The sequence below is a fragment of the Cygnus olor genome, chromosome 2 (genome assembly GCF_009769625.2).
Source record: "Cygnus olor isolate bCygOlo1 chromosome 2, bCygOlo1.pri.v2, whole genome shotgun sequence".
Classification (NCBI taxonomy): domain Eukaryota; kingdom Metazoa; phylum Chordata; class Aves; order Anseriformes; family Anatidae; genus Cygnus; species Cygnus olor.
Genome location: NC_049170.1, coordinates 55,193,423 through 55,320,907, shown reverse-complemented (window position 1 = coordinate 55,320,907; position 127,485 = coordinate 55,193,423). Strand labels below are relative to the sequence as shown.

At 39.0% G+C, this 127,485-nt stretch overlaps 2 protein-coding genes and 3 long non-coding RNA genes across 7 annotated transcripts; 2 read left to right on the top strand and 3 right to left on the bottom strand.

Annotated features, from left to right (window-relative positions):
* Positions 1-6,053: 6,053 nt before the first annotated feature.
* IGFBP1 (insulin like growth factor binding protein 1) lies at positions 6,054-12,325 on the top strand. Of its 2 annotated transcripts, none has more exons than XM_040549577.1 (4): positions 6,054-6,889; positions 8,413-8,587; positions 10,262-10,394; positions 11,417-12,325. In XM_040549577.1, exons 1-4 carry the CDS (start codon positions 6,511-6,513, stop codon positions 11,546-11,548), a joined length of 819 nt encoding a protein of 272 aa, XP_040405511.1. In that variant the 5' UTR covers positions 6,054-6,510; the 3' UTR covers positions 11,549-12,325. The 2 variants fall into 2 exon arrangements, with proteins under 2 accessions (XP_040405511.1, XP_040405510.1); XM_040549576.1 differs by having other exon boundaries at positions 6,065-6,889; positions 8,413-8,590; positions 10,266-10,394.
* Positions 12,326-18,998: 6,673 nt separating this feature from the next.
* On the bottom strand, positions 18,999-34,901 carry IGFBP3 (insulin like growth factor binding protein 3). The gene is made up of 4 exons (XM_040548712.1): positions 33,868-34,901; positions 29,861-30,087; positions 27,179-27,298; positions 18,999-21,295 (listed from the first exon to the last, which is right to left on the bottom strand). Exons 1-4 carry the CDS (start codon positions 34,256-34,258, stop codon positions 21,170-21,172), a joined length of 864 nt encoding a protein of 287 aa, XP_040404646.1. The 5' UTR covers positions 34,259-34,901; the 3' UTR covers positions 18,999-21,169.
* Positions 34,902-38,501: 3,600 nt separating this feature from the next.
* LOC121066170 lies at positions 38,502-104,466 on the bottom strand. 2 transcript variants are annotated; one of them, XR_005817555.1, is made up of 3 exons: positions 104,386-104,466; positions 103,532-103,649; positions 38,502-39,009 (listed from the first exon to the last, which is right to left on the bottom strand). It is a non-coding gene; the product is annotated as an uncharacterized LOC121066170 (long non-coding RNA). The 2 variants fall into 2 exon arrangements; XR_005817554.1 differs by lacking the exon at positions 38,502-39,009 and adding an exon at positions 91,480-91,866.
* On the top strand, positions 61,076-68,766 carry LOC121066169. Its single transcript, XR_005817553.1, has 3 exons — positions 61,076-61,124; positions 67,984-68,134; positions 68,664-68,766. It is a non-coding gene; the product is annotated as an uncharacterized LOC121066169 (long non-coding RNA).
* LOC121066168 lies at positions 69,944-74,148 on the bottom strand. Its single transcript, XR_005817552.1, has 4 exons — positions 74,059-74,148; positions 73,387-73,494; positions 73,167-73,277; positions 69,944-70,339 (listed from the first exon to the last, which is right to left on the bottom strand). It is a non-coding gene; the product is annotated as an uncharacterized LOC121066168 (long non-coding RNA).
* Positions 104,467-127,485: the final 23,019 nt, after the last annotated feature.

The window sequence follows — 127,485 nt, the reverse complement described above, 5'->3', positions numbered from 1 at the left end:
AGAAACAACTCGCACACAAATCCACTGCACACACTATATAAGCTTTTTAATCACATTATAATTGTAATTATGCCAGAGGAAAGAAAGAAAGGGTGAAACTGGGATGGTGGAGAAAGGAGAAAGAAGTGCTGTTTGGCAACCTGAATAGCCCTGAGTAGCTGGAAAAAAAGATCACTAAGCGAGTAGGACTGGAAATAATACTACAAAGGTTATGATGCAAGCATACAAATCAATAGTGTATCCTGACCTTGACTAGTACATCCAGTAGCAGGTGGGGTGTTTTTTTTTTCTTTTTTTTTGTCCACAACTGGGTGATGAAAAAAAATGTATTAGAACACAGAGAAAAATCCTTACATGAGACTGGCAAAATGATAAGGTTGTCATGACTATGTTTGGAGAAGAGTTGAATAGGTTGTTCTGTATTATTTTAAAAGGTGTGCTTTTTTGCATATCCTTAAGGAGTCTGTGGAATGTATTTTCACTAGGTACCTTTGACACTGAGAAAGCTATTAAATCAGAGGGGATAAAAAGCAATGTTATATATAAAAAAGTAGTAAATTACATTAATAAGGAAGTTGTGTTGGGGGCATTGTTTGGTTTTGGGAACAAACGTCATAGTCTCTCAGTCACTAATCATAACAACAACAGCAAAACCAACATTCAAATTAAAACCTTAAATTTAATATTACATAGTTACAACAGCTCAATTAGATTTCATGAAACAAATCTTTTGAGACATCAAATAATTCTTCTCTGTGACTGTCTTAATTTTTATGACTGAAACATCATTAATGAGCTGTGGGTCATTAGAAATTTTATGCTTTTCTACATGGTTTTGCTACAGAAGGCAAAATTTATTGAATATTTATTAAATGTGGTCAAGTTTCTGTTTGTAAAGAGAGGCACTGCTTTCATCTGTAACAAAGTGCCTTGGAAATCTAATCTTGGCTTTTTACTTTGTTTCATTATACATTAATTTTATTGATTTTTTTTTTTTTTAATCCAGTAACTCTGTGATCTGTGTGTTTGATGGCAGAGATTATTTGTACACTAGGTCAGACAAATATTCGTGTAATATTCAGTCTTATCTCCAGTGTGATTTTGATATAATCACAGGGTGGATTAACTACTTCAGGTCTCTATTTGCAAAATGTGCACCTCTTCAAGGAGCCTATGCAGTTTTAAGTGTTCTGCTGACAAGCCAAGTTAGCAACTTCAGTTTTCTCTGAAGTGCTTGCTGAAGTGTATTTGCCCAAAAGTATGTGCCACATAGGGTGACCTTCCTGAACAAGAATGTTGTGTCCCACAGTTATTTCGTCTTCATCCTGTTCTACCTCTTCCCCCAGAAAGCAAATCTTGGTCCCCTCAGTGAAAGGTTCAGGGGTCCCAAGCAAAGGCCACAACCTTTGGCATCTTTTTTTCCTATGGACAGTATGAACTTGCCTAAATTTCACTGTGGGTCCCCTACAAACAGCTAGAAACTGTAAATATACATAGATTTAGGTTGCACTGAGCATCAAAATATTTCACTCTTGGTAACTATCAGATACTAATTCAATGGTAGTTATGTTTGAATAGCTAAGGCAACCCTGAATTCCAGTAGCAGGCTTCCTGGTTTCATTTCTGTGCAAGCCTTGACATCTCTAGAATTGACTGAAACCCTGAAGTCCTGTCCCTCATGCCCTGGGGAAACAATTAGAAGCTCTGAAACTTGAAAAGTACTCTTGGTACTCCTAGTGACTCTACTGATGATAACAATAACTAAGTGATATTGCTGAAATCAGAAATACCCCAGGACATAAAGCAGGGACAGATTTTTTCACAAAAGCAGCTGAGTGAACTGTTTTATTTCTGCAAAAACCAGTGCAGGGGTGAACAGCCTAAATGTAGAAGACAACTGTAAATAATTCAGGGAAATATAATCTCCTGTTTTAACAGCTTGTCATTTTGGTGTATGGAGCAGCTCTCTTACCCTCTTGCTGAGACTTTCAGGCTGCAGTCTTCAGCTTAGCCCCTCTTCCTGTAGTAGGCATAGTTCAGGCATGTTTGTACACAAGTTTTGGTTTCCCACTTCACAGGATACCCAAGAAAACGGGCCTCTTGGCTTACTGTGGTCTGGGTCTTGTGACTTAGTCCTACTTTTGTTAACATTACAGAAAAGATAAAAAGAGGAAAGAACAGTACCTTTAGTTTCTAGCACTAACAGGCAAAGATTGTCATGGAGGAGAAAAGCCTCCTGCACATCAGAAGATCAGGAATTTGAACCTATCCTAAACGTTTGTGGCACCCATGGCACTGAATTTTTGGGTTACCAGTAGACTTCTTTAGAAACACAGCCTCTTTAGTGTGAAAAGGAACATCCAACACTGCATCTGATGATGTATAAACCAGTATAAATTTATTATTATTGGCTGTTTTTCCACAGCCACTTTTCTCCATAGCTGTGTAACTGGCTATAGTAAATGATGCCCCCAGCCCCCAGCATGATTAAACTGGTTTTTATCCTTTCTTGCCAGCAGAGATCACTATTTTTGAAAATAATTATCTGATTGCTCTGTGGACACACAACTTTGTAAACAAGACATTTTATTCAATGCACAAATGCTTCAGGCACCACCACTGAAATAAATGACTCCTCCTCTTCTCCCCCCTTTTAACTAGATTACCCATGGTTTGACACAGGGAGGCTTCCTTAGCTAGTATGTCCATGAGACATACCTCACTTTTCTCACTGGAGCTTCTGCACCAAAATCACCTAATTATTTCTAAAATATTTTATAACAAAAAAAAAAAAAAAACTAATTGCTGGGAGAAAATGCCAAAAGTCAGTCTGCAAAAGTTAGAAAATATCAGTGCAAAACAAATGTGGAACGTCCTTATCTGCATCCAGAATCTAAAACTTGTGCTTATCCAACCAGAATAGAAAAATAATACCAAAAGACATGTCATTGTTGCAAAGTGAAAATTATGAAAAAAAAGCAATCAATAAACACTTGAATTATTCATCAGTAACCTCAGTATTGTGAATTACTTGGATAAAAAAAAAAAAAATCCTAATAATCCATAGAGCTGTCACAAAGTATCTTTGACAGGGGACAAATGAGAAAGAAGAGAGTAGGTTTTTCATGTCTCTATAGCTGTTTCTCTTCATATGCTAGATGCCATATATGTATATGTGTACTTGTATGTACGTACATCACATAGTAATTTTAGATATTAAACTTACAATTCAGGATCAGTTTCTTACCAAAGGTAAAATTATAAGGATATTCCATTGTTTGTTTGGGGTATTTTAAACATTCCAGTGAAGCAGTCCCATTAGGAAATTATTTGGCAAGCCAGTTGAATTTTTGGTGATTAGAGGATAAAGATCACTTGTACATAAACATATAAAACTTTAAGTTTTATGAGTCATTTCATGCAGCTTTAAAGAAAAAAAAGAACATGAAATATGAGAACATTGGTTAAGAATTGTTGAGAAATCAATGGGAACAGTCTTGTAGTAAAGTAACCCTTGCTTAGGATTCATGTAGTGTCACTTGATTAGTGGTTCAAATTAGAGGACGCCAGTTGGAACATCTAAAAATTACCACCAAAAGTCTTCAGTAAACATAGTTTTACATTATGGATGTTTTTAACCTCCTGACTCTTATCTGTTTGTGTTCTTTAAGGCAATGTTAGGGTCAGAGATGAAGATTGGTAGGTGAGTTGTAGTATTACATCAGACAGAGTCTACATAAACATATACACTACTTTCACTTCACTGACGTCTTACAACCTATACGAATACACTGCTTTGTTGATTGATACTGTCCTACGTTATTATAACCTGTCCTGAAGTATGTTCTTTACATTTCTGTAAATGAAAGATGAAGGGATAGATTTTAAGTGTCTATCTCCTGTGCGGGTAGGCAATTGCTTACCAATTTTGCTTTAGGAAAATGAGGTTTCCTCACTGTGATTGTACAAAGGACAGCAAATTAAAACAAACAAACAAACTAAAAACAAAACAAAACAAAACAAAAAACAACAACAACAAAAAAAAAACATGGTTAACCCATCATTTAGAGTTGAACTGCGATCATAAAGGAAACAAAATAAACACACCTTCAAAATATTTTGTAATTGGAGTGGGTGCATGGGGGGTTGTTTATCATTACAGGGTAAGTTGGAGAAAATCTGTCTTCTAGAAGGCTGCCAGTTGTTAGGAATTGCCTGGGCAGTTCAGATACTGCCAGCTGCCCCCCAGCAATGACAAGTATGCCGAAGACATGGAAACAGGATTATGGTTTGGAAGAACTTCCGTTCAAACTAATGGAAGTTTTGTGACATAGGCCTGCACATCAGACAAAGGCTCCAGTCTTGCACTAAGCTTCTCTTTGTCCAGTCAATTAAAAAAGATGGTGATGAGTTAAAAAACTTTTTACAGATGTGTTTCAAATATATCATTAGAAGCAATTTCTTCTCAGTTCATGTTCCCTTTTTAAAGCAAAGGAAGAAAAACTGCAGTCAGGACCATAGCAGTCACTCTAGAGTACAGTCATTTCATAGGCAAGAAGCTTATGATAGGCAGTCAATAGAATTATGATACTCAATTCTGTTGCTACAAAGCTATCTAGCAGAGACTCCAACTATCTAGAGATAGGTAAGTGAATGAATACATCCATGCACATATACGTGTATATGTATATGTATATTATCTCATATGTATATGAGATCTTTGGGTCTTTGTCATTTTACAACTGGGTCTACTGGGTTATTTATATTTTTTTTTCTTCATGTTTCTTCACAAAACAGATTTTGTTTTGCATTGTTTTCTTTTACAGAAAAGAGGGAGGGAGGGAAGAAGGTATACTTTTATATATTCTTCACTTCACATTGAGTGATAGGTGGAGCATCATTTCCCATGGCAGATGTACATGAAGAAAATATAGATGAAAGGGGAAAATAAGCATTATAGCTTGAAAAGTCTAATTGCTGTGGTTTTGTGCGGAAATTGTCATACCACAGTTTTTCAGCCAGAATCTTCTCCCAGTCATAGACATATGAATTCTACAGAATTATTTTTTAAAAAGTTTTGTTCAATATCCTTAAAAATGAAAGTGAGTTTGAAGGGCTGCTATCTTTTGCATATTCAGCTGAATATCCTGAGCTTTTGAAGATGATTTTTTTTATTCCATTAAAAGGCTGAAAATTGGAAAAATAAAACTGTTAGATGAAGTAGTAAGGTGAAAAAATCTCTTCAAGTTGTAAAAATCTGTAACTAATAAGACTACTTCAAGAACTGACTTAAGAATACAAGGAGTTAAAAAGGCAACAAAAACTACATTATAAATAAAAAACTTTGGCGTCAGTACCAGAGAAACAGAAGTGAAAAATAAAATATGAAAGAATGCTCTGCAGTTCTGCTTCACTTTCTTTCACATGAATGACACATTTGCAACAGAAAACTAAGAACTAAATGCAAAAACAAAACAAAAACAAATAAACAAAAATAATGTTACTTTAGATTACTTGACAGTGGAATTTGCTATTTCAAGCTTAGTACATACTGCAAATACCAGGATAAAATTATCTGCTCAGCACAGTGAAGTTTGAATGCTTTTGCTTTTATTATAGTGACAACCACTGCATGCAAAGGAGAAAAGAAAAAAAAAAAAAAAAGGTGAAATATGAGTAGATGGAGAGGGTAACAGGACAGAGAGAAAAGCAGAATTATTTCATTTCTCTCTGGTTTGTTTGACCAACGTTATTTTACCCCAAGTGCATGTTTTGAGGACTGATAATCCTCATCCCAGCAGCAGCAGCAGAGGCAGAAGACCCCTTTAGTTTCAGCTGTGCAGCCCCTCTGGCAGGTTAATGCAAGGACTCCCGTGTCCATGTGTACAGTGGTTACAGGATCCCGATGGCTTTATTACCCTTGGGGCCCCCTCTTTGGTATGTCAGTGTCCTCCTAACCTGCAGGCACATGATGAAAATTCAACAAGGGTTTGTTGCATTTGTTGCTGTGGAAATATGAAGTCAGCTGCTTCAGTTTCAATGGGATTTCCCTCCTCCTCTCTCTCCCCCTCCTCTTTTTTAAACATTTACATTGTTATCAAATGTCAAGAACAAGAGACATTTGTGACAGGCAAAAGGGGAGGGGATACCCCCCACTCATCCATTCCCCTCTGCCCGTTTCCCCTCCACCCCCACCGCATTTTTTCCTGTTAACTATGCTAGGGCAGAGGTGGGGTGAGGGAATAAAAGCATTCCTGAATGTCTGGAGGAAAGAAAAAAAGATAAAGGGGGAAAGTGAAAGGGGAGGGGAAGAGTGGTCAGGGATTTGAACCGCCAGTGAAATTATGTTTCTCTAGCTCTCTTGTTCAGATAATAGTTAACTCGGGGTTAAAGATTAATAGCCAAGCAAAGCATTGTATAAATGGCTCGGCCGAGCTGAATGTATGTAAACTGCCTCCTGCTCCCCAGCCTGCCGAGCTGCCCTCTCTGCCGTCCCTCCTTATCAGCGACATGAGCAGCCTGCGGGCTCTGCTGCGCCGCTGCTGGCTGCCGTCCCTGCTGCTGCCGGCGCTCCTGGGCCCTCGCCTCGCCGCCGGCGTGGCCCTGCAGCCCGTGCACTGCGCCCCGTGCACCCAGGAGAAGCTCGCCCTCTGCCCTCCCGTCGCGCCCGGCTGCCTGGAGGCTGCTCGGCAGCCCGGCTGCGGCTGCTGCCAGACCTGCGCCCTCGGGCCGGGACAGCCGTGCGGGGTGTACACAGCCCGCTGCCGCCAAGGGCTCCGCTGCCACGTCCCTGCGGGTGAGCCCCGGCCCCTCTCCGCCCTCATCCGGGGGCACGGGACGTGCCTGCCCGCCAGCGCGGCCGGAGGGATGCGCGCGGCGGAGCTGACAGGTACGGCGCGGTCGCGGCCCCGCTCCGTGCCGGGGAGTTGCTGCGCCCCGCTCCTCCCCGGCCGGGCGGGGGAACGAGGTCTTTCCAGGAGGGATGTGCTTTGTGCCAGGGGAAAGGCTGCAGGCGCTGGAAGTCACAAGCCTGGGAAAAAAAGAGGACAAAGTTAGGCACTTGCTACAGAAACAGGGAAGGCAGGCAGCGTTTTCAAGGCGAACACGCTCAGATCAGTGCGAGGCAGGCAAAGCAGGCTTTTATGCCACACACAAGAAGATGAAGTGTTGCAATGGGACGATGCAGGCTAATCAGAGTGAGGTTTCTGGGACTCTAGAGATTGTTCTGCCTTAATAGTAAATAGCAACTAGACTGCTACAAATGTTTTCTAGATAGGCATTGCATTTGGGTTCATTTTCAGAATGGAAAGTATATTAAATAGCGCATTGCTAACCAAATTTCTTTGAGCAAAAAGCTGTATCAAGCATCTTATGCCAAATGATAATGACCAGAAACCTTTTCAGTGTTTATTACTATTTTTCAGTGTTTATTATTATTTTCACTGTTTATTAACATTCTTACCATCATTGCTGCTATGTTGCGGCAATCATGCAGCGGTGATGAAGGTAACTCAGTAGGCATTACAGAAATAATCATGGTTGACTGGAAATAACAATGGCCACTGGTGGTAGTAAGTTGAGTTTCTCTTGTACTTGAGAAGGTGGGGATTGGAGAGAACAGCAACTAAACTGAGTGTTTAAACCTCCATCAGCTAAAAAGCTATAATATTTGTTTTTATTCATTCTTTGTTTTTATTCTTTTTTTTCCATTCCCTCCTCAATCTTTCTCTTCCATTTTTTTTCCATTGGATAATTATTTACAGCTTTGACCCAGCAAGTTATTTACACATGTCAAACTTTTAGCCCATGATGAGTTCCTGCTAAGAGAAGGAACTTCTGTTCCCAGTGGAAGAGTTCACACACTAAGGCATGGGCACGTGGGCCATGCTCAGGGAGATCCAAACAGCTTCTTCCACTCCCTAGCTATTTGTTCCACTGCAGGCCACCATGAGCTTCTGCCATATCTTGTGAATTTCTAGCCCTCTGTGAGGCAAGCCACAGAACAAAGTACAGGATGTCATGGATCAGGTCTGGACTAATTCATCTCCTAAATAAGAACTGAAACACATCATGCTGTTAAGAATCTAAGTCCATTACAAGTTTCACTCCAGTCTTTACTCATTTAGCAAAGTGACTACAACCCACTGTGGTCAATAAAAATTTTTAATTTTTAACAGACTAGCTGGAGCTTAATCTTTGGTATTAGTGTGATTCCAAATATTTATAAAATAACCAGCTTGTTAGAGAACAGCTCACGTGTCCTTATATGAATTTACAACAAAATGTTTAATGTAAATTATTACTCCTTCAAGAGCTAGTGAAGTGGAACCGTCTTAGACATTATATGTTTTGGTTGATGGTTTTGATTTTTCTTCTTTTTCCTTATCTCACTTAAATATCATTCATTTCCAGACTCTATCGAACCTGAGGATATACCTTTAGAAAGCACTGAAATGACACAGGATCAGATGCTGAACTATCAGATGATGTTTCCCATAGGCCAGGACAAATCCATTCCCTGGAATGCCATCACTGCATATGAAAACATGAAAGCAAAGAGAATATCTGAACTCAAGAAATGGAAGAGCAGGTAGGGTTTTTTGTTGTTGTTGTTTTTGTTGATTTTGGTTTTGTTTGCAAGCTTTTTATAGACCACTTCAGTAGAAGTTACTGATTCTGAATACAAAATGAAAAAGTGCATGAAACTCCAACAGCAACACCAAAATGTTGGCATTTTGGATAGCTAGCAAACAGGCTTCTTTTGGAATGCCTTCATCAGATGCCTGAGGAACAGGCGAAATGGCAGGAGCTATAAAAACAGGTGTGCATCAGATCTGTTCAATACAGAGTCCTTGTAGAGTCTGAATCTTTCTCTGCAATTAATATCAGATTACTACATGGTTCCTTAATTTTCAGAAACCCATATTACAATCTTGGAATTCTTTCTTGTTTTAATCCAAAAAAAAAAAAAAAAAAGAAGATATTTGTGCCTGGTCCAGTGTTCAGTGAAGTAAAAAGGAATACTTACATACAAACATTGATGAGACACCAGTGCAAACCAAAATATTTATTTCTTTCACAAGAAATGCACATAAAAGACATAAAGCTCAGCAATTAAACTTCACTTTTACCTTCAGCACTGCAAAATTGCAGTGCTTAGTGGGCATGTGGGATGTGAGCAAGTAGGTTCTGGTGCCACTTGAGGGCACCAAAGAACCACCGTTAGAGTAGTCCCGGGCAGGCCGGCGTAAACCCGCGCCCCGGCGGCATGAAGTTGAATTAGGATTGTGCACGACGGAAAGCCTGCTTTCATAATGCTCTCTCTCTCTCTTGCACGCACGCATCCCTCAGCCCTCCCCCCCCCCCCCCCCCACCACCACCCAGAGCAGAATTTAAGCACCGATTTAGTTTGGACTATGCTTATTAAGTGCTGTTAGCTCCAATTCTGATTTTTAGGCTTCTGTTTTTCTGACCTAGAACTACAGATAAACCCATTGACTTGAACAGGACTGCTTATGTGAAGGGAGGTTTTTCAAAAGCAGAGGATGAGATTATTTTCGCTCCCAAATAAAAATATTTGTTCAGTCTTCTCCTCGCCTTTCATTCATTTTAACATGTTAGGCACTATTAATGAAACAGTAGTTGTGACTTGAAAAAGCTGGAAAAGAGAGACATGCAAACAGTTTTTCATTCCCAGTTCGAGGTACTTTGAGCCTGGGTCTCGGAGCCACAGCAGTGCTCTCCACTCTGCTTTGGTGACGGCCATGTCCTGTACAAAAGATAACAAACGTTCAGATGTTTGCTCTTGTACTGTCTATATATGTCTTGCACCTATTCTCCATACATCAACAGAACAACCCAGACCATGGCAACCCAGAAAACGTGGCCAGCCTCACGTACACCAGCCTCCTAACACGCACCTCCCCATAATAGGAGATATTGTACCCTCTGAGCAGTAATGTGTTTACTCAGTACAGGTTAAATTTCCTTGTGTGGCAATTTAAGGACTTAAATCCTTGTGTTTCTGAGGACAGAAAATACTTCAAAGAATAAAAACAAAGGCCTAAATGGAACATCAGAGTTTTCTGGCTGTGCTCCTATTGAAACATGTAGAAACTACATGCAAAGCAGCCTGGTGCAGACTGTATGACTAATAATGATTTTCAGCTTTTTTCTACTTCTATACTAATCACTTTTTTTTTTTTTTTTGGTTGGCTTCTCCTTCTGATTTCATTACTGACAATTTTTGAATGATATTCCTGCAGGGACCTTGTCAGAAGGAGCTCTACAGAGCCCTGTATAAATTGGCAAAAGCTCAGCAGAGAAGAGAAGGGGACATTTACAAATTCTATTTGCCCAACTGCAACAAGAATGGATTTTACAACAGTAAACAGGTATGTGCTTTTTTCCTGTCTGCTCACAGCAGTGCTGCGAGTAGTCTGACATAGCCCTTTCATAGCCCCCTTCTCTCGAGCTCACAAGTTTGCAGCTGCTGGAAAATGTCGTGAAAACAGGGATACTTTGTAGTAGGAACAGATGGTTTGTCTTTCTCTTAAAAGCGAGCTGCATGCTCTGGGCTGATAAAAATGGAGGCAGGAGTCTTCTCCATTCACAGAACAGGTGTATGCAAAGCCTTCTCTAAGATCTTTTAACTCTGTCTGTTCCCAGGCCAAGTCAAGCTCCATGTAACTAATTTGTTAGCATATTCACAGTTGATGTTAATGCATAATATCCACCACATTGCCTGCGTTGTTCATTGTATATGTAAAAATCACTATGGAGATAGGAGGTTCTCAGCTCCCGCAGTAAAATACATTTGCAGTGACAAAACTCTCTGGAGCAACATTAGCCTTCTAAAAGTACAAAAAATAACCACAGGTTGTGCACACAAATTTAGTAGGTTTGCATAAATCTGTGTCACTGAGATTCCTTGTTTTAGAGCATGGCACTACCATGTGACTCACTGTGACCTGGGATCTAACCAGGCATGGACAGAAATCTAACTCCCCTTATCCCAAGAAAGAATCCTATTTCCTTCTGTGCATGAAGCATCAGGCCATCAAGCCATTGCTTTCATCTCTCTAGCTTGTATATTCTTCTTTCCTTCAGTTTTTTACACTAGAAGACATGGCTGTTTTATACTATTGTTTGTCAAGGAGTGGGCAAACTGTTTTGCATTTGTTGTTGCTCTTATGGTAGCTGAGCTTGGATCAAGGCTCCCTAATCAAGTGTGCTGGTTAGGGGCTATGTCAGAGCAAGGATCACTACGTTCCAAATGAGTCCATGTGTGGCATTTCCTGAGTTTCCAGTCCTAGTTCTACAGCTCTACTTGTAGCATCCCGTAGTAAGTTTTCTCAATTACTTATTCTGTGTGTGTTTATTTATTTATTTATTTATTTATTCCTAATAATCCTAGTGTGAGACTTCACTAGATGGAGACTCTGCTGGGTGCTGGTGTGTCTATCCAAAAACTGGAAGAAAAATTCCTGGATCTCCAGAACTGAAAGGAGACCCTGAGTGCCAACAGTATCTCAGCTCACAAGAATAAAACTACGCACATTCATTCACACCAGATTTTCTGTGGAGCTTGTTCTCATCAGGAACCATTTCAGTCAGGATCCATTCCAGTAAGCTAGTTATGGGCACCTGATTTTCAGCATACAGGTAGCCGCATAAAGTAGCTTTTTTACTGTGCTGGCATTACTCTGATGCTCAAGTGACAGATATGAGCAACTACAAGATCAAGTCGTACAGTCTCGTATATTATGTTTGTATAATATTATAGATACCCTCATATGTAAAGCTGTTGAATTATTTATTTTATAGTGAGAGTATTTTTGTCAGTGTCTTGTTACTAATTTATATTCCCAAACACTTCATAACTTTATGTGTAAATACTTAATATTATTGCTCTTAAATGCATGTGGCATGTTGGAGAAATGTTCCTACTTAAAACTTCAAGTGGCATAAATCTTTTGGAGAAAAATGGCTTGTAAACTTGCATTTTTGTACTATGTATTTATAGATGTAAAAGTGATTTTTAAAAAATAGCTTTCAGTAGAGAACACGGTTAGGAACTTATTTAAAACTTGTTTTGTTTATATATCATTGCTCTGTTTCAATGTCAAACTGTTTCTTAAAAAAGAAAGTCTAAACCTTGATTATATACTGAAGCTCACGATGTGACAGTGTTTGTTTCTTTTTCCACACGTATGCACAGGACATATAGCAGAACAACAGGATATTCTGTGCCATAGGTGTAAATTGTTCACGTGTTGACATTGTCATGTTATTTAAAATAAGCTATTAAATAATTTCTTCTACACAGCCCCAGTCTCTTGTGTTCTGTGTGTTTCTGCAGCACAGCACACTTAAGTACCAGCTCTCTGGAGAGAGCAGACAGGGAACAGTGGACAGCAGGCAGGACAGTGTAGCAGGGGGTGGGAGAGTAGAGGGAAATACAGCCCTTCTAAATCCGCCTCCTGAGCTCCTGGCTCCATCTTGCCTCAATAGGTTTTCTTCTTTGCTCTTCCTCTCCCCATTCCCTTTCTCCTGTCCTTTCCAATACTGGCTGTGCTTTGCAAGCCTTTGTTTTGGGCAAAGAGCAGCCCCTAAGCAAATTTATTAAAAGGTTTGCTGGATAGGAAAGCTGTATGACTTTTTCAACTTGAAAGCCCAACACAGCAATATTAGTGTGTTTAAAAGATAACAGAGAGTTTGGAAAGAACAATTTCTTGCACAGAAAGTCAGAGGTTATAAAAGGGTGGGTGGGGAAAAACCCAGCCTTACTCTTTTTGCTGAAAGCAGAGAAGAGAGTCCCTTGCGCTTACGATGCAGTCCCTCTCCCAGATTTTTCTTCTGCTTATTTAGTGGCTGCAGGGAAAAAGAGGGAAGCAAGTGACTGCCTTGCCTGCTTCAAACTGTTTTTTTGTTGTTGTTGTATTTTTTTTTCCATGAAGAAACTGGTGTGGGAGTTAGCATGCCCCAAAGACGGAAAATGGCTGCACCAACCCTGCCTGAGAAAAGGGCCAGAGGGGCATTTTTAAAAGCTTGACTGGGAGGAAACTCAGAAAAAAAAAAAAAAAAAAAAAAAAAAAAACCACCTCCAGCAGTTTCTTGGCATGAGCTTTGGTTTTAAAATGAGAGAGGGAAGTTGCTTGCAGAAACAGCGAAGCTAAAGCATGGAAATCTCTGCTCTGAGTATTACATTTCAGTAGCATCACACTGTAGTTATTGAATGTGTTGGCAGTATTTATATGTCAGTGTTGATCCTATTGGGGTCTAGTAAATACTCTTTAAACTGCCCCAGATTTGAAAGTATGGATATGCTAGTGCATTGCTTTGTAGAGTATGTTGCGATCTTCCCAGGAAAACATTGCAAAAGCTGTTGATAGCATTGACATTATAAATAATTACAAATGTAACCTCCCTGTAATGAACTACAGTGAGACCTGGCTAAACTTCATTGTAAAACTGTATTCACTATGTCAAAATGTTTGGCAATCACTGTATGAAAATAATGAAGAATCAACGAATTTGAGCAGAACCTGAGAATCCTCCTACAGAGCACACCCACAGCAATGAACAATGGTCATATGGCTTTGCTAGGGGAAAATGGTGAGGAAAGGAGGGAAAATTGTATACTCACAGCTGTAGCACACAAGAGCACTCTGACTCTGTTCTGTTCTCACCCCATCAACTTTGTGTAGTGTTGATCTCTAAACAGCAGAAATTGGTTCTTTATATTGGGATTTTTATATATAGGGGAAATGTTTATCGTATTAATAAATATTAATAGTACATTAATATATTTGCATATATTAGTATTTTTGCAGTATAGCAATCCAGTGGACAGCTACTTCTAATGTTTGCAGGGTGGCAGGTTCACATCCTAGCTGCAAGAAATTAGAGTTTTTAACAGGGAAAGGTTTTAGGAAACTGTTTCTTTTAAAGTTAAGCACCAGGAGTGAAAACTACCTTGTACAGCATTCAGGCATGACAGACCAGTTTCTTAGGGGAGTTTAGTTCCTTTTATCACACTGAAAGCAACAGGGAATGGGTGTCTCCTTATCTGCAATCTGGCCTTGTGTGACATCTTGCCAGGACTCACCAGGACAGATTTCATTTGAGCTTCTCTAGGCTGGGCTGTCTGACTTGGGTCAGACTCTTCTGTGTGCTGGGATTAGGACTAATGCAAGGAGGCAAAGAAGGTATATTATATCTCCCCTGTTAGAGTGCTGCCAGGAGCTTGGCCTACATTTAGACCATAGGTGCATGCATTGTGATTTGTCCTGATTTTTATGATCAGCTTCAGTAATAGGATGAAAAAAAAAAATCAAAGGCCTGTAATTTCTATTTTTTTATTATTATTTGTTTACCTATTTATTATTTACCTTTTATTTTTTTCTGTTTGTGTTTTGGCATGTGTCAGCTGGCAATCCTGCCTCCAGCATGAGCCCACTGCACCAGTCACACCTGTGCTAGCAAGCACAGCCTGGTGGGACTATGTGGGGAAACAGGGAAGGTGCTGCAGGATGTTCTGAGCAGTTCAGGTCACCTGGAGTGCAGCTGGATTTGCAAAGGGAATATACCACTCTTTGTAATTTCAGCTCCCTGCCTTCACACCTTCTTGCACTACTCCCACCCAACCTGAAATAAATTAACTGGTGGGAAGGTATAAGGTAAGCATCTGTGTGTTTGGTTCATGTTATCTGAGAGCACTACGTAGTTTGTGCTTCCTGCTGCCAAAACCCTGCCAGGTTTGTTGCAGCAGGGTTTGTTCCAACCATGCCTCCTCCTGCCCCTGGCCTACTGCCAGCTGGAAAATGCTCATAGCAAAGAAATGAGGTCAGTGCTCTCTGCATTTTATTTTCTACCCTCTTTTTTGAAGACAACCTATCTGGTTTTGGGCTCTGCTCATATTGAGTCTGTTCTGCTCACTATTTTGGGGTGCAGTGGAGACACATCTGTGTTGGTTAGTACTGGGAGGGGGTGGTGGGGACAAAGACAGGTCCCAGACGTTTTATTTACCAACATTTTATATTTATACACTTCTTGGATGTTGCACTGAGAATCAGACAGGGACTCAGAATGCACAGGAAAGTGTGGTTTATGAACCTTATCCAACACTTAATTGTGTTTGGCACATTTGCCTTCTTGAAGATTTGTGTGGATGGTATAGAGTGAATAGCACAGCAGCAGGGTGGAGGTAAATAGAGGGATTCTCTTACTGATATGTCACCACATATTATCAAGTCACATTTAAGTAAAGAGGTGGTGGGACAAAGAAGGGGAGGGTCTTACAGGAGTGCGGCTAGTTAGTTTTGTATTACCAGAAAGTACAGCAGGAGTCCAGACACACCAGCACTTGCTTTCTGGTTAATGAAAACAGCTCTGATGATAGGTCTGTCAACAAACAAAGGCTTTATTTTATTTTCTCTCCTTTCCTCCTGCCTTGACCTGCCTCCTTTTGCACCAGGGTACAAAATCTATCTGCTAGTATGCTACTGCGAGGGCCCAGGGAAAGGAGCAACCTCCTGCAGGACTGATGCAGGAACAAGCTTGTTCATGGATGTAGAATTAAGGTCAAATGAACAAATCTAAACTTATCCCGTTCCAGATCTTGTGTGTTTTATTTTGCAAAACTTTCTACTCTCCATTTGATACTCAGTGGTAGATTATCATCTCTGAGTGGCAGTAGGGGTATCTCAGCAGAGGTGAGGGCACTCAGCAGAAGGCAAGGCTGTGCACATGCCTGGCTCCTTGCCGCTTTTTTATGAACCACACTTCCCTGTAGGGAGGGTGCCTGGCCAGCAGGCACAGCTGTTCTGGCAGAGCCCCCTGCTGCAGATGCCCAACACAGAACCTCCTGCTTTCTATCTCCTCCAACTGCTGTTAAGCTAACAAAGAACAGTCCATTTGTGCCTGCACTGAGATTTTAATTGCATAATTATGCTAGTGATGATGTGTGATTATTTTTTTTTTCTGTCACCGATGGTGCTTTGTAGTTTGATGGTATATAGCTGTTGAGGTTGCTTGGGAAAGCATCTTGGTGAGGGACGTCTTTGGAGTCCTGGAGCAAATGCAAGCTATATCATCATCTTCTTCCATATTTTCTCATGGTTTGCATCTTCTGTTTATTGCTGCTTCAGCAGCTGAACTGTCACCATTTGGATCCAGCAAGGGACTAGAGAAAGAAGAGCAGTAGCATGTCACTGGTAGCAGCTGTGGAAATATATGGCAAGATCTGAGGGCTGAAGGTTGCATGTGGCACCCCTGTGATAAAGCAATAATCAACTTTTCAAGCTCAGTCAGTTAGGTCTTTTTTACTGGGTGCAAGTTATGTGATATATAGCAGACATGGGAAACATGCCTTCACCTTGAATATTCTCTGTGTGGCATAAGCAGGCAAAAATAACCTCTGTTCTCCAATTGCAGGAAGTGAGGGAAATGTACCCTCAGCCTGGTACTCGTAACCAAACTTCACTGCCCCACTTTTGGAAGGTCTTACTGCACATGGCTGTGTGAAGCAGTCCTTCTCAATGACATTTTCTTCAGCTTGACAGATTTTTCTAGTGGAAATCTCAGCTGCTCTCTGTAGCAATAACTTTGCTGCCTTTATTTTTTCCATCACCACTCATGGAGAAAGCAGTGGGGTGAAATTAGCTATGACAGAGAAAGGCTCTCAAGGAATTTGGATATGTCAGCAGAAGTGGAAAGCCAGGATACATACTACAGAAGGACAAGCATTCTGCAAGGATAAACTGAGATTTGCAACATTATCCTTTGCCTCTCCTAATACCTGATCTCTGATTTTTTTTTTTTCTTTTTTTTCCCCCCAGCAGTAACTTTCAACCTTGAAGTCATTTGCATTTTTGAATATATGTATAGGGCAAAAGCAAAGGTTTATGTTTCTACAGCTGCAAAAGCTGAACTGGAAGAAATAATACAACATAAAATACAGAAACTTTTAAAACAAGAACTTCTGGTGAACAAGAAACTTGTGCTACTTACCATTTTACTGGGAAATTTTCTTTTAGCAGAGAGATGTAGTATTTTCTCAACAGATGTATTATTTTCTCAACTGATGTATTGTGTAATTCAAACAATCTCATGTGCTAGAACTGCAGACACTAACCTACTGAAATATTGCTCTTCTAAAATCCTTAGACAGAATGAATTCTGCATACTCGCAGATGAAGATGTTACCGATACTGACCACAAAAAGCGTGCCCTTAGAATACACCAATACCCATTATTGGATTTTATTTTTGGACTGTGCAGGAGAAAAAGAAAAAAAAAAAAAAGAGGTCCTTTCTAAAGGCACAGCAGGGCCACATACGAAATAGCTACCCATATAAACATTTGATTTTGAATACTAATATGCATTGACACCCACAAAAATTGCTAAGCACTTTTCATAATTTAATTTGTATCGCTAATATGTAAAATCTCTGTGGAGGCATCCTTGATTACCCAGTTTTAGAGAGTAACTACAGATACCAAAAAATGATTTCCTAAAAGATTTGTAAAACCGTTACTTTAATTTAGGGCTCAGTTCAATAAAGAATTATGCTCCTTTCCCCTGTGCACAAATATCTAACATTATTCCCTGAAGAGTGTGCATGCCAAAAAGGTGGAAGAGGATATTCTGAGGTCAAAAGACTATAGCACAGTAGATCTACTAAAGGGAACTTTCTCAATCAGTTTGAAAGATAGTATTTCTGCCTGCAGGTAGCTTTAACTTGCATTCTTGTCAATTAGAGGGATTTATGCAACTACTACTCTGGTTAAAACAAATACCACATGAATATGGGCTACATAAGGCATCTATGTAGCATCTAGGGATGAAGTATTCTCAAAAAGAAATTAGCGAGTTTTTGCAGTACATACATTAAGCTTTTGTAGTGCCCTGCTGTGCAAATATTTAACATGTCAATAATGTTAACTAAGTTACAAGAATTTTTATGAGACTTCACAATGGTCACCTGAATTGCCTAAGATTCTTGAAAGACCTTGTTAAGAAAAATGCTACCAAATGTTTATTTGAAAAAAACACCATCTGAGCTGAAGGCAGCAAAGGCACCAAAACAGCAGGTATTTTTCTAATACTTAGGTTCCATTTGTCACTAAAACCAAAGTCCTCCACTCACTGCAGCGCTTAACATGGAACGTTTCTAACCTGTGTGTGCAGGGAGAGATCTTCTGAACTGATACTGACCCATACATTTGCTTCATGCTGCACGTATTCTGCTGCTTGAACTTAGCCCACAAATAATTTGTCTGAATTGCAGCTTGAATGCCATAGCCACAAAAAAATCTTTGAATGACATGCAGCTTGTCTGATGAATTGAGCCCTTGTCTTCATAGAAATAGGTATGTTAAAACAAGAAGAAAAAATCACTGCTGATCCTCTTAATTCTAATGTTTTTGTTTGTTTTTTACATGGGGAAATATAGTTATTTTGTATTTCATACCAAGAATGCCAGCTGCCAGGAACATCAGATGCACAAAGGAAGCATCCATAACAGGGAGCTTCTGAATAACGGGGAGCTTTAAATCACAGGTAAGAAATATTTGCAGAAATATTTGCTATTTTTAGACGTTTGTTTTAAAGACATCTATTGAGAACAAGCTAGACAAACTAACTTAAGTACCCATATCAGACAACACGTCTTTCTTTATTTTTAATGATGGGGCAAAACAAAGAGCTATAATTTTAATGAAAAACAAATCAGAAATGCTGCCATAGCCTGTTAAAACATTTCTTCATTTCCCAAATGTGGTTTGGAAGGCAGCTGTCCACCTTCTTGGTGAGAGGTCGTTTTCTTTTATGAGAAGGCTCATGAGATAGTGAAGGAAAAAAAAAAAGTGAAATACTCATAACCTACTTTTGTGACTCCAATGTTAATTTTTGTATATTATGTGCCCAAATATTGCTGTATATAGTTTTATTCCGCATGTGAAACTATTTGAAATAAACTGGTTTACAATTAAAAAAAAGTCATTTATTTATTTTAATTTGCCAACAAATATTTGCAGGCATTACATTTGCATTAGCAGTAAAAATATTGCAATAAATCTTCAACTCACAAAGCTTTCTGTAACTATCTGTCAGGAAGTTTGTATCAACCTGAACTAAGCACCACCTTACATACACTTTTTCTTATTACTTTTAGGTTTAAAATTTCAGTTTTAACAATGTTGTGAACCTATTTCATTAGATATAAATTAGGAATATGCACAGAATACACACGGGGCTACATTTCAGGGTAAGGCATTGAACATTTGATTTATAGTGATCAGCCACCTCAATCCTGCAAGCCGCATATCCAAATCTTTCCACAATAAAGTTTCAAGACATATGCCATTGCAGGAAACACAGGTGGCTGTAACTCACAGGGTGGGAGAGGAACAGGCTCCTTGACTCCATGGTCTCCCCTCCATCAGCACAACCACTGTTTCCAATGGCTGGAAAGCTGCATGAGAGTAGTGCTATCACTCTCCATCGAATTCCCAACCCAACAGGAAATTACAGTGGTGCTGGTTCTTTTTTCTACAGTGACAAACATTTATAGTGACACATATAAGAATATATTATATATTTATATAAATATATAAAATATTTATATAAAATATATAAATAAATACATATACAAAATATGGCATTACTTTCCAGAGAGATGTTACATTTCACAGGCCACCTTTACTTATCCAAATTTCACTGTCATACAGAATTTGTCATGAAGTTCAATAAACAATCAGCCTAAAAAGAAAAAATGCTGCCAAAGACTTCCTTATGTAACAGCATCACACTTATCTTCATATTAAAAGGACATATCATAGCAGACAATTTAAATATTTAAACCCTATGGATCTTATTCAATGCAGGCAAATAATTTCTACCAAAGTCAAAGGAAGCAACAATTGTGTGTAGCATAAATGAAGCACACAGGTCTCAACAATTGTGGAGGCCCACAATCCTCCCATCTTGTTCGCATTGTTTTAAACAAAAGATCCTCATACAGAATGCATACTTTGGCAGAGTATATGAAGACCACATAGAATAGAGAGAGCGTTTAAAAATAAATAAGCAAATAGAAAGGCTGGTACTGTAATGGAAATTTTTTGTCCATGAATATTCTATGTTAGCATGAAGGAAACAGAGGAAATTTAAGCTCTGTTGCACTAAATGAAGCAAAGGACAGATAGAAGAATGTTTTACAGAGAGCTTCAGTGCAACTGTTATTCTTTCCAGTGGTATAATTCAGTGATGGGTACATTAAAAGTAAAATAATTGAAAAGAATTTTAAAGATTATCAGAGTATTTGTACCTACATCAAATAATGAAACTCTTTCTTCTGGAAACACCTCCTTCACTCCACAAATTCATTTCTGTTACCTAGAACAGGTCAGTGTTTATGCATATGGATCTATACATATTTGTAAAGCATCCCATACTTTTACTTTCTCTTTGCATACAGAAGTATACACTAGAATTATTGTGTAATATTTGGTATTCACATGTTACATTTAAATAAAGTTTAAAAACAATTATATTACAGACTAACAGAATATTCATAATATATTTTACAGAAAAAATAGTCATGTATTTATTTTAGAAATATGTTTCTTAAAAAGTTTTGAGATTTTTATAAAACTTTTTACCCGTGAAGATTCCCATCAGACTTGTAAAAAAAAGCTTAACCTTAGCCTTTAAATCCTTGTGGGTTTTTTTTTTTGTGCGCACGTGTGCCTTTGTTTTTGTTTTGCTTTAACAACTCTACAAGTTTGCAATCTATAAATTATTTAAAATAAAAAACAGAATCTTTTAGGATCAAATTGGTCACAGGCCATTCTTTAAAAAGTCAGTGGATACTCCCTGAATCCATTCTGAAGTGCCTTGTGTTTTTCTTTCTCTCTGGGTATCAATAGTGCAGGTTGACAGGGGAATTCAGAGCTCCCTACACATTCTGTAGAAAGCCCAACATGTTTTAGTGGCAGGGTGCAGCTGCAGAGTCCATAGAGGCCTCTACTCCCCTAACCGCCACAGGAGGCAGTGCCCATAACTCCTTGCGCAATGCAGTACATGGTGTTTGCCCAGCCCCACGAAGGCCTCTGCTCGGTCCAGCTGCCACACACAGATGCCTGAAGAGCTGGCATCCAGCCCTCATTTACTTTCCAAGTTATAGCAGTGGACGTCTCCTTTTCCCTTGCCATCATACCCAGGAAGCGGTTGTCCATATTTATCCACGCACCAGCAATAACCTCTTTTTCGACCTTTGGATGGACGACACTGAAACAGAATGGAGGACCCAATTAGCATAATTTGTTTTATTCCGCTCTTAGCGTTACACAGTAGGGATTCCTGCTTGTTTGATGTCTGCACTGTTATATCCTGGCCATATACATAATCAAACAGAAGATTTGATAGAAGACATTCCTTGAATTAAATTGAAGATTTAACACCACTACAAAGTATTACAATAAAAGATGTAGTCTAATAGTCTGCCCATCAAACACTTTGGATCTAATTATTCCATAATAACACTGCTCTGAGAATTAGCAGAAAACAGCATAATGAACTACTCCCTATTATATTAGGCAGCACAGTTTTTGTCTGTTGAATACCAGTACTACTTAAAACACCACGGAGTGACGACTGAGATCCATCTTTGGAAAAGAAAGTCAACAGATTTGTTTTACACTAAAGCACAGGTCAAAGACAGCTCTTGCAGCAATAAACACCCTTGGTTTGCATCTGTTTGCTGGAAGAATTTCAATACTGTCATTGATATTTATTAACATACACATAATCCCTCTCTAATGGAGTTATCGCTTCAACAACTGCTAGGTCTACTAGAACTTTACATGTCTATTTTGCTATAAATGACTTTGCTTGTATATTAGTCTATGACCTACATAAATGTTAGAAATTAGCTGCTTATTGGAATTTTTTAACAAAACTGACCAACCTGAAACTATCATTAAACAAGCAAAGATGCTGAACTTCCTTAGAAATAGTAATGCAGTAAAAGTAGATTTAAAAAGTCTGTCATGTACTAAGTAATGGTCTCTCCAAGAAAGTTTATGCTGGGTACCAGCTGTGGCTTTGCCAACGGTTAGTTAAACTTTGCTACTTATCACTCCATTGCATTGTTCTCCAGTTTCATACGTCTCACTGTCCCATGTCAATGGCCCACAAAGCTAAATGTCTTTCCCAAGCACAGGTAAATAAGGAAACATCAAGTAAATGTTAGGCTTTACATGTTGCACAAAGTGTCTGACCCTTTGATGCCTAGTTTAGGACCTCAGGTGAAAGGGTGATATGTCAGAAAGAAGTGTGAATATGGGCCATTCCTGGGACTGCCTGCAGCAGCAGGTTGGTCCCTGAGCCAATTAATTTGTGGCAGCAGAGATTAGTGTAGACAGTTCTCACTAGGAAGCTGTGAAAGAGAGATGAGAGCAGATCACACATTAGACACCAATCACTGAACATACCATCTTGGCAGAAACCCAAGTTTCCAGCTTGCTTATTTCATTTGTAAATAAATAAATGAAGTCACATTAATCACCATAACTGAAAATTAATCTAGCCTTGTGATATATTTGAGCAGGAAGACTATGCAGAAATAATACAATGCCTTCTCTTCTCTGAATGTGCAGTCCTTATGCATTAGCTGTATGCAAATGAATGGCAATCCTACCAGTGGGATGACAAAGTTAACTTAAAGAATATATCAACTTTTATAGGGGAGGGTGAAGAATTTCAAGCCTACTGAGAGGACAGCTACATTAATAATTTGCTAAACTACATGATTAGCTTGTTTGAATTCTAGTCACTCGCTCAGTTGTTTCCCTGCATCAAATCTTTAAATATAAAAACAATGTAAATTTTAGAATCCTTTATTGTTTCAAAAGCCAGACTAGTACTTGTGTGTGCTCTTCATGATTTCAGCAAATGGCTGTTCTAAGTTCACCAACACCAAGAGAATGTTTTTCTTAATTTTTGGTGGTAAGTGGACTGGACTCTACCTTAAGTGGTATTCATGTTTAGCACACTAAATCCTTCATGCTCAGTTTTGAGTAATTCATAAACAATTGCTTTTGTGTGATTTACATTTTACAGATAGGGAAAATGAGGCAGCAGTTAATGGAGTTGTTATTCCCAAGAGTAGAGGCACAGATGGGGCCTGAATTAGAGCACGGGGTTTCTGGCTGTTGGCCTGGTTTTCCGGTCATGAAACTACACTTCTACTAATAATAGTAACACAGCCTCCCCTTTTAGAAGTACTATATGAAGTATGTTACACAACTCTGACTGATTCATAGGCTTGCATCACTGTCAAAACAAATGATCAATTAAAGTTATCACGTGTAGTTGGAGGTTTTGATTGCATTTTACAGCTGCATAATCAATTTTTTGGAATTAACTATAGCACAAAGTTAGTCTGCAGAAACTAGTGGTTATTTTTTCCCAAACAGGTCGTCTAGAAGAAAAAAGTGAAACCCTTAGATTATTTGGGCTAGAGCTTTACAGCTAAAATGTCACTCCGTGAAGAAACGAGAAAAACTACCTTTTGCAGTCTGTTATTTTGTACTACCTGATCATCCATATTGTCAATAGTAAAGCGCTTCTGATTCAAAAGTTATGTTTTTTACCCTGAAACAGCTAGCTTGCATTCCATACTGAAATAGTGGACAACTCATATGGAAAAAGTTTATCTAAAAGTATTCGCTCTTCTGAATTTTGCACTGCACACAAATTTCAAGGCTTTTCTGTATGACTTCAGAAGTCCAAAAAGCTGGAAAACTGCCCAAGCAGTGCAGTCAATAATTACTTCTGATAGAAGTACCAGCTGCCAGCCTCATGCCACCTGCCCCTCTCCCCTCCACAAAAGTGCCACAGAGGCATTTGTGGGGCACAGCAAAGCATATGGTATCCCACTGAATTCCTGATCAGCCCAGAGGTCTCCATGGAGCTACAACCATGGTCTCCTGAAGCAGAGTGCAGACAGCCTTGACATACACCTCAGGCCATGCTGGCTCCTGCCAAGCCCAGTTGTTTTCAGTGGAACAATGCCAGCTCACATTTAGGAATATCTGGTTCTCGTATACAAATATGGGGCAATAATTATAATTTCAAAACTTTCTTCACATGCCTGAGGCAAAACCACGCCTGTATTAACCTAGTTCATGCAAATATACCTATATATACACACCATACTTGAATAGTGTAAGCTAATGTGTGTGATTTATTAAGATAAAGAAATCACAATTTTAGTATGTTTGATTTTAACAAAGTTTATATATAAACACAAGGTCTGAAGTTATTTTCATGTTATACCTTGACAGATGAATTTAAGTTCTTGTAATTGTTGCACATAAGCAAATTACTCCCTATGGTTACTTCTGAAAAGTCTCTCTCTAGATGTCCACAAATATCAAGAAAAATAATTGCTTTCAACTTGACTGCAAGAGCAGGTGACCAGGAAGGCAGACTATACTAAAACACAAAGTACCTCCTGAATGAGTTTTCATGGTTTCCAGAGCAATCATAATTTATCAGATTCCTATCATACCTCTATATACACGAACATCCTAGGCAGTGCTTTTAGCATTCATTTCCAGAATTAAAAGTGCTCAAAATGCTTCTTTTTTTCCAATGCATTTACTGTTTCCTAACAATTTTTTTCCGAATTTTGTCGTCATGACAAAATTGAATTACAGATTGAATGCTGCTAACAATAGCAATGAAGGAAATTAATAAAATAGCCTAGCATTCTGTTAATCAGATTAGAGACACCTGCTCAAAGTTCCCAAAATCAGGCCTACATTTTGATCCTCCAAAGAGAAAAACAAACAAATGATATTGCTGTCCTGTCTTGCAGAGAGTGGATTCCATCTGACCAGGACTCATTCACTTATAAAACGGATGCTTTTTTCTAGGAGTTAATGTATTTGAGTTACCTTTGTATAATTATCTTTGTTTTACATTTTCTAAGTGTGAGAAGCAGCCTCTCTCTGTAAGCCCTATCTGTGAAGGCTTGTGCCAGGGGTTGATTAAGATTCATTTAGAGGAAGAGCACAAACTACATTACGCATATAATATTTACTGATATGGACTCAATTCGCAGGCATCTCTTACAAGATCCTGAGCTGTCCCAAACTATCATGAAACTACTGCGAGCTGTGCAAATTGGCACAGTGCTTGCCAAGACTGGCCAAGTATGAAAGTGCCCCTTCAACATCTATGTTTGCTGACCAGAGGGGCTGTTGCACATAGCACATCAACCTTTTCTAAAGCAGCTTGAAAGTTTCCAGATAACATGGAGACTACATACTGTGCAGAAGCTTGTCTTTGCTCTGTATCAACACCTTACTTTAGTAAATGAACTTCTAGGAATGAAGACTAGAAGAGAGTATCCATATTTTTTTTTCCCCCCTCCATATTAAATTTTTTTTCTGCCTCAGTTAGAGAGCCATGACTGCACAGTGAGGCACTTTAATGTGCTCACTGTGGATCTGATTTACCATATATACACACTAGGGACAGTGTGCAAACCACCGCATTTTGCTGACAAAGCTAGAACTTTGAAGTCTAAAGACAGATGAGAGGAACATCTACTGAACAAAGTAAATACCAATCTGTGGTCTTCTGTAATACCTAGAGGAGGGTAAGTACTACAAGATGCTTGCATATCTTCAGTGCAGTTACATGACATGCTGTTCTGATGTAGCTAAGCAAATACTTCTATGGCACAGCCACAAAACAGTCCTAGCCTTGCTCCAGAGAGTAGTTCACACAGCAGTCTGTGGCATTTCCTGAATGAATGCAGACTGGGATTTGAGCCCTGCTGTCTGCTAATTTACATGCAGTGAGACATGAACTGACAGTGGGTTCTCAAAACTAAAGAAAAAGAAACTCACCCTGCTTGGGAGTTACCACCACCTGCCTGGGAAAAGCTTGGGAGTAAAACAAATTCAGCAATGTGCAGCCAAGGTCAAACAGAGTCAATTGCTGGACTGATGGCAGAAGGGAACACTGGAAACCTCATCCCTATTTCAAAGAGCCCACCTGACACTGCCAGCTCATTGCAGAGCTCCAGGGAATACCTGAAAGGTTAAGACTGTTTCTAAGAAAGCTGGAAGCCAAACAATGGGGAGATACCACTCTTAAAATAAGGTTGCCTCCTCTGAGGTTGGTCTCTCACTTCTAACTAACAAACTATTATGCAGTAACACACCGAGTCAGCCACTCTTGGTTACCAGACATAGGGGCTGACTTCTATAAACCCAAATGTGAAAAACAAGATAGTCCACAAACAAAATCTGTCCTTACGGAGGTTTGCCTTGAAGAAAATCTGAAAGACTTTTGAATTCTGGAAATTTTGGAATTATACCAAGAAATACATTTGGAGACAGGTCACTATCTAAACAACGGTATTAGATGAAATGTGCATACAAAGCAAAGAATGTTATGTCTTGCAATTCTGCAAGTTCTTGAATAAGCTTCAAGGGTAGTGCCAAATGGAGAATGCTGCTTCAGAGCATGAATGTATTGCATATATACCTTCCACTTAGGTCTGCATTTGCAAAGAGAAAAAAAACATTAAAAAAGAAAACCAGAGTGGGCTGAGGAGCCAACCTTGCTACAGATAACTACTAGATGTTTAACTTCCATGATAACATGACCTGGATTTTGGAAATGATCTGTGTAGTGCATAAAGGACAGACACATGCCTTTCTCAAATTGCTTTTTGTAATATAAACCAACACAGTTCTTCTAGGAACTTTCAAGCAGCTATTTACAATTCAAAGCATTGATCTATTGCAGTCATATGGCAACTGCAACATTTAGCTCTGTGGGTTATTACAGAGGCATTGCTTTTTTTAAACTGAAGGGCATTAGTATCTAGGACACTGGCCAACCTGTGTGTGATTAGGTTGGAAGTTTCTCAAATTAATCTGCTGTCATAACCAACAGAAAATAAAAACACTATCCACATTTGACAAAGTTCAACAGTATCAGATCAGGACCTAAAATTGGGATTAAACTAGCTTCTTTTTAAAGTGATGTATAAAATGATATATAATGCACTTTGCTGGCAAGATCCTTCAACTGCAACACAGAATAAGTGAAGCGTATTCACTGAAATGCTCAAGACACTGTACTTACTTGCTTTTTCTTGTAGAACCCTTTCTTGTCACAATTTGGAATATGGAAACCCCTGGGACTCAAGACATTCAGGATCTTTAGGTGATTTAAAGTGTCTTCCATTTCTCTACGGCAAGGACCCTGTTAGTGAGCACATTTGAAAAAACATACATGAAACTTCATTTACAAATCCTGTTTTTCACAGAAGAGTTATTAAATCTTCAAAGGGTATGAATCACAAAAACAAATCTATTAAAGAAATGTCAAAAAGCAAAACAATCACAGATGAAATTCTGACATTATTCAGGACAAAACTGATTTCTAAGCACTGAAGGCCCTATGCCATGCTCGCAGTCAGACTAGCATTTCCAGCTGAAATCATGACTGTAAGGAAGACTTGACCATTACATAAATCAGTCATATATAATATATATGGTGAAAAGCTGATCTTCACCAAGTGGGAAAAGAAAGCAGACAATTGAGAACAAACTGCTTTGTAAATCTTCACTAATGTCATTTTATTTCTGTGATTCTGATGGATTTAAAGGCTTGAATGCAATGGATTAAATTGAAAACATGTAGTTTGGCATACTGTATATGCCTTTATAAATATACTGCAACTTTTGGGCAACAATTCCAAATTTCAGCTGAACCAAATGTATGCACTCATGCAAATGAATGGTTGCACACATTTTCAGTAGATATGTAACTTTTTGCACCAGTTTCTCCATATGCAAAAGGAAGACAATGGTGTAGTGTGGATTAGCTCTAAGACAATGACATAAAAACTTCCAGAACCACTTCTAAAAGCATGTCTCAAACACCAAACTAACTGTTTCTCACTGCAGGCCTTTAGGGTACGGTATAAAACGTTACCAGACCAATTTTACAGCCAGAAATCCAGGAGTAGAAGAGTTCAAATTTTGCCAGAGGCCAAGAAGGCAGCCAATATCAGCAGAAGGATCAGAATTCAAGAATCACAGCCTATATACTCTGTGTTTAGCTACATGCTGCTCTGAGCACAATACTGACTCAATCCACCAGCCTGATTCTTCAACAGAGACCCCAAAAAATTCTTTTTCACAGTTGCAGGGGTTTAAAATGTTTAAGTTGTTCTATCAACACAAAGACCCACTAGTACAATTCTTAATTAGTGAAGTAATGATATTACTACTTGCAAGCATAAATGTTAAGTTTGCTGATATAAAGTGCCTTTTGTGTGAGTGTCTGAAAGCATACAGACTCCACAGCTCTGCTGAAGTTTAAAATTGATTTTTTGGTAAGCAAAAATCTTCCTTGCTGCTTTCATACATTTTTGTTCAGTATCAATCTCACAAGCTCTAAACAAGCTATTTAAATTGGTGCTCTTATTGGCAACTCCTTAAATAAATGAAACCGTTCAGACACCAACTACAAATAACACACAAAGATTTGGTTTTGAGTTAGGCCTACAAAAAGAGCAGCCGCCTTCTTTAACTGTTATCTTGAAACAGGTTTCAAAAGTAAAAGGGATGAGTATCAAAAACTAAGACATAGACATAGGCAGAAGGGCATTTGCTTGCAAAGGTACCTGCCTCAAGTGGACCTGGTTCCAGTTCCTACAGATATGAGCAGTTTTAGTAAATCAGTGTGCCTTCACACACACGGCCTGATTACCATGGAAGTGAAACATTTATCCTAGTTAAGGCCAGAACCCTATTTCCTCAGAGCTACCAAAGCTCATTCTTTTACTGGAAGAGGTTTATTTCAAGTTTTTGGGAAGAGGGCATGCTATAACTTGGATACTTAAGTGTTTTTACTAGACAGCTGGACATCAATGACAAACTGAACAAACAACTGTGTTAACTTGGAGGCCACACACTCTTCAGACACAGCTTTCCACCTCACACAGGTTTCAAAACCTTCTCTTGCAGGTGGGAAGCCTTGTCTGGTTTCACCACAACTGTTTTGATGAGATGCCAAAATATATCCATCCATATTTTTAAGTCAGCTGGCATAGGCACAAGGATAACCACCATGACAGCAGCCAAGAAATGCACAAACAGGAATTATTGTCCTAACAGATTCACCACATTCTGGCTGCCCTGCAAATACTCTTTCTACTGGGCACAGTAAGCTGGAAGCAATAACAGCTTGTGTGCTGTGAGCCATTACATTTATGCAGTTGCATTAAAGGACTACTGCAAGTGGAGGTGGTCTTCAGCACGTCATAGAAATAATGACTCGAGACTTAGCTTCAACTGAAGCTGTCATCTCCCTTGATTTGCTTCATGGAGTATGAACACAATGCCACCACACCGAATGTCAAATGTCTTCCTTTCTTCCATTGTTTTGCAACCCAATAATGCTGTTTGCAACCAAGTTTACCAAATAATGACACTACTAAACATGTCACAGAAAACACTCATAGAAACATGTGGAAACAAGAATTTTTGCCAAGAGCTGACATAGTGAAAATTATATTAAAATCAATGTAAACAACAGTGCATTAGGCCTCTGTGTCTTCTGAACATGATCTGTTTTGTCAGCTGCTTATCTGCATTTGCAGATCCAACAGTTGTATTGGCCAAACAGCCAGAATACCCTAAATAGGTACAACAATAACCATTTTTATTTATCTTGTCAATTGCACAACATGCACATACACACACAGGCACATACTCACATGCAGGGAAATGTCTTAGCTTTTACAAAAGCACTTACATATTCAGTTTCTTGTTTGGATTCTGAAGAGAAATTCAGTGTATCTGTACTCTGTGAATCATATTCCACTTTATAGCGCTGTGTATTTTTGGCTTGCTCTTTCCTGATGATATCTATTTTGATGTGCGGTGGATGCAATTTCAAATCTGGCACCCTGTGGGAGTTTGGGATGGCCTGATTTTCTATGCTACTGGTACTCCTGTCTTCTTCTGAATCACTGGAATTTCCTAATGAAAAGAACAAATTCAGTGAAGAAACAAAGTTAGTCAACTGCCAGCTGAGTCTGGAAGGGCAACAGACCACTAGACTACTCTACATCTTTAATTTTTCTGTACAAAAATCATATATAAAAACATGAGCAATTCAGTATTCTGCATGCATCAGTATCTCCATAAGCTAAATGTAAAGAACTGCAGTGAATTTTCTAACTGAAAAATCTCTTCAATCCTAGTGAGTCTTTCAAGTATACCATTCCACCACCTGTGCTAGGTCCCTCTGAATGTACACCCTGCCTTGCTAATCACTTGAAAAGTATTTACATTCACTTCATTTCAAACTATTTGCAAACCACTACCGCCAAAAATTTTTTTGCTGGTTTCCCTTCCCGGCAGGAGGATGCAGGTCTGCCAGGTGTGGAGCCCTGCCAGCACCTGGCCCTGAGTCAGAGCTCTGTTAGCAGCCTGACCAACATGGGTCGTGCAGAGCATTCAAATCATGTACTTCTGACCCAGAACAGATTTAAACAACTTTAATTTAATACAGCTAACATGAGTAAGTTATTGGATGGAGAGCAACTCTTCATCTTCCCCAAGAGAGTAAATTAAAAAAAAGTGTTAATAAAAAATTCTACCATGCTGAGTTTGATGGTTCTAATTAACTACTTTTAGCACTGTTTTTCTCTTAGTTTTATTCCACATACATAACAGGAAAGAAAAAAAATAGCACATTTTCATTCCTCTACTATTAAATTCAAAAATATTTCTAGTTGTATAAAATATATTTTGGGGTAATGGATAAAAAAATTGCCATTCATTCTGTAGTGGTGTCACAGGACAAATATCTACTTTCATTATGAGCTTCAAAAATATTTTTCCCTTAAATTATCATCTACAAAACTACAGGAGAAACCTACAGGAAACTACAGGATTATTTTTCCAAAATACTGCATAAGCCCAGCGTTCCTGTACCTTCTGAGGTATTTGTCTACACAGCATTTCTCTCTCTTAGAAGACTCTTGCAATGTAACTGTAACTGGCTGCATTTCCTCCATGGAATTTTTGAAGTCTGGATACTCCTGCTACTGTCAGCTAAGTCCCACTAGTTGCTGCATTTCAGTGCCTTGGCTGCTGACCACTTTTTTCTTTCTTTTTTTTTTTTGTTTAAGGAAATCACATTGTGAGCACACAATGATAACTGATGTGCAAGAAACATCCTGAAAATCTGTATTGAAATTATACTTGACAGCTCACTGGAAGACCACAAAAGCCAACAAATTTAGTGCTAAAACTGAAAGCCCATGTTCACATAGCTCATTTGAGTCTCGTTATTTCAACGCATACAGTATCCTGGCACTGGCCATACACAGGAACCGAAGAGGAAAACAAGGAGGAGGCAGCGGGATCAGAGTTAACATCTTGGTACTGGTGGTTTTAGTGTAGCCACTGCTGGCAATGAACATAATTGACAGGGAAAATCCAACTCCCAGTGCAAATGGATTAAGGAAGTTCAAGTCTTAAGTCTAAATTTCCTGGCTTTTGTGGGTTTAACTCAGACTCTCAGCAGTATTTGAACATATTTTTGGTGGTTTAATGTCCTGTTTTTAAACAGTGGTATTTTTTTTCCACATTCTCAGTGAATTTTGCAATAAATGACACAATAAAATGTTATAAACCTAAATCTTCTAGATACAAATACTATGTTTTCTCTAGTCTGTCCAGTTTTTTAGTTTACCTACTATAAAAAAAAGTAGAAAGTATTCTTAATGTGCATTAACTAATCAACAGGCTGCTCATTTCCCAGTTTGTATAGACCATCACATATTGACAGAATTTCTTACACTTGAATTCAGAATGGTCATAATGCCACACTTTAAACGGTAAAGCATATTCAATTAACTAAGTTCTACAAAAGCTGGTGCCATGGTACCTCTACATTCTGTTGTAATGGAAACAAAACTACTCCAAAAGTTGTTTGCTCTCTTTCAAAAAGAGATTAGAAGGTTTGTATATGAACAGTAATACTTATGACTTTCCTGCCCCAAAACCTGAACTGCAGTCAGTGGCCTACTTTAGTTGGCATGAAGAAGTTCCTGCAATACACACCATCCATACCGATGTCTAGCAATTTCTAGTAAAGACCAAAAGCGTAGCACATAATGCAGGACGAAGCTACATGAAAGGGAGGTGTGATCCTGCTCAGGGAGGGAGGGCACCAGGCCACAACCTTAGTTCCCAAGCGCTGAATTTAGAGCTGAAACTGGAGGAGCAGCACCCATGAGGAGGCAGGTACTGTGTGTACACACAGGTTCGTCATAATACTTCTTTTTTACACCCTGAATTTTCAACCTTCATGCTTTGAATGTGAACTGTAGAGACCTACTTCGCACTTTTTAAGCGATCAAAGCTCCTACTGCCTTGAAAACAGGAATTCTCCCTGCGCCAAGAATGCAAAAACAGGAACTCCACATTCTGACTATTTAGCCTGAAAATGGAAATATTTTCATCAGGGAACCAACATTCAGCTCTGTCTTTCCCCTCCTCTAACAGAGATTGTTAAAAGCACTGCCCCTCCACAAAACACTGCCAAGTCTCATGTATCGAGGAGACTCCCTCTGTTTTCAATTCATTTGAAGGATGAACAGTCAAAGCCATGCTCATGTGATGAAGGAAGCTATTCCATGTTCCAATGAGATTTAAAACTTCAGTGAGTACCTCTGAACTCTCTCTCATTTAAAGCATGAACAGGCTGGGAACAGCACATAAATAATTATAATAAGGCATCTCTTAGTCTCATAGCAGCTAGTTAACTGGAACACTGGTGCCACTTCCTCAGCTAAGGAAAGGCCAGCCAAAGAGTCCCTGTAACCTAGCAGAAAAACTCCTGGCTTTTAAAAAATGCAAACAGTGGAAAGCCTTTTGACACACTTTTCTATTAAATAAATGTTAACATACTTGCTGTTGGCAAACAAACAGTTTAATGAAATGTTTGCACAGGGCTGAGTTTTTTTTGATCTGAATCCCAATTTTTCCTGCCTCTAAAGTTTCCAAATGTGCATGCTAACAGAACTTTTTCCAGCTGTCCCTTCCTCTTCAAACCAAACAGAACCTGCTGGGTGAATGTCTCATTTACAAGATATATAAAAGGTACTGGAAAGCTTTCGTTTGTCCGAAGGTTTATTTGCAATGCAGGGAAAAACAACATCCTCTTAAACACTGCTGTGCAAATGCTTTGTTCTGAACAACCACCTTCAACGGCCAGGATTTTTTTTATTTTTTTTTTTAAATTCCTGGGTTATCACTGCCTTGATGTAATCACGCTGCAGCACAAGAGCTAGCCCACGCACTCTCTAGTTTTCTCACACCCTCTTTCCAGGAACATTAGGCACAAATCGCAAGGATTTCACCGTCTCCTCTTCAACCCGGCAGCGTCAGGAACCCATACGAGGAACATGCAACTTCTTCCCTCCCCAAGATTGCTTTCAAAATCAGTAACTTTGCCTCTTTCGCGAAGGATTACTTCACAGCACCAGGGGTGAAGAAAATAAATAAATAATGATAGTAAGAGACACAAAAGGTTAACCTCCTTTTTCCTTAGGGGAAAAATAAATTAAAAAAAAGAACACCCCTCTTTCAAAAGCGACCCCAGCCCTGGCTGCGCGGCTGCCGGAGAAGCTCGGGCAGGAGCCGGCCGCGGGCACCCGGCGGACCACCAGCGTCCCCCCGCCCGACCTCCCCGGAGCGCGCGGTTACTTTTCAACTTCCAGAAGAAAGAATTAAGCAGCCGCTTACCTTCAGCCAGCGGCCCGGGCAGCACGAAGGCCCGCAGCTTGCCGTCCGCCGTGGCGTTGGTGCAGAGCCCGCGGCCCTCCAGCAGCGCCTGCAGCGGCCGCGCCTCTTCCCCCTGCGGCTGGCAGCTGAGGCCGGCGCCGCAGCGCTCCGTGTAGATCCCGCAGGGCTGCCCCAGGCGCAGGGCGCAGGTGAGGCAGCAGCCGCAGCCCGGCTCTCGCACCCTCTCGGCGCAGTCGGGCTGCAGCGGCTTGCACTGCTGCAGCGCCCGCGCGTCGCAGGGCTCGCAGCGGACCACCGGCCCCGCCAGCGCCAGCGCGGCCGCCGTCCGACGGCCTAGCAGCGCCAGCGCCGCCGCCGCCACTGCCCACAGCACGCCGGGCCGCGGCACCATGGCAACCGGCAGCCGGGGCCGCCGGGAGGCGCCCCTGCGCAGCTCGGCCCGGGGGGAGCGCCCCGGGCTGCGCCGCTCACGGGACTCGGGGCGGCAGCGCCGGCCGCCTCTCCTCGCCCGGAGCAGGGCGGGCGCCGGAGGAGGGCGCCGCCGCCGAGCGCTGCGGGCAGGTAAAGTCACCGGCCTCTCGCAGCCCGGACAGCGCGAGGGAAGAAGGCTGCGCGCCCGGTAGGCTCGCACCGACCCTCTCTTCAGCCGCCGGCCTTTGGTAACATAAAGGTAATAAAAGAACTCGCTGACAACAAAGGCAACTTTTCCTTCCTCCCCCCCTCCTCCCTGCAGAGCGCCTCAACCACTTGGCTTGAAACTAACGTTGATGGCTTTTCTTTTTTTTTTTTCCACACACAACACTGAAAAAAAAATGCTTCCAAAAGTAAAAAAAATAAAAAATCAAAATAATAATAATAAAAAAGCCCAGACGATCTGAAGAAAACTTGTTTCAAAAATGCTTAGAAAAAAAAAAAAGCAAAACAGCAAGGGTGGGGGGGAAGAAGAAAAAAAAAAAGAAAAAGAAAAATAAAGCGAACGCGGCTCCCTTCTTTTCTTATTCTCTTTGTTGGCTGCTTCCCGCCTCCGCTCTCCGCCACTCTGCACCCATCTGTCCGGCGGCGTTTCCCGGCCCTGCCATATATCGGCACCGCCGCCCCCCGCCCCGCCCCGCCCCGCGCCGCTCCGCGCCGCCCCGCCAAGGCCGCGCAGCGCCCCGCGGCGGCAGTGCGGTGGCTCGGCGAGGCCCCGCGGCGGTCACTGGGGGCTGGGGGCTGGGGAGAGGCCAGCGGCGGTCCCTGGGGTTTGTGGGCACTTCTTAGTGAGGGGTACGGCTCTGTGGAGAGGGGCGTTTCGTGTTTTTTTGTTGTTTAAGCGGTAAGTGCTGTGTATGTGCTTGTGTCCCCGTGGCACCGGGAGGGGATGTACGAGCAAAGCTCCCGGGCAGTGCCCTTTTTGGGCTCCTCTCTACAATCTTGCCTGCTTCGGGGCTGAAAGCCTTTCCTCACACACACGCTTGCACAGATGTTACTTTCGGGCACCCTGTGCTTTCTGGCGCAATCACTCCGTACACGTGGTGATCCACGCCCGTGGATGCAGCTCCCCCATCTTTCTAAGGCGTTCTCTGAGCTCTTTAAAACTTTTTCGTCTGTCCATGAGAAAATGCTTTCCATTGCAACATCCTCGTAAGTCTGTGGGGAGAAAAACAACAAACCCTACAGTCGGTTTTGCACACTGCATGTGTTTGCTCTCTGTAGCCAGTGCAAACTCTGCCCCCACTCTGCTTGGCTTGTTTTGCTCTGTTACTTAGGTTAACTTCGGTGGAGAAAATCTGAATTGTCAAAGCCAGAATTTGTGACCATCCTTTCTGCAGCACTCCTGAGACCTAACACAGAAGGATATGGTGAAGTATATACATAGGCACATATATGGCATTTCTGTCGCAGGAGCCTGCTCCTCATACAAAGTAAAATGAATAATGCTTACAGATACTGGCATATACAAATACTGTCTGCCATGGAAATGATGAGCCAAACCATTGCTCTGTTTTTAACCCCTGTGTTATTAACATTGAAGTTCACCTTCCGGTAATTCATCAGCTGTTCACGTGTCTAAATTCAAGTGGAAAAGTGTAGTTTTCAAGTAGAGATGTTATCATTCAAGGTACTGCCCTGTGAATCTCAAAATCTGCTCTTTTTTATAAATCAAATCTTTTTAGAACATTAAAATCAACTCTGGCTTGTTTTCTCTGTTCTTTGTTCAGACAGTACCTTCCAAAATACTGTCTTGAAAGAGACACTGTACATAAAAAGACCAACAAAATCATATTTTATGCGTAAAGAATATGATGTAAGAGTTAACAGAGACTTTTCCTAGGGAAATAGAATGAATGAGGTGTTGGAAGAGAGATCATATTCACTTAATACCCCGATAGGTGACTGCAGCAACGATTTTCAGCCTTTTGTCCTCTTGCTCATTTTGTTAATTGACCGAAAGAGGTCGCCGGTTGTCCAGTGTTGAATTTGAGACTCACTAAATCTGAGCGAACCCAGCGACATGGGGGGAATTAAAAAAGCACTTGTACACCGCATATTTTCCTTCCTTCCTTCCTTCCTTCCTTCCTTCCTTCCTTCCTTCCTTCCTTCCTTCCTTCCTTCCTTCCTTCCTTCCCTCATCCCTCTATCTTTCCCTCTTTCTTTCTCTCTTTCCCTCTTTCTCTCTTACTTTCTTTTGTCTTTGTTGTTGAAAACTATAGCAGGAAAGCTTATTTTATTTTGTTTTTAATAATTGTTTATAGTTGATTCATTCTGAAAATGTTAGGATCATCTTGCATTTTGTTTATGTAGAACTCAGATTAAGTCTAAAAGAAAGAAGAGGCGTTCCTTTCTAGTCTGGTAGTAGCACAGTAGGGTAGCACTGTACATGGGATTTCCTCAATATGTTCTTGCTTTTCAGCAGAAGAATACTCAGATCTACAATGAAGTCAGTTTGTATAATGTGTACTTTAAACCAGTGAAAATAAAAATGCAAGGAGTTTCAGCTTGTGCACCCCCAGTCTGTGAAGACATGCTGTCACGTTGCCAAAATACAGTATTCATTTAAATGATAGTTTCTAGGTCTCTGTTTTCTCAAAGGCAGGAATGAATGTCTCATAATTATTTGTCACCTGTCTAAAATTATAATTTAATGAAAATTTCCTGCAAGACCTGCTCCAGGTTCAGGGGTATAATAGGAAAATAAATACTTAGAAATAAATCAGAAATAAACAGCCCAGGTGTTTTCCAGATCCCCCTCCTAAACCATGCATGAAGTAGAAAGCTGTACTGTATTCATTATAAATGCTATCCTTTTCTGCTTTTCTGAAGACAGTTTCTGAATTCAGCGTGACAGAAGAGAGAATAATTGAATTTGGAAGCAGATAAAATTCGGAAAACAAAGGAGAAATAAATCCTTTTGGGGATGTTAATGGAGACATTTTAGACATTAATGAAGCCTTTTCAGAATTTGTCCATCTATTTGCTAACAGAGGCATACGTAATGAAAGGGCATATATTGGCAGTATTACAGAAACAGCTACTAAACACTCCCATTTACTATTGGAGACATCTTGTTAACCATAATAGCAGAAAGAAAAATAGCTGATAGGCTTAATATTACAATGCTCTTATACAGAGTTTATTCAAAGATGTATCCATCTCTTTTATATAATCATTAGACATTATATAGCATATCATGACAATAAAAAAACTTAAGGAATTTAAAGAGAAGAGATGAATTAGAGGGAGAAAGAAATGAAGAAAAACATCTAGCTCTCAAGATTCATCCTAAGAACAGCAGAGATTGTTCCTTGGTCAGATGTTCTCTATAACCCACATAACAGTCAGCAATCTGGATATTGTGCAACTTCCATAATGCAGGTGTTAACATAGAGATAACAGGAAAAATGCTGCTTCTTTACAAAGTCTGCTGGATCTACATTTACTAGAACACTTGGACTTTTGTCCACAGGTAATAAATAAACAAATAAATAAAATTCAGATCCTGTCTTGAAATTTCAGTGGAGTGTAGAAGTGGAAAGATAAGTGAATTTGGATAGACTACAGCTGAGATTGGAGTACATGGAGAACAGACCTTCTTTCTGTGTATTTGATTTTGAATGAATGCATTAAGTGTTAGGTCATTCTATAAATTAGTGGGTCATGAACATACCTCATGCTAAGGTGCATTTACATTCAGTCAAGTTTGGAAGATAAAAAGTATAAGAAAAGATGTGAGAAATTAATAAACTTTTTTAACGTAAACTGATTTTTTCTCTATTTACCAATCCCATCCCTTCTTTTCACTGTTACAGTACAATAATATCTCACTATATTTGTCAAATATCATCTATATTGCATATATTATAGAAAAAAAAGTAGTAATTTTAATGCCTGCAAATCTAGATGCCTTGTTACCAAGTCACAAAGACATTTCTTAAAAACTTTTTAGGATCTACCTTGAGCAAGAAAAATATCAAGTTCCAAAACTGTCTGTCTTAGACTGTTATTAGAACTAAAAGCATATGCTGTGAGTTCTCTTGAGAAGTTTCCCCTTATCTAAAACATGAAGTTTTCTGGGGCAACCTGTGTGTGAAAGAAGATAGATAGTTCTAAGTCCATTGTCTCTTAACCAGACAAATTAAAATTACACAGGTCTGAACCTTTTCCAGCAGAGTATGGCATCTCTAACACTGTATAATGCCCTAACCATTGAACTTCTGATTATAAATTGGCAATATTTATCATGCCTTCTCGATTTGCAACTCTACTTTTTTGTTTGTTTGTTTTGCTTTGTCTTGGATGTCAGACTATGCATCATAGTCCACCATTGGACATCAATGGAATACCCAAAGCCTCTTTGTTCTCCAAGCAGTTAAGGACCTTTCTTCTGTTGATGGCACTGGGCAGGCCCCAGGTCTTTATGAATGCCTACTGTTATGTACCTGAACGCTCTGGGTGCTAATACTGAAGGAAGTGATAGGCTGCAGTCTTATAAGAAACAATTATTATACAGATCATTTTAAAAGTAATTCAGGTCGAAAAACACAGATTTGGGGGGTTGGAGTTAGATGAACTTTAAGGCCCCTTCCAACCTGAGCCATTCTATGCTTACCGTCATGTCCCACTCCACAATATAACCACATACTTCAGTCTGGGAAACCATACCTAGAAAGAGAACAGAAATACTTATGATGTATTCGAGGGTGCATAGTTGGTATTGCATGCTGTCTGGTGCTTCTTGTTCTATTTTTCAAAATCACATCTCCCTGAGGGTTAATCAGAAAATTATTTAGACTTTTAAAAAAGATTGTGAATAGACTGGTTCCAAATTTCAGCACAGTTAACCTTGCACAAATGGGTACCTCTGAAATTCACAATGTTGTACATCTTGGTTTTGACTCTAAGTCACAAACTAACTCTGTCAGTTCTTTGGAGAATCTGGAAAGTTAAATTAAGGCATACAAACAAACATTCTAGTCCTTCTGTATACAGTAGTTTCTCAAAAGGATAGATGTCATAATTGTGCTGGAAAGATATATACATCTCCTTGTTATATGTGTGTGCGTATATATATATGCGTGATCACATAAAAAGGGTGCTAAATCGAATTTTGTTCCTGCTGCTGGAATCATTGGCAATATTCCTGATGATACAGCAGCATTCAGGTCTGAAATAATGAGTGTCCGTTCAATCCATGTGTAGAAGAGCCATCATGTCTAGAAGACTAGCCTGAAATACAGCTCTGCAGTGCACCCAGTGCACAAATGGGAGCTTCTGCACTCACTGTTTCACCTTACTGATCAGATGTCTCTGTGATTTGAAAATGTCAGCACTTGAAGCTCACCTATTAACATGTCTGAAGAGGTCACTCTGGAGCATGTCTATTACTCATGAACACTACTATCTGTTAGTTAAGCTGTCACAGGGAGTTAGTTTTAGAAAGGCATATGTAATTTGTGGAATCTTTCACATTGTTCTCTGACTCATTTAATTCTCCTTTCATAACATTTCTAAGAATGAAGAACAACTACGCTGAAATTAATGGAGCTCAAAATGTGAAAAGTTGGCTGGAGGGGAAAGAGAATGAAGCCCTGCATACCTCATCTTACTTGGCAGTAGATTTGGGAAAATAACATTTCACAAGGAGGATAGGAGCATAAATACATCTCTCACCTCACTAGCTAGAAAATATAATGGACACTAGGCATTATTATTATATGTTGGTATTCGTTTGTACAGCCTGTTCAACAAACTGGTATGTATGGGATGGTGATCTTGAATCCAGAATTCAACTCTGAAGGAAGCTCTCCTAGAAAACTACTGAATGATTGATGAAAACTGACAGATCCTGATGTAACTTCACATATTGTCCAGCAGTTTCTCCCCTACAAAAAAGATCACTCTGCCCCTGTCCTTATTTATTGGCTTCTATATAATAGTCTCCTCTTTAGACTATTTCTGCACTGAAAATCTTTGTTGAGTCTGGGCAGATTGGTCAGAAGTAAGATACCAATTTTTACTGAAATATGTACAGTTTTAAATACTCACATATAGCTTTGTTATCTCAGGAGGACTTGGAAACTGCTCTACTGACAGATAGAATAGTTATTTCTATATAATTTCTATTTCTATATACTAGTTATTTCTACAGCTATGTCGCTACTATGTTCATTTTGTACTATGTACAATTGTTTCAGTCTACTAGAAGAGTAATTTCAAGCAGATGCTTCCTGAGCTTTCTGGGCCCATTCACACTCAAACTTTCCAGCAAGCATTTTTATCTCTCCAGATAGGAGCCACAGATAAGGGCAGTCTCTTTCAATGTTCGCTCTGAAAAGTTTACTTTTCATTTTAACCAACCTAATTAAATTGCTTCTTGTTCATAAATGTCTCACTAAGGAAAATATTAGCATGACAATTCTAGTCTCTTTCTTCAATGGACTATATATACAACTACACATTTTATCATTATTCATTTGAATAAATAATAGTTCCCAATGTGGTTTTGAAAGGAAAGAGCCATAGCTGCATTTTATAATTAATACAAATGATAACTTGGTCCACTGACAAATGAGGCTGCATCAGGACTTCTCGAACCCCAAATTAGGAGAAATATAAATTCAAGAAAAAAATCCCTGTTGCAACCTTGCTGCTGCCAATATATGCCAACTCCATAAGATTTCCACTAATGCTGCCAGTTTCATTAAATATATAACATTAAATATATACCCTCTGATATAATCTTCATTGTTCCTTTATCTTCTTCGAACTAAAAACAATCAGTTATCTGAGTTATCTGAAGGTAATGCATGATTGTAAGCTATTTTTCTTCCAGTAATTGAAATTTCTTTTGTTGTTGTTGTGTGTTTGTTTGATTTGTTTATTATTATTATTATTATTATTATTATTATTATTATTATTATTATATTTTATTTTAAAGTTAAATCTGCCTAGGAACTGAATTGTCTTATAACAGTCTACACTGAGAATTTGCTCTGATGAGACTGGATTAATTTAAAGCCATTTCAGAGAGAGACATGATCAGGTTTTCTAAGCTAGGTAACCTCTATATTAATTTAAGGACCTGACCCCCAAGATATTTATTATTACAGGAACAACCTGTTTACATTCTTATACTCCATCTCCTAAAGAGCAGTAACTTAACACAAAGCTACACTCACTGCTGGCTATTCAAGGGAATGCAGTCTTAATTAATCAGATTTAATTTAGCTTAAATTCTCATCTTAAATAACACCTTCAGCACACTGTTCCACTGAATTTGGTTAGACTCCTTGAGTCAGATAAAATTTGTCATAAAGATGACAGCCTTGCTGGTAATGCTGATGGTAATGCTAGCAGAATTGAAATATGGCTAAAATGGGGTAAGGCACAAATAGCTATTTGGATATATGTATGCAGATATAGACATATGCAAATATATTAAAACTTTCCACAAGAAAATGTGGGTCATACAGTCATACTCGCTTCCATATGTGTGACCAAAAGAAGAAACTCAGTGGAATGCTTATTCCATAATTCTCAATTAGATATTAAACAAAAAGTGAAAATAAGCTTAAACTCTACTGAGCCGTTTTGCTTTAATAATCTAACCAGAGGTCCAAAACAGTCTTTGAGCAAAAAAGATGAATAATAGTCATCAGATTTTTTTCCAGACAACTGAACAGACTTAACAGCTCAAAAATCTGGAAATTATTAAACATATAAATAATCCCACCCTCCTTTGGGATGTTAAAACTATTAAAAACAAAGAAGAATAATTTGAACTAAGTCATCTGCTGTCCTGTGTTGTGGGATCTACAAGATGTGGCAATAACAGACGATATGAAAACACAAATTTCTTAGAAGAAATCTACATTTGGAATTAATTTGTTAAACTGTGAATTTTGCACTTTCAAAAGCACCAGCACCACGATTTTCAGCCATGTATTAAGACTGTAGTAGTAAGATGAAAGCAATATTTTACATCTTCTGTGGACACTATAATTTCCATACGGTACAATACCTTTTATTTAATTATGATATACTCTAACACCGAATGCTATGATAATTGTGCCTACTTTAATTGTGGTATTGCAAACATCTAAATAACATACACTTTTACATAGCAAAAATCAGATCCCTGTTCATACAGTGACATAGTTCTGTACAGAATAAAAAGAGACTTATAGTACTCCAATGCAAGCAAATGGTATCTGTTCTAAGCTTGGCATGTAATTTAATTCCGTTGTTAGAAAAGACCAGAGACATGCTGAAGCATAAGAAAGCAAATAACCATATTACTACTTGCAGCAGAAAATACTGTTAACTCTATATGAAATCTAACAGAAGCTACTGGGTGCAGGAGTTACCCTTCATTAGGGTCCATGTTAGGAGTAGTTAAAATTCCTTATGAATGCAATTGTTGAAGTAATAGGGAGCCACTGCCCAAAACACAGGCCACATGTATGGCCAGTCAGATGCTTAAATGTGTGACTGGAGGGATTTCACTGGGAGCTGAACACAAACAGAGAGTGGGCATTACTGGAGTAGGGTTGTGCATGCAGTATTTTAGAAGAGAAACAAACAGCCCAAACATCACAGACACAACAACAAAGTACCAGAGACAGCTAGGGGAAACACTCAATGTAAACGGGTTTAGCATGACAATGAAAAAGGACAGTTACGTCAATGAAAGGATGGAATCTTTCAAAACTATCTTTTCTGTTTCTTTTCACAACTGAATATAAAACACCACACTAATAAAAGAGATTGTTCCATGGACCTTGGAAGTAAGAATCAGCAGCCAGACAACAAAAAAATCCTAATCCACAAATCCAGACAGTCTTCTGCCAAACAATCAGCTGTTCAAGAGTGACTGATTTTAGTGTCTTAAAGACAAGCTTTTTTTTTTTTTTTTCCTTTTTTTTTTTCCCCCCCCCTAGATTCAGGGCATTTTTAAGAACTCTCCACAGGAATACAATTACCTTTCATCCATCTTTGATAATTAAGTATAATTTTTTAATAATTTATCCATTACTCTTCTGTTAAACTTTTATGGAATCAGCCATTAGAAAGCATCAGTGCTTAAATATTTATGTGACAGAGGATCAGGTTTGGCTAGGCTAGGGCTAAGCTGTGTCTTTCCTTTTTCTGCTCAGCCAATGGAAGTGGATAATGTTGAGCCTATCGTTGCATATCAAGATTTCTAGTTTGGTTTCTGAATACAGAATGTTATTGATAAGATTTCAGATCAAATCTGTACAGCTTTGAAATTCATGCATATTAGTGGGTTTAGATTAGCTGTTGATAGAAGAATATGTCACAAATTTAGGAGACTAGAAAATTTATGGCCAAGATACATAATTATCTTCTGCCTTGAGTTGCCCAAGTAAGATCCAATCTTAAACAAATTTTCCGTTGCCTAAACATATAAATAGCTGTCAAAATAGCAAATTACTTAGGAACTCTTAAACGATAATGCCACTTTTTCATGCATTTTAGATCTGATGATGACTGCTAGACTTTGGATATGATTGCAAGTGGAATTTCTGGAGAGAATAATAATCATATTTTTTAAGAGAAAAAAAATTGGGCTTCTAACTGTAAGTGCAGATGAAATCAATTGGTAACCCTCATCACCTACATTATGTTTGAAACTACTCCACAACTAAAAAACGGTGAAAGCCCAGCACTTACTTTTTGTACCAGAATATTTGTGATCTATGTAGTAAGGATGAAAGCGTCACAGTTCCTTTGTCCGTGGATTATTTTCAATAGGATATATAAAATGACATTTGCAAAATTATCTTATATGTGCTTTATTATTGCTGCCACCATGAGCTCCAGAGCTTCTGCCCACAAACGTCATCAGAGAAAGACATCTCACTGCATAGGAAGAGTTTATACACCACTTTGTTGTGGTATTTGTACTAGAACTTGGACCATCATGTCTTCTATTTTAAAATTACATAATCTAAGTGTGGAATTATTTTCACAAGAATCTCTCATGACTTCCATACTGTAATAGTAGTATCATTATTATTTCCGTAACAATAACTAAGAAAGTTCTGAAACAGATGAACAGCCTGGTTGTGTGGGTGGATGTACAAACATAAGAGAAAAGATAATTCTTGCCATGGGGATCATACAGATAACATAAGAAAGACAGTCAAAGAGGTTGTACATGATACAGTATATTCTGATAAATCAGAGTCCCCTGATGTAGATTCCAAGTGCAGTTTCACGAAGGCATTCTTCCCAGAGAAAGCCAATATAAAACACACACTTCTATAGCAATGTCTAGTTGTTTCTATGCTTGCAGAACTCTTTGTCATCTGCTCAGAAGCAACTGTTCACACTGCAAAATGAATCAGTTAAATGATCTTGCTTAAATAGATAGGGAACATTAGACTGTTTAGTCACTCAGTGAAGTAGCTATACAGACTGGGTGGTCTGCAATTGCTTCTGGCAGCACAGATGCAAGGGCTGCAAACTGTGGTGCTTGGGGTCTGGGGTAGGAGCTTAATAAACAGGCTTTGCTGCCACAGGAACTGCAATGTTAAATGTATATATATACACATATGCATATACATATAAACAGAAAGAACAGAATTTTTCTACTAGTGTAATTATACCAGCTCTTTCCGTGACTTAACCTGAATTGACAAAAGCTGCCTTTCGTCAACATGGCTGTGACCAGGATAGGGGTTCTCTTTAACTAAACTGTCAGCCACAATGTGTGAATTTTTTCTATTAAACAAAAATACTGTCTTCTTATACTAACAGTGTCATAGGCAAACTTCTGTTTGCAGAGTCTTGCTTTGACAGGTATAGAGCTATATTATTTGATGGCAGCATGGAGCCATATGGGAAATGGGTTGCTGGTCAACAAGGTTCAGTTTTTACTTAAGAAACATCTATGTAGTGAGAAGCTGACTGGCATCATTGTTGGCATATCATAACACTGAACAAACATTGAATGCATAAAGTAAGGTTTTTTCTCACTCTTGAATCTTAAGTTAAAGAGAAGGCTTGTTAGTAGAGCAGAGCTGCTGCCTTATGTTGCATCTGCCCTTTGACACCAGGTTTCTAATTTCCTACAGAGTTCTTCCTGTATCACCCAGGCACAGGTGCTGTGATGGTCCCTCTCCTTTGGAATGACAACAGTCTCCACCAGCACTCTCAACCACCACAAGCTTTGAAGTAGGCCTACATATTTTATTAACATATGTGCACTTCCTCAGCAGCAGAACTGAGTGATTGCATCTGTAACAGTATTAGCCAGGGAACCACACAGAGCATGTCAATTGTAGGGTTATGGGGGCTGTGACATCTGGGAAGCTGAGGTGCTAGGCAAGAAGCAAAACAACAAGGAAGAGAACCAAAAGGGCAGAGTAAGGACATTACACTCCTTTCCTGCACTTCACTACTTAACAGGTAAGGTTTGTTATAGAAGTGAAGCAGTGATTCTTTGTTACTTTGTAGAATACAGAGGATTTACCTCTTCTATGAAGTGAAAACTCCTGGAACGCATGTAACACCTGTATTCTTTCAAAACTAAATATCCTGTTCCCGCCCCTAAGGCCATGAATCATAGAATCATAGAATCATTAAGGTTGGAAGAGACCTTCAAGATCATCTGGTCCACCCATCACCCTACTACCAATGTCACCCACTAAACCATGTCCCTAAGTGCCAGGTCCAACCTTTCCTTGAACACCCCCAGGGATGGTAACTCCACCACTTCCCTGGGCAACCTGTTCCAATGCCTGACTACTCTTTCTGAGAGGAAATGTCTCCTAGTTTCTAACCTAAACCTCTCCTGGCGCAACTTGAGGCCATTCGCTCTAGTCGTATCACTAGTTACCTGTGATAAGAGGCCGACACCCAGCTCCCCACACCTTCCCAGCAACTATGTGTCACAAAAGATTATCCCCTAAAACTGCATAGCCACATCCAAGCAGCTGAATACATCTCCTTCAGGCCTCCAAGCAACCACAAAGCCTTGCTGGGATTACAGTTTCAAGAAGAGTCCCAGTGGACAACTGCCTTAGTGCCCCAGAAAGGAGGGAGAGCAGTGAGTGTTTTGTGTGCTGATGCTTCAGACTGCCCAGGCTTTGTCTGAGAGAATGACAATTAGCTTGTGTCACAGCTTTTACTAACAGTTAGCAATACTGAGCTCCTCAGTACAAGGCTTGTGCTTGTGAACTGTCTCTGTTTAGTTTAATAGAATAAACACAGACTTAGAGTCTTCTGCATGCAAAAGGGTTATGTGAGGTCAAGGGCAGATTGGACTAGTACTTGGAAGATTGGTCTACTGAGAGTTGTTAAATAGCCAAACCACATCAGCTATAGAAAATCCTCTAAACTAAAAACAGCCAGAGACTAGACTTGTCAGGAGGTGTGTCATATATGGTTGTCCTGTTCTTATGCTTTTCTGGTAATCTACTCTGCGGACGCTTTTAGAAACTGGATTTAATGGACCTGTGGTCCACACTGCTAAAGATATTCTCATGCCCTCAGGAGTCACAGAAGCACAGCAGCATTAAGCTCAGTTGCCCAAGACTTTCTCTTTATACCTATGCTGAGATGCATGACCATGGTTTGTCTGACTTCTTTTATAAAAACTCTTCCTCCTCACTGAGGATACCACAATGTAGCTGGAAAGGGATGCTGTCACTGCAGCAGAGGTCTCAGAAGGAAATGCCCTCAGTTCCCAGAGCAAAGAACAGGAAACTTTGTACTCACCCACAGCCAAGTGTCCCAGATTTGAGTGTAACTGAGTTTCCTACACATCAATTATGTACAAAGTATGAATGAGAATGAGTATCCACTTGAAAAATTTAACAAGTTTTATTTTATTTTATTTTAGCAAATTTTAGCAGTTTTATTTCATTTACTCATGTCAAAAGATATTCTTCCAGACATTTCCCAAAGAAAAATCCAATCAGTTAGATAAACTGGCTATATATTAGCACATGATTTGAGCACCTTTCCCACTTTGGTACTGGGTTTGAGGTTTTATAGAGTCTTTCTCTGGAGTCTCAGCCTTCCCTTTCTGAGGTGGCTGGGAGAGGTGCCATCCACTTAGACCAGCCCTAGGTAAGGCTGGCCTTGTCTCCAAGGCTGTTGCTATTGCCAGCCTCTGCATACCATGCCCCACGTACTGGCTAAATGCCACCACTCAGCCAGTAACAGCCCAGGTCACAGAGGCCCTGAGCCTGCCTTGTGGGTGTTGCCATGGCCACCATGGGTCTGGTCTGGTCCAGTTCAGTTCGGTCAAGATGGAGGGGCACAGAGGGCAACAGGAACCCTGTCTGCTGAACCTTTCCTCTCCTATGAGGAAAAGCTGAGAGATCTAGGACTGTTAGGCCTGGTGAAGAGAGAGCTCAGGAGGGTATCTTGTCAGTGTGTATAAATGCCTTAAGGGAGACTGCAAAAAAGACAGAGCCAGGCTCTTTGCAGTAGTGCCCAGTGACAGGAAAAGAGCACAAACTGAAACACAGAATGTTCCCTCTGAACATCAGGAGACACATTTTTATGTTGAGGGTAACTGAGCACTAGCACAGGTTGCCCAGAGAGGTTGTTGAGTTTCCCTCCTTGGAGATAACTCAGAAACCATCTGGACATGGTCCTGGGCAAATAGCTCTTGGTGGCCCTGCTTGAGCACAGGTGTTGGACCAGCTGACCTCCAGAGGTCCCTTCGAACTTCCCTAACCATTACGTTACTCTGTGTGACCCCTGTGGAGTTCCTGGTCAGTCTAGAGAAAATTTACTTCTGAAAATGAGATGTTTTCCATATGATCTGTTGGCCTTTGTAGTCTCTCTTTGAAAACAAAATCCTGACTGTTTTGTTTTTCATAGTTAATAATAGTCAGCAACACCTTTTTTTTTTTCTTCTGAACTTTTATTCTAAGACAAATGATCAACAGTTCTTTTTATTGTCCCTTCACACTTCCTTAAATCCCAGTGTCATCTGGACCAAAGCATTCACCCGGTCCATGCCTTATCCTGCTTAGAATGTTTCTGGTCTATGCACTAAAGGCTTTACTGTATTCCATACCTGTTTCTTTTGCTTCATATGATCTAACTAAATTTATTCCTACATATCTTCACCCCCTATGTGAAACTTTCATCAAAAATTAAGACCCCCAATTGCAAGAAACCATTCTCACCTGTCAGAAAGAACCAAAGCATAGCACTTTAATAGTCCAGACAACTACTTAGTGACCACAGGAAACAGTAAATAGAAAAATACTTTTATTATTTTTTCTTGTGTTTAAAGGGGACTTATCAGAGTAAAACGTTTGCCTGTTTCAGAGCCCAGATAAGAGCTTTCACTGAGACAGTTTCACAAAGTTCAAAGTATTTGTAGTCCAGCATTTGCATGTTTCAGAGTTCTGCTAAGGACTGTCACTGAGACAGTTTCACAAAGTTGAACGTATTTGTAGTCCCATGTTTGCCTGTTTCAGAGCCTTGACAAGGACTTTCACTGAGACAGTTTCACAAAGTTGATTGCATTTAATAGTGTGACAGATATAACAGATTCAGAATTGCTATTGATAAATACACTTACTGCAATAGCTCTAATATATGCTAATATAATAATAATATGATAATAACAAGTGGTGTTCCTTAGGGTTCAGTGGCAGTAGTGGTGCAGTTGATGCAACAGAAACAAAGCTTGCCATCCAAAGGGACCTGATCAAGCTAGATAAGTGGGCCCATTTGAACCTAATGAGGTTCAACAAGTCTAAGTGAAAGGTGCTGCACCTGGGTCAGGGCAATCCCAGACAGGAGTACAGAATGGGAGAAGAACTGATTGAGAGCAGCCCTGCAGAGAAGGACTTGGAGGTTCTGGTGGACGAAAAGCTTAACATGAACCAACAGTGTGTGCTTGCAGCCCAGAAGGCCAACTGCATCCTGGGCTGCATAAAAAGAAGTGTGGCAAGCAGGTCAAGGGAGGTGATTCTCCCCCTCTACTCTTTTATTGTGAGACCCCACTTAGAGTAGTGCATTCATGTCTGGGGCCTGCAGCACAAAAAGGGTGTGGAGTTATAGTGGTTGCATAGGAGGGCCACAAAGATGACCAAAGGGCTGGAGCACCTCTCCTATGAGGACAGGCCAAGGGTTGTTCAGCCTAGAGAAGAGAAGGCTCCATGGAGACCTCATGGCAGCCTTCCAGTACCTACAGGGGGCCTATAAGAAAGCAGGAGAGGGACTCATTACGAGGGCATGTAGTGATAGGACAAGTAGTAATGATTTTGAACTAAGAGAGAGGAGATTTAGATCTTTTTTTTTTTTTTTTTTTTTTTACCCTAACACTAACTTTTCTTTTATATCCTAACCTTGTGTGTTCCCTTCATGCCGTGACATTTAGCACTACTTGGATAAAGTGTTGAGTACTATAGTCATATATGTTTAGCATGTACTTCATTAATCTCATAATCATATTCAGGGGTGTTAACTTTAATATTCTTTCTACAAATAATGAAGCAAAAGGTTTAACTCCAGGCACTGTGGCCTTCAAGATTCTGTTCTGCTGCCAAAACAGGGCTGTCCTGCCACCTCAAGACTCTCTCCACCATCATACCAAGCTCGCAGACCTTGTATAAGAGATAAGCATGAGCAAGCTGCTCAACCCCCTTTCGCCCAAGGCTGGTGCTTATCAGTGATGCTAACAAGTCTGACTATTCTCCACAATTCTGAAGACAAGATGTTTCATGCATCTTTGACTCATAGCTGAGATTTCTGGTTTTCAAACATTAAATAGAAGAAAAATGTACAAAGCTTCAGAAGCTTCTTTACTCATTTCATAACAATAACTCAGAGGAGAAAGTGTAAACAGGTAAAATATGATGGATACATCTTATCTTTGACAGCCCAGGAGCAATGCAAAACTGAAAATAACTGAAGAATACACCAAGATAATCCAACTGAAAGTTGTATGCAAAAGTTGTATTTTTCTATATTTAATCCTCATTTTGCCTTCTCTATGTGAAGGTATTGAACTGGATTGAATTGAATTTTGAATTAACTTGACATTTCCTGAAAGAGGAGGAATACTTCCATCTCTTTGAATGGTGTTATAGGGTGGGAAGAAAATTAATAGCTAGTAGAAGAATTTAAACTTACTGATTATAAGTGCAACAGAAAAGTGTTTTTCTTTAATCAGCTCCTGTAGTGACATTTCCAGTCCAACTGGTAGATAATACTGAGGCACTTACAATAAACAATCTAAATAAACTGCTAGTTCTTGGTTTTCTAATAGGTCTTCGATCATTAGCTGAAACATTACTATAGTGACAATAGACATATTAGGTATGTTCTGGTTTTGCACCATTTTTAATGGCAATAGCTCCATTAACTCAACTGACATATTAAGAGAGAGTAGATCAGAACTGTATATTGTAGAGAAAGAGATACTACATATGATCCCTCTTTGCTTCAGGAATACTTAATTTATGACACTAAATATGGTGCACATTTGCCTTTTTCTAAGTTCTGAACTAATGGCATTTTTTTAAACAATAAACTATGATTGTAAATGAACACTTAGGCTGTCAATAAGTGTCCTGTTCTGAATATAGCTTTTTACTGCAGGAGTTGCGTATCACCGAAAATGCTTCCTATTCCATTTGCTTGGGAAATTGCACATGATAGCAGTAGTTCACCTTAGTCAACATGAGCCAAAGCAAAGATGTATAACACACTGATTATTTGAGTTAACCAGGTTTATTTTGGCACACATAAACTAAGGAGCACTTATATGGGAGCTCCTGTAGTGGCTAGGGAATCTACACAGAAGTACCACTTATAAGCAGCTGCATGGAAATTACTGGAAGTAACCTCATCTACCAGTACTGTCATAGCACCTTGTATAGCTGCCCACAGTCTTAACTGAGACCTCTCAAAAGGGTCTAAATGAGCTGTCTACACACTACCCCATACAGTCCCTTGGCTCTTCTGTAGCAATAACCACTCACCATGCTCAGCTTCACAGTGTGGCTGACAAATCATCCCCTTCAAGCTAATGTAACATCTCTTCATGAAATCATACTGATAAGGGGTGAACAAAACAGAAATGTTTAACAACAGGCATGTTCTAAAGAAAGTTTAATTATAGCAGTAAATCTGAGGTATGACATTTGTTTTCACTTTTACGTGCTGTAGTTTTAATACTCCATTCATTTTGCCATGATTGTTTAAAGCAGGAAAAATCCATGTAACCATTACAAGCACCGTCTGTAGACAAGTCAGTAAGGCAGCTGTTACATAATATGACACTGCACAATAACTACACCCTAAACAAAAGCGTACTCCCTCATAAGCACGTGTGTGTGAATGTGCATGTATACTGGAACAGTATTTGAAAACATAAGCTTAAATTTAGGCATCTGAGGAAGAAGACACATTTTCAAAGGTGCCCAGCTCCCATTACTTGACAATTACAAAAATCAGGCTTTGAGATAATGTAATGAGCTGAGTTTGGAGTTCAGGGTCAGAATTTTTAATGTATTTGGGGATGTAAAAATGCAAATAAGTGGCTTGTGAATTTTTCCAGTGCACCTCAGCAATTTGGGATTAAGTTATTTCCTGCTTTCAGTAGAAAACAGTATTGTCTGAACACGAAAGATTTGTAAAAAAAATAACTATGGATCATATTCACATGTCAGACTTACATTTAAATCCCGCACTTAATCAGTGGATGGAAAAGGTTCCTCTGGAGCAGAATGAAGACACATCACAGGTGGAATAGGAAGTCCTGCATACCAGTTTAGTAACAGTTTTCTAATGAGAGTGTTCAGGATGCAATATCATTTTACATTTTCATCCAAGATACAGAATTTCATGTTCCTTTTCAAATCTATAACTGTCTGATCTCATGTGTGCCAGATTATAAGAGCCAATGCAAGGGATACATCGCCTTTACTCCTAAAAAAAAAAAAAAAAAGAAGAAGAAAAGATGCTTAAGATGCTTACCCTTTTTGAGGGCTTTCAGTGATCAATACATAGTCAAAGCCCTAAACCGAGAGTCACAAAGAGCTAGCAAATAGACAAATTGGGCACTGGTATTTTAATGGAATTTAAATTAATTAATATACTTATATTTAGATTTATATATCTTCCCTTGGCACCTACTATTTATCTACACAAGTTAGAACATTTTAGCACAATTGCATTTTCAGTTGGCAAGTATAAGTCATTTTTAGATATGGGTCTACCAGCTGAGATAATTTGGATGAGCTGGCCTAGAAATTTACATTAACAATGAGCAATTTTCTTCCTAACTGTTTTCTTTGGAACACCAAACAGGAAAACAGGGAGAATTGGCCTTTTTTTCCTATGATTTTTGGGGGGCATAAAATCCTGCACAATATCCTTAAGGTTTTGACCATTTTTATTAGCAAGACTGAAGAACTTGGTAAGCAAAAGCAATAAGATTTCTGTCAGCTTGGGATTTGTGTTCTCTAAAACTCTCTTCTTCCTCCAGATGTAGCAACAACACCACGATTATCATATCTGTTAAAAGACGGCTGTCATTTTTTAGATAGTCCTAAATTACTCGTGTTGATTACTCATGTTGGCTAGACAGGTCACATTGTTCACATATTCTTATTAATAGCTGCTGTCAAATACTGTGTCATACTGAATTTCACCTTTTTTCAGTGCAGACGCCAAAGTGTGTAAGTGTGTAACTTAGTTGTTTGTTTTTTTTTTTTGAGAGTTGCCCTACTTTCAAGAGGGGTTGAAAAGTTCCATTGGATGCAAAAATTATTTGAGGAAATTTGTCAGACAGATGAACGTGAGCCTTGAATCTCTGTCTAAAATAGCAATACCTTCTTCTCAATAGCTAATAAAAGCAGTAAACAAAATAATAATCTGTTTTCCCTGATTTAACTGCAAACACAAGTGTCTTTTTTTTGCATAGTAAAAGGCCTTTACAAATGAGTAGGCCAATTCACAAAAAATAAAGAATGGATCTGGTGATAGACTACTCTTTTGGCCCTCAGTGACAGTGTAGCCAAAAGTGGGTTGAGATGCTGTCTTTGTGTGAGTAAAGATCATTCATGTTAATATAAATTTACATTAATTTGTTAGTGGTACATTTTGTATAAGATTTTCTCCAAACAGATACTTAGCATGCAGTATAAATATTTGAACAGAAAATGTGTTTTAACAGAAGAAAGGTCTGTTATTCATAGACCAATATTCAGCTGATACCAGGTTGCTCAGTCTGTATCAGTTCTACTGTTCATAAACAAATGGAATACCCAATTTATTGATTTTACTCAATTAAAAGAAAATTCACTTCAGTTTTCTGTGGAAAGGTACACATTATGCCAAACGTCAAGAGTTCTAGAAACTTGATTTGGATAATGTTACAGTTGTCTCACAAAATGCGGAACCTAGTTCAGGAACCAGGTTTTTGCCATTTTAAAGGTTAACCTGAGACAAGTGTCATTTATGCTGAAATGATATTTATTATGCATTTATATGAGCATAAACACTTTGTGAAAGAGAGATGAATTTCCTTCAGTGAAAAAAAATAAAAAGCTTTGCCTACATAGAGGTGGATACATTTAAATTGACGCTCTTTACCTTTCCTTTATGAGGTGTTGCCTTTAAAGGGAAACATGCACATCAGTGCCAACCCACAGAAGTAGTAAGTGAAATCACAGATGGGCAGAATACCTTCAGGGTTTGTAAACTCAAAACCAGCTCCTCCTCCCTCCCCTTGGCCCCATCCCCTTTTAAATGTGCAGCTTTCATGACAAGGTAGAATGGGAATGGGTGCCAAGGTGAGTTGTATTTACTCCTTTGTTTGTTCCACTACTGGGGAATAAGGGCAATACAGCTCCTTTTGCCTTCTGCATTCAATGTTCAGTCTGAAAATGTCAGAATGATCAAATTGATGGCACCAACTTTTGCATTTTGATCCAAAATCTCACAAGTACTTGATGCAGTATTTGAAAGTGTCTACTTCTCTAGGGAACTGATTAAACAATAAAAAGAGAAAAATTCTTTTTTCTTTTTTTTTTTTTTTTTTTTTAATTAAAAGGAGGGGAAAGGCAGAAATAGATCTCTGTCTTTCATGGTTTGGTGTTATGTCCTGTAGGAATTCTAGAGGCTCTGAAACTAAAGGCAAACAACTCCAAAGCTCCTCTTATTTTCTTATCTTTTCTTAATCCTATAATGTATTTGAAGGGCTTGACTCACAAGTTTTCAACATTTAAAATAAACAATTTGGATAAATTGATTTATAATAAGTAATTTGGTTATGCATTTGCACTGGATGTGGAGAACAGAGAGCAAAAAGTAAATCAAAAGACAGACAAGATGTAATACTTATCAAGAGACTGTGACAGAAATGTCTTCGGGGACTTTTTCCACTGCAGCAGCTGCAGAAAGGCTCCCTGCAATGTGACTCAAACACAAAGGCAGGATCAAGGGCAGAAAAGACATGCCCATTTTTCCCTCTGCTGAAAGATGGGGCTGGAGGAGATCTAAGACCTTTTGCTCTGCCCTGTCAAAAAGCAGGCAGAGAGAACACAACTGAGACAAAGGGAGAAGAATGGTGCACATCTTTCAGATGTTCACAGAAATGTCCCTGGAGGCCCAAGGAAGAATTGTCATACCCAGGATGCAAAGATACTCAGGAAAGCAAGACAAATTAACAAAGGGTATGAAGTTGATATCTTAAGGAGCAATGGAATCTAGTGGAGAATTAAATTGCCTCAGATTTAGAGCATTTGCCTTCTGAATTAAGAGTGTCTACATTGTGGTTGAAGAAAGATTCAGTGATGTACATTAACATAACAGTTCAAGTTGATAGTTTTTAGCTTTCCTGCATGGCCCGCTGAGGGTGTGTACCCTCCAGGAATGGTATGGTATGGATTCACCCAAGCTCACTCTGCTTGTCTCCCCAGACATGGAAGGGGGAAAGTATGTTGCAAAGATACTGACACTGACTGAATGTGAGCCATTGTAGACCTAGATGCAGGTTAACTGTATTACCTTGGCACAATGCCTAAGTTCCCCAAAGTTCCATGGCTTTTAATAATTTAGTGGTACCATTGCAAAAGGACAGTATGTGTCTCTTATTCAAAGATAAAGCAATTTTACTTCTGTCTGCCATGAACTTATCAGGAAAGGATTAGTCTGACTGACCCAATTTCTGTCTCTAAATTCATCTTTTACTGTCATACAGAGCCCTTTAACAAGTTACTATAGTCTGTCCTAGATCATGTATGATTTCTCCTTTTTCACTCCTGATGCCTCAAAAAGGACTTAAATGTATTTTAGCTTTTAGTTTCCTATTTATTTACTTGTTCATACTTGAAAATGTTATTTAATTATTTACTTATTTGAAATAGCCCTATGCCAGGCTCAGCACACCAAACTTGTTTCGGTTTCTCCCTTAAGATGGACTCTTCATTATCCATAGCATTCTCTTTTCTGTCTCCATTACAGTTTAAATATATTTCTGTGAATATGAATGACTAGAACTTTGTAAAATATTGTACCCTAGCTCTTACTAATGCCTTGCATACTGTAGATGGTGGCAGAACTTCACTGTATTCAGTGAAAATGATGTCTTATTTTTTTTATCTTTCTACAGACATGTCACACTGGAAAACTTCCTGTCATCCTTCATTTGCCTATTTTATCCTGCTTCCTATGCTCCTCTTTCACTTTCACCTGATAAAGATCAATTTTTTAACAAATTCTTTTGTCAGCAGTTACTAAGTGGTTGCCTCTGTGCTTTGTACTCTTCAACCCCATTGACATTGCTCCAGTTTTAGAGATTGTCATAATTTCTGTGTGATAAATTAGTTCTCAGCAGTATATTAATTTGTCAGTCAGCCAGAATCTCATGAGGACACACCTCATTCTCTCATTAATGACAACAGTGAGTATGATCCTTTTTCAGACTGTTGTGTATATGTAATGCCACTGATGACAACTTCGTCTTGGTAACTTGCTCTTCAGTATATGCCTGCTGTAACCTTCTGCTCAGTTTTTGCCTTATCTATGTTCCAGTTCCTATACTAACACCCTTCCTGAACTTGTTAAACAATAGTTTCCTATGTGGTAAAGTATAAAATGTTATACCAAAATCTACTCTCATAGAAACACATTTACTCATATCTTACAAGAAAGTTATCTTGTCAATTGTAAATGATGGAAGACTAGCCTACTATGCGCCTCTGATGAAGAAAACCACGTTACAGTTTAGATCACTTTCCAATTGCTTCCACAGATCATCATTCTTAACTTAGAAAATCTGTTCTAAGGGCTTTTGTAGAGTTAGGCTAAACTGATGAGAATGCAGCCACCTAGATCACTTAGCCTGTTCCTTTTTCCCAAATTTTTGTAATTAGACATGCTATCTCTAGTCAAAGACAAGTTCTCTCATCATAATACCACTCATTCTCAAACTGATAGTAATTAAAAACTTCTTCTACTGAACTTGCAATTTCATATGTCCTTCTTTCAGTATTCTGAGAGAGAAATCTCATCTGGTCCCTTTTTCCTACCCTTTTCTTCTTCCTTGAATATACTACAGTCAGCAGCCCGAACTCTGCTATTGGAAATGAAATTACCATTCCTATTCTCATTCCCTGTTAGGTACCCTGTCATTACCCTCATAATCATCATTTCTACTGAAAATTGAAGTATTAATTTAGGACATGGGACATTCTCTTATACATCTTTAATCCTCCTCCTCCTCTTTTCAGTGTGCATCTTTTCAGTGCAACTTTTCAGTGTATCTTTTCAGTGTATTCTGCTCCTGCTTTTTTTTTTTTTTCCTTGTTCTTCTCTTGTATAGTTGGTGAACATATCATTACATTTGTTTTAATTTTCTTTCCAAGGTAAAGCTCAATTAGACTTTTGACTAAATTTATTTATTTATTTTCTAACCTTCAAGAAAGCTCTGTTAGCTTATCATGCTCTTTTTCTGCTCTAATTATGTCCGTCCTTTTAACACCGTATCTGATGTAATCATTTACTTTGTTAGGTCTGCAGTCCATTATTATCAGGCTTTTTCTCCTTGCTTGGAACTCTGGATTTGTGTTGCATTGACACTTAGACTTGATGAGATTCTGCTTATACTCAAATCTATAAGATGCTTTTCCTAGTCAATCCCAGCAATTCATACCTAGTTTCTCAAAATTTCTTCCTGTAAAAAATTAAAATCTATTTTTTTATGTTATATGATTCAAAGTGACCTGATTCAATCTGTTCAGTCTAGTATTGTCTCCTATGACCACGTCTTCTATAAGATACTTGGTACTTTCAAAAATTAAATTCAGTATGAAGTTGTGTTAAATCATCGTGGTAGGTTGATCCTAGCCAGCAGCTGAGCACTCACCCAGTGGCTCACTTTATTCCTCAGTAGCAGGACAAGAGAGAGAATTAAAAGACAAAAAAACAGAAAACTTACAAGTCATATAAAGACAGTTCAATAAGTGAAGTAAAATTGTGTCTGCAACAAAAGCAAAGTAAGAAATTCATGCACTGTTCCCATCAGCAGGCAGATGTCCAGTGAATTCCTGAGATGCGGGCTCTCAACACATGTAATGGTTATTTGGGAAGACAAATGCCATAGCCATCAATGTCTACTCTTCCTCCCCTTCTCCCTTAGCTTTTATTGCTGAACCTAACATTACATAGTATGTAATACCTCTTATGTCTATTTGCGTCAGCTATCCTGGCTGTGCCCTCTCCCAGCCTCTTGCCCACACCAGTCTATTTGCTGGGAGGTGCAGAGTGGAAACAAGAAAACGTCGATGCTCTTCAAGTACTTCTTAGAAACAGCCAAAACACCGGTTTGTTATCAAAACTGTTTTAGACACAAAGCTAAAACACAACACTATGCAGGCTGCTATCAAAAAAATTTAACTCCATCCAGAACCATCACATTCATTAACAGAGAAATTGTCTGTCACATTCAACATTTGTGATCCAGATTTTTTTTAAAAATTTTTTTTAGAGTTTCTGTATAACAAATCTGTTACATGATACCAGTGGGTTCTGTTTTTATAAATTATGTATTCTTTAGGGATGAAGAAGAAAAATATAGATAAGTGAAACCATAAATGCCCCAAATACCAAGGCAAATGTGAAGAATGAATGTCCTGAGAATTTTCAAAGCCCTCTCATTGTGTCGTGTGTACTTTTTGAATTTTATACATGTGGCATTGCCATATTGACTTTTGCATAAGGGTTAATTTCACTCCACATGATTTTATTTTCTTTTGTGGAAATTTCTGGGAGCACACTGCAATCTGCACAAGACTATTTTGTTGTACAGCAGCTTCCATCTTTGTTTCCTCAAGTAGTGTAGGTATGGTAGCATTGGACATAACTATGATCATGGTGGCTAGTGCTTTTCCACTAGTATGTGCTATGGAGAATGTACTTTGCAACACTGAGCAAAGAGTGGAAAGGATCTTTAAAATCTTCCATTTCCTCATCTAAGTATTTTAGGTTTCAGACCAATAAGTTATTGGCAGTATTACTTCAGTAGTAAAAAGAATAAAGATATTTATAATGGCAAACTTGCTGGTGACAGCTGCGGTAAGAAACAACTCTTCTTCATAGCTCAGAAGGACAGAACATGACACATCTTTTGCACCATAATTTAAAACTTAATTATTCTTTTGATTTATATTTCTATAAAGCAACATTGTTTATGCTGATCCACAGAAGTTTCATCTGTGCTAGAATATTTTATCTTATTCCCCTTTGTTATATATTATATTGCAATTCTTTTATTAAGGACATTACTCACATCTCAAAGGTCAAGGTTATCTGTGTTGCTCTAGGAGCTCAGAATTATCAGTAAATTTCAATTTTTTCCCTCCTGTTCAAAGCTCTGCTCATGCTCCTGAATCGTGCAGGATCAGGAAAATGTGCTACAGCTTTTCAGTCTGAATCATTATTGCTATAGTTAAGGAGATGCCTTTGTGACACTATGTTAATTAATCAGGAACCTTTATGAACACAGTGATTAAATTCTTTCATTATTTTTAATCTTAAAATCCTTAAGCAATTTTTAAGATATCACTGAAAATAATGTGGAAATTTTCCATATCTTCGTGGCATTCCTCTTTCTGTGTCACATGCCCTCACACATTTGTACAGACTTAGTCAAGTTTCAAATATCCTTAGCAGCAATGAAACCGAATAGCAGTGATGCATACACTGTTTTGTTTAGCTGTTCCTGTGGAAGAAATAATACTGTATAGGCAGATATCAAAACAGGAAATGCAGATGGTGTAAAGGCAAATGGTATGGTGCTGTCATACATTTGTGGGAAATCAAAAAATACCAGTCTTAAGACATCTGATAGTGGGAGTTCTATGCTCTGTTGTCCTTAATTGCACTGAGTCTTAATAATGCTCATGTTCTTAATCAGATTTCTCCCACTTTAAACGAACCCACTGATTTCAACAAGACTACTTAGGGACTTACTTAGACTACTCATTGCTGTTCAGTATAAAGTGGAGTATTAAAATCTGGCCCTAATTTAGTAACAATTTAATTAAATGTATGCATTTTTAATGATGGGTTATTAAATGGATCTCCTCTTCTAAGTCCAAAGTGATAATATTCATTTCATTTCAGTCATAATATTCAGTCAGGTAATATTGGATAATGTCCATTAGCAATACAATTTGTGCTGTGGAAGTAGTGGAAAAATAAAGATCATTTGAGTAAGTTATAAATTCTTGATATATAGCATTGACCCTGCTTACCTGTAATAATTCATTTACTCACTTTGGCAATGTCTTGGCAACCGGTCAGAATCAAAATCTGAGTCTAGATACAAAGACGCTGATATTCTTATCTGCTGCCACAGAGATGACAAATTCTGTCCTCCTGCCTTGGTGTTTAATTAGAAATCTCCATGAAATATATTATATGAAATTCTGTTCTGTATATAAGAGAAGGAGATATTCTACATGACTCCATTACTGTGACCAGTTATTTTCTTATCTCTGTCAGTCCTTTTAAAATTAAGAAAAGCAGTTGCTAGGTAACTCGAAGTTACCTTCATGGTAGTGCTGTGAATCTTTTGAGTCATTTTAGTTTTCTTTGTGGATTTCTTTTTCTGTTAATTTTTAAGAAATGGACTCCAGTCTCGTAAATGTAACTTGCCACTTGAAGTTTGTCTTTGAACTTCATGCCAGCACTGTTTGGCTTACACAGGAACAATGAAAAGAAAGTATAATCCATCACAGATGACAGCCATTTGTTTTAAATCAAAGGTCTCTTTATTTTAACAATAAACCTGAATGTTGAAATGAGCAAACCCAATGATATTTTTGCTTAAAAGTGTTGAAAATACCACAAAGCTACCAATTTCACCAAAATTCCAGTCTCTGGAATATAGATTTTAAAGAGGGATGAGTCTAGATGACTTCACACAATTCTCAGAGAGAGAATATATTAAGGTCAAGACAAGTCTAAATATCACACTTGATCCACAGACTGTTCAGACGTTGAATTATGATGAGTGTACTGTTCTGTCTCCCACCAATTATATTCTCATTTTAGACAACACAGAAATGCAATAAAGGAATAATAGACAATGTGTGCGATAAGTAACTCAACATGTTGCTTTGCATTTTGAGAAGAAATTAAAACTCCTTTAGAGTTTCCTACCTATGATTTTGTGTTGTACTTTATTCATACTTTGCTTCTAGTGTAAACCACATGCAAATGGAACAATAAACAAAGCATCTTCTATACCACAGGAACATGTTTCAGTAAGTAGTGTTGTGCTGCTATAGAAAACCGCCTTGAGTGAACACTCCCTTCTCTCCTTTCCCTCCACCCTTCCACCCTTCCTTCTGACTTACCATATACCAGCTTATTCACAACATCAACATACATTTCCTAAACTATTCAAAATTATCACCTGTCTTCCCTTCTTTCAATCTGAGGAGAAGTTACAAAGTGTTATGCTTTAAAAAAAAAAGGGGGGGGGGGAGGGGCGGGAGTTGCATTTTCCAGAAAGGCAAATTTTTCTGCTTTGGTTCTCTGAGAATTACCCACTAGTAACTTACTAGTTACTTAGTAGTACTTACTAGTTAGTTTATGTACTCCTTTATTTTGCTTTTCTGTCAAAGTTTTTCCATATCCCAGAAGGCAGGAGAGTAAAGCAGATAGCATCTACTTTTGACTCAATAGCCAAATTGAAAGGCAGTGTATAAGTGGATGATCTGTATCAACAAGTGGATGCAAGGCTTAGGGATTCTTATGAAGCCCAAGCAAGTTTAAGCTAGTTTAATTTAAATGTTGAGGGTGGCAGAAGAAGGTGCTATACCAGGTTAGATTCCCTGGGACTACCTGAGTTCTGATCCAAAATTCAAAGGAAGACTTAATGACCTTTGAAGCAGATCTTGGGTTCTCCCCTGAATCTAATCATGTAGTTAGTGGCTATCAACTTGTATGCTGTTATTATTGGCTGGTAAGATGTGGCAAAGTTTGATTTCCAGAAGTGTTCAGTACTCATTGTCCCTAAAGAAGTCATTACTGTGTCGCTGTATAATATATATACTATCTCTTCCAGCAGTTGTTGTTTAAGAGGGCAGGCAGCTAAGTACCACACAGCAGTTCGTTCACTCCCCCCAGGTGCAAGTAAAAAAAAACAACCAACCAACCAACCAAAGAAACAAACAAACAAAAAGTAAAAAACATGGGTTGAGATAAAAACAGTTTAATAGGATAGAAAAGGAAGGGAAAAGAAGAAGGAGAAAAAAGAAGAAGAAAAAGGAGAAAAAGAAGGAGAAGAAGAAGAAGAAGAAGAAGAATATGAATAACAGGATTATTATAATAATAGAATATTCAAAAACAAGTGATGCACAATGAAATTGCTCACCACTTGCCAAATGAAGCCCAGCTAGTCTTTGAGCAGGGGGTTCCTGGCCTACTCCCCTCAGTTTTATTGCTGAGCATGACACCATATGGTATGGGATATGGATGGGACCCAACTTTGCCTATTTTGGGTCAGCTGTCCTGGTTCTGCTCTCACAGCTTCTTGTGCACTCCCAGCCTCCTCACTGGTAGGGCAGTATGAGAAGCCAAAAGTCCTTGACTCTGCGCAAGCACTGCTCTGCAAAAGCTAAAACGTCAGTGTGCTATCAACATTATTTTTCTTCTCAATCCAAAACACAGCACCATACCAGCCACTATGAAGAAAATTAACCCTATCTCAGCCAAAACCAGGACTGAAGCTTAAAAATTTCATTCATACTGTATGTTTTGTTCTACTAACACCAATAACGATCATTTATATGAATGAATTTTACTCTACATATAAGATTTATGCTCATAATAACTAATTGAAACCTTTTTCTCTTCTCTTTTCACCTTCTCCTCTCACTGATTCTAGAACAACTAGGAATTTGTAAGGTTGACAATTTTTTGAATACAGGTTAAGACGAGCATGGATGAAACAGCACTGGCAACTTTCCACATTTCTCTGCCATGATATCACATCCTTGTGATAAGAGAACAGTCAAGTTTCTGTTTCCATGTTACCTGTACCCTTTGCTGAGATCGTCAGCAAGGTTGCCAATTATAAGCAACTGTGAAATTTTGCGACTTGCTGGCCTGGAGCTGCTGAAGCCACCAGCTCATTTCACAATATTTAAACAGTAAATTATCATACCTAGCATTTTTGTCAACAAGCTGAGGGATTAATTGAATGGGTGTGTACATCCTGCATATTGGTTATTGTTAGACATAGCTCTTCAGCCAGTAACAGTGTAAAGACCTCTTTTGATTTACAAGAATGTCAAGACACTCGCAGACAAATTGTTCAGTTAAGACTGTGTGTGCTTACTTCAAGTGATCCACATATATTCTTTCAGACCTGTGTTCAGTGAATAGTGATTAAAACATGGTCTGTGTGGAAAAAGGCATGACAGGAAAGGAACAGTGATAAAAAGAAGAAACGTGCTGACCAGCTCAAAAGTGAGAAAGAAGCACTCTGAAAGCTGACATGCATTCTGCATGAAAAACATTCCTAGCCTTTATTGTGCCTATGAAAATGTGAGGAGACAGAACAATTCTTGTCTACATGGAGAATATTTAGTGCTCAAGTCTCCTCACTGCACAGATAAGAGTATCAGAGTGTAAGTCAGAGTAGAGCTTTCTCATATCCCTGGGTACTGAGTGTTCTTGCTGCTAGTGGTGTACACACATAAAAGCCAGTCAATATGCTTCAGAGATTATATCAAGGATGCAGCAAAATAGAGTCTACCATACAGAGAGTTCTTTCTCAAACTTTATTTGCTTTGTGGCACAGTGTCAGAGGTCTGATCACTGAACAAAAATCATCATCCCTAAGGGTATTTACAATATTGACTGTTATGTCTCCTCAGTACACCCTGGTATGACTGGCAAGCGCACACATTCATTCTTATTTTTTTCTTTTTTTTGTAAGTCATCAACTCTTTCTCATTAAAGAGCCTACATCTCACCCTAGTATTCTCTCTCTTTTCCTTTGTCTTGCTGCATAAGAAGACATTAAAAATAAAAAAATAATATAAATTATTATAATTTTAAAGATATGATTTATTTTTAAATATATAATTTATATTAATATCTATTTTATTATAGGTATAATTTATATTAAATTATAAAATATAAAAATTATTATTAAATAAAAATTATATTAATATAATTAATGCATAAAAAGAACTTTTAAGATCTATTTTAATGCCTTTACTCTGAAAATACGCTGATCTTTCATCACTTGTTTGTAAAAATTTCTTGATTTTGCAATTCATATTTGAAAACATAATGCCATCTCTAGTTTCTTCCATTTTGTACTTTATTTCAATATAGTCTACTCTGTGCTCTTGCAACCTCACGTTGAGTACTGTGTGTAGCTTTGGGCACCTCAGTCTAAGAAGGATACACAATTATTAGAGTCTGAATGAGGGCTACAAAGATGGTGAAGGGTCTAGAAGGCAAGACATGAGGAGCAGCTGAATGACTTAGTTTGTTCAGCCTGAAGAAAATGAGACAAGGGTCACCACTTTGTGGTCTACAGCTTCCTTACAACAGGGAGTAGAGTGGGAGATGCTGACCTCTTCTCTCGGGTGACCAGTGATAGAACCCAAGGGAAGAGCATGAAACTGCAACACGGGAGGTTCAGATTGGATATTAGGAAAAGTTTCTTCACTGAGAGGGTGGTCAGGCACTGGAACAATCTCCCCAAGGAAGTGGTCATAGCACCAAGCCTGCTGGAGTTCAAGAAGCATTTGGATAATGCTTTTAGACATATGGTTTAATTTTTAAGTAGTCCTATGTGGAGCCATGAGTTGGACTTGATGATCTCTGTGGCTTCCTTCCAACTTGGGATATTCTACGCTTCTATAAATTGCACAGCTTCTTCTACAATGAAAGGCCATCTTCCCTGCAGTATTCATACTCCATTCTCACTTTTCTGTTTTCTTGCTTGTTTGGTTGGTTTGTTTTTGTGTGTTTGTTTGTTTCCATGTCCTGTATGTTTGCCTACAGGGATTCACCACAGACACAACATCCTTCCACAGCAAACTGAGACAACAGCATTACACTTGAAACACTAGAGGTTGCTAAAGCCTTTGTTTGTTCATTGAGTTTTCTCAACTGAAACAACATGACATGTCTTACTGAATAAAAGAGTCACGGTGGGAAAATTCCTCCTACTCTAGACATACCTAAATTAGCACTAGACAGTTCATTCTCTGGATTCTCTTGCATGACTATTAACAAAATGCACAAGAAAAGGTCCTGTTATAGTGAGTAAAATGCATCTATGATAAATGCAAGATTAATGCAGAATTAAGGATTTAATGGTTAGGATCTATTTATTGATTGTCAAACATAAAAGGGACTAAGAATAGTTGACAGCCTTGTTTTAAAATGTTTTTTAAGAATACTGCCTGAAAAAAATAAAAACAAAGAAAGAAAAAAAGAAAAAAAAAGCATATGTACATTTGAAAAAATAATGAAATAATGTTAGATAAACTATCTATTTAATGTAAGACTACATACACACACTGTATACCTGAGATTGTGCCTCATGCAAGACAATATACCTACAAGATACTTCTCCAGCTGGCTTTTAGAATCTTATATCATAGATTTCTCATTGGGTTGAAGAGTAACTCCTGTAAAAAAAATAAGCTATTGAACAGTGGTTTATGTCTCCTACTCTTATATATGCAAGTCTAGCTAACAAAGGGTAAGCAGTAGCTTTCTACTACAGTTGTTATAAGCAAAACTGGTACAATTTCTCTGGTAAGCCACTCCCTTCTTTTAGTAAGCTTTTTGCTTTAGTTGATTGCCTGACAAGGTGAGACTAATGAAGTGCTAGGTACAAGTTGTAGCTAGTAATCAATTGATGGTAATCAATTTTCACAGCTGTGTGATAATACTAACTGGATTGATTTTTTAAAATTATTTTTTTTCCTGGCATCCCAGCCCCTGGAGTCAAGTTATCATGCAAGGAACTCATATTATGTTTTCTTGAAAAATAGATTGTCCAAAAAAGTTAGATAATGTGACACATACCTGCCTTGCTCCTCAAAATAAAAAAACAAATAGAAAGACACCCAGATGAGTTATTTGTAGTAACTGTATTGCTTCATAGGCTTAATTTATAAATAATGAACATTTGGGGCTGCCAATCTGTGAATACTTTTGGAGGACCTGCTTTGTCCAATCTCTCTTCCTGACAAGAATTTCTGTGAGGGAAGCAGGGATTAGTATAATGAACTCTCCCTGACATCTGGTCTGGGGGAAGCTGGCAGGCCTTCTCTCTTCCCAGCAATTCTAGTGGTTTCCATTGCACTCCAAATTCCCCAAAAATATTTTTGTTTTGGGAAGGGAAAGCAAAGCCAGAGAAGAGATCCTGCGGATGGTAGGAAAAGCTGGCCCCCAACTTCCAGAATACACATGCCAGGAATGGCAGGGCCAGCTGTTTTGACAAGGCTCCCACTGTGGCAAGCAGAATGTCCCATGTGATGACATCAAACTGGAAAGTTGCCCAGCTTGCGTGAGCCTGTAACGTAGCTTTTGAGCAATAGCATGAGTTATATTTAGTAGATGAGACATATGGTGCCTAATTCTCCTTCAGCCTCAAGTCTAGTCATGTACACGAACAGATTTCCATTGATTTCAATGGCTAAGCCATATCAGCACCAGTAACATGACTGACTCTACAATTGTAATGTAAGTGAAATTCAGCCTAAGGAAAAAAGCACAGTTTTGTTCTGTGTGCAGCTGATGCTTTAAAAATAACAAGGGAGAGATCAGCTTTAGCCTTCCTACAAGGGCCTGTTAACACATTGTAAGCCTTTTCTGCTTGACTTACTAAGACATCACTGAACTTCAACAAAATTTGTTTTATAAATAAACTCTGTTACTATGGCTGGAAAAACAGAGTTGAGTCTCTGATCAAAGATTAAAACAAAGTCTTTTTGACATTATTTGCACTTTAAACCTTCATTGTCGGAGAAAAAAATAGTTGAAAGTATCTTGGTGTGAGCCCAACTCACTGTCTTACAAGAGCTATGGTAAAGCAGTGCAAAATTATTTAAAGTGCAAATGAAAATCAATTTCCGCCCACTCCTGGGCCATTATGAGAAACAGACCTGCTTTGTAATGCTGGTGGATCTTTGTATAGTCATAAAAACAAAGATTTATTTGCTTCTTATCTCCAGCAATTAATGGCTACAGATGCCAGCTATGCTGAATGAGCATTCTGCACCTTCATAAGTTTTCTTCTTTTATCTGAGTTGCTGAGTTTGAAAGCTGCCCAACTATTGAAACTCCACTTGAAGTGCCTAAGATCAGAAACAAGCTCAGAGCAGCAACATGGTACGATACTGGAATTAGAAAAATAAAACAACAACAACAACAACAAAACATTTTTTGTCTCGTTATCTATCTTGATCAGAAGCATTCAGAAGTGTTTTATGCTAAAATAAATAAATACATCTCTGAAGTTCACTGATTACTCCATATAGAGCAGACTTGACACTTCATGTAACATTTGCCTCAACAGTACAGAAGCAGGCAGAGAGATGCCCTGCAGGGGCAGCTGAGGAATTCCAGACAGGAGAATCCAGGCACAGCTATGCCTACTCCTACCACCTGCTCTCCCCACCTTCTCTGAAGAAAACATGTCAGCACAGAGCAGAAAGAGCAGCCTCAGGCTTCTTTGAATTACACAGAGGGCTAAGCAGTCCCTGGCTGGCCCATGATCACAGAAATGGACTTAAGCTGCTTAAAGCCATCTTTCTAACTGATGCTTTTCAGCTGTGCAGAGGGCAAAATAGGTTCAGTTGGAGAAGCCATCCTTAAACACAGTTTGGGATTCATTCTGACTCTTCATGTCACAATATATCTTCTGTGACCTGGCTAACAAGGAAAGCCAGTGGTCTACAAGGTCTTAATAAGTCCCTTGCTAAGCCTTCAGATGTTCAGAAGAAAACATTGGATTAGGGTCAGTTCATGCCTTCTTGATTTGGAAGACACCTCGTATGGGCTACATACATTAGAAGCAAACAATGACAATCTGTTATCATCAAGTGTACCTACAACAAAGTGGTCTGGTTTATCTTGCAGTTCCCCATACATGTTTTAAATACTGAAGCCTTGATGTGAACACTACAATTCAGTGATGGAGGACCAGTCCCTTTGAGACAAGAAATTAGCTTTCTAGATGTTGATTCCGAGGCTATGGTATAGAATGACAAATTCACTTGAAGTCCTTTGGGTGAGTACTAGCTGCAAAGCATTTCCAGCAGTGGCTGCAAGGAAAATGTAATAATGTTAGCAATTCATGATAGTTTCATGCACTTTAATACTGGTAAGTGGCTATGGTGAATTATTGGTGAGGAAATTTTGAGACATCTTTATATTGAATTCAGTTGCATGTAATGCAAACAGAAAATGCAATATAGAGTGACAGCCATGTTTTGAAGTTACTTAAAAATTGCTACCTGGAGTCGAGCAGAATTTATTTCTGGATGAACATGATATTTCAGTATTACCCTGCGGGTGAATATTCATCTCAAGATTTTCAGGATGGTCTAGCCTTTTTACTCTTACTGCTCTGTAATCTACTGACACGGGACAATATACTTTCTGCTTCCTCTGGTAAGTTATTGATCTTGGATCTTTCTGTCCCTGTATGCAGATCTCCACGATATCTAACAAATTGTTTCATTTATGTTAAACTACAGTATAACCTCACTGATCAGTCACAGGTGGTAATAAAGTGATTTGTTTGTCATTTTCTTCAGGAACTGTTTGTCATGGTCTCAACTGGTCTGCACAGAGGATCAGATTCTTGAGAAAGCATCCATGCAGCAGTCCTTGTGAAAGTAAAGACAAGGAATAATCCCATCTATTGGCAGACTCATTACTGAGCACAGAGAAAATAGTATCTGAGATTGAGATCAGCCTTATAGGAAATGCAGTCAGTGCCCCCTGTCTCCCTGGAAGCCTGGCTGCAGCCTGAATTAGGAAACTTCAGAAACCAGGTTGATTCCTGGGTAGTATTTGGTGCTGTGTTTTGTGTAATGACATTACACCCCTCCTGAGAAAGTGGAAAGCATGAGGACAGTGGTTAGACCACTGCATGTGAGGCGGGCAAAGTTAGGTAGTGGGTGTAGGACAATTTTCTGGCAACAGATAGTTCTTGAACCACCAGAAAATGCTACCAGTTTGTGTATCTGTGCATCCCAAACTCACCTTGAAAGGCTGACACACACGGCTTACCTCATCACCCCAGGAGACCTCTCTTCAGGTATCTCTGTACCCAGGGATCTGATGTATCTTTCAACTCATACTTGAACCAGATGTTGGCAATTTTCAGAATGCAGATGGTAGAATAGATGATAAATCAGGCATTTCCTACTCCAAAGAAGTTTAAATGAAAATAACAATGGCCTTTACCCATCTTTCTGGCAGCTTCCAGACAGTGGGTAAGCATAAATCATGCTTCTAAACTCAGCTGTTGTATACATGATATACATGATATGTATACATGTATACATGAGGTATGGAATTAGCACCCCATTTATATTGTATTACCCAAGTCCATGATTCCACTCCATCTGCAAATATGTGCAATAAAAATGTCAGAACATACTTGGTTGGGAATTTCTTGGTTTGAAGGGGAAATTTCACTGACTGGAAATACACTGGATTGGTTTCTCACTACCCAGTGGAATATTAGTCTTCAAAGAACAATCATCTGTAGTTGCCAACTTGCTATCCAAAGGAGTGTGTATACTCATCTTGTCATCTCATCATGTGCCTCCTCCTCCTCCTGACACATTGTAAATTCTTATTCCTGTGGCACAGTGATGGCTTCCAGTAACCTTTCAAAAACAGAAAGCCATCTTCCTTTGGAATTATTCCATGAAAGCAGAAAATTTAATATTCTTGTGCATAACATATGTAATAAATGAACTAAAGTGGACACAATGCACTCTAGGGTATGGGGTATTAGTGCCTTGATGAATGCTAGTTCACACAGGAATTTGGCAAAGGTATGACTGGAGGTTCATATGAAATCTGTATCAAACTTGCACTACCACAGGAGGCAGAAGCACTTTATTAAATATCCAATATTAAGGATCACGGATCAAAGTATCATTGTCAGTTCTTCTTTGGAAATAATACAGATTCTTGGAAAGCAAACTAAATATAATACAGATGTCTTCATGTTGCAAGCCATACCAAAAAAAAAAAAAAAAAAAAAAAAAAAAAAAAAAAGCTTGAAATGTCTTATGTTTTTAAAAAGAATGAATGTGAGTTCATATATGCAGCAGAAATACAGATAAACCAGCACGCATAAGCATGTCTTCACATGCTCATTGTTGACAGCAGAGAGATCTTAAAGATACTGTGTTGAAGAATATGCAGTCTCTACCGTATATTTGATAGTCAGACTTGTGCCACTGGTGCTCACCTGGTGTATAAATGACATTGTTTTGAAGACTTTCCCTCTCTTCTGACAAATAGGCACTTTAAACTGCTACATTTATGGCAAAGTTATTTTTCAGTGTTCTTGATATGTAATTAAATGAACCAGATTGTTAAGTATGCTAGGGCAGTATTGTGCTAGAGCAGTAAATCTAAACAGAGAGTATTTTGGCAAGGTAATGATATGCATAATAGGCAAGTATTATACATATTTGTTTTGAAGGAGTATTTTATTCAAAACCATGTAATAGCCAAATGCATCAATTTTATTCAAAACTATGTAGTAGCTAAGTGGTTAGATTTTAATCTAGCATTTTAAATTCACTCTTCTCAGGGGGCAAAATTATGATATTTACCTATAGATAAAAAGGAGCACCATGAAAAGAAAAGCATCAGAAGTTGGAAACTTGCCAGATGTTCACGTGGCAATAGACAATGCCTTCAAGGCTTCCTTGATACTAGACCAAATAAAATACTCAGACACTACTGACCCTGCTTCCTGGCAGTCCTCCTTTTCCTCAGTAGTCTCTCTTACTTGTTCTTATATTATCTTGCTCTCTCTCTTCTTCTACTTAAGGACTGGCAACAGCAGCACAGGACTTGGGCAAGACTGCTACGATGTGACATGGATATGGTCAAAAGAGTCTCCGTGAGCCCCCTAAGCAGACCACAAGAGGCTTGTTTTGACAATTTTTTCCTGAGCTTTCCGGGGATCCTACCAACACGATTTAGGTACTCCCAAATGCTTTAAATAAAATTAACTTGCATGAATAAAAATAGCATCTCTCTGTGCCAGGTAGTGAATCTATTTTCAATGAAGAACAGCTGCTCAGGGATGACCTCACTGCTTTCATAGTTGGGCTCCTCAGGATGTAGGAATTCTTCATCTGTATGGGTGGAATACTCTGATGGGTAAGGAGCTCCATCAGTAGGAGTGTGGACAGCACACAGAGAGAGGTGAACCTCCACCTCTACTCAGCTCTGGTGAGGCCACACCTCAAATACTGTGTCCAGTTCTGGGCTCCCCAGTATAAGAGGGTTGTAGAACTTCTAGAGAGGCTCCAGTGTAGAGCCACAAAGATGATTAAGGGATTGGAGCATCTGCCTTATGAGGAAAGACTAAGTGAGCTGGGCCTGTTTAGCCTAAAGAAGAGGAGAATGAGAGGGGATTGTATCAACCTCTACAAATACCTGAGGGGACAATGTAAAGAGGATGGGGCCATGTAGTGGGTTTACGTGGCAAGGTTTTGGTAGAAGGGGGCCATAGGGGTGGCTTCTGTGAGAAGAATCTAGAAGCTGCCCCGTGTTAGGTAAGGGCCCTGCTGCTGACCAGAGCCAAGCCAATAAGCGGTGTTGTTTTGCGCCTCTGTGAGAGCATATTTAAGACAGGGAAAAAAAATGCTGCGCCACACACAGTAGCTGGGAGAGTGAGAGGAGTGAGGAACAGCCTTGCAGGCGCCAAGGTCAGTGAAGAAGGAGAGGGAGGAGGTGCTCCAGGCGCCGGAGCAGAAGTCCCCTGCGGCCTGTGGTAAGGACCATGGTGAAGCAGGCTGTCCCCCTGCAGCCCGTGGAGTACCACAGTGGAGCAGGGTTCCACGCTGCAGCCTGTGGAGGAGACCACGGTGGAGCAGGTGGACCTGCACCGACGGAGGCTGCGGCCTGTGGAAGACCCCTGCCAGAGCAGATTCTGGGCCGGACCTGTAGCCTGTGGAGAGGTTACCACACAGGAGCAGGTGACCTGGCAGGAGCTGCTGCCCGTGGGGGATCCAGGCTGGAGCAGTTTGCTCCTGAGGGATGGACCCCATGCTATGGACCCATACCTGGAGCAGTTCTTCAAGAGCTGTTGCCTGTGAGAAGCCCACGCCGGATCAGTTCAGCAAGGACTGCATCCCGAGGGAGGGACCCCACAGCACAGGGGACAAGAGTGACTGAGAAGGAGCGGCGGCGAAGAAGCGCTATAGACTGACCATAACCCCCATTCCCCCGTTCCCCTGCACCTCTCGGGGGGAGGAGGTGAAAGAGAGCAAATGGGGGGAAGGTGCTTTTGTTTTCTTTCATTTGATTCTCACTTCTCTAGCTTGTTACTAATAGGTAATAAATCTTCCTATCTCCCTATGCTGAGTCTGTTTTGCCTGTCACAATAATTACTGCACGATCTCCCTGTCCTTATCTCAACCCTTGAGCCCTTTTCATCATATTTTCTCCCCGTTCCTCTTTGAGGAGGGGGAGTGAGAGAGTGGTTGTGGTGGAGCTCAGCTGCCCACCCGAGTAAAACCACCACAGGCCAAAGTCTTCTCAGTGGTGGCCAGTGAAAGGACAAGGGGTAATGGGTATAAATTGAATGACAGGAGGTTTCATCACCATATGAGGAAGAACTTCTTTACTGTTCAGATGACAGACTACTGGAACAGGCTGCCCAGAGAGGTTGTGGAGTCTCCTTCTCTGGAGATATTCAAAATCCGCCTGGATGCATTCCTGTGTAACATGCTCTAGGTGACCCTGCTTGAGCAGGGGGGTTGGACTAGATGATCTCTGGAGGTCCCTTCCAACCTCAACCATTCTGTGATTCTGTGAGCTGCTCCTTTTGAATGAGCTTATCAGAAGTTGAAATGCAAAAAATTTTTGTGTGCATTATAGTTAACTGACATTTTCTACGCAATTCAAAGCAATGCAGGCCTCCAAAAATGCTTTGAAGGGATCCTTAGAAAACCTTTGTGGTCTTCACACTACTGAACACATCACAAAACACTACAATAACATTAGATCAATATGGATACCTCAATTCAAGTTAGACCACGTGTTTATGTGGATACCTCGATTCAAGTTAGACGTGTTTCAGTGTTTCCTTTTCAATATCCATTCCTCATGTGCCCATGAAGTAACATGCCCAAATTCAGGCCTATACGCTGAAATAAAATCTCCACCTAGCAAAAAAAAATACACAATTTCCACTATATACCTTCATGCCAAGGCAAGTTTTGGAGGCTATAATAGGCTCTAATAAGCACTCCCACAAACTCCCACATGCTATACCTGCAGCCAAGGAACATTCAAAAGGTGTGACATTCTTTTTCTCTTCTGGAAAACATCAGAGAACATCAAGGAAATTCCTTTCAATCTGATCCTATTTATTTTAGTAGTCTGCTGATTTAAAATGATCAGGAGAGAGAGAGCACATATGATCTTCACCAAACAGGTAACCATATCCCCACGATGAGGAGCAAAGTCCACAAATCAGCACAATGCGGGTGATGGGGAGCAGAGAGAATGCACAGCTGAGGTGTGGATGCTGAAAGCTGGAATCCTGCACAAAGCAGGTGGGCCATTGGGAGCTTTCAAGTAAGTGGAAGGGAGGGGCTAATGGAATATGTTTTGGGAGGTTTTTTGTTATTTTCTTGTTTGTCGTTGCTGCCTCCCTCCCTCCCCCCCCTTCCCCCCTCCCCCTTCCCCTCTCCCCCATCCAGGAACCAACTGGACACCACAGAGCAAGATACAAGTTTTTCAGAGTGTGAAGGGTGAAAAAAGAGCAGATAAAGAACAGGCTCCTGACTCAGGTAGAAATGTTTTGGCACCCTGGAGAAGACATGGAAGAAATGTAAACAAAAGGCAGAGCTGTGCAAAGCCTTGGAACTGAAACAAGCATGTAGATCATCTTAGATGCCCCAGGTAAGTGAAAGCTAGTTCAAGTTCTTAGTGCAATAGTACCTTGTTCACATTATGCATGCTGGCACTGTTTCAGTATCTTCCCCCAGTAGATGCTGTGCCCGTTTGCCTTTGGGAAGCCAATTAATGTCTAAAGAGTGAATATAAATGCAAATGACCGCTCAAAAATCCCTTAGAGTTACAAGACTGTGATCATTATTAACTAAGCTAGTGTCATTGGGTGTGGCAGCTAGAAGGGGGACAAAGTTTTTCGTATCGGTCTTTTTGATTTATATGACAAAAGGAACATATTTCTCCAAAATTATTGTCTATAGTTCTTGGCAACAGAATGATTTTGAAAAATATGCAAATGAAGCTACAAATTTGTTAAGTATTGTCTTCAAGCAGTTTTAATGTCTATGAGACCACTTTTTTTGTCTTTGGCCATCTCAATGATGGGTTCTTCAAACTGCCCATGCTAGGATCCTTCAGTAAAATGTCATTTATATAAATAAATAAATATAAAAATAGGTAAAAGTTATGTGAAATACTGTTTTACAGGGGATATTTAAGGAATTAAGCTTGAGTATTTGAAAAGATATAATTTCAGGAGTAAAAAGAGGAAAAAAGCATATTATAGTCTTTAATAACATTATTTTGGAAGTCATTTTTATTTTAGAACCATAAATAGGCAAAAACACTTGGTTTACTCTCAGTGTCCTCAAACATTCCAGAACATTCAACTTGTATTAAGGCAGTACATAAGGCTATGCCTTTGTTTGAGGAAGTCCCGAAGGAAAAACAATAATTTGAATCACTGTCATTTTTTTTAATGTAATAAACAGAAACCTCTCAAACAAGAGTTATAGCAAGCCATATTCCCTCCATACCTGGACAAGCTGATATTTTTTCCATGGGCAATACTTGTGTCCCTGAGGATGGATATTTAAAAAACAAAAACAAACATAAAAACAAACGAACAAACAAACAAAAAACAGTTCCCTGTGATTACATGCAGTTCTGGGCATAGTTTTCAAAATTGAGCAAGTTAACAACTTTGTTTATATCTAAAAATCAGGTAAGTATCAAAAAGATTTTACTTATGCCCGAGTTTTGTAACAGATAGAAAATTAAAGGCAAGAATTTAAAAACTGGGACCAATGTTTCTGATGACAATTGCTTTAGTGAAGTCTCTGGAAATATTCTTTAATCTAACACATTAGTTTTCACCACGCTTTGATCTGCTGCTTCTGAAAATTTTCTGGTGGATATAAGACCCAACTAGAAATGTCACAGTTTTAATAGGTTTTGTTAAATTTCACACATGAACTGGAATCAGCATTCAGAAATGCCTGAAAAGAAATCTGTAATGCTAAGGGTCTATGGACCACATATTCAAAACTTGTGGTCCAAGCACTTTCCATCAGGGATTATAAAGGCTTTGACATTTTGTATTTCAGAAAAAGGCATAATTTTATCATAATAATTGATAACAGTCTTTCGAGGAAGATCAACACAGGTGTGTAAATCACGTCCCAATATTAAATTTTGTTATATCATTTTTGCCAGAATGGAATGTAGCCATAGGTAAAATGTATCAACTCTAATAAGTACAAGACTTGTTGTACAAAAGACTTACTCTCTTATCTTCCTATGCACCTTTCAAGGTTTCTGAGTTACATATTCAGAACTACAAATTTTCAAAATTTGCAAAATTACAATTACAAAAATTACAATTTTCATTCTGAAAATGGATAACTTAATAGCGTAATTTTTTTTTGCCAAAGTTTTCAAAGATTTTGTTTCTGTTACTGCACAGAGCAGGTAGGTCACGAGCCCAATTACATGCATCAGCTGAGTAGTGGAAGGGACTTGTCAGAAATAAAGGGTAAGTAATTCTGATGGTGACTCAAGAGGTGGGAACTGTAGACTGGATATAGACAAAAAGGATGGCAAGAGGCTTTTTGTTGTATATTCTAATCCTCCAGGGAAATCAAAGTAATTATAGTCTATATAACAACACAAAACAATGCAATGCTATGAGAACAGATCAGTTCAGAGATAAAGACAGGAAAAATGAAGGTGGAATTAATAGAGGCCATTTTTTCAGTACCCCACAGAGCGTAATGCATGGAGGAGACAGGCTTGTTTCTAGACATAAACCTGTGGATGTATAGGTAGGTTAGGAAAGAGATTCCACAGAAGATCTGAATTATCTTTGTATTAAAGGCATTAAACAAATGTGATTTCTACTAAAAGGAAAGTCTCTTGGTTTCCAAATTGTTGAACATTAGAAAGTAAATATAAGCTGAAAAAGGTGGTGAAGGAATGTTATCTTTTGAAAACTAAAACAACCTGAAGTTGAGCAGAGGATCAAACTATGGTAATGGAGCTTCCTAAGAGACCTAGGAAAGTCAAATTTATTAAATTTTCCTTGAAATTCAAAAATACAAAGAAGCATGGCAAGTAATAGCAGACCATCACACAGGAAGAATATTGTAATAAAATATCTGGGATTTTATACACAGAAGTTAAGTTACCTGTGCATGTAAGCCAATGTTTAGTTTGTTCTACTTGCATAATCATGTCTAAAAATTAAATTTGTTAGTACTCAGGAAGTCTGTGTTTGTTGTTGTTGTTGTGTGTTTTGCTTTACCATTAGAAAGTAGATACTTCAGCACTGAAATTGGTGGAATGATAACATCTTAAAGTCAGTGCAAATTAAAGAATTGGTCAAAAAATTAAAAACTTACTGCATTTATGGAAATCACCTTGGTGACCCAGAAAAGCAGAAGTCAGGTCCACGTTAGTTTTTAATATAACATTCAGTTACACTGTCTAGCAATATCTCCTTTTGTTAGGAACAGCTTCAGTAAAGTACTGAGGTTGAACAAACTGACAGTAAACTTCAGAACAAAGTTTGTTGAGAAAGATCCCCTCTTGCTGTAGTTGCCTTTGACCCTTTTTACTCCTCTCTGAAAGTATACTTTCTGCTAATCATTGCCAGTTATTAAACAATGCAGAGTTCTGAAAGCACATCTGAATTAAAATTTCTTTGTCCAGCAGGCAGTTTCAAAGCTAACCATGCCATCGTGTTTTAGGAAATGCTTTTTTCCTTAGGGAGGGTTTAAAATTAACATCTATTCTCACTCACTAAAAAGTACACATACACAATTGGTATGTTCCTCTTTATAGAACAGGTCAAACTTGGATTTTCTTTTAAGGAAATATGAGCATTTTCTGAGTTCCAGTTTGAATGTTTCTTGTAAAATGGCAATTAGGCAAAATAAATAAATAAATAGTTTTCCTGCATTCCAACTTTCCAGACCAAGCATAAAACTCTTTTTAAAAGGAGGACAAATATCATGCGATAACACAGTAGTATTATTGATGTTATTACTTACTGTGAAAGAGATTTGCATGCTTGCAAGTTCATGGGCACGTGCATAGATTTTTATTAATCACACAGTTTTTTTTTTTTTTAATATCAATATTTGTTTTAACAGAGATAAATGCTTGAGTGCAATAGTAGTAGCTTCCTACCTCTTTGGGGGACAACTCTTCTGGGGACAGTATGTGAGTTAGTGACAACATCTGCAATGTAGCACTTGTTTGAGAGATCCATAGCATAAAAATGTGAAATTGGAATCTCATTGAAATTAAAATCAGAGTTTCTGTGGCCTGAAAGTTGGGGTTACAATTTCTTCTCATTCTCTGTGGAAGAAGAAGAAAAAGAATGGCAGAAAAGTCCTGGATGAGCTAAAATATTCTGTGTTTCAAGCAGGAGTGATGCAGAAAGTTAAAAAGATAAATACTACAGACAGATCCAGATAGCTTGTTTGCCACAGGTATTATTTCTAGATGCATTAGCAAAGAGATCATTGTAAGCTCCAATTTATCAAATGACAGATTTATCATTTAAAATTGGGTTTTTATTTTAGTGCCAGCCATCTGCCCTCATTGTTCTTGTGCTGCTCAGAGCAATGCAGAATCGCAGAGCAAAAATGTTCTAAAGCATTAATGGTCTAAGTAGCTGATATGGGTAGAAGGTAAGAGAAAAGATTATAGTATGTAAACCAAGTAAATAATGTCAAAACTTAAACAGAATTTAAAAGCAAAGTTATAAGCAACATTAAAGGCATGACAAAGCAACGGACCAGGAACTAAGGAGAAGTATAAATTGAAGCAAGGTAAAGGTGGACAATTAGTCACATGTGCCTTTGTAATCAGCCAGTCATTATAGGCTGAACATATCAGAGCTATAGAAAAATTCTCTAAATACTTAGAAAGCTCTGTATATTTTTTCATCTAATGTCTGGCTGGCTCTTCACTGTAGGCCCTCAATGAGCTTTCATAGCATGGGAAGAAAGGCATTGAAAATTACTCAGGATGAACAAGGAAAAGTGAGAGAAGATTCACTGACCAAGTCACAAAGGCAAAGGGGGACTGGGAGAATGAAGAACTGCCAACTGTAGGAGAGGATCAGGTGCGAGACCATCTAAGGAACCTAAAGGTGGACAAGTCCATGGGAGCTGATGTAATGTATCTGAAAGTACTGAGGGAACTGGCAGATAAAATTAAGCCACTATGTATCATATCTGAGAAGTCACTGAGGTCCAGTGAAGTTCCCAGTGAGTGGAAATGGGGGAACATAACCCCCCTTTTAAAAAAGGAAAAAAGGTAGACCTGAAGAACTACAGGCCAGTCAGTCTCATCTCTGTACCAGGCAAGACCAGAGAGCAGATCCTCTTTGAAACTATGCAAAGGCACCTGAAGATCAGAGAGTTGATTTCTGACAGACAACATGATCTCAGTAAGGGCAAATTGTGCCTGACCAATGTGGTGGTCTACTGCAACAGGGTTACAGCATTGGTGGATAAGGGAAGAGCAACTGGTGTCATCTGCTGCCTTGGACTTGTGGAAAGCATTTGATACTGTCCTGCACAACTTCCTTGTCTCAAAATTAGAGAGACATGGATTGGATGGATGGACTACTCAGTGGTAAGGAATTGGCTGAATGGCAACTCAAAGAGCTGTGGTCAGTGGCTCAATGTCCAGGTGATCAGTGACGAGTGGTGTTACTCAGGGGTCAATATTCGGACCGGTACTGTTTAATATCTTTGTGGGTGACATGGACAGTAGGATTGAGAGCACCCTCAGTAAGTTTGCCAATGAAACCAAGCTGTGTGGTCAACCTGATGGAGGGAAAGAATGCCATCTAGAGGGACCTTGACAGGCTTGAGAGGTTGGCTTGTGCAAACCTCATGAAGTTCAACAAAGCCAAGTGCAAGGTCCTGCATCTGGGCTGGGGCAATCCAAAACACAAATACAAGCTGGGTGGAAAATGGATTGAGAGCAGCCCTGAGGAGAAGGACTTGGGAGTTTTGGTTGATGAGAAGCTCACAATGTGCTGGAAATGTGGGCTTGCAGCCCAGAAAACCAACCATATCATGGTCTGCATCAAAAGAAGCATGGCCAGCAGGTCGAGGGAGGTGATTCTCCACCTCTGCTCTCGTGAGATCTCACCTGGAGCAATGTGTTCAGCTCTGGGGTCCCCAGCACATGAAGGACATGGACATATTTGAACGAGTCCAGAGGAGGGCCACAAGGATGATCAAAGGGCTGGAGCACCTCTCCTATGAAGACAGGCTCAGAGAGCAGGAGTTGTTCAGCCTGGAGAAGAGAAGGCTACAGGAAGATCTTACAGCAGCCTTCCAGTACCTAAATGGGGCCTAAAAGAAAGCAGGAGAGGATTTTTTTTTTGTCAGGGAGTGTAGTGATAGGACAAGGAATAATGGTTTATACTAAAAAAAAATGGTATGTTGGGAGTGGATGTTAGAAAGAAATTCTTTACTCAGAGGGTGATGAGGCACTGGAACAAGTAGCCCAGAGAATCTGTGGATGCATCATCCCTGAAAATGTTTAAGGCCAGGTTGGATGGGGCTTTGAGCATCCTCATCAAGTGGAAGGTGTCATTGCCCATGGCAGTGGGGTTGGAATTAGATGATCTTTAAGGTCCCTTCCAACCCGAACCATGATCCTATGATTCTATGATTTGTTGGATTAGTGTGCATATCAGGTTTTTCACAGCTACCTATACTCACATAAGGTGAAAAATTATAAAATTTTTATTCTATTCTGTAAACTTTAAGAAAAAGAACAATTGTTGTTTAATGGGAAAAATAGCTGAACACATTGTTACTGCCTTTTGAGTTTCTTTGCAATAATTGTAACATTAAGTTAGTACTCTGCAGTTTTAAATGGGAAGTTGTAAACTATGCCATAGAGCATAGAATAAAGATGGGGAGGAGGAAAAAGGGATACTGAAATTCTGCAAGAAACAAAACAGTAATGACAACATTACAGCCATTGAAACATTTACTGTTTGTTTCTTTCAAGTGTAGGATTGATGCAGTATTTATTATAAAATAAATACAAATCCTTCATATGAAGATACACACATAAAAACCTATAAAGATAGAAGATGTAATCTGGTTAGAGTTAGACTGCAAGCTTCATGAGAAAGGAACCATTTTTCTCCAGATATTCCTGCAGAGCACTTCTGGTTTGCTATCAAGGCAATTATGTTCTGCGCAAAAGAAAGAACAGGTGGTCTCCTTCAGGATTCCAGTAACATCACATAAAGCCAGGAAAAGCCCAGTTCTTACAGAAAAATGTGGTTCTTCACACAGCAGACAGGCCTGTGTAAGGCTGGAGACTGGAAGGTTCTCCAGATACACAGAGAACACCTGGTCTTGCTGCTAAAGACTGGGGCAAAGAAGGCATTAACTACCTTAAATAAGCCTTTTCCTCATCTGTTGTCACTGTGTTTCACCCCTCATCTAATAAAGGATAGAGATTCTCCTTAGTCCTCCTTTACTTGTTTGCCTATTTATAAAAACATTTTTTATTGTCTTTGACAGTAATAGCCAGATTGAGCTCCAGTTGGGCTTTTGCCCTTCTAATTTTGTCCCCGCACAGTCTCATGACACCTTTGTAGTCCTCCTGAGTGACCCACCCCTTCTTCCAAAGGTCGTAAACCCTCTTTTTCTTCCTGAACTCTAGCCACATCTCTCTGTTCAGCCAGGCCAGTCTTCCATGCTGGCTCATCGTTTATCATGTGGGAATGGCCTGTTCCTGTGCCTTTAGAATTTCTTTCTTGAAGAGTGTACGGCCTTCCTGGACTCCTTTGCCCTTCAGGACTGCCTCCCAGTGGACTCCACCAATAAACCTCTGTAACAGGATGGCGTCTGCCCTCCGGAAGTCCAGGGTAGAAGTTCTGCTAACCCCCCTCCTTATTTTCCAAGAATCAAAAACTCAATTAATTCATGATCACTATGCCAAGCCAACCGCCAACCTTTACATCACCCACAAGTCCTTCTCTGTTAACAAGCAAAAGATCCAGCCGGGCACAGTTCCATGTCGGCATACTCACCAGCTGTGTCAGGAATTTATCTTCCACACACTCCAGAAACCTCCTAGACTGTTTCCTCTCCATTGTGTTGTATTTCCTTTAGTCATCTAGTAAGTTCAAGTACCCCATAAGAATAAGGGCTAGTGGATGAGGGGATCGAGTGCACCCTCAGTAAGTTTGCAGATGACACCAAGTTAGGTGCGTGTGTTGATCTGCTCGAGGGTAGGAAGGCTCTGCAGGATGACCTGGGAAGGCTGGACTGATGGGCTGAGGCCAACTGTATGAAGTTCAACAAGGCCAAGTGCCGGGTCCTGCACCTGGGGCACAACAACCCCAAGCAGCACTACAGGCTGGGAGATGAGTGGTTATAAAGCTGCCTGGCCGAGAAGGACCTGGGAGTATTGGTTGATAGTCGGCTGAATATGAGCCAGCAGTGTGCTCAGGTGGCCAAGAAGGCCAACAGCATCCTGGCTTGCATAAGAAACAGTGTGGCCAGCAGGTCTAGGGAAGTGATTGTCCCCCTGTACTCGGCTCTGGTGAGGCTGCAAATCGAGTACTGTGTTCAGTTTTGGGCCCCTCGCTACAAGAAGGACGTGGAGGTGCTCGAGCGAGTCCAGAGAAGGGCAACGAAGCTGTTGAGGGGTCTGGAGAACAAGTCTTACGAGGAGCGGCTGAAGGAGCTGGGATTGTTCGGCCTGGAAAAGAGGAGGCTCAGAGGCAACCTTATCGCTCTCTAAAGGTACCTTAAAGGAGGCTGTAGCGAGGTGGGGGTTGGTCTATTCTCCCACGTGCCTGGTGATAGGACGAGGGGGAACGGGCTAAAGTTGCACCAGGGGAGGTTTAGGTTGGATATTAGGAAGAACATCTTTACTGAAAGATGTTGTTAGGCATTGGAATGGGCTGCCCAGGGAAGTGGTTGAGTCACCATCCCTGGAGGTCTTTAAAAGACATTTAGATGTAGAGCTTAGTGATATGGTTTAGTGAAGGACTTGTTAGTGTTAGGTCAGAGGTTGGACTAGATGATCTTCGAGGTCTCTTCCAACCTAGATGATTCTCTGATTCTGTGATTCTGTGATTCTGTGATTCTGTTTATGCGAGACTTCTCCCAGCTGTTTGTAGAACATTTCATCCACCTCTTCGGCCTGTTTAGCCGGCCCACCGGGACATCTACCTCATTGGCATTCCCCCTAATTCTTACGCATAAACATTCAACCCTGCCATCACCATTATTAATCTCAAGACAGTCCAAACACTCCCTAGCATACAGGGCTACCCCACTGCCTCTTCTTCCTAGCCTATCCCTTCTGAGGAGTTTGTAGCCCTCCACTGCAGTGCTCCATTCATGCAAGCCATCATATTTCAGTGATGACAACTATGTCATAGTTTTCCTGCTGCGCGATGTCTTCCAGCTCCTCCTGTGTTTTGCCCATACTGCATACACTAGTGTAGATGCACTTCAGTTGGGCTAGTGATCCTGTCACATTTTGCAGGGAGAAGCCCTCATTCCTGTATGACCATTCCCAGGCACTTCGGTGATTTCTAACCCACCAGTGTCCTTTGTGCCTTTGGTGCCACCTGGCTCTCCATCCTCTACCTCAACAGGGGCAACAGACCGATAAACCTTGCTAGCAATGGTCCTTTAACCATTCTCGTACCACCCCCAGGCTTGTCTCTGTTAAGCCTGGTTTTATCCTTCCCCTTTCAAATCTAGTTTAAAGATCTATCAATGAGCCCTGCTAACTCCTGAGCAATGATCCTTTTCTCCCTTAGAGACAGGTGAACCCCATCTATTGTCAGCAGGCCTGGTGTCTTGTAAAATGACCCATGATCAAAAAAAAAAAAAACCACCACCAAAGTTCTGCTGGAACTTGGAGCCAGATATTGATTTGGAGGTTCTGACTCTACCTCGCCTCATCAATCCTTCCAACTGGAGGGATAAAAGAAAACTGTTCCCCAGTATTGTTCAAATCAACATACAGAGCTTCATACCTATTGTGCATGGGCACCTGGGAAGGTGGGGAAGTCCCTGAGGGGACATGCCTGCCGCACAGGGACTTGTTGCCGTTGGTCCTTATCCTCTGTGTTGGTGCTTTCAGCCATGTGGAGAGAGGATAGAGAAAACCCTCTACTGAGTGTCCCTGCTGGGCCTGTCTGACAGAAGGTACAGAGTGACTCCAGTAGTCTATCTCCCTCTTGGACTCCCAGATACTTCTCACGAGGACTGCCGGATCCTGGCAGCTCCCTTGGCTGCCTTGAGGGGCCTCAATGCATGAAACCTCTTGCACACCATGATCCCCTGCTCCACTGCAGAACAGGTCTGCACCAGAGCCAATCTACCCTTTGCATTTTAACCATGGCTTTGTGGTTGTCCCTGCTGCCTGTCTGTGCTGACTCACACAGGAACCTTGACAGGCTTGAGAGGTGGGCCCATGCAAGCCTCATGAAATTCAACAAGGCCAAGTTCAAGGCTATGCATCTGGTCAGGGCAATCCCAAAGCTGGGTAACGAGTGGATAGAGAGCAGTTCCATGGAGAAGGACTTGGGTGTACTGATGGATGAAAAGGTTGACATGAGTCTGCAGCGTGTGCTTGCAGCCCATACAGCCAACCATATTCTGGGCTACGTCAAAAGATGAGTAGCCAGCAGGTCGAAGGAGGTGATTCTCTCCCTGGACTCCATTCTCATGACATTCCACCTGAAGTGCTGTATTCAGCTCTGTAGCCCCCAGAAAAAAAAAATTCATAGACCTGATAGAGTAAGTCCAGAGGAGGGTCACAAAAGTTATCAGAGGGTTGGAGCACCTCATTTATGAAGAAAAGCTGAGAGAGCTGAGGTTATTCAGCCTGGCAAAGAGAAGAATCAGGGGAGACTTCATTAAAGCATTTCAGTATATAAAAGGGGCTTACAGAAAAGATGGGGAGAGACTCTGTATCAGGGAGTGTAGTGACAGGACAAGTGGTAATGGTTTTAAACTAATAAAGGGTAGATTTAAATTAGACATAAGCAAGAAAGGAAACATAAGCAGATTGTAGCACTGTAATGAAATGCAGTAGAGGGCCTTGGGAGAAACAAACAAAACCCACCAGGCCAGCAGTGCCATGAGCACCTTTAATGTTGTTGAATGGCCCTGTGACCAGTCTGAGGGCAATCAGACATTCTTCTGCAAACAGGGAGACATTTCAGCTGTAATTCAGAAGGCTCAGGAACTGCAAACAGTGAGTCACCAGAAATTATTATTCTGGGGAAAGAATTTGCTTTGTGTTTGCATGGAAATGCTTGCAGAAAGGCTGCTGTTTCTTTGTAATGAAAACCTAAGCCTGAAAGCTGCTATGAAGGGCAAGGAGCTGGAACTGTGCACTGGACCACGGCTGTAAGTTGTCAGAATGGCCTGAACTAGTAGTTTTCCTCTGCAAGGCAGATGCAGCACTCCAGCTGTAGTTCTGACATCCTGACCTTTTTCTGAACAACATTTTTTTCCTGGGAGTATGAGTTCAGAGGGATAAAAAATCAGCATGGGATGTTGTATATTGCTATTTTAAGTAATGGGATTTATTTTAAAAGAAGAAGATAGCCTTTCTTTTCCTTTTCTCTCCTCCCTCCATTATTTGACAATGTTTACTCAAAATCAAGTAGCAGACTAGTAGTTTGTGTTATAAAAATGGCATAGTTCTATTCAATCTTGTAACTGTATGGATGAATCTTCAAGTGGTACAAAATGGCAGAAATTGTTTCAACTTTTTAAGCTACCAAAGAAAACTTGAATTTATGCTTCAGAATACACATGCAGAGAAGAAACTTGAATTAAATCTTTCAATACAGTGAGTCATCTTTTCTCTTTCTGTATGACTTTGACTATTAAAAGGGCTTGACAACCATAGATGATTGTTCGTAAAAGAAAAAAAAAAGAAATAAAGAAACAAACAAACAAAACCACCTTTTTCTCCTGAGAAAAGTCCCCAGCTGCTTTTGCTTCAAAGAGCTTCTGAAGAGTATGAAAAAATCAGGCTGATGGGGCAGGAAATGTGAAAAGGTAACAGTGAAAACTCAAAATTTCTGGACCTCAATGGAAATATAAAGATATCACTTCAGATATCTCAGTTATTCTACATTATTTATCACGTAACCATGTAACCATCATGTAACCTGGTCACGAACCATTAGACCACAGCTACACCAGGGATTGCCAGAGGCTTTTGGAAGAAATGTGTGACCTGATGCATAGCAGGGGGGGCTACATCTGACCCATGTGGTCCTTTACAATATGCTTGCAACATCAATCATAATCCTACTGTACAGTACGCTTTCAAGTTCTGTTTCAATTCAAAAATAAAAAGTGTGCATATATGTACATATGAATATATATGTATATATATGCATGTATGTATCTATGTATGTTTTCAGAGATATATGAGAGTCGCTATAAAGGAAGCACTGGATGCTTGTTTATCAAACTATTTTGACCAGGGGCCCAGAAGTCCAAGTTGGAAAGTTTGCAGCTTGTGACCAGAGCTGCATGTGCTGTCTAGGCATCCTTGATTCCTTTCTATAGTGCCCCGAGGAAACTCGCAATACCCAGACATGTTTTCACTACAGTTGTCTGTTTTGCTAGTGTGTGGCTTATCTAGAGAAGTTACTTACTGCTTGCTGTTGATCTTTGGAGTCAGAATGTGCAACTCAAGAAACATCACAGGTCTTATCTCCCTTGTACTCCCCCTAAACTGAAGCTAAGAAGGGCTAGTGCAGCCTGTAGCAGAAGGGAGCTTCAGCAAGAATCTACCAGTTGTGCCAAACTATGCAGTTCACTTGTAAGTCTTCAGTGAGTGAGACTGAAAGTCATCTCTTCTCCTTGAGGATAGGTGGGCAAAACTGATTCCTAGGAGAAAGTGCACTTTACCACTACATCTACTTTCCTGCAGTTTGTACGCTTGTGACAGGGCTTGTTGTTTATCTGCCAGATTTAAAAAGGCAGTTGACTTTTTATCTGCTGTTGTTAATCAGCTTCAGTTTCTGATAGAATTTAGAAAAGCATTCTTGTCAAATCACTGATATGTTGAAAAATATATACTGAAGGCATGCAGGAAAAATTGTATGAAATACAGAAGATCATTTATTAAAAATAGTTATCCATGGTTATGGAAATTCAGAGGGAATTTTTATAGTTTATGCCATTGCTGTTTTGTTTATATAGAAAATATTTGGCTTCAAAGGCTGCTGTCAGATCGCTTAAGCTTTACATTTAGTGACATTTTGTCACTGCTTCAGTAGGAAGCTTTAATTTCCTTGCAAATGCAGATAAGACTGCAGGTATGTGTCTACACTGATTCAAATTTAGTTTCTTTGTATCAGAAGACTGTAGGATATATTTTGACTAGTAGCTAGTGAGGTAAATTCATATTTCTTTTTCTGAGTATTGGTTAGACCTTAATTTAACTTCTGGGAGTCATTTTGGTTCACCTTTGGGAAGGCAGAATAACTTTGAAGAAACTTTTGTGGGGTTCTTTATATGGAGCAACTGGTAATAAATTTTCAAAAGAGTATGGTCATGGACATAAAGCACTGTTGCCTCTACTAACCTTATGGCTGGTTCCTAAGTTGAATAGCCAGAAAATGGTTGAGCTGTAAGGGTGTTCTCTTGTATTAGTCCTGGAAAGTGTATTTAAAAGGGACTTCAGTACAGCTTACCCTGCACTTGTGATATGAGTTTGTACAGGGACAGGGGAGTCAGTAAGAAAGAATTAATGGAGAATGGAGTCTGGGAGTAAAATGGAGTCGTGTTAAGACATGCTAAATGAAGGAGGATGAAAGACAGCCATGGATGTCAAGTGGATGAAGCAACTCTGAGAAGGTGTGTGGTTATTACTGTCATTCTTCTAACATTTTTTCCTAGCTGCTCCCTTATCACTCTTCTCCAAAAACTGGACCTCTATGCCCAGTGTCAGCAAGGAGGCTTGAAACAGGGATTATAACTTCAGAAAAGAACACTGAAACTCAAAGTACCTGAGAATTGTAGGGGTAGCAACTTCTGCTTACCCTTTTGCAGCACTGAGTCTACCTGCATATCATAAGCAGGATGCAACAAGAAGAATGTAACAAGCAGGATACCAGGCTCACAGCATGGTTAACTCTGTCACTTCTCTGTCACGCCACACTCTGGACTGTCTTAACTGTTAATGTGCTTGGTCTGATGCTTGACAAAAGAGAGGAGAGGCAGAATAAGTGGGGTGCTCTTCAATCCTTCCTTTGGGATATTTTCTGCTTTGTAAAAGATAAGCTAAGGTGTCTTGGGTCAATGAGGTGTCTGGAGGAGTCTACAACTCTTTATGTACTTTAGATAAAGAAGATATTTAATAAAATGCATGAGCAATCCTTGGGCTTGGGACTGCAATTTGAGATTCCCTCTTCCCAGGTGAGAACTGATAACCACATAATTTGTGTCTTGCCTACTACATGCTATGGATCCTGAGTTGCCTTTCCAGTTCTGTCTTCAGTATTTCTTACTGGCTAGCCATCAGTGGCTCAAAGTGCTGATTTCTCCCAGCAGTCTCCTAGTCAGTTTTGGACCTCATTCTGAGATGTCTAATTCTGTTGCTGCAGTACTACAGACAGACTTAATGCAGGCTTCTGGACTTTCATTTGAGGGGCTCAAGTGCCTACCTCTAATCACCCTTTAAACTCTAGGCTTATAACTGTGATATGACACTACTGGAAACTGAAATAAATGCATGCACTTGGAAGCAGACCATCCCCAAGTTTCACTGGTACCCTGAGGAAAGTTAATATTTATTTGGTCAGTAAACTCAAAATGCGATGAATTTTCAAAACAAATATACAGTACATGGTGTAAGGCCAAAGGCTGTTCTGATCCCAAGGTATTATTAAAGTTTCAACATTTTGGCCTCTACCAGTTTCTTCCATGCAATTCTTAGAACTATTACTCAGACAGTCCATGCTAACTGGCAGGTGCCCAAGGGCAATATATAAAGAACATATTTTACTGCAGTTTCTTAACTGGATAATTGATGGATACGAGCTAGTATAAAATGAACACCAGCTTGTCCTCAAGCCCTCTTTCTAGGCTTGAACTTTTAATATTGGTGCAAAAGCAAAACCCTAAAGTACTTTCATTATTCCTCATATCTCTAATAAGTGTTTTAACAATGTATTATTATTATTATTATTATCTTTTATTATTATTATCTATTATCTATTATTATTATTATTATTATTATTATTATTATTTGGAAACTGCTAAACCTTAAGAAAACCAGAAACATTTATGTAGTCTTAATTTAAGATCTGAACTGGAGACGTGGGTTCTGAACCAGTTAGCTTCTGTGTACTGTTTCTATTGTGTAAAGAGGAAAAATGCACCACCTGCTCCATACTGCCCAACTGCAACAAGGAAAGATTTTTTCCACTGGTATATGTAGAGAAAGCACTGTGGCCCTAAATTCTATCATGGCAAAGATCTCACTTACTTCACCTTATAAGTACGTAGTATAATTTTTTGGATTGGTGCATTCCTGAAACCTGTCTCTTCAAATATGACTTCAAGAAACATTTCTGAATGTTTTGAATTGCAGGGAACAGGAAGCTTTTACCATTCCTTTCCTTTGGAACATTTTCATTAGGATAGCACCTGCTCAAGGTCTATGCAAGTTATTCACAAGCCTTTTTGTTTGCCATCTTTAAAGGAATGAATTTGAGCCATGAGTTTTCAAAAATCATGTTAACTCTTTCTAGAAGTGTAATATAAACTGTGTTTCAAAGCTGGGTTTCCAACTGAGTACTACTAGAGCTGGAAGAAAATGAGTGAAAGAAGAAGAGTAACTAGGTCATATAATCTGCTTCCCCATTTTTGGTGAAATTAAAAGAAATGAAGCACAATTTCCTGATCTGTGCTGGTGCCTTCAAGCAAAAGACAATGGCTCTGAACTTTCCACCCTGTCCACTGTATTCCAATATGTGTAATACATTGTGTCAGAATGGGATGGCCAACTGTAAGTACTGAAAAATAGTGACTCAGCCTCTTTCCTCATAATCATGGGGTTTCTGTGAAAAAAAAAAAAAAAAAGCAGCTTAACTTTGCCTTCTCTTTTTTCATGTTGACCTTTTGAATGACACATTTTTCAGTTAATCTCTTTAGCCACGAAGACAAGATATGTACTTGTTTTTAAATAAAAAAAGACATTCTCATATAATAGGATGAGTTCAAGAAATGAGGTTTAAGAAAAACAACATATATCACAGGAATTTTATCACTACAGTTGGCAATGCAGTTAAACTGTGCACGGTGTTTACTGATTTGATCCTCTTAAATACAGCCTCTCATATTATACTTTAAAAAATTTGTAATTATTTTGTTTTACTAGCACAACTCAGTGTAGTGATCCCAGTAAACCTTATTCAAGAAACCCTTTCACTCCATGTATAAAGATAATTTATTATCTGGTAGATAGAAAGCCAATACTCAGAGGTGCTTCTCCTTTTTTCCCCCACTGGATGATGCCCAGATTTGGCTGAGAGGTAAGGATTCCAATTTTCTTTTGAAAATCCTCGCCTTGTTCTGAAAACCTCTATTTCCTTCCTGGTATTTGCATAATGAGCAAAACTCTTGGCAACCAGCCAACTTAACTTCTGGCCATGTAACATCAGACTGAATGGGAGCCCTGAAAGCATGTTAGCTTCTCATGAGGGTAGAAAGCCTAAATTTCCCAAGAAGATCTTCTTTTAATGCAGTGTATAACCCAAATAATTACTCTTTCCACAAGAAAAAGGTCCCCCTGTCCCACACTACTTCGTTCAAGCTGGAGAAAATCCAACCAAACAACATCCAACCTACTATGTGGCCTTGGGGGGGCAGGAAGCCTCCAATTGCCAAATATTGTATCTGGTAGGGTAATTTAAGCACTCCTTCATGGATGAATATGTAGGCTTCACTTCCTATTGCTGATATAAAAGGTCCCAGATATTACCTGAATATTTACATATAAAAACTGAAACATTTAAGCGATGTAGGTGAATACTACAGACATTAGAAAAATCCAGGTTTAGGTTACCTATGCAACCTAAATTCTGCCCAAATTATCTTTTTGTATTATGATATCCTCTTTAAGTAAAGAAGGTTGTAAATTCTAACCAAAACTTCACAAAAAATCAGATGGGATTGTGTGGTGGTTTTTCTTAGAATGCTGATAACTGAAAGCAACATAATACTCTGCTTATTATTATGTGAGTTAAATAAGCCTTGATAATCTGTTAGGAATGTTCTTCCTGTAGTATTCTGAACCTCTGTTTACAAAGCAGGACTCTGCAGACGATGGTAGGAGTTTTGAGATAGCTGTCTGTCTCTGAGCCTCACTACTTTGTCATGCTTGGAGGTACACGCATCCTTCCTAATTTTCTGTACAGCTATCCCAGTACCTCAGAAACTGTAGTATGTGTCAACTTTCCATCTTTTTGTATTCTCCCTCAGTACTTTCTTTAATATGCCAACAGCATATGCATATAAATAAACTGAGATGTTAATGGAAGAGCTTTAATGCTAAGGATATGGAACTGGCAGTACAGAGATATTCTTACATACTCTGAGCACATGCTTCAATAACATATTGTTACTTCTTAAGATATTGAGTATTATACACAAGTCTTGAGAATTAGGATATTGTCACTGGTCAATGGGCACAGCAGAGAAAACAGGAAGGCTCTTGTGTTTGTACTATACTTAGAGCCAAGAGATAGTTTCCGTACTAATGACAGTAAATGTTGAGCAATAAGATTATTGCTCCAAAAATGACATTGAAAATTAGATGTTGTAATGCTCCCTTTAAATTATAGGGTGAAGGATATGGACAAACAGCAAGTGAAGTAGTGAATAGTGAGTTACCCTTAAATGAACAAATAGTCTCATTTAGGAATATAGAAAAGTAACTACATTTTTCCAAGTTAAGCCCTTCAAATATTTCTGCATTCTCTATTCCAAAGCAATATTACAAACCCATATTCTCTGGTAAATATCAGTAAAGGATGGTCAAATTTGTCATGCTTAGCTTTACCAAAACAAATTGTTCAAGGTTCAATGGGCCAGTATTTGGCCAGGCTGTCAGCACAATTAAATTGTTTAGAAAACTACAATCACCTGTACAGTGTACTTTACAAAAAGTACTAGAGTTAGGGTAAGGTAGATTTTTTGGCCCAGCTGTATTAGGGAATGTTTTAACTATGAAAGAAGGGCCAGGTCCTGTGGTTTCCCACCTCAAATGGGAGGAGGTGGGAATGCTACTGAATCAGAAGGGAAAGGATTCATGAAAGTCTGTAGAGAAAAAAAAAAGTTTACAAATAAGTTTTCAAGCATAATGCAGCCTTTGGACTATTACCCGCTCCTCTTCTTTCAAGTGGGTACCAATGATGTAGGTACAGGTAGCCTGAGGTCTATCAAAAAAGATTTCAGGGCAGCCCTGGAGAGAAGATTAAAGGAACATGCTATTAACAGCCATAGTCAACATGGATTCATGAAGTAAAAGTCCTGTCTATGTAATTCATCTCCTTCTATGACAAGGCCATCCAGTTGTTGGACAAAGGGAAGGTGGTAGATGTAATATTTCTGGATTTTAGTAAGGTCTTTGATACTGCCCCTCACAGCACCCTTCTGGACAAATTATCCAACTGTGAGATAAAACAGCTTTGTGCTATGCTGGAGAAAGAACTGTCTCAAACAGTGGAGCTCAAAGAATTGCAGTGAGTGGGGCTACATCTGGTTGGCAGATGGTCACTATTGGTGTTTCCCAGGACTCAGTTCCTATTCAACATTTTTATCAATGATCTGAATGCATCCTTAGCAACTTTGCTGATGATACTAAACTAGGAGGTGCTGTTGACTACCTGGAGGGATGAGAGGCTTTGCAGTTATATATATCTACAGATAGATAGATAGATAGATAGATAGATAGATAGATAGATAGATAGGAACATTGGGCAATCAGCAACAGCATGAATTTAAATACCAGTTAAATACCAGGTTCTGCACCTAGGACAGAATAATGCCACAAATGGATACAGACTGGCAGATGAGTAGCTAGAGAGCAGTTCAGCAGAAAGGGATCTGGGGGTACTGGTTGACAGCGGGCTCAGCATGAGTCAGCAGTGTGCCCTGGCAAGGTAAGGGCAAGTAAGGGGTAAGTAAGGGCAAACTGCATTTTGGGGTGCATTAAACACAGCATAGCCAGCCAGTCAAAGGAGATTATTCCCTCACTATATCTAGCACTGGCGCAGCCTCACCTTGAATGTTATGTACAGTTCTGGTATCCACAGTATAAAAAAGATGCTAAGATACTTTAAAGCATCCAGAAGAGGGCAAAAAAGCTGATGAAAGGGTTGGAAGGCATGCCCTATGAAGAGAGGCTGAGGACGTCTGGTTTGTGTAGCATGGAGAAAAAAAGTTTAAGAGGTGACATCATTGCTCTCTACTATTTCCTGAGGACTGAGGAGGGGAAGTGGAGAGGGAATGCCCGTCTTCTCCTTGGTTACCAATTATAGGATCTATGGGAATGTCACAGTGCTGTGCCAGGGGAGGTTCAGATTGGATATATGGATTTATTTATTTATTTTTTTTAACATGAGTGGTCAGACAAGAGAACTGACATCCTCGTGAGGTGGTCGATGCCAATAGCCTGTCAGCATTCAAGAGGCATTTGGACAATGACCTTAATAATGTGCTTTAACTTTTGGTTAGCCCTGAAGTGTTCAGGCAGTTTGAGTAGATGATCTTTGAAGGCCCCTTCTAACTGAACTATTCCAGTCTAGTCCAGTCCAGTCACAGAAGAGATAAAGACACTTACAGGAAGTGATAGATGTCATCTGAAAGTAGACAACTAAAATAGATCAAATAATGCTTTTTCCAGTATATCTAATTTTGTGTCTAACTAGTGGCTATTGAATATGCCATACTCAGACATATAAAATCATGTGAGAATCCTACCCAAAGACCAAAGTAAACAGTAGAAGACTGTAACAATGCTCTTGCATTATGCCCTACCTTATTTTCATCAGGGGAAAAAAAAAAAAAAAAGTATTATATAGGTGTTGTGGTTTAACTCGGCTGGCAGCTAAGCACCACATAGCCGTTCGCTCACCCTCCCCCTTCCCTCTCTGGGATGGGGGAGAGAAACAGGAAAATGAAGCCTGTGGGTTGAGATAGAGACTGTTAATAGTACTACTACTAATAATGTGTACGGAACAAGTGATGCACAATGCAATTGCTCACCACCCGCTGACTCCTGAGCAGCTGCCCCCCCACACCCCAGCCAGCCACCCCTATATATTGTTCAAGATGATGTAAGATGGTATGGAATACCTCTTTGGCCAATTTGGGTCAGCTGTCCTGGGTCTGTCCCTTCCCATCTGCTGCTGTACCCCCAGCCTGCCCGCTGTCAGGACAGAGCGAGAAGCTGAAAAAAAGTCCTTGGCTTAGTGTAAGCACTGATCGGCAACAATTAAAACATTGGTATATTATCAACATTCTTCTCGTCCTAATCCAAAACATTGCACTCTACCAGCTGCTAGGAGGAAAATTAACTTTATCCTAGCTGAAACCAGGACAATAAGTTACTTACAACTTTCAAGTGCAACTAAATTTCTCTTTCCAAATACAATTCACTTAAATATTGAACATGTAATTCACATTTGTACTCCACTCCACAGACAATTATCATGAAATCTATTAAAGCATAGTGCAAAATTTCTCAGCATAAGAAAACCTCCTATTCTAGATTTGAGTCATGAAACATAACATTTAGATTGTGGAGCGGGAAAGAATATTGTCTCAGCACACTGTAACTTTTGGTGTGGTAAGAAGATGGGAGCTCAGATGATACCGAGAAAAGAGAAGCATTTATCTTGCTTTGAAAATGAAGACACACATTTGGTTGAAACAGTGCAAGGAATGTTGTAAGGAGTCCTACTGATATGACAAATAACAAAGATATATTCATCACATTAACATCTCCATATTTCCTCTGAGAGTGAATGGTCAAGCAATCATCTTTTCTCTGCATCTTTTATCCTTCTATGAAAAAAAAAAAAAAAAAAAGTTCCCTTTGGGGTAAAGCAAGCATCACTGCATGCAATATTCAGTATATGGGTAGACCATAGTCATTTCTTTTTGTTACTAATCAAGCATAACCATTGTTATTACATCATGGTCTCTTTCCTGAGCAGTACTAAGGAACTACATTAATGGAATAAATAATTAGGATTATGATCCTATTTTACATTCATCACCATCAGGTTGTACGGTTGTACCTAGCATTTCCTTGCCTGGTTATTCATTACTGTAAGATACTTCTTGATCAGTTTGTTTGACAAGTCTGAATAATCTGCATTACTTGAAACCTTTGTCACCTTGCCATTTCAAATAATGCATGAATAATCTGAGTATCCATGTCCCAACAGTGATTTCTGAGGGATATCACATATAACTTTCACTTTAAAAACAGACCTTTCTAACCCTACCCTGTTATTCCTTATTTTCTGCCGTTGTTAATACACAAGAGGATACTATTCTATGGCAATTCATTTCCTAGTAACTACCTTTAGCAAAGGACCTTTTCAAAAGCTCTTAGAAATGTAAGTACCCCAATTGCACCTTTCCATATGCCATTGACTCCTTATAAAATAACACAGCAGAGTGAATCATAGAATCATAGAATATCCCGAGTCGGAAGGGACCCACAAGGATCATTGAGTTCAACTCCTGGCACCACACAGGTTTACCCCAAAATTCAGACCGTATGACTAAGAGCATAGTCCAAAAGCTTCTTAAACCCTGACAGGCTTTTTGCTCTGACTACATCCCTGGGGAATCTGTTCCAGTGTGCGACCACCCTCTCAGTGAAGAACCTTTTCCTGATATCCAGCCTGAACCTCCCCTGTTGCAGCTTGACTCCATTCCCTCAGGTTCTATCACTGGTCACTAAAGAGAATAGATTGGCACCTGCTCCTCCGCTCCCCCTCATGAGGAAGCTGTAAACTGCAATGAGGTCTCCCCTCAGCCTCCTCTTTACCAGGCTGAATAGACCAAATGACCTCAGCCGCTCCTCGTACGTCTTCCCCTCTAGGCTATTCATCATCTTAATAGCCCTTTTCTGGACACTTTCCAATAGTTTCACATCCTTTTTGTACTGTGGTGCCCAGAACTGCACACAATACTTGAGGTGAGGCCACACCAGCGCAGAGTAGAGCGGGACAATCACTTCCCTCGACCGACTAGCAATGTCGTGCTTAATACACCCCAGGATACAGTTGGCCCTCCTGGCCTCGAAGGCACACTGCTGGCTCACGTTCAGCTTGCTGTCAACCAAACCCCCCAGATACTTCTCTGCGGGGCTGCTGTCCAGTGTCTCGTCACCCAGTCTGTACTTATAGCCAGGGTTGCCCGTGCCAGGTGCAGGACCTGGCACTTGCTCTTGTTAAACTTCATGCGGTTGGTGATCGCTCAGCTCTCCAATCTGTCCAGATCTCTCTGTAAGGCCTTTCCATCCTCAACAGAGTCAACAACTCCTCCCAGTTTAGAATCATCAGCAAATTTACTCAAAACACCTTCTAGTCCTACATCCAAATTGTTTATAAAAACATTGAAAAGAACTGGCCCTAAAATCAAGCCCTGGGGGACCCCAATGGTGACTTGCCAGCCTGATGCAACCTCATTTACCATAACCCTTTGAGCCCTACCCATCAGCAAATTATTCACTCATTGTATGATGTTTTTGTATAGCTGTATGCTGGACATTTTGTCCAGTGGGATCCTATGGGAAAATTTACTGAAATCCAAAAAGATTACATCAGCTGGTTTCCCTTGATCAATGAGATGGGTGATTTTATCATAAAAGGAGATCAAATTTGTTAAACAGGACCTCCCCCTTGTGTTGGCTGGGACCAATGACTGCATTGTCCCCCAGGTGTGTGCTTCAATAACTCCCAGGATAATCTCCATAATTTTACCAGGCACTGAGGTGAGACTGACAGGCCTGTAATTGCTAGGGTCTTCTTTCTTGCCCTTCTTGAAAATTGGCACAACATTTGCCAGCTTCCAGTTACTGGGACTTCTCCAGATTCCCCAAGACCGTTGAAAAATAATTGAGAGAGTTTCCATGATGAGGTCAGCCAGCTCGCTGAGTACCCTGGGATGAATCCCATCCAGCCCCACGGATGCGTATGGATCCAGGTGGAGCAGCAGTGTTTGTGGTTTTTTGAAAATTATTTTGTGTAACTGTCAGCCAGGCCTTGTTCTCATAAAATTCTTACTAAAATTTAAAGGAAATTTATTTTTGTCCTGTTATTTTGTGGAAACAAAGCATGTTTGATCACCAGTTTTGCCTTCCAAAATTAAAAAAAAAAAAAAAAAAAAAAAAAAGGAATTTCAAACATTAGTCAAATTTTAATCAAATTAGAATGGTAAAAGTGGAAATCTTGATAAGAATGAAACTCTTATTTTTACTGGACTGTAAATGAACTGGTGGAAGACAGCAAGGCTGGTTATTCTGTAACTGTGGGACTGCAAAAAGGCACAAGGGAAAATCTTATAACTAATACAAAAGTAGGTCAGTCCCCTATACTAGGCAATATACATAACTGAAAGAAACATTGAAAGAGGAGAAAACATTACTCAGGCTTTTTTTAAAAGGAAACCAAGTTTCCTTACTGACAGTCCTCAAGGAACTAGTTCTTTACACCAGGAAATTTGTATGCCTTACAGATGATATCTTTGTCTGCATGAGAGTTTAAAAAATCTAACCAGAAGGTCAATGGAATCTCTTGGATTGTGGATGACTTTAAGGTAGTTGTGTAGAACTTCTAAATTTTTAACCCATATAATCCAAAACAATTTGCAAGCTGAGAAATTGTGAAGTTGATTTTGTGTTTAGGCAATACTGATATATTGCACATTGCAGGGAATCTACAGTTAAGGAGTCCACATACTAAGTGACAGAATGCTAGCTGCAGAGCAACTCCATGAGTGATCTTTCACACTTAAAGTCATCTTGGCTTGTCAAGTGTTGAATAGGTTGAATTTTGAGGTATAAAAGAAGATTTTGCTCTTCACAGCTGTTTGCTTAAGTGTTTTATAATTTAAGGAATGCTATAGACAAAGAAGGATGGGTTTTATTTATGGTGAATTGTTATGATGAGCCACCATTTTAAATTTAAATTTTGGTAATGTTTAAATATTTTTAAAGCTTCCTGCAGTGTTGTTCACTTTATTCAAGGAGCTAAACTTCTCCATATAATACGACCATTACATAAAGGATACAGAGAAAGATGATGAAGATTATGAGGTATAGATAATGGCTGCTCTATCAAGAAAGACTAAATTGTCTAGGATCTTCAGGCTGAAAAATAAATCTATAAGCATGACAGAGAAAGTGATGTAAGTGGTGAGTTTTTCATCACTTCTAAGACTTTCCATGAAAACTGGAAAGCACCACTGAATTTAGCAGGGGTGAGATTTAAAATAGAGAAGACCAGTGGAAAGAATTTCTCCTCTCTGCCTCAAATACACATTGGACATGGTGGAAGCATATAAAAAAGTTCTCCATGGTGTGGTTATTTAATGTGAGCTTTTAAAAATGTGATTCAATGTGACTTATGAACTTTGACCATGCTGTGATTTAATCCCACCAAGCAGACAAGAAAAAAGAAAAAAAAAAAGAAGAGATAGGAGAGGGAGGAGAGGAAGGAGAAAGGAGAGGAGAGGAGACTAGGAGAGGAGAGGAGAGGAGAGGAGAGGAGAGGAGAGGAGGGAGGGATAGGGAAGGAAGGAGAGGAGAAAGGAGAGGAAGGAGAGGAGAGAGAGGAGAGGAGAGGGAGGAGAGGAGAAGGAAGGAGAGGGAGGAGAGGGAGATAGAGAAGAGAAGGAGAAGAGAAGAATAGAAGAAGAGAAGAGAAGAGAAGAGAAGAGAAGAGAAGAGAAGAGAAGAGAAGAGAAGAGAAGAGAAGAGAGAGAAGAGAAGAGAAGAGAAGAGAGGAGAGGAGAGGAGAGGAGAGGAGAAGAGAAGAGAAGAGAAGAGAGAGAAGAGAAGAGACGAGAAAGAAGAAGAGAAGATAAGAGAAAGAGAGAAAGAGAAAGAAGAGAAGAGAAGAGAAGAAAGAGAAAGAAAAGAAAAGAAAAGAAAAGAAAGAAAGAAAAGAAAAGAAAAGAAAGAAAAAAAAGAAAAGAAAGAAAAGAAAGAAAGAAAGAAAAGAAAAAAGGAAAAGAAAAGAAAAGAAAGAAAAGAGAAAGAAGAAAAGAAAGAAAAGAGAAGAAAAGAGAAGAAAAGAGAAAGGAAAGGAAAGGAAAGGAAAGGAAAGGAAAGGAAAGGAAAGGAAAGGAAAGGAAAGGAAAGAAAGGAAAGGAAGGAAAGGAAAGGAAGAAAGGAAAGGAAAGGAAGGAAGAAAAAAAGAAAGAAAAGAAAGAAGAAAAGAAAAAAAAAGAAAGAAAAAAAGAAAGAAAGAAAGAAAAGAAAAGAAAAGAGAAAAGAAAAAGAAAAAAAGAAAGAAAAGAAAAAAGAAAAAAAGAAAAGAAAAAAAGAAAAGAAAAGAAAAGGAAAAGAAAAGAAAAGAAAAAAGAAAAAAGAAAAGAAAAGAAAGAAAAGCAAAGAAAAGAAAAGAAAAGAAAAGGAAAGGAAAGAAAAGAAAAGAAAAGAAAAGAAAAGAGAAATACCTATGGAAGTGTCTACTAACTACTTTTTAAATGTTTTTTCTTCTTTCATTTGGACATAAAATAATTGTAATCCGAAGCCTGTGCACTAGACATTTCACTTTTTTTCTTTCTATCATTGCCAATAGTTTTTTTCCTTTGAAGATCTAAGCTCCAGTGCCAGTCATAGCCTGTTAAGGCTATGCTACATCCTCTTGATCACTTTCCAGCAACAAAATCCTATATAAATATATATCTTTAAGATTCAAATTCCATTTGTAGATTTGAGTGAAGGGAAATTTGGAAAGAATGGAATTCAAATATTTCTGTGTTTCCTCAGCTTGACATAGTCGTTATTATTAGGTGATTTACATTTCAAAGTTTTGGATCCCGTTTTATAGTGTTTACAGAAGTTAATTTCATTTGGGTTTATTTTAAACTTTTTAAAGTTTTTATAGATGAATATTTATTTCTAGATATTCCTAAAAGAAAAGTTAAAGTCAAAGGACCTTTCTATATTTCACCAAAGTTTGAATCAGTTACTCTGGATCGGTATTCAAATTAATTTCCCAACAACTAGTTTGTCTTGCAGACAATTTCATAATAAAGTGGGGTAAACAACTTGTTTAAGTATATAAAAATCAAAAAATGTTGTGCAAGAGTTACTCATTCCAAAGTGTACTTTTGACAGAGAGATACAGAGCTGTATGTGCACCCACACATACAGAAATATGTGTGCAAACAAGGATGAACACACACATATGCAGTCACTCAAAGAACAGAAGAATGGAAATAGAGAAGTCCCTTTCATCTTATTTACTATTAATGTACTTTTGCTCCAGGTTTCCCTAGTTTCATAAGTTTTCCTTAACTTTCCTACAATGACATTTGGTTTGTACATTATCAAGGCTATAAAATCATAATAAATGAGAACTGTCATCTTTTCAATGTCTTTTCACAGTGTTTTCTTCCCTGTGTCATATATATTATCATCTACAGGAACTGCCTTTCCAGAAATAAAGCTCTCTCAACTCAGACTACTAATGTGGATGAACAGTTTCCTACAATGATATTAAAAAGTTGAGGGTGACAATAAATGTGGGTAACTGTTTTGTCCTTGTTGACAAAAGGAAGAAAAAGTAGATATCCTCTGCATAGAACTGAGTATTGCCATATTTGTTAAGAAGTACCTCCTGTAAAACCATTCATACCATACAGAGAGCACTGAATGTTAAGCTGTATTAATCAAACGGGTCAATTTCTGATGTCCATGGAAGACAGTATTTGAAAACAGCGTATATTGTGTAGCTATTTTCTACAAAATAGGTATGTTTTCCAAAAAACACTCAATAAAGAATTGTTTACAAAATAGAATGAGAGACAGAAGTTTTCCTCAGTCAGTTGTATTAATCTGAGGACACTCTAAAGGAGACACCAAGACTTTATTCTGTTTTATCTCAGTGATACTAAAGGTTTTTAGTAAGAGTCACACAATTTAACACAAAAATTTATCCTGCTTCCTTGATTCTTTTTTTTTGTTTTAATTATTATTATTTTATTTTTATTACAGTGATAGAGTCAGTTTTAGCTCTTTTTAGCTCTTTTAGCTCTTTTTTAGTCTCTCTGATAACAGCAAAAGATCTTGCTAATTTAGAAATTATGTTGCTCTTCTATTTAACTTCTGTAGCTGAGCTATGATTCAAAATGATGCATATGTAATGGTTTAAGAGTAGACTAGTAAACTCAAGAGAAAAGATTGACACCAAATCTGGTCTTATATTTAAATGACTATTTTACTGCATGTTAATGGTATGCAAAGGAATATGACTTTTAAATCTGCTATCCTAAATCAAAAGGAAGAAAAAGGAATGGTCTAGCTTATTGTAAGATATACTCTTAATTTAAACAAAAATGTTTTCAGTACAAACAATAGAAGAAACTTACAGGCAATATCTTTTGACTTTTCCTGCTCTTCATGAAAAGCAAATGTGAATGGCTATTATGTGACTGTGGTTCACATTGACATGAATATTTTTTCTCGCTCTCAGCTGGACACATGTTGAGAGTTGTTGCATTTTTTCTTACATTCGTACCAGTTAATTCTTCAGTGAATGCTGCTCATACGTCTACAACTTAATCAGGGAGTGTGATTCTCTGTGTAACTTAACTACAGTATTTCAGCCTTCTGCATCAACACACATTTTGTCAACAACACTTGATTAGGGTTTCTGGCTTCTACTTTCAGAAACCAAAATATGAATGAAAAAAACATAAATCAACATATCACTTTTTTTTTTTTTTTTCAATCATCAGTTTGTTCTGTTCTCGCAAAAAACAGCCATATGCTCAATTTCTTTACTTTCGGTGTGATAATTGCTCACAGTATTTTTCCCAGGTTACTTTCTCTGCATTACTTTCCAATAAAATTAAGTGCTCTGCCAGTCTGGTTACCTATACCTCAGTGACCTATTGATTTCTAATGTGCTGGTCCTGGCTTTGAGATTGTCAGATTGAGAAAAACAGCTACTGTTAAGATTTGTATTTTATGTTTCTAATGAATCATTTCAGGAGACAGGTGGTATTTATAGAAGAAGAAAATCAGGAGAGTCATAGGAAGAATGCGTGAAAGATTTTATATCTCCTCTGTACCTTTTGAAGTCGGTAACTCAGAGATATAGTGAAGTATTCCACTCCCATTGCACTCATTACTCAAATGAATTTGGTTAAATATACCTGTCCATGTTTCCACTTTTCCATTGCAAGTTCCTTTGTAATAACTTTTCAATTTAGCTGGGCATTTACTGTCTTCACGCAATTCAGACTGGTTTCCTGAGTGAGTCTTCACTACAACTTGTTACTCCAAATGGACAACTACATTCAGCATATTCCACTGAAAAAGAACTAGTTTTGTAATATCAGTACAGTGCTAATGATGATTTGCAGCATCTACCCAAAGTTGTCTTTGGTTTTGCAGAAGTAGATTGTCATGTTTCTGAAACAAGGCAAGAGCATTTTCTTATTCAGACATCACAGTTGGTCTTTTAATTCTAAAAAGCCCAAATAAACTGCTATTGTAAAAGGAAGAAACAAACCAAGAAACAAAACACAAGAAAACAATCTCAAAAGGTTAGATATAGAGATACACTGGAATACATACTGATGGGCAAAGATGAGAAGCAAGTAAAATTTGTTGAAAGCATTTTCTGAAACCAAACAAGAAGCAAAAACAAACAAACAAACAAACAAACAAAAACAGGAAAAACAAAACTCTAGCAATGAGTCTAATGAGCAAAACAAGACAAAGACAACATTATATAGCTCCCTTTCCCTGACAGTTCTATGGTTTTCAAACATCACTTGCAGCATTCTCTTCAGATAATTGATATATTAATTGTGTTCTCTTTTTGTTTGCATTTTTTTCTAGAAAAAACAGCTCAGATAATATCCATTTCTTCCCTTTGTGCTAGGAAGAGCCCTCCTGCAAAACAATAGCAAGTTTTACAGACATTGTGTTAAAACTAACTTTTGAGCATTTGTGATAATCTTAAATGATAAGAACAGTAAGAAAACTCATTGATAAGAAAAGGAAGGATTAATACTAAACAAAGCAATACCTAGCATGAATAATCTGAGTCATCCTTTCAAAAGTGTGTGTGGTAGAACAAAATAGATTAATCTGTTAGTAACGCATTGTGTTTACAGGACAACAGTGCTTAGGAGATATTGACACACAATTAATTCCCTGAGATATAATGAACACTGCAGCTGCATCATGTCTTAGGTAATTTCTGCAAAGCCATAGTGACATATTTCATAACTGAACACTGGTATTTAAACTAAAGAGGTGGGGCACAAAGCTAGGTGCAGATAGGTTGCATTTCATTAAAAAATCTAAGCTTTGTGTTTTGTAAAAGTCTATGAATGTCTGAATCTCTTTTTTCTCTTCCTCCTTGTATCTACTCATTTGGTATTCAGAAAGAAATTTTATGTAGTCTGAACAGTCCTGAAATAACATACATACCAATAAGTGTGCATGTAATGAAAAAAGGTCCAGATATGTCAATTGGTTAAATGCAATGTAAAAAATAATTTCACTTTCTAAAAAGTCACTTAGTCTTTCCTCATCCTTAACAGTCCAGGGAGGTTCATTATAAGGAGAATAACAGGGACTAGAAAAGAAAAATATAAATAAACAGCTTCCACTTAACTTTCTGTACAGGCATCTCATGAACATTTATTTGTCATCACCATTCCTTACCTACTACAAGATAATTGGACCTTTATCTTAAAGACAGTTCAGAAAAAGCACTAAGTTAATTCATCTTATCCACAGCTACAACTCCCTGTTTAATCATCATTTCTATAGCACTACAATAAATCTTTGTTTGTTGGAAACTAAGACAGACAGGATAGATTTACTTTTGTTTTATGTACCACCTACTTCTACAAACCTTGGGTTTGCTCTGCCTTGGACTCCATCTTGTTACATACTCTTAACTTCATTCCTGGCAATCCACTATGCTTCTTTATCTTTCTTCGTAAAATTATTTTCCTTTAGTTATTTATCATCTGTTCACATTTAAATAAAATTAGAAATTTTGTTTTATTAAGACACACAGTAAAAATAAGGCTGACATGTTTGATATGATTCATCAAGTTTATTCTTATTTCACCATTAGCTGTCCTTGAATGCCTATTTCTAGATTTACTGCTGAGTCCCTGTATAGTATAGACATGATTTTGAAAAAAGGCCTGTTAGGCATCTTATTCAATTTTCATCAGAATATGGGTGTTGAAAGTATTACAAACTTTCCTTTCAGTCTGCTGACTTGACACACACACACAAAAAAAAGACAGATTGTTTTAAAGAAAATCAATAGTTTGTACTTGTTTTTTTTGTCCTATTTTGTTTTTGTTTCTTTGTTTTGAAAAGATAAGCAAGCACTGCTTAATATTTCTATACTTCTACTTCAAAAAATGCTAGTTAATTACCTTATTCAGAGACATTAGATGTCGACATCTAGTTTTTGTTTTGTTTTGTTTTGTTTTGTTTTTTCCACTTCGGAAAATATTTCCTATTATCAATCAGTCAAGTGTTAATTCTAAAAACATCACTCTAAAGTGTTGATTGGCCCAAACATCTTATTCAATTAAAAACTGAAAAGATCATGAATGCCACATTGTAGGAAGGCATCTTGAAGTAGTGCTATGAATCAAGTGACCTTTGCTAGGAATCAAGTGACCATCCATCTATTGTCCACGTTGAAGCAATGACTATGGCAACACAATGACACAAATCTCTCACCAAAGATAAGCTGTCTTTGAATCATTTCACCAGTCTCTTCAGTATGCATGTAAATGATTTTCCTCATTGTTTGTCCCTATCTTCTTGTTTCCCGTTTGTAGGAGGAATAAACCACATTGTTTAATATGGAAAGAATAAAGTGAACTCCTGCTTTCAGTTGTTAATATACCTATGCCATTCTGTTTTCTTGCCATATACCGATGTATTACTCCTCTTTTTTCCTTAAAGCTCCTGTGCCTAAAAGCAGCTTTCAGTATTTGAGGACATGCACCACCAGTAATTTGGCCAAGTGGGAACAAATTTCCCCCACTTTGTTTGTGAAGTTGAAGCTTTGAAGGTGAGTGGGGGCTACAAGTAAAGGTTCATTAGGCAACATTGTGGGTATCAGAAGCAGTGGTTCTAGGGGCAGCTTTCGGGCGGCAGGTATGTAACTGGAGCAAAGTAACTACCTGTTACATCTATTTTGAGGTGTATGGTTAGAGAGAAAAGTGTAAAGTCTGTGTTACAATTTATGCCACTCCCTTACACGGTTAAAGTATTAAAGGCACCAGGCCACATTTGAAATCTGTAGCCAAGTACAGTGTCAGTCAGAGCTTGAGTAGAAGCCAGGAACAGCTGCGTATTTTGGACTTTGGTGAAAGCTCTGAAGCCAATGCACCTATCCTGCCACACAACAGAACCATAAAGGGAAAAAAAAACCTCTATCCATATGTGAGTTAAAATATTGAAATGGAACATTTAATGAACTTGCATCAACCATTAAAACTGAGAATTTACATGATGTGTCAGCCTGATTTAATAATTTGCTTGTTGACCAATGTATTTAAATTTTCAGCTCAACTCCAAATCCCTTGAGGTTGATGCAAAGGCTACTTTGTATTTGGCTTTAATCAGGACTTAAGTAACAACATAATAATTGGACAGGAATATCTACAATTAAACTAAGTGATAAGTTACTTTATTAATTATTTTTCTTGTCCCCTCACGCTCCCCCCCCCCCCCCCCCCCCATGCGCTGAACTACTTTAAAATGTACTTACTGAAGTTTATTTTATGGATATAAAAGTTTCTTTGTTGTTGCATATCTAAAGAAAGATTAAGTAATTTTTAACAAAACATTCTTTTATTAGTTTGTGAATTAATAATTATGAGCCAGTAACACAAGTAATGGTTCTCTAATTTGGTTGCCTTCAAATAAACAAACAAACATTTCCCAGCTGTATATGAAGAATAATGTAAAGATGAATACAGCACTTGGAACATTAGATTCAGCTCTTCTGACTTCTTACTATAATAGTACTAGAACTATAGTTCTTCTTACTATGAATATATATACCATATTACAGACTCAAAACCACAAAAAGAAGTTGCCGTCTCAGAGAAATTATGATCTAGTTAGGATCTTAAAAGTTTTGACTGCTAAGATTTTAAAAATATCTGTGCTCTGTTACTATTTTAAGATAAATGTAAATTCATCTCCATTTGCATTCATGCTTACTTAAGAAGAGCAATGGATGTTTCTTTTGTTTGGGGTTTCATAGTATGTGGACTTAAATACTACAGTAGCACTTTAAGAATGTGTGAAGTTAGAAAGGAGTGCAGATCATATGAGAAAAAAAAAAAAAAAAGAGCATTTAAACTTCAGTAATAGTCTTCCAGATAAAGAAGAAGAAGAAATTTGATAAAGGAAAAGGTACAAGAATTAATCATCTGTATTTGATAGAACCCATGTGAGAAAGAGACTGTACATTTAAGAAAATACATATATGATGAAGGGTAACTCTCTACATAAAGAGACCAGAATGGGCAGAGTTAAGGACATTCTAAGCCTATACAAAAGGACTACAAGTCAACACAAGTAACAGGAAGGCTGTACAAAGATTTGAAAACAAAGATGAAGAAATTGAGTAGGATGTCAGAAAAGAGCAAAACCCATTGAAATCACTTTAGTAGAGAACTGACACATTTGAAAACGGTTGTCATGCAAGTGTTGCTGATTCAGCCTTTCCCAAGTCTCAGTCTTAAGGATATTACTATAGACACGTTTAATTCACTAAAATAAGTAGTCATATTGCTGACACTGTTTTAGTTAACTGTTACTTTATCTATTACTAAACTACTATTTAGTAATAAAGAAAATGTTCTCAAATGCATATTCCAAAAAAATAACCCAGTCTGAAGTCTTGAATTGTGTTCTTGCAGCTTTCTGCCTACATAATTTATACCAGGTCCATAAGTAATTGGATGAGAAAGGCTCACACCCTGGAATCCTCAGGTCAACTGAGCAACATCAGTGAGTGTTTGTACAAGGTCCTCAGAAGAACAATGGCTAGGAGTGGAGCAAAGCAGCCATCGTGCTTAGTCAATCCGCAGAACATTCTACTTTGGACAGGTTTATTAAAACACTGTCTACTGAGACTAAGACACAATCTACTGAGAACTAGAAGACCTTCTGAATGACCACACTTTGGCCTTTTTATGTAAGATTTATTGTGTAAGATTAAACCCTGTTAAACTACCTACAGAGAGGAACAGTAGATGTATCATGTACATCAAAAAAGAGACTAAGAAAGAAATGTAAAATGGAGAGGGGAACTTAGTGTTAAAAACACACCAAAGTACAAAAGCATAAAAGACAGTTAAATCCTTTTATGTGGAAATTCTAGTTTGATACAGAAGCCAAAATCAAGTCTAGTCAAACAATCAATCTCATTTTAGAGAGGTGTTTTTTTTTTTCTTTTTTTTCTTTAATCCGCAAAGAATTTAAAGCCTCAAGTTTTACCAGCATCCAAATGAGAGAGACAGATCTTGTCAATGTGGAAAAATATTAGAGATGGATGAAATAGTTAAGATAACATAAGGGTCAGCCCAAACCTTCACTGCAAAAACAGCTGGAGATTTTATGATATTTGAATACATTTAGTTAATTCCATTTTTTCTTCACTTTCATGCATATCTGCACTAATTTCTTACCCTGCGGCCGTAATAGAGAGGGAAAAAATACTATGACTAAGACAACATTAATAATATTTCCAGTAGGAATGGAAGAAGACCATATGAGCATTTTTATAAGTTTTTTTTTTTTTTTTCCTCATGGAATTTCCAGTACTGATATTTTAAAGCAATGGCTAGTTTAGCTAATTTGAAAATAAAGTCTAATGAAACATTCAGTCTTTTGGAAGGATGAATTTACCCTCCTCAACCTTCCTTTTTAGCTTTTATTGCCTTTTAAGCTTTTTAGCTTTACAGCAGATGAATAACCAACAGGAAAAAAGGAGGGAAGGGAGAGAGAGAGAGAGAGAGGGAGAAAGCGAGGGAGAGGGAGGGGGGAGAGGGGGAGAGGGAGGGGGGGCGGGGGGGCGGGGGAGAGGGAGAGGGAGAGGGAGAGGGAGAGGGAGAGGGAGAGGGAAGGGAAGGGAAGGGAAGGGAAGGGGAGGGAAGGGAAGGGAAGGGAAGGGAAGGGAAGGGAAGGGAAGGGAAGGGAAGGGAAGGGAAGGGAAGGGAAGGGAAGGGAAGGGAAGGGAAGGGAAGGGAAGGGAAGGGAAGGGAAGGGAAGGGAAGGGAAGGGAAGGGAAGGGAGAGAGTGAAAGAAAGCGAAAGAGTGAAGGAAAGAAAGAAAGAGAGAAGGAGAAGGAGAAGGAGAAGGAGAAGGAGAAGGAGAAGGAGAAGGAGTAGGAGAAGGAGACGGAGACGTAGACGGAGACTGAGAACTAAAGAAGGAAAGAGAAGGAAGGAAGGAAGAAAGAGAGAGAGAGAGAAAGAGAGAAAGGAAGAAAGAGAGAGAAAGAGAGAGAGAGGGAGAAGGAGAAAGAGAGAGAGAGAGAGAGAGAGAGAGAGAGAAAGAAAGAAAGAAAGAAAGAAAGAAAGAAAGAAAGAAAGAAAGAAAGAAAGAAAGAAAGAAAGAAAGAAAAGAGCAAATTGCAAATTTCACATTCCTTTGTTTTGGCCAGGACATTCCTTGGAAACATAAGTGAGGAAACTTTGGAATTTCTGTGATTTTGGCATGTATAGTAATACACTTTGGGTGCATTATAAAGGACAGTTAAAGGTGTGCACTTTGCTGAGGTCAATTTTCTCTGTTTAGATATTCAAACTCCAATGTGATTTTTCATAGATTACTCTGAATTAAAAGTCAAATAGAAGCAGCTATAGACATTGAATTATACTCCTGTTTATACCCCTATCAGAGAGAAGTGGCAATGCACATCATACAAGACATATAGTTCATGGGACAGAAGATAGTTTTGTGACTAAGACACGGGGTTAAGTGCTAGGAGCCTTGGGTACAATTCCCAGCTCTGCCACAAATGTCCTTGTGATCTTGAGCAAGCCACTTAACTTCTCTGAGCTTCATCTTTAAATAATGTTTCTTTTTCTCACAGGGTTGTTTTCATGTCAAATAAATTTTTAGCTGTCAGGCATTTTGCCATTCCTTGTACAGAAGTCACTATAAAATACAGTTTATTCCATTTGTGCTGGGATGAAGAGGATGAAAAGAACAGGAAATTCTGTGAAAGTGATTAAAAAAAACAACAAAGAAACCACTCCCAAAAATGGTACCAGCAGCTAGTCTCCTACCCTTTGACCTGTTGTTTCCCTTCACCCGTTTCACTTACCTTTAGCAAAGGCTGTCAAAGAATCTTTAGTCTCCAGAGAAATACAGAAGCAATTGCTGTCTTTCAGAACTTCTGCCCTATCACACGTTCCTTGATGAATATTATGTTTCATCACTTTTTCCTTTGGCTGTGGTCCGGTGTTAGGCCACTGAATTCTACACCACCACCTTCAGCTTCTCCCAAACCATACCCGCACCTTTTCATGAGGAGCACTGTCAGAGAAGCCAGCTACCCAGGTGCAGACCTGACACATGCAAATTGGGAAAATCCTGAGCCATGATTGCTGAGGAAGTTTTGGTGTCATGAAGCCATCACCTTGCACACATATAAGATTCCTGCAAATCAGCATCTGTTACGCCTGTGCCTTACCTACAGCACCATGCAGTCTCTCCTTGCACAGCAGGCAAAGAACACTCATCTAGCAGGTGAGTTGTGTGTATCTTGCTGCAGTAGAGAGGCCATGATACTGAACTGCAAGAAATGCTGACTCACTGCTCAAAGGAGTTTCACTGGGAGGCACACTTCCTTGTCACACAAACTTCAGACCCTCCTTGTAATGTCACTGCAGCCAAAATGCCTCCAATCTTTGGTATGCATGACCAAAATGTCAGAAACCTTATCCTCCATGAGGCGGTGAGGCAAGTGAAAGTTGAATCAGCAGGTCAGATGATGTCTGTTTGGATTGGTTTGTGTGGGTTTGCGTTGTGCTTATCAGTGTCAGAAACAGGTATCCAAAGCACGGTTATTTTTAAGTGGAACAGTCACCATCTAAAGCTCAAGTACAGTTTACTTGGAAGCCCAAGATTTACAGAACACAAAATTTGAGCCAACTCCTCACCTTGTAGGGTAGACACAACTTCATTATATTGACATAGAAATTATTTTCAATTTCAATGGAAGGGTAAAGACAAAAGCATAACCACTCTTAGATAAGACATCTCACAAATTAAAACAAAACAAAACATAACAAAAAGAGAGAGAGAGAGAAAGAAAGAAAAAATAGAGGAAATGAGAGGAAAAAACTTACTTTGAAAGATAAGCCTTCTTTAGATAATACTTCATACGTGATTGAAGCAAAGCTCTTGGACTTCCTACAAACAGAGATTCACAGTTTACCCCTGTAATGTGACAATGAACACTCATACCCTTTAATTCTTGCAGTTTAGAAAGATGACATTGAGCACTTACGCTGTAACATGAATGTAAATCACAGCAGGTAGTATACCGTATAATCATTTTAGGGAGGTTGTGTTAGGGAAATGATACAAGTACTGAAGGGAAAGCCTGATAAAAGTTTAGACCAAAAAGCCTTAGAACATGTGATGGTACATTACAGATCAGTATTTTCTTCATCATTTCTCTAGTTTGTGTTAGGAGACAAGTAGTATCTTTTTATAAAGATATGATTTCTAGTCATCACAGAATCACAAAATTGTAGTGAAGGTACCTCAAGAGATCATCGGGTCCAACCCCCTGCCAAAGCAGGTTCCCTAGAGAGGGTTGCCCAGGTAGGTGTTCAGACGGGCCTTGAATATCTCCAGAGAAGGAGACTCCACAACCTCCCTGGGCAGCCTGTTCCAGTACTCCATCACCCTCACCGTGAAGAAGTTCTTTCGCATGTTGGTGCAGAACTTCCTGTGATCCATTTTGTGGACATTGCCCCTTATCCTGTCCCCACAAACCACTGAAAAGAGGTTGGCCAATTCTCTCTGTCTCCCACACTTAAGATATTTGTAAACATTAATAAGATAATATTAATAGTAATTATAATAAGATAATAATTAATAGTCATGTCATTCCCTTAGTTACTTCCACTGTATAGAGTTGACACCTCATTTGTTATGAATCTCCCCAAAACTGTTTTTGTTATGTCTTTTTATGGTAAAATAAAGTACTGTTTGCTATAAGAAATAGCTACACATGTAGATACTTCTAAACTCTTAGAAAAACTAAGATTTTTTAGATTTTTATTTTTTTCAGGTCACTTCTTTTTGGCTAAACAAAGGAGACTGAACTTCTTTATCACTGTAAAACATATTCTCCAGATCCTGGATTCATTCTTGTTTTTTCTGAAATATTTCCATTTTTTTTTTTTCTGCATGTGAAGAAAGATTTTCTTAGAGCATTCTGCACTGGTGGTGCTGTCTCCTGTTTCCTTAACTGTTAAGTGCAAAGCTTCTTTTTAAAGCAATTACATTCCCGAGTATGAGAAATACTACAAGATGATTACCTTAGCTAGTCACTGTGATTTGTGTGCATTGCTACTTCTTAATAATAGTTTAATAAGCTTTAGTCTCTGGGAAGCATATTTAGCGAATCAATTTTTGTCAATGTGGATTTATTAATGTGAAAATTAAAGACAATGAAATCATAAAAATATAGTAATATATACCAGAGCAATATATAGCATAACATAAATGTTGTATGGTATCTGATTATTGTCAGGAAATAAACTCTCCCATTTATTTTAGCTTCTGAACTGCTTAATTATAGGTAATTTATTTTGGCTTAAAAATTCATATGAAGACTCGTTATTGATTTTATATTCGCAGGACTAGACAGAAGTTCAGAGAAGAACAATCATCATTTTAATCTCATGGTAACCAATCCAAAAAGGCCATCTGGAGACATTTTCCTTAGTGTTGTTAATCAGATAATTAGAAATGAATTTTCTAAACTTGCCTTCCTGGTTACAGACACAAAATACACACACAAAGGCCCCCCTGCATGCTAAAAGATATTTACATTTACAACACATGTATTTAAGCATGGAAAATGGTATAAAAATCAAACTAAATACAAGATAAGGAAAGGACTGTGCTAGACAGGAAAGGACTGAAAAAGAGAGAGGCTGGGTGGATAGCATGCAATTCTTTTCTTTCCTGCCTTATACTTCCACCTCTTTTATCTCAAATGAAGAAAGTTATACAGGTGGTGTCAGATTGCCAGACTTGTAAAATGAAATTAGTGAACAAGCCTGCATTACTGAGCAGCAGTTCCATTTATTGTCACACTGCAATCAGTGCAGCCACCTCAAATGACACCTCGTGTCAGCTGTGAAAGCTCTGTGCTGTTAATACTTGTTTATAAGGACCTAAACAAGGAAGGAGTTGACATAATTGTACTGCCAATAGTAAATACTGATATGCTTTAAATCAGAGTATTTTCATTTGTGTGAGTTGCTGATCTGACAGCATTACAAGAAGCAGCTGTCCAGGTACTGTACAGAATAAGGTTGTCTTCTTAGCATATAATCAGTTCTGAACCCCAAATCTAGACAGATACTCAGAACTGCTACACAGGAAACCTGTATTGTGCTCAGCAGCAGGAAATTTCAAGGTAAGTAGGACCTTTGTGGAAAAAGAGGACAGATATATGCATTTTCAGTAGCAAGCTGTATTTCAGCCACAAATTACCTTCATAGGAAGGAAGGGAAAAAGGGCTATGCCATGACTTCAGATCCTATAGATCTGCCAGTGGGCTGATCCAATCTTTGGTTTGTTGGTGAAGGATATTTGGGCAAGTTTCTTTTGTTTCTTTGGGCTCTATCCTAATGTTTGCCAGCTACTCTCAATTATGTGTTCCATCCAAAGTCCAATAGATTTCTGTCCTGTCAGCCTTTTCATTTCTGCCATGAGACATGCTAAAAACTACTGAGTCATTATATCAACATATGGTTCTTCAAATGAAATGACTTACACTCTAAACCTGCCCAACTCACTTGTGTTTTCCTTTTGAAAACCAAAGAAAATATTTGAATGACTTATTTACCTTGCTTGAGATAGAAAGAAACTTATTGAAACACAAATAAGATATTACCTGTAAATGCTTTACTATAGAAATCTCAACTTTGTTTCCTTGTTCTGTAATTTCTGACAGCTTAAAACATTCAATTAAAAACACATTAAAGCTACTATATATATAATTTCAAGTAAGAAGATAAGGTTATCAATAGCAATTTTTCAGAGTTTCAACAATCAACATTGGAGAGAGACATAAATATTCACACTTTCTATTGCAGTTTCCAAAGAAAGTTGCAGACAGTAAAGTTTTAATGAACACAAAAGGCTCAAAAACAAAAGTATTTTTAATATATACTGACTATACATATATATTTCCTCTTTCATCGCATAATTCTTAAAAGGCGGGAAGTTACTTCAGGCTAAGCAACATCGGGATCTGAACACCATTTAGTAACATGGTCCCATTCCAAACGACAGGATACATATTTTCAGAAACAAATACATCAAATGTGTATCCTCCCTCATTTGACTTGCACAGAAAATTACTTCACTGATTTTAAAATCATCAAGTTTACTGGTGTAGCAAGGTATACACAGCGAGAGAGCACTGATACATTATCTTACTCAATATGCAAACAAAACTGTAAATCAGGAAGTGACCTCTTAGGACTATTCAACTACACAAAAGTATTGTAATATAGATACAAGTGTAAACACAAAAAATAAAAGAAACTGAATGCACATTCTCATTGATAATGGTCCTAGACAAGTGTTGTATGTTATTATTATTATTACTATTTTTTTTTTAATTTTATTTTACAGAATAAGAAATACTGGTATTTTAAATTCAGGAGGAAGTTAATCCTGTCAATATAAATATTCAGAAAATCCAAGCACTCTATAAAGAGTCTAAAATAATGCCTGGTGAGTTTACTTTTCATTTGTTTGAATGCTAGAGTTGGAAGAAAATAAGATAGAATAATGACACTCCAGATTACAGATGAGGATCGTTCCCCTTTAAAAAATACATAACTACATGGAAGCGGAATGAGTGTGTTAAATTAGAAAATCTACAAAAGAGTCTTAAGACTATCTGTGGTGACACAACAGGAGCACTGTTTTCCAGCAAGGAAGTGGGGGAAGCAGCCTGCATGCAGAGCTATGCAGACAGGCCAAAGCAGTTAACCATAGTTTTAAATTCAATAATATACTGAGATCGAAAAAGAAAAAAAAAAGTAAAAAAAAAAAAAAGTGGGGGGGTGGGGGAATGAAAAACAGCCTGGAGAAAAAGTATGTAAAAATCAGATCTTCAGCTGCTATGAATCTGCCAGATCGGTGAAGTCAGTAAAGATCTTCCAGCTTTCACCAGCTGAGGATGTGACCCGTAATGAACTGACTAGAATCCAGGTGTTCCAGTGACTTAATTTGCAGGTGAAAATTTTAAGAATGACAAGAGTGGTAAAGAAATAAATTCCCCTTCTTTCACTTCTTTGCTGTTCGTGAAACATTCTGACTGGCATATGATTTAAAGCATTTTTAAAGATCTCTAATGGCTTTGCATTTCTCTGAAAGAGAGATTAAAATAAAACTGTAATATAAACCCCTCAGGTTGTATGACATCTCATATGTATTAAATACACATTGTGCTTATGACATTGGCAGAATATAAAGATTTCTTTACAGAATTTTTTAGTTGACCACTCAAGTTTGGGGGATTTCTGTTCATAATACCTGTCTTCTTCTAATGTAATTAGGATTATGCAGGAAAAAATAATCTGGCCTAAAACACAGTCAATGGTAACTTCACCATGGATTTAAATAACCGTGGGTCAAACTCTGATAGTTATTTTTCAGGGAACCAGACTAGATACTGTGAAAAAGCAGAGTCTTCACTGATCAAAATAAATACAGGACTGAATCATTTTGTGCTTGTTTGTTTTGTTTGTACAATACTTTGTACAATCCCCAGTAAAAAAATGAGGCTACCCAATATTGTACTGAAATTTTCCCTGTCTTTGATTCTCCCCTCTCATCATATTATATATTGTGTGTGAGTTTTAAGTCCCTTGTTCCACTTCTTTTCATCCCCCTTTTCAATGAATTTCCAGAATTATTTATTCAGTAGATACTGAAGTGTGTCTTTGGACCTTGTCAGTGTGACATACTAACCTCATCAGAGTCTGAGAGAGATTAGATTTTTACAGTCCTGTTGATTTACAGCTCTGTTTTATGATATAGGATGGCTAGATTGCCTCAGAAAGAGACCTCCCATATTTGGTGATTTATTCAGCAAGCCTAGTTTTGCATATTTAAGTAGTCCAGGATGAGAATGAGACTATGCAGTTTCTTAATGTTAAGCAGCATTAAGTTCTGAGTTGCAAGAACCAACCTACTAAACTCAAAAACAGTAAAAACCTTCTTGCATCTAAGGGAGAACAACTAAAGATATTAGAATTGTAACTACTCTGTGCTTCGTTTTTGTCAAAGATGCTATCACAGAAAACTCATACCTACTATGGCTACAGAAGCATTGCTTTCTGCAGACATATCAGTGAAAAATGCTGTGGAAAGCATGCTTATATACATCTAAGTCAATAAGATAGAAACTGAGGCACACCCGGGTAAAACTTCTGTCCCAGAACACTCATTACTTGATTGTTATTTTTTTTTTCAAATTCTCAGTCAAAATTTATTGAAGGAATCATGTGTCAAACAAGATAGAAACCTGTATGTCAAGCAGGATAGAATCCTGTCCTTATATGATGCTGCAAGGATGTTTTTATCCATACATACTCCAGTACCTTGCACATTGAAATATTCAGCACTAACTGACAAATTTTGAAGCTGTTTCACTTGGCCACCTTGTTATTTTTTTTTTGGTCTTTGTTAAAGATAAAGCAAAACTTTCTGTTTCTGTTACCCTCAAAAGATACAGAAACAAAAACAAACACAAACAACAAAACAAAACAACAACGACAAATTTAGCTCAGAAGTCTTTTAAAAAAATTTACAGGCCTTCTAATGATTTCTGTCCAGTAAAACAGATAAGACAAAAAGAAAGTCCATAAAACAACAAGGGAGAGAGGGGCAGTGTAATTTAGGGAAGGACTTTGGTTGGTTACCACTTTTAAAGAAGTTCCGGGACTTAAATAACCTTTAAGTAGTTTTTTAACTGCTGGGGCATTTTAGCACTTTGCAGGATTAGGTCTCTAAACTTTTATTTTATGTACACTAATCGTCAATACTGCGTCCAGTCCTGTCTAACATCTTTGTTAATGACCTGGATAAGGAGGCAGAGGGTAACCTCAGCAAATTTGACCTGGACAAGCTGGAGAAATGGACTGACAGGAACCTCATGAAGTTCAACAAGGAGAAGTGCAAAGTCTTGTACCTGGGAAGGAACAACCCCAGGCACCAGGACATGGTGGAGGTCACCCAGCTGGAAAGCAGCCTGACAGAAAGGACCTGGGGGTCTTGGTGGACACCAAGTTGTACACAAGTCAGCAACATCCCCTTGCTACAAAGAACGATAAAGGTATCCTGGGCTGCATTAGGAGGAGTATTTCCATCAGGTTGAAGGAGGTGATCCTTCTCTTCTGCTCACCTGTGATGAGGCTACACCTGGATTACCATGTCCTATTCTGGGCTCCCCAGTACAAGAGAGACATGTACATTCTGGAGAGAGTTCCAATGAAAGGCTAAAATGGTGATGAAGGGACTGGATCACCTCTCCAATGAGGAAAGGCTGAGAAAGCTGGGAGTGTTTAGTCTAGAGAAAACAATGGTGAGAGGAGAACTCATTGCTCTTTATAACTACCTGAAAGGAGGTTGCAGAGAAGAGGATGTTGGTCTCTTTTCTCAAGTGATAATTGATAGAATGAGAGTAAATGGTCTCAAGTTCCACCACAGGAGGTTTAGACTGGATATAAAGAAGAGTTTATTCGTGGAAGGGGTGGTTAAGCATTGGGACAGGCTTCCCAGGGATGTGGTGGAGTCACTATCCCTGGTACTTAAGAGATGTAGGGGCATGGTTTTGCAGTGGACTAGTAGTGTTAAGTGGATGGACGGACTTAATGATTTAAAGGTCTTTTCTAACCTAAATGATGACATGATTCTATGATTAGGAAACACTTTTTCACTGTGAGGGTGACCAAGCACTGTCAAGTTGCCCAGGGATGTTGTGGGGTCTCCCTCCTTGGAGATATTCAAAAGCTCTCTAGACATGGTCCTGGGCAATTGATTCTAGGTGATCCTTCTAAAGAATACAATAAATTGCTAAAGCAATATTTGTTGGACCAGATGACCTCCACAGGTCCTTTCCAACCTCAACCATTCTGTGATTCTGTGATCCCATGATTTTAAAATTGCTTAGTCACCTACTGGACTATGCCTGACAATCTTACTGTCCTATTTATAGGCTAACAGAAATTTTGCTTCCAGCATTCATTGGATCTCTAAGGAACTGTGTTTCTTGTTGTCATCAGAATTGCATAAACTCCAACTATAATACCCTTTAACATGTGTTCTTGAGGCTAAGAGGATACATACTGGCATATGCTTTTTATTTGCTAAGGATCTCCATTTACAGTGGATTTTAAGAAACTATTGTTAATACTCTATTGTGAGATATTTAAATACAAGAATCACAAAATCACAGAATGTCAGAATAGCTGAGGTAGGTAAGGAGCTCTGGAGATCACCTAGTCCAACTCCCCTGCCAAGCAGGGTCACCTAAAGCACATTGCACAGGATCACATCCATGTATGGTTTGCGCATTTCCAGAGAAGGAGACTTGACAGCCTCATTGGACAACCTGTTCCAGTGCTCTGTCACCCTTACAGTAAACAAATGTTTTCTCATCACAGAATCATCATAGAATCATTAAGGTTGGAAAAGACATTCAAGATCATCTGGTCCAACCATCACCCTACTACCAATGTAACCTGTTAAACCATGTCCCTAAGCAACACATCCAACCTTTCTTTAAACACCCCCAGGGACGGTGACTCCATCACCTCCCTGGGCAACCTGTTCCAATGCCAGACTACTCTTTCCGAGAAGACGTCTCCCAGTTTCCAACCTAAATCTCCCCTGGCGCAACTTGAGGCCATTCCCTCTAGTCCTATCACTAGTTATTGGCGAGAAGAGGTCAACCCTCAGCTCTCCACGACTTCTCCTCAGGTAATTGTGGACAGCAATAAGGTCTCCCCTGAGACTTCTTTTTGCCAGACTAAACGACCCCAGTTCCCTCAGCCACTCCTCATAGCTCCTGTGTTCCATACACTTCACCAGCTTTGAGCTCTTCTCTGGACATGCTCCAGGGCCTCGATGTCTTTCTTGTGGTGAGGGGCCTAAAACTGAACACAGTACTCGAGGTGTGGCCTCACCAGAGCAGAGTACAGGGGGATGATCCCTGGTCCTGCTAGCTACACTATTCCTGATACAAGCCAGGATGCCATTGGCCTTCTTGGCCACCTGGGCACACTGCTGGCTCGTGTTCAGGTGAGCATCAACCAATACCCTCAGATCCTTTTCCTCTGCACAGCTTTTGAGCCACTCTGCCTCAAGCCTGTAGCGCTGCATGGGGTTGTTTTGGCCAAGGTGCAGGACCTAGCACTTAGCCATGTTGAACCTCATCCCATTGGCCTCTGCCCATTGACCCATCCTGTCCAGGTCCCTCTGCAGGGCCTTCCTACCCTCTGGCAGGTCGACACTTCCCCCCAACTTGGTGTTGTCTGCAAAGTTGCTGAGGGTGCACTCAATTCCCTCATCCAAATCATCAATAAAGATATTAAAGAGGATGGGCCCCAACACTGACCCCTTAGGAACACTACTTGTGACCGCTCGCCAGCTGGATTTCACTCCATTCACCACCACTCTCTGGGCCCAGTCGTCCAGCCAGTTTTCAACCCAGCAAAGAGTGTACCTGTCCAAGCCATGGGCTGCCAGCTTCTCCAGGAGAACACTATGGGCGACCGTGTCAAAGGCCTTGCTGAAGTCTAGCTAGACTACATCAACAGCCTTTCCGTCATCCACCAGGCAGGTTACCTGGTCATAGAAGGAGATGAGGTTGGTCAGGCAGGACTTACCTTTCATGAACCTATGCTGACTAGGCCTGATCCCCTGGCTGTCCCTCATATGATGCATGATTGCATTCAAGATGACCTGTTCCATCACTTTTCCTGTCACTGAGGTCAGGCTGACAGGCCTGTAGCTCCCCAGGTCCTCCTTATGACCCTTCTTATAGATGGCCATCACATTAGCAAGTCTCCAGTCATCTGGGACCTCTCTGGATGACCATGAACACTAATAGATGATGGAAACTGGCCCAGCAATTACATCTGCCAACCCCCTCAGCACCCTCGGGTGGATCCCGTCTGGCCCCATGGGCCTGTGGCAGTCCACGTAGAGCAGCAGGTCTCTAACTGTTTCCACCTGAACTGTGGGGGGGTTCTTCTGCTCCTTGTCCCAGACTTCCAGGTCAGGAGGCTGAGTACCCTGAGGATAAGTGGTCTGGCTAGTAAAGACAGATGCAATGAAGGCATTAAGAACCTCAGCCTTTTCCTTATCCTCAGTAGTCATGTTCCCCCCCTGCATCCAGTAAAGGATGGAGATTCTACTTGGCCCTTCTCTTAAATAATATATTAATATATTTATAAAAACATTTTGGTTATCCTTAACCATAGTGGCCAGGTTGAGCTTGTACTGGGCCTTAGCCTTCGTGATCTTTCATCTGTATATGCTGGCAGCTTCATTGTACTCTCCCCGAGTTATCTGCCCCTTCTTCCACCGGACATAAACTCCCTTTTTCTTCTGGACACTCAGCAAAAGTTCCCTGTTCAGCCGCGCTGATCTTCTTCCCTGCTGGCTCATCTTATGGCACATGCGGACAGCCTGCTCCTGCGCCTTTAAGACTTTCTTCCTGAGGAGTGTCCAACCTTCCTGGACCCCTCTGCCCTTCAGGACTGACTCCCAAGGGACCCTCCCTACCAGTGTCCTGAACAATTCAAAGTCAGCCCTCCAGAAGTCCAAGGTTGCGGTTTTACTGACCCCCTTTCCTGACCTCACCCAGGATAGAGAACTCTACCATTTCATGGTCATTCTGTCCAAGACAACTCCCTACCACCATATCTCCGATCAGTCCTTCTCTGTGAACAACAGGTCTAGTGGGGCACCCCCTCTGGTAGGTTCACTAACCAGCTGAGTCAGGAAGCTGTCTTGCACACACTCCAGGAACCTCCTAGACTGCTTCCTCAGGGCTGTATTGTATTACCAGCATATGTCTGGGAAATTAAAGTCTCCCTTGAGAACAAGAGCTGGTGATTGAGTGACTTCCGCCAGCTGCTTATAGAACACCTCATCCGTCTCTTCATCCTGGTTTGGCGGTCTATAACAGACCCCCACCAGGATGTCCATATTGTTGGCCAACCCCCTGTAGTGGTTTAACCTGGATGGCAGCTAAGCACCACTCAGCCGTTCACTCTCCCTCCCTCCATCCCCCATGGGATGGGGGAGAGAATTGAGGGGGAAAAAAAATTAAAAGGAAAGCTTGTGGATTGAGATAGAGACAGTTTATTAGGATAGAAAAGAAAGGATAATAATACTCAGCATAATAGTACTACTACTACTACTGTGTACAAAACAAGTGATGTACAATGCAATTGCTCACTACCCACTGAATGATGCCCAGCCTATCCCTGCACAGCCGGTCCCCCCACTCCAGCCAGCCACCCCATATTAATTGCTCAGCATGATGTCATTGGTAAATATATATATGTAAACAGAAATTGTCATTTGATGTTTCTAATACAAGACATTGTGTAGCAAAAATAGGGCAGTTCATGTCCATTTGTTATTGACTGACAGGGGAACAAACAAGAATTATGTCCCTGTCTTTTGGGGATTTTTTGCAAGTTCAACAGTTGATTTGATCAGTGCTTGAATGAAGTACTGTTATCTATACCAGTATGACTATATGTCATTGTAAATAGCATTCAAGCTTTACAGTCAGGTGTTTACTCTTCAAAATATTTGAATGTATTAAAAATCCCATGAGGTTAAACAGGGAGTGTTCCACCCTTTGCAGTCACGTTTGATACCTGATTGTTATATTAGTAAGGATTTTGCTTCTAAGATCAAGACATGTCAGCAGAAAGAAGTAATCACCTTGTTCAGTTCTAGGTTTGAAATATCTGAACAAATATGGCTTTGATAAAGGTAAAAAAATGAAGAAATAGTTATCTGTTTACATAATAACTTGGAAAATCATTGAGCAGGAAAGGAAGACCCCAGAGTATAGGGCTATGTTGCTGACAAACACCATAGGCAATTTTCAGTTGCCTTAATGATACCTAAGCATCATGTCTTCCATCTCATGCTTCTCAACATAGTGTCAGAGTATCTATATATGTGACAATTAAAGAAACTTTGCCATTGCAATCTTCCCATTTACTCGCTTTCCCTCTCTTAGATTATGACAATATTTTTGAGAAGTATTCCACTCTACCCACTTGCTTTTCATTTTCGCTTGCTATATTCTCTACAATAAAAATGTTAACATTACTGTGAACTTTGACATAATTTCACAAGATAGATGGGCATTTATTTTGCCATCTCAGGTGACATGAGGAGCTTAGCAACAATGATATCTAAAGCAAAAGATATGCATAAGTGTGGCATACACTGACAACGTTTAAAAACGGTCTAGTCTCAGACTTTGTAAACAAGCAGTGGCAGAGAGAAGATGTTTTCTAAAACTTATTTATAAAATTAAATCATACTGATTCCTTAGGTGCTGCATGATCTACACCACAAACAATCTGTTTTATTTCACATCTATTTTGGCTGACTGGTGCAATAACCTTTAATTATGATTCATGTGGCACTGATAAAAATAATAATAATAATAAAATGTTCATTAATTCTAATCCAGCCCACCATAGTGATGAACAGTCAGTACAATGTATTACTGAGATACTCATTTTGTTTAGACAACCTTCCTGCAGAGAAATATTTTTTACAATAGTTGAGTCTTTCATGAACACTTTTCCAATGAAATAATATGAATCTGTGTCCTAACAATTTCATAAGTTTAGAATGCTTGCCTGTAAAAATGATTGGTTGGACAACTTAGAAAAACTTTCTTCCTGGCTTCTACCTGTCGTGATAGGATAGTCTTAAAAAGCATAAGGGCATAAGAATAAACAAAAATTAACAATCAAAAAAAAAACAAACATACCCCACAAAATTACATTGCTGTTATATAGAAAGGTAACACCATGGTTATTAATTACAATAGCACTAGTAGACTCATAAATAAATAAATAAATAAATAAATAATCTGCACAGGTATGAGCAGAGCCACGTGGCCAGTTTCTAGTTAATACCTTCATTTAAAATTTTGATTCAAACACAGAGATATAAAAGCAGATTTTTTGTTTCTTTGCTTTTGTTTGTTTGTTTTTGTTTTGTTTTGTTTTGTTTAAATCAAAATGAACCTTCAGGAGGATCTAGATCCTCTCTCTACATAATGCAAACTATAGAAAATTTGAGAAAATTGTTTGCTTTATATAGTATATGCATATTAACATACTACCCCTGAACAGGAATAAGGGCAAGCAGTTGGCATTTTAGATTTGTTATTAGGTTCAGAGAGGATTTTCTTGGTATTGAGAAGCTGTGTGTTCCTGCATCACATTTTTTTTGGCATTAGTGCCCTAGAAAAAATTAATTAGTCTAAATGAAAAACATCTGTAGAAGACACAGTGATTTGCAATATGAAGTGATTCACAAAAAGTTGTTCATACTGCTAAGCCAAAGCTCCAAAAGGCTCCACAAGGTCTTGCACGTTCTATTAAATGAGACATCAACAAAGTAGAAAATTCCTTAACATCATCTAATTTTGCTCAGGGCTTTTATCTATATTCCACAATATGTGTGTTAGGTTTGAAAACACTGGTCTGGTTACTACTACATATTTAACCATTGTGCAGATTTTCACACGGTGTCTGGCTTTCAGTGTTGGCTTTTGAAAAATTTGTGCTCTCTGCACATGGGACTTCCTAAATCAGGGGCTTCCTTCTCATCTGGCTCCAAGAGCCACACCTCTGCTGTGGTTGCAGTTTTTCCTCCTCCCTTTTCAGATCTTTATTTGATAAGCAGTAGTGAAGATTTTTGGTGTCCAGCTGGAAAGAATAGCTTTCTCTGGACAACGTTTAGAAGTAGATTTCTAGCATTCTCTGTAAAGTCTTGATTGCTCACCCAGAACTACCACCTCAAGGGAAATAAATAGACTTGCAGCAACTGAGCCACAGCATTTACACTTACAAAGAGGTAAGCAATGATGCATTTCAAAATTGTGAATATATACATATGCAAGCTCCAAAAAAAAAAAAAAAAAAAAAACCAATAACAACAAAAACTGGTAAATCAATTTCCTTATAAGGGTTAGTAAACTAAGCTAATACACATCTGTGTGGTTTATAGCAGTAGATTAAAAAATCACATTTGAAATTAAATTATTATCATTTTAGTGTTTTTTTCTTTTTTGTTTTTGTTTGTAAGTTTTTTACTAAATAGAAAACTTGGACACCACAAAATGTTTAATAGAATATTGTGATTCAGATTATGTCAGTTTAAGAGAAACATCTCTCTTTTTTTCTTCTTCTTTTTCTTTTTGTTTTTGCTTTTCATTTTTCTTCTCATCTATTTCAATTGCATGTTTCTGTAGCCAGAAGATACATCTTGTGTGCTCCACTGTCTGATCTCAGTAAAAGGCTGTCATGATAATATGTTGCAATTGTTTTGTATTGGTCAGAGATGCAACTGTTGAGTCTTACAAAGGAATGTCCTTCTCCAGTAGTATCTTCAGTTTGTGTCAGTCCCTGCAATGAAAACTGAGTTCTAATTCAGTAGAGTACTGAGCACTTGGATATCATTTAGTAATTCTTAGTCCCAGTAGGGAATGTGTTTAGGAATTTTTAAATGCTCAAAAATAAGTCTAAGTGCTTTTCTGAACTTGAGTCAACAATGACTGCCTTGATATAACAACATATCTAGTATTATTATAAGGGTTATTTTCAGTGACCTTGTTGTCCTTCCTTTCAGAAAGGGAACAGAAAGATCAGAAAAATTTCACTTGAGAGTATTCCAGTGTTTAGGGCCAGAAGTTTATGACTTGCAATTCATTGTAAGTATCTGGAAGGATACTCAGTGCCGACCTGCCAATAGCATGAATGTTAATCTCCTGAAGGGTAACAAGTCTGTTTTTGTGACTTCTAACCATATGTCCACATTGCATGATATAAATACATAAGCTAGGAACTTCTGGTTACTTCAGATTTGCAACACATTATTTTAAGAAATACACAAAGTAACTCCAGGTCTTGTCCAAAATATCTTTTTGTGACAAAACTCCAGAGTATGGTGTGCACAACTGTGACAAATGGACTAGTTTACATTGCTTTTTTTTCATTATAGAATGTGTATGAGCAAATCAAAATATTGTACTTAACTATGAAAGAACACATTGAGAAACAAAGACCAGTATTTTTTTCTCTATTGTAAAAGGTAATCTGAACTTCCAAGAAACAGTCAATAAAGAATAAGAAGATCTTCACAGAACGAGCATAGCATTATTTTCTGGTCATATTAGAGCTATCTCAGAGCTCCTTCAGATGGGGACTTCCTTGACTGGAAACAGAAAGAAGAAAATTCATATGAGTAAGACTCCAAGATGCGGTTTAAGGGGCTGCTAAATACTTTCTGAGATGGCACAAAAGATAGGGCAACTTCAGTTCTTTCTATTTGGATGTACCTATAGGCACTCAACAACTTCTTTGCCTCAGTCTTCACTGCCAGCCAGGCTTCCAATATCTCTCATTTCCCTGAACTTGTAGATGAGAGCTGGGGGAGCAAAGTCCCTCACACTGTAAGCAAAGAGTAGGCTCAAGACCACCTGATGAAACTGAACAGGTACAAGTCTACGGGGCCCAATGACATGCATCCTGGGGCCCTGAGGGAACTGGCTGATGTAGTTGCCAAGACACTCTATCATATTTGAAAACACATGGCAGTCAGGTGATGTCCCTCATGAGTGGAGAAAGGAAAACGTCACTGCCATTTCAAAAAAAGGTCAAAAGGAGGACCCAGGGAACTACAGACTGGTGAGCCTCACCAGAAGGCTACAAACAGAAAGGTCATAGAACAGATCCTCCTGCAAGCAATGTCAAGGCACATGCAAGACAAGGAGGTGATCTGAGACAGCCAGCATGGCTTCACCAAGGGCAAATCATGTCTCATCATTGTGGTGGCCTTCTGTGATGGGGTGGCTGCATTGGTTGACAAAGAAGACCAACCGATGTCATCTACCTTGATTTCTGTAAGGCCTTTGACACAGTCCCACCTGACATCCTTTTGAAATTCGAAGAGAAATGGATTTGATGGGTGGACCATTCAGTGGATGAGGAACTGGCTTGGAGGTCACACGCAGGGAGTGGTGGTCAATGACTCTATGTCATAGGTGGAGGCCAGTGATGAGTGGTGTCCCTCAGGGGTCTATCCTGAGACCAGTACCGTTTAATATTTTTATCAATGTCATAGTCAGTGGGATTGAGTGCGCCCTCAGCACCTTTGCAGATGACACCAAAATGTGTGGTGCAGTCATTACAACAGAAATAAGGGACCTGGACAAGCTAGATAAGTGGCCCATTTGAACCTAATGAGGGTTCAACAAGTCCAAGTGAAAGGTGCTGCACCTGGGTCAGGGCAATCCCAGACATGAGTATAGACTGGGTGAAGAATTCATTGAGAGCAGCCCTGCAGAGAAGAGCTTGGGGGTTCTGGTGGATGAAAAGCTTGATATCAACCAGCAGTGTGCACTTGCAGCCCAGAAGACCAACTGCATTCTGGGCTGCATCAAAAGAGGAGTGGCCAACAGGTCGAGGGAGATGATTGTCCCCCTCTATTCTGCCCTTGTGAGGCCCCACTCGGAGTGTTGCATCCGGGTCTGGGGCCCCCAGCACAAAAAGGATTTTGAGCCATTAGAGCAGGTGCAGAGTAGGGCCATGAGGATGATCAGAGGGCTGGAGCACCTCTCCTGTGAAGAAAGTCTGTGAGAGCAGGCGATGTTCATTCTGAGGAAGAGAAGGCTCCATGAAGATCTCATTGCATGCTTTAAATACTTAAATTGCGCTTACAAAAAAGATGAACTATTTTTTTCTCCTGTGGATCATGATAGGACATGGGGGAAGAATTTTAAACTGAAAGAGGGGAGATTTATATTGAATGTTAGGAGGAAATTCTTCACTCGGAGGTTGGTAGGGCACTGGAACGGGCTGCCCAGAGAAGTTGTGGATGCCCCATCCCTGGAGGTGTTCAAGGCCAGGTTGGATGGGTCTTTGAGCAACCTGATCTAGTGGGTAGCATCCCCACCCACAACAGGGGGCTTGGAACTAGATTATCTTTAAGGTCCCTTCCAGCCCAAGCTATTCTATGATTATATGAATGACAGAGTAGTGCTATATTGTCCAATTTGTAGTGCTATACTGTCCAGTTTGACCTAGCTAGGGAAAAACAAAAAACAAAAAAAACAAACAAACCGAAAAAAACCAGCCCGCATTCTTCATTTTCTAGACCAAAATAAGGTCTAGAAAATGAAGAATGTGGGCTGTTTTTGGAGGAGAAAATAACTCCTCCAAAATTTCTGTATTTAAAGCTCCTTCTGACCATGTGTAAATACCTACCCCCCAAAAAATGCTTATGATAATTTTTATGGAAACTTCAGTTTGATACTATGTATGATATTGATGCCAGAATACAGTGGCATATTAGGGATCTTTTTTTAGGGAAGCTAAATAGTAGTAAAAACATAAGAAGTGAAGTTGGAGAATATTTCAGGTGCTGTGTGCAAAATATTTGTAACTACAGTGGCCCTACGTTGGTCAGCCCTCTAAAACAGCACAGCCCACAGTCTCTAGTTATTACTATACAGATGTCAGCACCATACACATTATTTCAACTCAAATGATTCTTGCTGGAGAATGTTTTAGCTAAAATGTGATTTAAAAAATCTGCATTGCAAATACAGCAATATGTGTGGATTTTAATGATTATATTTATATAGCATCCTGAGGATTATGTATTATGATGTAGATTGGGAGGTACTTTCCTTTTTTGAGATAATTTTCTGGGTTATCAAGAGAAATTATTTTTCTTCTTTTAGATTGAAGAAAAAGAAAAATATGTAAGGGGATGAAGAAGATGAAAAGACTGAAGAACACTATTATACAACATTACATTCATTAATTTATTTGAGAAAAAACAACACCACTCCTTTGTTAAAGCTATATTTTGTAGCTTGACTTATAAATACTGCACACTCTTCACATCAGTTAAGCACTGTTGAAAAAAAAATAATAATCTTTTTGCTCTCTGTTTCCTGGTCTGTGAAATGGCAATACAAACATTAAATTAGAATTATCTGGCTGCATATGTACATACACCCTCTCAACAATTTTATATGTACATATACCCCCTCAACAGTGACTTCTGGGCAGAGGACTGAAGAACAAATAATAAAATAGTAAACTGAGCAACTGGGTGGAGCAAGGTCAGGCACTCATTTGTACATGAGCTGATGTGTTATAAAAAGACAAAGGAGCCAATTCTTTCAGAAGCCTGAAACACCAAGGCTTCAGAACTATCATTCCTCAAAGAAAACCAGTATGAAATAAAAACTATAAT

Excerpts from the sequence above, each read along its gene's own strand:
- IGFBP1 (XM_040549577.1), top strand. The coding sequence starts at position 6,511 with ATGAGCAGCCTGCGGGCTCTGCTGCGCCGCTGCTGGCTGCCGTCCCTG. Across the intron at positions 8,588-10,261 it reads GAACTCAAGAAATGGAAGAG|GCAGGGACCTTGTCAGAAGG; the intron begins CAGGTAGGGTTT and ends AATGATATTCCT. Across the intron at positions 10,395-11,416 it reads GATTTTACAACAGTAAACAG|TGTGAGACTTCACTAGATGG; the intron begins GTATGTGCTTTT and ends TAATAATCCTAG.
- IGFBP3 (XM_040548712.1), bottom strand. The coding sequence starts at position 34,258 with ATGGTGCCGCGGCCCGGCGTGCTGTGGGCAGTGGCGGCGGCGGCGCTG. Across the intron at positions 30,088-33,867 it reads GCCCGGGCCGCTGGCTGAAG|GAAATTCCAGTGATTCAGAA; the intron begins GTAAGCGGCTGC and ends TCTTTTCATTAG. Across the intron at positions 21,296-27,178 it reads GGTTCTACAAGAAAAAGCAA|TGTCGTCCATCCAAAGGTCG; the intron begins GTAAGTACAGTG and ends ATTCTGTTTCAG.